Source organism: Podarcis cretensis, assembly GCF_951804945.1.
Source record: "Podarcis cretensis genome assembly, chromosome: 12".
Classification (NCBI taxonomy): Eukaryota; Metazoa; Chordata; class Lepidosauria; order Squamata; family Lacertidae; genus Podarcis; species Podarcis cretensis.
This window is the reverse complement of record NC_137181.1, coordinates 46,651,987-46,795,673: the sequence shown is the minus strand read 5'-3', so window position 1 is coordinate 46,795,673 and position 143,687 is coordinate 46,651,987. Positions and strand designations below refer to the sequence as shown.

The 143,687-nt window shown below is 45.0% G+C and overlaps 3 protein-coding genes and 1 long non-coding RNA gene across 6 annotated transcripts in view; 2 read left to right on the top strand and 2 right to left on the bottom strand.

The window, feature by feature from the left end:
- LOC307199408 (collagen alpha-4(VI) chain-like) overlaps positions 1-2,414 on the bottom strand; it is a 94,793-nt gene extending 92,379 nt beyond the window's left edge. The window contains exons 1-2 of the mRNA XM_079947142.1: positions 2,086-2,414; positions 1,477-1,557 (exon numbers count right to left, since the gene is read on the bottom strand). Of these exons, the coding sequence (XP_079803268.1) occupies positions 1,477-1,502 (26 nt within the window). The 5' untranslated portion in view covers positions 1,503-1,557; positions 2,086-2,414. The remainder of the gene's footprint in view (positions 1-1,476; positions 1,558-2,085) is intronic.
- A 24,978-nt stretch (positions 2,415-27,392) lies between these two features.
- Positions 27,393-67,907, top strand: CAPN7 (calpain 7). Its single transcript, XM_079947265.1, has 21 exons — positions 27,393-27,545; positions 31,248-31,356; positions 33,810-33,961; positions 34,680-34,747; positions 37,233-37,427; positions 39,069-39,155; positions 42,191-42,317; positions 43,860-43,945; positions 46,472-46,565; positions 47,804-47,950; positions 48,711-48,817; positions 52,479-52,599; positions 52,863-53,007; positions 57,286-57,385; positions 59,225-59,360; positions 61,333-61,408; positions 63,130-63,275; positions 64,996-65,058; positions 66,119-66,249; positions 67,129-67,212; positions 67,308-67,907. Exons 1-21 carry the CDS (start codon positions 27,444-27,446, stop codon positions 67,450-67,452), a joined length of 2,421 nt encoding a protein of 806 aa, XP_079803391.1. The 5' UTR covers positions 27,393-27,443; the 3' UTR covers positions 67,453-67,907.
- A 2,734-nt stretch (positions 67,908-70,641) lies between these two features.
- On the bottom strand, positions 70,642-126,244 carry SH3BP5 (SH3 domain binding protein 5). 2 transcript variants are annotated; one of them, XM_079947384.1, is made up of 9 exons: positions 125,797-126,244; positions 119,358-119,420; positions 105,286-105,414; positions 86,584-86,748; positions 81,640-81,770; positions 78,496-78,538; positions 76,960-77,179; positions 74,616-74,873; positions 70,642-72,275 (listed from the first exon to the last, which is right to left on the bottom strand). In XM_079947384.1, the coding sequence occupies exons 1-9, from the start codon at positions 125,887-125,889 to the stop codon at positions 72,100-72,102; spliced, it is 1,278 nt and encodes a 425-aa protein (XP_079803510.1). In that variant the 5' UTR covers positions 125,890-126,244; the 3' UTR covers positions 70,642-72,099. The 2 variants fall into 2 exon arrangements, with proteins under 2 accessions (XP_079803510.1, XP_079803511.1); XM_079947385.1 differs by lacking the exons at positions 119,358-119,420; positions 125,797-126,244 and adding an exon at positions 106,321-106,404.
- On the top strand, positions 106,421-117,124 carry LOC307199539. 2 transcript variants are annotated; one of them, XR_013832015.1, is made up of 3 exons: positions 106,421-106,666; positions 110,135-110,298; positions 116,219-117,124. It is a non-coding gene; the product is annotated as an uncharacterized lncRNA (long non-coding RNA). The 2 variants fall into 2 exon arrangements; XR_013832016.1 differs by having other exon boundaries at positions 106,427-106,666; positions 110,135-110,222; positions 116,301-117,124.
- Positions 126,245-143,687: the final 17,443 nt, after the last annotated feature.

The following is a 143,687-nucleotide window of genomic DNA, read 5'->3' as shown; positions in this document are numbered from 1 at the left end:
TGCTAAATATTAATAATATTTCATCCACATCAATGAATACTGTTTGGATACTCTTCTACCTCCATCACATTTTTTAAAATATATTTTTCTTAAGGATGACAGCAAGCTTATTATTTATAGGATTTACAGAAGCCGTCCCAGTCTCTGATTTGATCCCAGAATGTCCCACTTTTCCTTAGGATGTCCTTGTTTTCACTGGAGAAATGTTGGAGGTATGGAGTTAGGTGACCCCCCAGCCAAGGAGATAAGTAACTATACAACCTTTAGAAGCCATCTGAAGGCAGCCCTATATAGGGAAGTTTTTAAATGTTTAATATTTTATTATGTTGTTATATCTGAAAGAGCGTCTCCACCCCATCGTTCTGCCCAGACGCTGAGGTCCAGCGCCGAGGGCCTTCTGTCGGTTACCTCACTGCAAGAAGCCAAATTACAGGGAACCAGGCAGAGGGCCTTCTTGGTAGTGGTGCCCTCCCTGTGGAACGCCCTCCCACCAGATGTCAAAGAGAACAACAACTACCAGACTTTTAGAAGACTTCTGAAGGCAGCCCTGTTTAGGGAAGCTTTTAATGTTTGGAATATTACAGTATTTTAATATTTTGTTGGAAGCCACCCAGAGTGGCTGGGGAAGCCCAGCCAGATGGGCGGGGTATAAGTAAAAAATTATTTTTTATTATTATTATTTGGAAGCAACACAGAGTGGCTGGGGCAACTCAGTCAGATGGATGGGCTATAAACAGCAAAATAATAATCTCCTCCACACCATTATCATTTTTGAATAGGACATCCCTATTTTCATCAGATAAATGTTGGAGGGTATGCAACTTTTGGGCCTCCTTTAAGATGCTCATATAAATGTTCCAGCCCTAAGTGACTTAGGCCCAAATATCTGAAAAACTGTTTCCTTCCCTGGACCCTCTCAGGTTTTAAGATTGACAGAGGGGGTAAAAACACAAAAACTTGCCCTGGGACCATGCAGTAAAGGGCAGGCAAAAGATCCTATAACCAAAAATAATCAATAAATAAACCTCAGGCCACCTTCCTTCTACAACAGCTTTCGGAATGTAAAAAGACAGATGTACTTGTGGATGTTCTTGCCTGTTTGAAACTATGAAAACTAATAAAATTCTAAATTTTAAAAAGGTGGGTTGAAATTTTTTTCCTGACCTTCCCACTATTGCTAAAGACTAAACACACAGCCATATTTTTTTCTGATGTATTCTTGGATTTACCAATATGAATTCCCTCATCTTTTTGCTAACTGGATGAGAATTTACACTTGAAGAACGATCGCTAAGGTTTTGTATTAGGATGGAACTTAGATCCCAACCCCAGACAGACCATCAGGATCTCGTGTTGCCTTTTACAGCTTCCTGCAAACATTCTATTACTTATTTCATTTACTGAAAATATGCATCATCTCGTTTGTGGCAAGCTGAAGTACGATTACATCCCGTTTGAATAAATTATTCCTCTTACTTGCAGAAACCTTCCTTCTTGTACATGCTTGCTTTTCCCGAACTTCCTTCCTCACAGAGTTGTCTGCAAAGGCTAAAAGCCCTGAAATGCAAAAAAGAATTCCGTGCAGAGCTTTGGTGCAAATGTCCAGCATTTTGCCTCTCTCTAAAGTATATTAGAAAGCGGATTCCTAAACCTTATATTTCTTCTCAAAGCAGCAGCAGCAGCATTTGGCAACAACATCTGCCCTGTCCATTCCACCTACCGCTCACCTCTTCAGATTGCTATATTATAATTCCAGAATAAATCAATTGGAACTAGACATTTAACTTGCAATGCATCTCAAGTCTAAACATTCTGTGAGATAAGACGAGACATCTTGCACTAGCCAATGTCTTATCAGTGATGCATGAAAAACTTCTTTCAGAAATTTTATTAGTACATTTTTGGGGGAAACAACATTAAAATGTCTCTGTGAAGCCATAAAAATCATTTTCTTCTTTCTGTGAAGAAAGACACCCATTTCTTTTGGGATCTGATATGAGCGTAAAGTTTATATTTTCCCTCACAGACGCACACGCATAACGATTGCAAATTAATGGAGAAGGAGATCCTAAATACTGCACTCACCTGGCTTCTTAGAGGTCCATCTGTGCAGTGTCTAGTGGTCCATATGATCAATCATCTATCCTCTCTCAGGACTGTCCAAAAGCATCAAAGATTCCAGCTGTGAGCAGCCAGTTGTGCTGTTGGAAACAGACCGGGAGCCCGCCTCCCAAGACAATCCCACTGAGACAGAACTCTCAGTCTCTTGCGTAAACTCTGGATAGCCCCAGAAGGAAAAGTTTTCTCTGACACGTATGCAGGATTAATAAGAATTTTAAAAATGTTGCCAGTAATGGAGGCCCTAAAGTATATATTCGAGTCTATGAATTCAAGATATTCACTTGCCGGTCTTCAAATCTGACACAAGACCCAAATTGACCCCTTCAATGACCACAGGCACTTCTCTGCCTCAATTCCCCATCTGTAAAGCTATACAGTTGTACCTTGGATCTCAAACGCCTTGCAACTTGAACGTTTTGGCTCCCAAATGCCACAAAGCTGGAAGTGAGTGTTGCGGTTTGCGAACGTTCTTTGGAACCCGAACATCCGACGCTGCTTCCGCAGCTTTTGATTGGCTGCAGGAAGCTTCTGCAGCCAATTGGAAGCCGTGCCTTGGTTGTCGAATGTTTTCAGAAGTCGAACGGACTTCCGGAACGGATTCCGTTCCACAACCAAGGTATGACTGGATCATTATGATGATGCTGATGACACTGAGCTGGACCAGTGTCTTGCCTTGGTAATGGACTGGATGAGAGCCAACAAACTGAAGCTCGATCCAGATAAGACTGAGGCTCTGTTAGTGGGTGGTTCCCTAGACCGGATGGGTGGGAGATCACCTACTTTTGATAGGGCTACACTTCCTCTGAAGGATCAGGTTTGTAGCTTGAGGGTGCTTCTGGATCCTTTGCTATCACTCAAGGCTCAGGTGGCCTCAGTGGCCCGGAGTGCCTTCCATCAGCTTCAGCTGGTGGCCCAGCTACGCTCCTTTTTTTTTTTTTTAATAATATTTTTTATTAATTTTCCAATTTTAAGACAAAACAACAACAACATACAAACATCAACAAATACAAACAAACACACAAATATAATTTCTCAACCTCATTTTCATAAACCTCCTTTCTCGGACTTCCCCATACCTCACCCTTTTTGCATCCTTGTTTTACAGTTTTTCAGCAACCCTTTTTACCAATTAAATTTAAACTTACTATCTTTCTCAATTTCACCTTAAGACATCAAACAATTTCAGCTGTAATTCTGCATCTTCCTTCCCCTTGACATTTTAGCACTCCTCAATTTTGTAACAGTTCCTAAGATATGCTTTAAACTTCTTCCAGTCTTCCTCCACCGTCTCTTTCTCTTGGTCACGGATTCTGCCAGTCATTTCTGCCAGTCCCATAAAGTCGATCACTTTCGTCTGCCATTCTTCCAGTGAAGGTACCAGCTACGCCCCTATCTGGACAAAGATAGTCTAATCACTGTTGTCTATGCTCTGGAAAACTCAAGGTTAGATTACTGCAATGTGTTATTTGTAGGACTGCCCCCGAAGACGGTTCGGAAACTTCAGCTAGAGCAGAATTCAGCAGCCTGGTTGCTCACCGGAGCAAGAAGGTTTGCGCATGTTACACCGATCCTGGTCTGACTGCACTGGCTACCAATTAGTTTCTGGGCCCAATTCAAAGTGCTGGTTTTGACTTATAAAGCCTTAAATGGCCCAGGACCGCAATAGCCCAAGGACCGCCTCTTTCCATATGAACCTACCCTGACACCATCTTCTGAGGCCCTCCTTCATGTGCCTCCTCCTCAAGAGGTCTGGAGGGTGGCAACACAACGGGGCCTTCTCTGCAGTGGCTCCCCGTCTGTGGGAGAGAAGTTTGCCTGGTGCCTTCATTACACACCTTTAGGCACCGGGCAGAAACATTCCGTTTAATCCAGGCCTTAGGTTGATTTGATTGACATCCTATGCCCTTTTAAAATGGGGGGGGGGCCTTATTGGGCTGTTGTTTTTATTTTGATTATGGATTTTGTGGTTTTATATTTTGAGTTTATTCTGTAAACTGGCCTGAGACCTGCAGGTATAGGGTGGTATATAAATTCAATAAATAAATAAAATCACCAAGTTTTTCTTTGACTCGCCTTTGTTAACTGTTAAGCATCCTCTAAATTAAATTAAACAAAAGTTATTGTTGTTGCTGTTGTTACTGGCCAGCAAGATGAGGGTGTGGTAAGGTATGCTGAATTTAGATCAAGGCTTTTCATTACAGTGTGGCTCATTAAGAGCACAAGCCTATAGATATTTCCTTGGAAATGTTCCGCTGTGTTTAAGGGGGGTTACTCCCAAGTAAGTGTGTGTAGGAGTGCAGCTTTAAAAGTCTATGTATCGTATTTTTCGCTCTATAAGACACACTTTTTCCCTCCTAAAAAGTAAGGGGAAATGTGTGTGCGTCTTATGGAGCGAATGCAGGCTGTGCGGCTATCCCAGAAGCCAGAACAGCAAGCGGGATCACTGAGCAGCGATCCCTCTTGCTGTTCTAGCTTCTTTTTTAAAAAAATAATGTGTTGTTGTTGTTTAGTCGTTTAGTCGTGTCCGACTCTTCATGACCCCATGGACCAGAGCACGCCAGGCACTTCTGTCTTCCACTGCCTCCCGCAGTTTGGTCAGACTCATGTTTGTAGCTTCGAAGACACTATCCAACCATCTCGTCCTCTGTCGTCCCCTTCTCCTTGTGCCCTCCATCTTTCCCAACATCAGGGTCTTTTCCAGGGAGTCTTCTCTTCTCATGAGGTGGCCAAAGTATTGGAGCCTCAGCTTCACGATCTGTCCTTCCAGTGAGCACTCAGGGCTGATTTCCTTAAGAATGGATCAGTTTGTTCTTCTTGCAGTCCATGGGACTCTCAAGAGTCTCCTCCAGCACCATAATTCAAAAGAATCAATTCTTCGGCGATCTGCCTTCTTTATGGTCCAGCTCTCACTTCCATACATCACTACTGGGAAGACCATAGCTTTTACTATACGGACCTTTGTTGGCAAGGTGATGTCTCTACTTTTTAAGATGCTGTCTAGGTTTGTCATTGCTTTCCTCCCAAGAAGCAGGCGTCTCTTAATTTCGTGGCTGCTGTCACCATCTGCAGTGATCATGGAGCCCAAGAAAGTAAAATCTCTTACTGCCTCCATTTCTTCCCCTTCTATTTGCCAGGAGGTGATGGGACCAGTGGCCATGATCTTCGTTTTTTTGATGTTGAGCTTCAGACCATATTTTGCGCTCTCCTCTTTCACCCTCAATAAAAGGTTCTTTAATTCCTCCTCACTTTCTGCCATCAAGGTTGTGTCATCTGCATATCTGAGGTTGTTGATATTTCTTCCAGCAATCTTAATTCCGGCTTCGGATTCATCCAGCCCAGCCTTTCGCATGATGAATTCTGCATATAAGTTAAATAAGCAGGGAGACAATATACAGCCTTGTCGTACTCCTTTCCCAATTTTGAACCAATCAGTTGTTCCATATCCAGTTCTAACTGTAGCTTCTTGTCCCACATAGAGATTTCTCAGGAGACAGATGAGGTGATCAGGCACTCCCATTTCTTTAAGAGCTTGCCATAGTTTGCTGTGGTCGACACAGTCAAAGGCTTTTGCATAGTCAATGAAGCAGAAGTAGATGTCTTTCTGGAACTCGCTAGCTTTCTCCATAATCCAGCGCATGTTTGCAATTTGGTCTCTGGTTCCTCTGCCTCTTCTAAATCCAGCTTGCACTTCTGGGAGTTCTCGGTCCACATACTGCTTGAGCTTTCCTTGTAGAATTTTAAGCATAACCTTGCTAGCGTGTGAAATGAGTGAAATTGTGCGGTAGTTGGAGCATTCTATGGCACTGCCCTTCTTTGGGATTGGGATGTAGACTGATCTTCTCCAATCCTCTGGCCACTGCTGAGTTTTCCAAATTTGCTGGCATATTGAGTGTAGCACCTTAACAGCATCATCTTTTAAAATTTTAAATAGTTCAGCTGGAATACCATCACTTCCACTGGCCTTGTTATTTGCAGTGCTTTCTAAGGCCCATTTGACTTCACTCTCCAGGATGTCTGGCTCAAGGTCAGCAACCCCACTACCTGGGGTGTACGAGACATCCATATCTTTCTGAAATAATAATAATAATAATAATAATAATAATAATAATAATATTTATTACTTTTAAACCTTACAAAAAAGAAGAAAAAGAAAAGGGGAAAAAAAGCAAAAGCAAAAGAAAGAAAAAATAATACATTACAATATACACAATGCAACATTAACACATTAAACTAAACAAAACAGAACAAAAACAGTTTAAAAACATACATCATACCATTTCAATGTCTTATCCTTCATTCCCTCGTTTCCTCGACCTCCTCTCACCTCCCTTTTTGTATTCCAGTTCTATTAATTGTTTCAGCAATTCCTTTCCATCTTTCTCTATTTTCTGCCTTATAATTATCTTAACTTATTTTAACCTTATTTTCCATTAATACTATAATACTTATTTATGCTTAACTCCTTATAACATTTCTACTAAAGCCATATAATTTCATTCCAACATTTTTCTAACACTCATTAATTTTACAATATTTCTATAAATAGACTTTAAACTTTTTCCAATCTTCTTCCACTGTCTCTTCTCCCTGGTCTCGGATTCTGCCAGCTTGCTGTTCTAGCTTCTGGCTTAGCCCCTCTGTCCTTTCCCCCACCTCCCGGAAAAGCCCCCAAGAGCCGCGCTCCCTTTAAAGAGCCGCACGGAGTGTGTGTGCAGCTCTTGGGGGCTTTTTCCCGAGGAGAAAAACCTGCAAGCACCGCACACATGCTCCACGCGGCTCGTGAAAGGGAGTGCTGAGCAGAGCCTGGGATGTATACAGGCTCTGCTCAGCACTCCCTTTAAAGAATTTTTTTTTTCTTGCATTCCCCCTCTAAAAACTAGGTGCGTCTTACGGTCAGGTGCGTCTTATGGACTGAAAAATACGGTGAATATGATCTTACCAAGGATTTCAGAATCAATAAAAGGGAACTTTCATGTACAACATCCTACCGCCAGTGTGCTATAATATTTATAAGAAGCTGCTAACTTGCACGCAGTATTTAAAATTGCCCCGGAGGCAAGAAGGACAAAATAGAGCTAATAACGAAACATAAATAGAGTTAATAATGAATACTGTACCTAGAAGGTATTCATGAAGTTCTGAAATACAAGAAGGGGGGGGGGGTTCCTAGGTTGTTATACCATAGGAAGCTGAGAAACTGGGGGGAACAAAAGAAAATTGACAGATCTGTTCATCCCTACCTCCAACACGACATATATAATCACCCGCTTGTGATGCCCTTTTGCGTTCTGTACATAGGACAAAGAGGGTGGTCTCTACAATGAATGGACACAAATCTAGCCTCACAGTTTGCAACAACCCCCCCCCCCAGCTATGTTTGTATATACCGGAAAATGCCTCTGACGAAGTGTCATCCTCCACGAAAGCTTATGCTGCAATAACATCTGTAAGGAGGAAGGGCAGGCTGGTACCTGCCTCCAGGGCACCATGTGTCCAGAGGAGGGCAACCAAAATGGTCAAAGGCCTGGAAACGATGCCTTATGAGGAACGGCTAAGGGAGCTGGGTATGTTTAGCCTGGAGAAGAGGAGGTTAAGGGGTGATACGATAGCCATGTTCAAATATATAAAAGGATGTCACATAGAGGAGGGAGAAAGGTTGTTTTCTGCTGCTCCAGAGAAGCGGACACGGAGCAATGGTTCCAAACTACAAGAAAGAAGATTCCACCTAAACATTAGGAAGAACTTCCTGACAATAAGAGCTGTTCGACAGTGGAATTTGCTGCCAAGGAGTGTGGTGGAGTCTCCTTCTTTGGAGGTCTTTAAGCAGAGGCTTGACAACCATATGTCAGGAGTGCTCTGATGGTGTTTCCTGCTTGGCAGGGGGTTGGACTCGATGGCCCTTGTGGTCTCTTCCAACTCTATGATTCTATGATTCTATGTGACTGGCCCAACAGGAAGTAAACATGGCCAGGCTGGAAGAGTTGCGTTATAACAGCGCTGGCACTCCAGTCCCCTCCAAGTGCAGTTGATGGATGAGGCCAAAACCCACAGAGGATCAGTAACAGGAACCTCCCTGAGATGGAAAGCAGTGTTATCAGAATTCTAAGGTCCCAAATATAAAATAAGTGTTCATAAATGTACAACACATACATAAGCAGATAAACCACGTGTCTGAAATAGTACAGGAGAACAATCCTGAAGATGTTTTGACTCTCCCAAACACTTATGACTCTCCCAGCGACCTCAAATATTTCTCTGCAAGAAGGAAGGAAATAGGAAAGCTTCTCCATTGTCTTTTGCTTACCTGTCTTAAGGGCGTATGTGTGTATGAATAGGGTGAGCCTGTGACCCGGATTCAGGAATTAAAGCACTGACCATCACAAAAGAACAGCCAGGCTGTCCGGGTGGAGCAATCAGTGACCACTGTCAGGTATCCCGGCAAACAGGATTTCTGTGGTAGACAGCCCCCTGTGATGTATTTCTGTTGGAGACCACCTCCTTTTGTGATGTATTTCTGTTGGAGACCGCCTCCTTTTGTGATGTATTTCTGTTGGAGACCACCTCCTTTTGTGATGTATGTATGATGTTTTGAGGGGTAGTCTTGAGCTACAGGGTGGGCAGTTTCAAAAGTCTATATAAGGGCTTGCTCACCATTGTTTGGCGTCCCGCCTGCCTCCTACATGTGGCACAGAGCACCCTGTTGCAACAGTTAATAAAGATCAGGCTTCCTAGCTTCCTTGCTTCTCAATAGTCTCTGGTTGGCCTCTTATTTTTCTCCTACCGATAAGGAACCTACTTAAGGATTCTCCTTTTGTGATGTATGTATGATGTTTTGAGGGGTAGTCTTGAGCTACAGGGTGGGCAGTTTCAAAAGTCTATATAAGGGCTTGCTCACCATTGTTTGGCGTCCCGCCTGCCTCCTGCATGTGGCACAGAGCACCCTGTTGCAACAGTTAATAAAGATCAGGCTTCCTGGCTTCCTTGCTTCTCAATAGTCTCTGGTTGGCCTCTTATTTTTCTCCTACCGATAAGGAACCTACTTAAGGATTCTATAAAGGCTGTTGGATACTCCGTAAGGGAAATGGAGCAGTAGTTTTTTCTTATAACAGCAGGAACGTGAGATGTGTGTGTCTGATGCCGAGGGGAGAGCCAGGAGCTGAAGGCCACTTTGGGGAGAGTTGGCATTTAGAAAATCGCACGGAGCATTCAGACCTCCTACCAGGAATAATTGATGTTGAATAATTGATGTTGAACATCTCTGCCCTGAGCCTCTGCAGCTCAGGAGAGGCTGGAGGGTTACCGGACCCAGAGGCAACCTCAGCTTCCCCTGACGGGGCTGAGAGTGGAGCACCTGCAGGCAATGGGTCCTCCATCCCCTCAGGAGCCAGAGCAGACTCAGCTGGCGCCTGCACCTGAGGATCCAGCACAGGTGAGGACCCTTCAGGCTCAAGCCCCAGCCCTGGCTCAGCTGGTTCTGGAGGCGGGGAATCCTGTGCAGGCTGAGATCCCTCAGGTTCAGCCTCAGAGTCCGAATCCCAGGGCATCACACATAGTAATGCATAGAAGCATTTACAATTTCAGTGAATTAAATTACTATACTTAACAAGGGACTCGCCATAGCTCCTCTGAAGTAAAAGACAGGTGTGGATTTCTAGCTCTTTCGGACCACCAGGACCTGGGTGTATCTGGCCAGTGTCTTCCAAGTGCCACAAGACTCCGTTTAGAAGTTGCTTTCAGCTGCCTTTCTGTGTTTCAGAACTTTCCAAGTAAATGTGTTATCTAGTTAAGATCAACAACAACAAAGGCTGGGAAGGGTGCATGATTTGTGGATTTAGCGAACTTATACGGAGCATACTTCGAAATCTGGAAGCAACATGGTAAACAAAGGAGATCAAAGCGGTTGTTCATAACGAATTGCCATTACACTGTTTGATGCGTTAATTGACTTGTCTTTTCTTTAAAGCTTTCCTTGTGGGCCTCAAGAAGGGGAAACTTGGCGGAAGGCACCTGCCATTTATTAAAGCTCACTGAAGAATTTAAGATCAAAGGAAGAACATGGGATGAGGAGGCAACTTGTGAGTGTCATAACCAAGCAGGAAAAGTGAAAAAGGACATGAACATTCTGACTACACTACTATTCTACTGCTCTGGTCCTTCACGAGAGAAAAGGAGAATGTAGTCTGGATGAAATAAAAAGAGATCCCTTGGATTTATACTAGGTAGCCAGAGAAATTTCCTAAACTGAGTCCCTGGGTGACCATTTCCTATCTAAGGGTCTAGATCAGAGAACCTATTTTAGCCCTAAGGCCAGATTCCAGTTTAACTGACCTTCTGAGGACCACAATTTCTCCTGATTGTTCTTTAGTTTTGGTATTTTAAAAAAATTATTTAGTTTTTCAGTTTAAAGTTTTACAATCAATTATCCAACAACCAACATAAAAACAAGATTCCAATGAATCTCCTGAACTTCCCTCCTCCCCTTTGCTGGTCCTTTTGTTAACCATTTCCTCCTGCCTCTTTTATAATAATCCAGATCTTTTACATCTCCATTATATCCCAAATTCAACATTAAACTACAAGTGTTATTCCATTCCCACTAATGAATTTAGCTGTTTACAATGGTTTTTAAGATAAATTATAAAAATTTCCCCATTCCTTATTAACATTTTGGTCTTCCTGATTTCTGATTCTTCCAATCATTTTTGCCATTTTGACTTAATCCATCAGTTTAACCTGCCATTCTTCTCTGGTCGGGACTTTGTCTTCTTTCCATCAGGCATGGGATAGGGAAAGCTATGCTGCCCTGATTGTTCCTTTGCAGCATAGCTTTCCCTATCCCATGCCTGATGCCACATGATGTCAGGTGATTGACAGGTGGGTGTGGCTTCCCCAAAACTGTCTTGCAGTTCTCCACTGTCAGTCTAGATGAAACATTAAATTGTGTTTGTGTGTATTTTAAGTGTTTAAAAAACAACAGGGGTGTTGATCCAGGTCCCAAACATAGAATACAGTGGTACCTTGGGTTAAGTACTTAATTCGTTCTGGAGGTCCGTACTTAACCTGAAACTGTTCTTAACCTGAAGCACCACTTTAGCTAATGGGGCCTCCCACTGCCGCCGCGCCGCAGGAGCACGATTTCTGTTCTCATCCTGAAGCAAAGTTCTTAACCTGAAGCACTATTTCTGAGTTAGCGGAGTCTGTAACCTGAAGCGTATGTAACCCGAGGTACCACCGTAGTTAGATGTGGTGGAATGCTTTCTCCCTGTACCAGTAGTGGCTGGTGGTTCAGAGCAGTGCTGCCTGTTTAATCTCATTCCACTGCCGTGACTGTGGCATACTGGGAGAGGCAAGGCCAGCATGGTGCAGACATACCAGCAGAACCAGCCTGGGACTTGTGTTTGCACCACACCAACCTTGCAACCAACTCATTTCTCCCAGAACGTCACATCAACAGCAATGATGGGGGTGTTCATACTGGAAAGTCCATCTGAAACATGAGTGCATCACTTTAGCAGAAAAATAAGAGTATTGCCTAACACTGTGTTAAAGGTTTCCTCTTAAGAAGAGGCCGTATGTTCTTTAGATGAAGTATTTAGCAATACTTGGAAGATCAGGAAAATGTGTTCAGTCCTCTTTTAAAAAGGTAGTATTTATTAGTTTTCAAAGGGGAAACCCAGCCAGATGGGCAGGGTATAATCATTGTTGTTGTTTAAGAAGCACCATCCTGCCAACTCCTATTGCTAATTAATCCTAATTATCTCCTTCCAGAAAGACTGTGGAACATGCATATAAAATTTACAGCATGTTATGGTTTAAGAGAGAATTATATGAAAATATTATACAGATGGTATCTGACACCAAGAAGATTGGCAAAAATGTACGAATCAAAATCGAATATGTGTTGGAAATGCAGAGGGAAAGAAGGTACTTTTCTCTTGTAATAAGGTTAAAGCTTACTGGGAAATGATATACAATGAATTGAAAAAGATGTTGTAATGGGATAAGGGGTTGCTTGTGCGTAAGCTCCCAAAACGCTCCAAGTTGAGCCGTTGGTTAAAACTCTCCCTAGCCGGACACCCCTCAGTTTGTGGCTGTCTTAATCACTGGCAGAATCCGTCAGTGGGCGTTTCCTGAACTTCTTCCAACATAAAAGTTCTTTGACAGAAAGTCTCCGCCTTGATTCCCTGCGCGACAGCTTTCTGCGCAGAGTGGGCGTTCCCAGGGGAGGTCCTGAGCTCTCTCCACTGGTCTCGCTGGAAGCGTCTCTGAGCCTTACCTCCGACGCCTCTTTCCCCCCTCCTTCTTCAGCGGAAGATCTCCCTCTTTCCCGGCTGGTTCCCTCCCCAGCATCCGAGGGTCTCCCATCATCCGAGAGCCTCTCCACCACCCTGCGCTCCGATGGCAGTTCCCTGACAGGTGTTTAAGATAACATTTGTAAAAACAAAACAAAACCCAAAAGCTTTTCTTTGGGGAATTATGAGATCAGAGTTTTGATGTATACAACCACTGCCACGAGAATGACATTTGCCCAAAAATGGAAAGGAGGAGTTTCGATGAAAGAAGAATAGCTACAGAAATTAATGGACAGTGCAGAAATGGTGAAACTTACCGGAAGAAGAAGAAATCAAACAACAAACTTTTTATTAAGGAACGGAAATCGTTTATTGAGTATTTAAAAACAAATTGTAAACAAATGAAGACATTAGCAAGGCTATTGTAAAAACATGCCGTTTCTAAAACATATATGAAACAGATGAGGAAAAGAATAAATAGAGTTAACTGGGATATGCAGAAGAAGAAAAAGAGAGAGTAAGGGACTTCCGGGTTAGCGCCATCGTCTAATGGCGGATTCCCTCTGAGCTCCGGAGGGAATCAGCTCAGCAGGGGTCGGGTTCTGTGGCGACGGTGACGCGGGGACCCTTAAAAACCACAGGCGTGAAAGCCTGTGGACTTGGTGACTCGGCGGGCACCATTTGCGCCCCCCCGACCCGCGAAGGAGCCTTTTTAAAGGCTGCGGAACGGGGGACGGGGAGCGGCGTGGTGCTGAGAGTCCTCAGCTTCCCCTGCCGAGTGAAGCCGCAAGCCATGGACGGAGAGCGCTGACTTTTTCCTTTGAACATTTGGATTAAAAGCAACAACCCGTGAGTAATACGGAATTTGGACTTAAAAGGGAAACTTTTTTCTTGAATTTGGCACGATCGGGGAAGGTGCAAAAAGGAAGTCCGCCCCCCCCCCCGCCTTGTAGATAATTTAAAGCAAGGATTAGATAACTAAAGTTGAGAGAAATAGCTTCGTCTTTATTGGACAAAAATTATTAATTTCACGATTGGACAGTATAAGTAATTTTGCTGGAGGATAAGAGTTGGTTTGGAGAGCTGAAGTGCAACCCCCCGGGATCCGGGTGATCCGCGAGAGAGCCTGTTGAAAAGATACAGAGGACTTTGACAGCTGTCAAACTAGCTGTCAAAGTCGGGGAATAAAAAGAAACTTTGTTTCTGGTGCCTTTGCTGGTTAGATTTCTTTAATTTGGATACAAACTGTTGGGAACAAAGAAGAATAAGCTACTCTGACTTTTGGACTGGAACTGGAAGGATACTAAGTAACCATAATCACCCTAGAGGGGATTTTTGGGACACTCCAAGAAATGGCTGCAAGTGGAAAAATACTTACTGAGCTGAACAGGACCTTTTATCTCCTGGGAAAGCTCCAGGAACAGAGCGATATTTTGACTACAAGGGTAAGAATACTGAATGAAACAGTAAACAATTTTACGGGAACTGGAAGAGACTTGACTCAAGTTTTGGTTGTTGAACAAAAAGCCCTTGAAGTGGGAACAGAAGCCGTTGCAGCTGAACAGAAAGTGGAACAAGAGATATATGAGGATTTGGAGGAAAATGAAGGAGAAGTTACAATGCTGCAGAAGATTAAGGTAGGCCAGAGGCTTGTCAGGAAGGACATAAAGGAAGAATGGAAAGATCTCCTTAGGTGGGGACCTGAAGAACTATGGATTACAAATTTGATTAAGATGGAAGTTGGAGCTTATGGGACATTTAGATTCAAAAGACTTAAGAAACAAGATTTGAGCTCCACCTTTAAATATAGAGACCTGGCTGGAAGAAAAATGGACATTATTGAGACTGAGCTTCTCTGAGAACTGGTGTTGAATACAAAGGACTATCAAAAAAACCGGCAGAGAGAAATTGAGAGAGATTTAAGAGCCTCTGACGTGAGGGATCCAGGCTGAGAATAGATGGACTGATGGACATTGGTTTGGGGATCAAAACTGGGAAAGGGAGGGTGGGGTGTGGGAATCCAAAGGGTGTAAAAATATAATTCGTTATGTTTCTTCTTTTATATATTTTTGCAAATTCTTATGGAATGTGGGAAAATCGTGGAAGGGAAATTTGGGTCGACTTTAGGAAAAAGGTTAAAGACTATATTAACAAATACTGTAAAATTAATGAAGGCTAGAATGACATGGGTTTAAAAATTAATGGTTTTCAGCGGCATTTATTAAGGAAAAGGAAAAGAAAAATTAAAAACTATGGGAAATAAGGGAGAGGACTTGCTGATTGGATAATGAAATTATAATAAAGAAGGGGGAGGTGTGAGGAGGTCGGGGAAATAAGGTTTAAGGGGGAAAAAAGGATTGAAATTATACCTGTTTTTTTGTTTGTGTATGTTTGTGTGTTTATGTGTATTATTGGAAACTTTAATAAATACCATTTTTTTTTAAAAAAAAAGAGAGAGTAAATTCACGGAACTGCTGAAAGAGGGGGAGGGAAGCCGAGGTTTGATAGGTAAGAATTGTTTTAATATTTTTTTTTTTGTTGTTGTTGAAATGTTTTTTTGTTAAAAATGAAAATTATAAATAAACTCTGTGTTTGTGTGTTTGTGTGTGTACTCTCCCTCCAGTTTGTTTCTTGAGGAAAGTTGCTTAGAACAAAGAATATACCATACTTTTGCCACAGGTTAGACGGGGTAAGTTTAGGACAATATAGCTGGCTAACACTGACATATTGGTCTCATTTGACTGTGTAACCACAGCAGAATTGCCCTTCCTGTATTTACTTATGTCTCATCCTGTGTTAGTTTAGCTAATGTAATTTATAAACTGTCGGTGCTGCTTGTGGTTTAAACAGTACATTAACCTTTTTCCTCCACTTCAGAAAGGATGCAGATACTTTAAACAGCAGTGCGAAAAATGTATAGCAAGAGAACTTCTGCACTGCACAGCCTGGGCTCCAGTCCAGCTACAGCGAGTTGTCACTGTCTCGTTGAAAGTACTAGATCTTGAATTACTGCCAATTAGCTTTTTTCTATTTGCTTCAATGGGACTTACTTACAACTAGCTTGGGAGAACAACGCTCTAGACCATAGATGGCAGGACTATCACAGATCTGGCCCTGTCAGACTGAAGAAGGCAGCAGATCTTGGGCGTCATGAAGCACAACAAACTTTTTATTATTTATTATTATTATTATTATTATTATTATTATTATTATTATTTATCTACAGAACTGCTTGCATAACACAATCTCATTTTTTAAAAAAACCAAGAGTAGTTTGCAATTACCGTATTTTTTGCTCTATAAGACTCACTTTTCCCCTCCTAAAAAGTAAGGGGAAATGTGTGTGCGTCTTATGGAGCGAATGCAGGCTGCGCAGCTATCCCAGAAGCCAGAACAGGAAGAGGGATTGCTGCTTTCACTGCTCAGCGATCCCTCTTGCTGTTCTGGCTTCTGAGATTCAGAATATATTTTTTCTTGTTTTCCTCCTACAAAAACTAGGTGCGTCTTGTGGTCTGGTGCATCTTATAGAGTGAAAAATACGGTATATATGTACAACTAAAAGCCGCGGATACCTATTGCTGTTGGATTTTGCCTCTTAATTTGTTGAATACTGGGGCTTTATATTGTAATGTTACCCTGTTATAACCCACATTAGGATAGGCAATGATAGTTGGCTGTGAGTCATGGAAAAGCTGTTCCCTGCCTTGTAGGCCTTTTCCCACCTGTCCTGGGAGAACAGACTCCAACTACAAAAGCTGAGGCTGCTCAACAAACTCTTGGGTTGGGATATTGTTTAGGGGTTTTTGTTGTTACTGGTATTATTATTTTTTGTATCTCTATTTTTTGTATCCAGGATTTATGTGGAAACTGCTCAGTTTGGTTGTGTACTTTTTTGATATTTTATTCATTGTTTATGACTACTTTTGTTATGCTTCAATGTATCTATGTGGGGCTTATTGTCTATTTGTTTGGTTGTAAGTTGGGTTAAACCACAGAGCCTAGGGCTTGCAAGTAGATAAATAGGTACCTCTCTGGCGGAAAGGTAAACGGCGTTTCCGTTCGCCAGAAGCAGCTTAGTTATGCTGGCCACATGACCTGGAAGCTGTACGCCGGCTCCCTCGGCCAATAAAGCGAGATGAGCGCCGCAACCCCAGAGTCAGCCACAACTGGACCTAATGGTCAGGGGTCCCTTAACCTTTACTTAAGTTGTTTTTGGGTTGCCCTGGGGAAAAATAAAGCGACTGACAAATTCAATACTTGGGTAAACATTAAACATTAAACAAATAAATAAACAGTTCTCTTTATGCAAGCAGCTTACCCAAGAACTGATGCTGAAGATATCCTTGTGCAAGGAAAAGAAATTTGCACCCCATTATATTCTGCACGCAGAACAGTTCATTGTGCCTTCACTATTTGAATCCGCTTGCAGAACTGCATGAGCAGCATTTGATTTGATTTGATATCTAGTATTCGGCTATCTAGTGGGACGTGGGTGGCGCTGTGGGTTAAACCACAGAGCCTAGGACTTGCCGATCAGAAGGTTGGCAGTTCGAATCCCCACGGCGGGGTGTGCTCCCGTTGCTCGGTCCCTGCTTCTGCCAACCTAGCAGTTCGAAAGCATGTCAAAGTGCAAATAGATAAATAGGTACCGCTCTAGCAGGAAGGTAAACGGCATTTCCGTGTGCTGCTCTGGTTTGCCAGAAGCGGCTTAGTCATGCTGGCCACATGACCCGGAAGCTGTACACCGGCTCCCTCAGCCAATAAAGCGAGATGAGAGCCGCAACCCCGAGTCAGTCATGACTGGACCTAATGGTCAGTGGTCCCTTTACCTTTACCTAATCCCAGTCCTTTGGATGCTGACCCTGATATTTCAGAGTCAGCTTGAGATCACCATACCCTTGTTCCTGCTTGGCCTGCTGCCCAGGTGTCAACTGTTGTTGATGGGTAACTTCCAGGCCCCTTCTGCTCTCTCTCTTTCAGATTTTTTAAAATCTTTAAACCAGACTTCAACCAAAAAAACCCCTCAAATAGAGGCCTGGGTAACACAGGGCGTACTGCCGCACTAGAGAGAAGATTAACCATTTGGATTCCCATAGCTCATCTTCAGTCTTTCATTATAATATACAATTCCCGTCCTGTAGTAAGTGTAGAATGAGCTTGATTCGCACATAAAATGGCACACACACCCCAGGGAAGAAGGGGTGAATGAAGATCTATATCAGGAACAAGAATGAGGGGAGAACAGTGATATAAGTAATAAATCTGCTCCTTTCCCCTTTTGGGGTACCCAAGAGCCCATATAGAGTCCTTTTGTAGGTTCCCTATCGGTAGGAGAAAATAACAGAGACCAACCAGAGAATATTGAGAAGCAAAGCAGCTAGTAAGCCTGATCTTTATTAACTGTTGCAACAGGGTGCTCCCCCATACGCAGGAGAGAGGAGGAGGACCCAGAGCCTCATATAGTCATTTTAAATTGCCCGCCCTAGAGTCCAAGACCACCCCCAGAAACATCATACATTCATCACAGAAGAGGTGTAGCCCAAGTCCACTACCCCCGATACATCATACCTACATCACAGAAAAGGCGGTCTACAACAGAAATCTGAGTGCATTGTTTTTCTCCTGTCTGCCAGGATAATGGATCACTGATTGCATTACCTGGGTCATTTGGCCACTCTTTTGTGATGATAACTACTTTATTCCTGAATCCAGGTCACAGGCTCACCCTATTCATACACAGACACACCAGGATTTATGAACGAAAAGACAATGGGCAGGCTTTTCCATTTTCCTTTGACCTTCCAGAGAAATATTTGAGGTCAATTTGGGAGGGACAAAATGGTTTCAGGACTTTTGCTGTGAGTTTATATGTGGTTTATATATGTGTGTGTGTTTGCTTGGTACATTTATGAACATTTATTTTATATATGTAAGACCTTAAAATCATAGCTGTCAACTTACAGATTTTAAAATAAGGGACTGGCAGCCTTGAAAATAAGGGACCAGCAGCCAAAATAAGGGACTGCAGCCTCACCTGTTCCAGGCACCCCAGTCTTCCTGTCCTCTTGTAGTCTGGTCAAACTCATGCTGGTAACTTTGAGAACACTGTCAAACCAACTTTGTAATCAGAGGTTCAACTGAATAGAATCTGAATCACATGCACCACAAGGCCTGTGCAGCCTCAACTTAAGATGGCTCCCCGGCCTGGCTTTGCACTGCAAAGTTTGCGGCAGCACGTGCAACAAAATGGCGGCCAGCATTCAAAACCCCCTTCAGCTTGCATTAACTAGCCACACACAAGGCATGCAAGCTCCACCCCCAGTGGTTCTTAGACTTCTTATTGGGTGAGCAACACAGCCAAGCAACACAGTTGGAGCCTCTCTCCTCCCTGGCTGGCAAGGAGGGAGGGAGAGGAGCTGCTTCCTTTGAAATTTAAGGGACATCATTTAAGGGACATTTAAGGGACATCCATCAATAAGGGACAGCAGCGGGACATGGCGCTGGAATAAGGGACTGTCCCTTCAAATAAGGGACACTTGACAGCTATGCTTAAAATTCTTATAACAACAGCATCTCCTATTTGCCAAGAGACCGCTAGAGAGGCAGCAAATTCAGCCTCCAAGGAGCACGTCCAAGGGAGAGCTGTTTCTGCCACCGCTGCAGCAGTAGCAGTGGGCAATGTATTCATAGGAGGTTGAATCTGCTGCCCTTGTGGATCATGCCGCCCAAGGCAGTTGCCTCATCTTGTCTCATGAGTGAGCCGGCCCCAAGCAGATGGAGGAACTGAACAGCGATGCAACGATCCTAGCGGCCAAACTGGTGGGAGGATTTGCTCCAGATTGTGATGGTGGAATGAACAGCTGCGACCTTCTGTCCCCACGGAAATTCCACCTATTGTGGAAAGATCCTTGCAGACACTGGTTGAAGAGAAATTCCAGCCGGGATTGTTGGTCCTTCTACCTACAGAGAATGCAATAGATACAATGAGGGGACCAAAACTAAAACCCGAGCTTTAGGGAAAACTCCAAGTCCGAGCAATCTTCTTCCAAAGACTATCCCAAGTGTGGTTAAAACTGACCTACTCCATGCTCCTTAGATATAAATTTAAGTACTGTACATTTGAATAGTCCAGTGACTCTAGCTTGGAAATAGCAGACATTTGGCTATCCTACATAAACAGTAGCTTTTCCAAAGAAGCTTGAAAAGACCAGCTTGCAGCTTTGCAACGTTTTCCTTCAGGATAAGCAATCTTTTCCATCTTCCTCATTCTCAAGGAATGACGCCGCGCTGGAACCAGTTCCTCAGACAGCTGCTCCTCTTTTCAGAGCCTTGGAGTAGTGGAAGCAATGACTAGGGTTCGAGGCTTCTCGTTTGATTTGCCAAGTACCAGATCTCAGAAAATCCAAACTGTTTATGGACATGCAGCACGTATTCAAAACACGCTCAAAAAGAACATGCGCTAAAAGACTTTTTTATATGTATAAAAACTCTCTGCTAAACGGAGTATCCCAATTTCCACTTCACTTCTATATAGGGTAATGGTGCTGTAGGGTTTTTTTTTTTTTACTAAGTAGTGGAGAGAGTCCAATTGGCCAGTGGCCACAAGAGTAGCTAGATTGAAACTCACCATTGTATAGCAAAAATAGAACAGATTCTGGCTTTCCCTGCTTGCTACAAACGCATATTTTCTGGTCTTTACGTTTTAGAAAATAGCAGCTAAATCTCTATGTGAATCCTCAGTTAGTTGCCATATGCAGGGGATTGCAATACAGTGGTGCCCCACAAGATGAATGCCTCGCAAGACGAAAAACCCGCTAGACGAAAGGGTTTTCCGTTTTGGAGGTGCTTCGCAAGACGAATTTCCCTATGGGCTTGCTTCGCAAGACGAAAATGTCTTGCGAGTTTTTCCGACTTTCCCCCCCCTTTCCCCCCCTTTTTCTAAGCCACTAAGCTGCTTATCCGCTTATCCGCTAAGCCGCTAAAAGCCGCTAAAAGCCGCTAAAAGCGCTAATCCGCTAATCCGCTAATGGGCTTGCTTCGCAAGACGAAAAAACCGCTAGACAAAGAGACTCGCGGAACGGATTCTTTTCATCTTGCGAGGCACCACTGTATGTACTGGAGTCCCAATAACTGCACCTAGTCTTTCATTATTATTATTTTTAATTAAAAACAGACGTAGCTGCTAATCAGCTCTCTTCCATCTCTGTCTAAAACCCCGACACTGCAAAGGAATTGCCCATTCAGGGAACCATTCACAATCATTATTAAACATCAGCGTTCTTTTCTCAGCACCCCATTTAGTACAATAATGTTTTGGAAAGTAACAAGACTTCTCCTCCCCTCCCCACGCAACACAGATAGCCTTTAAGCCAACACTTTTCAAAAGAGGCTTATATTAGGGTTACCAGATTTTGTTCAAAGAATCTGGGGACACTTTATTTTTTGAAAAGAGAAAAAAAAAGTTACTAAAAATAGTTATTGTTTTTTTAAAAAAGTAGTAAAGTGTTACCTCGGGATGCGAAGGGGATCCGTTCCGGAGCCCCGTTCGCATCCTGAACAGAATGTAAGACGCAACTGCGTGTGCACGGGTCGCGTTTTGCCACTTCCGCACATGCGCGTGATGTCATTTTGACCGTCTGCGCATGCGTGAGCGGCGAAACCCGGAAGTAACGCGCTCCATTACTTCCGGGTCGCCGCAGAGTGCAACCCGAAAATATTTATCAATACCAAAGACTATCAAAAAGACCGGCAGAGGGGACATGAAAGAGATTTAAGAGCCTTGGATTTAAGATCTCCGGGTTGATGGTCTTACAAGATTGATGGACTTTTGCTGGGGACCGAAACCGGGGAGGGGATCTGGTGGAAGGAAATTGGGGATTTAAAGTGTATATAATATAATTTGTTTTTTGTTTTCTTAATGAGAGATGGGAAATTCGTGGAATGGAATCTTTTTTGACCTTAGGGAAACGTCTTAAGAATAAGTATAGATATATAGGTTTGGATGAGAGTTAAGATTGGATAAAGTAAAAGTGGATGGTTATGTGGTGAAAGAAAGAATGGGAAATTATAGTATTATAAGATAAGATATAAGGATAAAAATAAGATGAAGGATTGGTTGGAATATTTATATGAATTAGAATACAAAGAGGGGAATTATAGTATGTTAAGATAAATTATTGGGATTAAAATAAAGCTGGAAGGATTTGCTGGAATATCTAATTGAATTAGAATACAAAAATGGGAGGTGTGAGGAAGTCAAGAAAATAAGTGAATGTAAGTAAGTGAGTTAAAGGTTTGACTTGTTTTTTATTTCTTTTTCTCTTTTTTCTCTTTTTTGGTTTTTGGATGTGTATTGTTTTTCTTTTCTTTTTTTTCTTCATTTTTGATTGCTCTTCTTTTTCCTTTTTTTTCTCAGTGACCTTTAAAATCTTAATAAAAATTTATTTATTTTTTAAAAAAGAAAATATTTATCCTGAAGCATATTTATCCCGAGGTATGACTGTAATATCTTCTCTTCTGTGGTCTCCGATCTATTCACGCGGCCTTCCTCTGGGCCCCAGCCTGCTCTCTTGGAGCACTAGCCGCCATGGAGTAGGCTTGGGTCAGGCCTGGGCTCGGCCACGTGTCCTTGCCCTCCCAGGGCTCTCCTACCCCTCCTCTTTAGCAGCAGCGGGTGCAGCGGCGTGGCAAGTTCAGGGCTCCCCTCTTTTTTCTCCTTCCTCTTTCTCTCTCTTCCTTCTCCTCTCCTCCTTCTCCCTGCTTCAGCTCTGGGGTTTTCCTGGCCCCGGAGCACCGCTGGAGAGTCAACCAGGTGGCTGGACACTCTCGCTCCTGGCTCGATTTGGGTCACGGTGGGGGGGGTCAACGGTTCCCCCAGTTGACGCACCGAGTGTCCCCAGTTCCCCCTCGGCAGTGGTGGCAGCAGCAACAGTTTCATCACCTTGGAGCCAGCCTGGTAGCGCAGTTGGCTCTGGCTGGCTTCAGAAGCTGCCTGCTACTGTGGCGCCCGCCATTTTGCCTTGCCGGAAGTCCCCATATGATGTGTCTTATGCCATTGAAACAATGACGTAATATTCATTCCCTACTAATAAATCTACAACACTTAAAATATAAATCCGGGGACATTCCGGGGACGGATTTTGTCTGGGGACAGATTTGTAAATCCGGGGACTGTCCCTGGGAAACGGGGACGTCTGGTAACCATAGCTTATATTTAGTCGTAATAAAAGTTCAGTATTAATAATGAAGGGACGCAGATGGTGCTGTGGGTTAAACCACAGTGTCTAGGACTTGCTGATCAGAAGGTTGGCGGTTTGAATCCCCGCGATGGGGTGAGCTCCCGTTGCTCGGTCCCTGCTCCTGCCAACCTAGCAGTTTGAAAGCACATCAAAGTGCAAGTAGATAAATAGGTACCACCCCAGCGGGAAGGTAAATGGCATTTCCATGCACTGCTCTGGTTCTCCAGAAGCAGCTTAGTCATGCTGGCCACATGACCCGGAAGCTATACGCCGGCTCCCTCGGCCAATAAAGCGAGATGAGCGCCGCAACCCCAGAGTCGGCTACGACTGGATCCAGTGGTCAAGGGTCCCTTTACCTTTATCCATAATGAAGGAACCACTGGCTAGCGGCATGTAAGAGTACTGGCTGTGGATATTCTGGTTCTAAATATATTATGGAGATGAAGAGGTTGCATCGCAATAAGCAAAGCTGACTTCTACACAGCATGTTTAGGATCGCTAGGAAGCTGCTTGGATCATTGTCTACTCTCTTCCGAAATCAGACTGCAAAGGGGGAAATACAGAATCAAAGAACTGGAGAGTTGGAAGGGACCTGGAGGGTCATCTGGGACGTCCCTGATAGCTCAGTTGGCTAGAGTGTAGTGCTGAAAATGCCAAGGTTGCAGGTTCGATTCCTGTATGGGATGGCTACATATTCCTGCATTGCAAGGAGTTGGACTAGATGACTGAGGGTCCAGCTCTGTAACTGTTATGTACTGAGTTGAATAGGATCCAAACTGCAGCAGTCTGATTGGTCCTAGAACAATAGCATCCAAACTGCAGCAGTCTGATTGGTCCTAGAACAATAGGATTCAGAATGCAGCAGTCTGATTGGTCCTAGAACAATAGGATCCAAACTGCAGCAGTCTGATTGGTCCTAGAACAATAGGATCCAAATTGCAGCAGTCTGATTGGTCCTAGAACAATAGGATTCAGAATGCAGCAGTCTGATTGGTCGTAGAACAATGCAGCAGTATGATTGGTTGGCAGGAACCACCCAATAATGCTCCAGATATAAGTGAATCCACAACCTGATTGGCTTACAGTAGAATTCCAGAATTAGCCCATCGTGTGCAGCCCATTGTGTAAATAATGTATATAAAGCAGATACTTTGAGGGGACTTTCATTCATTCCTCCTCACCACTATGAGCTGAATAAAGAGCATGAAATCACTTTGCGACTCTGAGTATATTTCAGTAACACTATGATTCTATGATCTAGTCTAACCCTTGCAATTTCAAGAATCACAACTAAAGCATCCCTGACAGATGACCATCCAACCTCTGCTTTAAAACCACAGGTGAAGTAGAGAATCTGTTCCACTGTTGAACAGCCCTTACTGTGAGAAATTTCTTCCTGGAGTTTGGTTGGAATCTCTTTTCTTGTAACTTGAAGCCATGGGTTCGGGTCCTACCCTCCAGAGCAGGAGAAAATAAGCTTGCTCCATCTTCCATGTGACAGCCCCTGAGATATTTGAAGATGGCCATCAGATCTCCTCTCCATCTGCACACCCAACTCGGGGAAATGTCAGGAATCCTCATAGACCAGTGACAGCCAAACATGGCCTTCCAGCTGCTTTTGGACTACAACTCCCATTGTCCCTAGCTAGCAGGACCAGGGGTCAGAGATGATGGGAACTGTAGTCCCAAAACAGCTGGAGGGCCAAGTTTGGCCATCACTGTCATAGACGTTCAGGACTATATCTATAGACTTATGCATTGTTTATTTCATTCATCCATAAATAAAAATACATTGACCACTAATAATGAACCACATGTTGTAGATATTAAAGGTAAAGGTAAAGGTACCCCTGCCCGTACGGGCCAGTCTTGACAGACTCTGGGGTTGTGCGCCCATCTCACTTAAGAGGCCAGGGGCCAGCGCTGTCCGGAGACACTTCCGGGTCACGTGGCCAGCGTGACATCGCTGCTCTGGCCAGAGCCAGAGCCAGAGCCAGAGCCGCACACGGAAACGCCGTTTACCTTCCCGCTGGTAAGCGGTCCCTATTTATCTACTTGCACCCGGAGGTGCTTTCGAACTGCTAGGTTGGCAGGCGCTGGGACCGAGCAGCGGGAGCGCACCCCGCCGCAGGGATTCGAACCGCCGACCTTTCGATCGGCAAGCCCTAGGCGCTGAGGCTTTAACCCACAGCGCCACCTGCGTCCCCTGTTGTAGATATTACTCCACATTTATTATGCTATTTTTGTGATATACAAATGACATGAGAAAACTTGGTATACTTATTTGTATAGCATTATTCTTGTTCACAAAACTCAATAAAAAGTTATTCATATATATATATATATATATATGAATAACATATATATATATATATATATATATATATATATATATATATATATGAATGAATAACTTTATATATATATATAATAAAATAAAAATGAATAAATAAATAAACCACTGATTGTAAGCAGTTCTGCGAACTCCTGGCAGTTGAACTTCACTTTTGCTGACTGCGCAGGCGTCCCGGAAGGATTCCCAGGAGCGGAGAGGTGTATAACGTTTCTCCTCCTTTGGGCCATAGAGTTAGAACTTTCCGCTCACACATAACAGTAGACTTCCGGATTCCTGTTGGATGCCGCTTTCCATCTCCCCGAGGCAGAAGTGAAGAGGATAGTGAACATAATAGACAGAGAGGATTTTAGCGGGACTCTGATTGGGTAGCAACTCTTGCGAAGGCAAGAGTGTGCGGGGGGGGGCGAATTGCGGCATTGATAAGAGCAAGGTGAATGCATGCAAGTTTATCAATGGAAACAGGACTTTTGCCTACAGTTGAGTTTGGGAAGCCTATTTAAATGATATTGAACAGAAGAGGGGCATTGCATGAGTTGGCGCTGAAAATCTAAAACCGCCTGCTCAGCTCCTTCTCTGATCTGCAATATTGATAGCAGATCCTATTGAATGGCTGCAGTAAGCCACTCTTTCCAAGCCATGCTCCCCAATATGGGAATTATTAACATTTTATTATATATATTGGGACACGGGTGGCGCTGTGGGTTAAACCACAGAGCCTAGGACATTCCGATCAGAAGGTCAGCAGTTCGAATCCCTGCGACTGGGTGAGCTCCCGTTGCTCGGTCCCTGCTCCTGCCAACCTAGCAGTTCGAAAGCACGTCAAAGTGCAAGTAGATAAATAGGTACCACTCCGGTGGGAAAGGTAAACGGTGTTTCCATGCGCTGCTCTGGTTCACCAGAAGTGGCTTAGTCATGCTGGCCACATAACCTGGAAGCTGTACCCCGGCTCCCTTGGCCAATAAAGTGAGATGAGCGTCGCAACCCCAGAGCTGGTCACGACTGGACCTAATGGTCAGGGGTCCCTTTACCTTTACCTTTACAGTGGTACCTCAGGTTACATACGCTTCAGGTTACAGACGCTTCAGGTTAGACTCCTCTAACCCAGAAATATTCCCTGAGGTTAAGAACTTTATCTCAGGATGAGAACAGAAATTGTGCAGCGGCGGCGTGGCGGCAGCAGGACGCCCCATTAGCTAAAGTGGTGCTTCAGGTTAAGAACAGTTTCAGGTTAAGAACGGACCTCTGGAACGAATTAAGTACTTAACCTGAGGTACCACTGCATTATATTTTTTAACAACAGTCAGACAGATAGGTTTTCACACAAAAGAAAGCCTGAATCAGAAACAAACTCTGAGGCTACATCACAGATGGTCGACCTGCTACTTAATAATAATAATAATAGTTGTTGTTGTTGTTGCTGTTGTTTTTGTTTTATTATTTATACCCTGCCCATCTGCCTGGGCTGCCCCAGCCACTCTGGACAGCTTCCAAGGGATATGAAAACGTAATAAAGTTGATGGAATATGCACAGGTCGAGGACTTAACATAGAATAAGAAAACAAGAACATACCTTTAGAAAAGATTGTAAAATGTTTATTGAATATATGCGGGGGGGGGGCGAGGAATTGTGTACACTTGAAAACGTTGGCAGCATTAAGATAAATTCAACAGTGCAAATAAGTTTTGATGGATGTAATAATGGACTACTGAATGGTTTCGTTTACCTAAAATGTGCAGGGATTTATGATATGCGAAAAGAACCGTGGAAAGAGAAGAAGGGAAGTCATTTTAAGGATGTTTAAGTGAGTATTCTAAATTGGAAAACAGAAAATTTAATTTTACTGTGTGTGTGTGTATATATATATATATATATACACAGTAAAATTAAATTTTCTGTTTTTCTGTTTTTATTACATATATATATATATATATATAATAATAAGTCGATCACAGGTACACTTTTTTAAAAAACCCAAGAGCAACCTGGATTTTCCCCATAGAATCTCAGAATCATAGGGTTGGGAGGTCAAATAGGAGAAAAAGACACCTCAACTCGATCACACCTGACAGCTCCAACCAACAGATAACTCTCTTGAGGCTTTTTCCGCCTTCGATGCTCAGATTCCCTTGAACTACAACTCCCATCGTCCCTGATCTCTGACCATTCCAGCAAAGGATGATGGGAGTTGTAGTTCAACAGGCACACCTGGGACCCTACGGTTGAGTGCCTATCTCTCTCCAGAGAAAGGTGGAGGGGAGGGAGGAGCGTTCTCCCGCATTGCGCAGGCGCATCGCGACGTCGACGCCTCCGCCACAGGGGCTGCCGGGAAGTCCCTTCCTGAGCGGGAGGCCATAGGCGGAGACGTCGGGGGGCTGCCGTGACGTCAGCGAATCAGGAAAGGAGCGCGCTGAGGCGTCTGCTGCCCGGACCCGGCCATGGAAGCGGCGGAGCTGGAGCAGGAGGCGGTGAAGTTCGCGCAGATGGCAGTGCAGCGGGACCAGCGGGGCCACTACCACGAAGCGGCCTTTTACTACAAGGTGCCAGGGGGAGCGGGGTCGCGGGGGGGGGGGAGAAAATGGGGGTGCCACCCATGGGTGTAGCCAAGGGGGGCAATAAAAATCAAGAAAAATACAAACCACATGAGGTTCTGCCCCCCCCAAACAAAAGGCTTGCACCCCTAGCAAAATGCCTGGCCCCCTAACAAAAGGGCTGCCCCCCTAACAAGAGGCCTGCCCCCCCTAACAAAAGTCTTGCCCCACCACAAGAAGCCTGCCCCCCAACAAAAGGGCTGCCCCCCTAACAAAAGGGCTGCCCCCCCAACAAAAGTCTTGCCCCACCACAAGAGGCCTGCCCCCCAACAAAAGGCCTGCCCCCCTAGCAAAAGGCCTGCCCCCCTAACAAAAGGCCTGCCCCCCTAACAAAAGGCCTGCCCCCCTAACAAAAGGCCTGCCCCCCTAACAAAAGGCCTGCCCCCCAACAAAAGTCTTGCCCCACCACCAGAGGCCTGCCCCCTAACAAAAGGGCTGCCCCCCAGCAAAAGGCCTGGCCCCCCAACAAAAGGCCTGGCCCCCCTAGCAAAATGCCTGGCCCCCTAACAAAAGATCTGCTCCCCAACAAAAGGCCTGCCCCCCTAGCAAAATGCGTGCCCCCCAACAAAACGCCTGCCCCACCTAACAAAAGCCTTGCCCCCCTAACAAAAGCCTTGCCCACCCCAACAAAAGCCTTGCCCACCCAACAAAAGGCCTGCCAACCCCAACAAAAGGCCTCCCCCCTCCCCAAACAAGAGGCCTGGCTATGCCCATGTTGCCACCTGTCCTGTACAATACAGAAATTTTAGTATAAAATGCTTCATCCTTTATTGATAAAGTTTTCTTCTGAATTTCAGGTTCCCTCTCTCTCTATCTCTGTGCCAAGTTAGGGATCCTCTCCAACTGGCTGTGTTTGAAAGGGTGTGTGAAAGGTTAAGCTCTGGGTCAATGTTAAAAACTGAGATATGAAAGCTAGGAGCTTTAATGGCACCATAAACCTAAGTTGTGGGCGCAACAACAGAATGCCTAGGCGTGTTTTTTTATAACAAAAATACAAAGCTGAAAATGAATGAACTGTAGCTAAAATACTGTGTTTGTTTTTCACATGGTCCAGTCCTTCCCTTGCCCACCCCCCTAATATTCTTAAGGGGGTCTCTTCTCCGGTCTTCAAAGAGTAGCTGGAAGTGGGGACGCAGACAAAGGTCCTCCTTTCCTTCCACTCTACAGTTTTAATCTGAAACCTTTGGCACAGGGCTGCGCCCAGAGCTCAGAAACTGCTTGCGCTAAGGAAATTCCCTGTCGCAAAATACGCCTAGAACAATGGGAGTTTTGAACACTGCTCTGGGTAGCCAATAACAAATAGATTTAAAAATCCATGTGCATAGGAACCAACTTCTAGGGGCCGAGGTCCATTCGCCCCACTCCCAGTAAAATATTTCAGGGGGTGTTCCCCCAAATAGTTGATGTGCATTGCCATTCAAATGATGTGCGCACACTATGTCATATGGTCGATTATGTGGGGTGGGGCTTGCCAGCCCCCCAGTATCCAAGTTGGCACCCCTCTTCATGCATTTTAGTGTATTTTTCATCTTTGTTGGAAGCCGCCCAGAGTGGCTGGGGAAACCCAACCAGATGGGCAGGTTACAAATAATATATTATTATTATTATTATTATTATTATTATTATTATTATGTGTGCGTGTGACAAATTCTACAGGGGCCAGCCTGTTAGGCTGCAGTAGATTGTAATGAATTGATTTTGAAGTCACATCAGGACAAGTTGAAAGAGATAGAAAATTGTCTCCCGACCACCCTGCACTGTCCGGTATTTTGCCAGGACAAAGGTGGCAGCCCTAAATGTCTCCCAGCTCTTTGCCTGTCCGAAGCTCAGCTAATTTGAGTGCAAAAACCAGGTGTGCACCCCAGCATTGGCAACGGAGGCTTCTCTGTGGCACCTCAAAAGGCTGCCACTTTTTCTACCCCTTTTCTGTAGGTTTATGGGGTACCACAGGAATGTGCTAGCTGGAGTGACAAGCGTTGTATCCTCTGGACTCTGATAATCTTTGGTAAGATGGCACCCTGGGCAAGGCCAAAATTGGGCGTCCCCGAATGGGTATTTTCAGGAATCTTCTCAACTTTGCACCCCCTCAGCTCCATTGCAACCAGAAGGCCACTCTGGAATTTTTCACGCACACACACCTACCAATGAATTTGAAAATTTGTTTGTGCTTTGCTACTCAGAGCTGAAATATATTACTTTTCACACAACCTGTACAGCAATACATACAGGTCAGGGCAATAATAATAATAATAATAAGGGGGCATATTCTGATGAGGGGGTGAGCTTTGCTCCACATGTCAAACTTGGTTGTACTTAGGTTGCAGGTATCAAATGCCACAAATATTTTGAAAATGCAGCTTGACTTGCCGTCAAGACCATATCAAGGGTGTGGTTATAATTCTGCAAACTTAATTCCAGTCATGCTTGATTTTACATTGACCGCAGTGTACAGTCGTTTCATAACCAATGATCTTCCACCTTTTTCCACGTGCCTAGATTTTTCTGTGACTAACATTGATCATAAGCTAATTGCTTCCATTCAATAAAACAGACAAAAATTGTTTGTAGTGTTTGGATACTCCAGCTGTGTAGGAAAGGTCTGGTTGGCTTTGGCTGGAGCCAAAGTATTTCAGTCATACAAAGTGGAGGTCTATAATTTTGGCCGCTCTCCAAGGTCTCAGGTAGAGGGATTTCCCAGTCCTCCTTCCTGAGATGCTATGAATTGAATATGGGACTTCTAAGTGCAATGTATGGGCTCCACTCCTGCAATATTAGAATTGTAGATCTGGAATGGACCCCCCTGCATTTGCAGGAATCGTTTGCCCATTTTGGGGCTCAATTTAACCCACGACTCTGAGATTAAGTCTCATGCTCTACTGACTGGGGCATAGTTAAAAGATATTTGTGAACGCTAGATGTTGCGGGTCAAAATGTTAGCATGAGTAACTCGGATGCAAGCCCGTGATGATGAAAGGGCCTCTTGCATGAACTGTGATTCTTGCCCTGGTGTTAAATATATGTAGAAATGGTGTTTGTTTACAGTGACTTCCACTTTGGGGAGGGGATCTTGTGGGAAAGAAAATATATAATTCCGTGCGCATGTTCTTAACCTTTAAGTATGGAGGGATTGTGTAGCTCTTGTGAAGTTAACCTAGCATGCTGGGGGAAATTTGGTAGGATCCTGTGCTCATAAAAGTACCTGAAAGAATGCTTTCTGTATAGGTCTACCAGTTGGGGAGGTCCGCTTGGGATGCGGGTGGTGCTGTGCTCTGAACCACTGAACCTCTTGGGCTTGCCAATCAAAAGTCGGCGATTCAAATCCCCGCAACGGGGTGAGCTCCCGTTGCTCTGTCCCAGCTCCTGCCAACCTAGCAGTTTGAAAGCACACCAGTGCAAGTAGATAAATAGGTACTGAGAAGGCATTTGTGCAAATGAGGTTATGCTTTCCCTGGCTTTTGAAACCTGAAAGAAATACTTTAAGGATCCAACCTGTTCTCTTCATTGTAATTTGTTTTAATTGACTTTAATATTGTCCTTTAATGTTGCTCTGGGGTCTTATGGTGAAGAAATATAATAATAATATATTTGAGGGAGATAAGCTTTCTGGTTGCCCTAATTTTTAAACACTTGTGTTGTATTTTCTCTTCTCAGGAAGCTGCGCAGTCTTTGATTTATGCTGCAATGGCAGGATCCGTCTTGGAAAATATTCCAGAGAAAATAAGTGAATATTTGGAAAGAGTTCAAGCCCTGTACTCAGCAGGTTAGTAAAGACAAAACCTGAAAACTTTCTCTCTTCATTAGGAAATCAACAAGGCATGTTCTAGAAAAGATGTTATACCCAGTGTGGTGTAGTAACTTGGAGGTAACTGAGAAATTGTAGGGTTGGAAGGAACACCAACGGCCATCTAGTCTAACCCCCAGCAATGTAGAAACCTAATCACATTTTCTCCCAATCTGAAACCAGACCCTGTGTTGGACGCAGACCTGGGAAACCAGGGTTGAAGTTACCACTTGGCTGTGAAGCTCGCTGGGTGATCATGGACCAGTCACTCTTAGCCTACCTTATAGGGTTGTTTGGAGGATAATAGGTTTCCCCTCCCCAGCAGAGACAGCCCCAGTGATCTTGCTGCTCACGGGCGAGCGGACAGAGCATCGGGGCTCCTTTAGCTGCTCTCTGTGGGGAGTGACAACTGCGATCCCCTCAGCTGAACAGTTTCACAGAGCCCCCACCCCACTGCCTGCTTGTGGGAGCCAGTGCTGGTTGGGGGCTCCTTTAACTGCTCAACTGAGGCGAGGACAGCTGCAGACTCCTCAGTCGAGCAGTTTAAAGATGCAGGGGGAGGAACAAGCTGTTGACTCCCTCCAGCGGACGCTGCTAGCAGAGCGACTTGGGAGCGGTGGCGGTTACACCAGGGAGATACCGCTGAATGAAACTGACATCACAGTCTGCTCCTTATATCGGTCCTGGGCGAATATTGATATATCACCCAGGCCTACCAAGAGGGATATCTTTGTTAGAATATTCCATTCCACCTTAAGGGATAGGCATGAGACTGTTGCGTGTCACGTGTATGTTTACACTCCAGCACAGCTTGCAGGGAACTTCCGTTTGGGTATAGCTTTCACTTTTTGCTGTCTTGCTTTGGACACAAAGGGGATCAGATGTGTTTTCCTTTTGTCCTGATGTATGCTGAATAAGGGATGCGGGTGGCGCTGTGGCTTAAACCACAGAGCCTAGGACTTGCCGATAAGAAGGTTGGCGGTTCGAATCCCCGCGACAGGGTGAGCTCCCGTTGTTTGGTCCCAGCTCCTGCCAACCTAGCAGTTCGAAAGCACATCAAAGTGCAAGTAGATAAATAGGTACCGCTCCGGCGGGAAGGTAAGCGGCGTTTCTGTGCGCTGCTCTGGTTCGCCAGAAGCAGCTTAGTCATGCTGGCCACATGACCCGGAAGCTGTACGCCGGCTCCCTTGGCCAGTAAAGCGAAATGAGCGCCGCAACCCCAGAGTCGGTCATGACTGGGCCTAATGGTCAGGGGTCCCTTTACCTTTATGCTGAATAAACTGCTTGTAAATATGCTTACACAACCTCTCCTGCCGCTTCTGTTTGCGCGTTATCTCTGCTGAGTTACATGCCCCAGCTTCTGAAGCTGTGGGTCGCAGATGCTGCAACAAGGACTGGAGATCGCCCGGCACACCGGCCGGTGGGCTAGAGCCAGCTGGGGGCCTGCCAATTGCCCCCGCTTCCTTGGTTGTATGCCAACAATCTTGTCGTTTGGACAACCCAGGACCTCCATACACACTGACCAGGCTTGTGCCTCAGGGAGGTCTCTTCAGGGCTGCTAAGACAGTGGTTTGACTGCCCCCCCCCCCAAGGTGCACTCCATTGTGTCTTGAGATGGATGCCAGCAACCATCGTGTACATAAAAGTACAGCCATTCATTCCCTCTGCAAGGCTAGTGTTGTCCATGAACACCATTATTTTCAGAGCGGGGAGAAGGATGCAGCTTAGTGGTGGAGCATCTTTTTCGCATGAAGTCCCAAGTTCATTTCCAGCATCTCAGTGTAGGACTGGAACGTCCCCCTCTCAGAAGTCCGGGAGAGCCGTAGAGAGTGCCATGCTAGATGGACCCATTGAAGAAGACAACTTCCTGTGTTCTGATGGAAGCAGCACAGCACATAACCTAATCTGCACCTTAATACAGTGGTACCTCTGGTTAAGAACTTAATTCGTTCCGGAGGTCCATTCTTAAGCTGAAACCGTTCTTAACCTGAGGTACCACTTTAGCTAATGAGGCCTCCCGCTGCCGCCACACGATTTCTGTTCTCATCCTGAGGTAAAGTTCTTAACCTGAGGTATTACAGTGGTACCTCGGGTTACATACGCTTCAGATTGCATACGCTTCAGGGTACAGACTCAGCTAACCCAGAAATAGTGCTTCAGGTTAAAAACTTTGCTTCAGGATAAGAACAGAAATTGTGCTCCGGCGGCAGCGGGAGGCCCCATTAGCTAAAGTGGTGCTTCAGGTTAAGAACAGTTTCAGGTTAAGTACAGACCTCCGGAATGAATTAAGTACTTAACCCGAGGTACCACTGTACTACTTCCAGGTTAGCGGTGTCTGTAACCCGAAGTGTTTGTAACCCGAGGTACCACTGTAACTATAATCATGAATCAGGTGAAATAAGGAAAATGAATGGTTCTTCGTCCTACTCCAGTGCAAAGAGTCGACCCCTTGAAGTCGAAGCAGCAGCTGGACTTGGAGCGGGCCCGTTTCCTGGTTACGCAGGCTTTTGACGAAGACGAGAAGGGCAACAGCGAGGAAGCGATAGAGCTGTACACGGAAGCCGTGGAACTCTGCCTGAAGACGGTATGTTAAGCTACCAACTTAACTTGATGGGATTATGTCATGGCAAGGAATTCTTCCGTTCCTGCAAAAGATCGACACGCAATTGTGATTTTTGCCGCTGCCTGCTCTTGCGATTTGCTGCCCCCACCCCCCGCATGAGGAAGGGAAAGCTGAGCTGGCAAGAGTTAAAAGGGGCTGCAGGAATCGAGAAAAGCATTGGCTGGCTTTGCGGTTTTCCCCACATTGTGATTTTTGCATAACACCCACCCACCCACACCCATCCCATGATTCACGATGTATAGCCAGGCCAAAAATTATGAAGCCGATATATCAATATGGACTTCAAACCGGTTTTTGACAATATATCAATATATTGCCCAGCCCTAGCAGAGTACTGTGGCTAAGAGGCAGTGGCTTAGCTTGAGTCTGTCTAATAGGTAGACTGAGCTCATCTACCCAACAGGTCTTATTCTTTAAAGCTGTTGCTTCTCTAACTTCAGCTGTTTGGCTGCATCCAAGTTGCCTTCATTTTATTGAGTGTTTTGAGTGTCGCCAGCTACACAAAATAGTGTTGCGGAGAGGTTTTTTTGTCTGTTAGAAGGATTTGTGTCGTTAGTCTGGGTAGTATAAATGGAAGGAATTGACATTTGCTACCCCCTGGCCTCTTTGTTTTTCTGTATGTACGTAGATTGCTGGTTAGGCTTCTTAAACCCCCCCCCCCATTTTTTTCATATTAAAGGCCAATGAAACTTCAGAAACAGCTCTCCAGGCAAAACTGAAGCAGCTGGCTCGACAGGCACTGGACAGGTGAGTTTCTTGAAGATTTGTATGAGCACATTGCATGAAAACCCTATTTCCTTAGTAGTAGTATTTGTTGTTATTTATTGAATTTATATACGGACCTATACCTGCAGGTCTCTGTTGCATTAAAAAAAACCAACAGTTTTTCTGCCTATCAGGTAGCTTTTAAAGGTATGGGAAGCCTTGCTGGAGAAAAAGCTTGCAACTTTATAAACACTGTCGGCATTTCACTCCTTGAAATGTTCATTGCCTGCAGGTGCTGTGTTTTGCATTCCTTTTCAAAAAAAAAGTTTTTATTTCTACATTTCATTAATTTTACAGTCATTCTAACATTTCAAAGTTTGACTTCCTTCCCCCTCTTTCTGCGGTTCCTTAAATTCATTTTTTAATGTCTTCTGCATATTCAAATTCATGTTTGCATTACTTGTTAATTTTAATAAAGAACTTAGTGCAAATCTGTAAGAGTCTAAAGCAAAATCCACAAAGCTGCCATTTGCTGTGCTGTTTGTATTTTTGTTTGAATATTGACAGAAAGTAGTGTTTTTTTTTAATGTTTCCAAATAAAATGTTTGTTTATTAGATTTATTTCCTACCCTTCCACCCAAAGGGAGCCCAGGGCAGCAACCAACAAGCCACAAAGCAATAAAAACATATTTAAAACAATACAGATGGAAGCAAAATAGTGGCTGACATCAGATAGAAAAGGGGTGACCTGTGTCCAACATGAGTGCTGTATAAAGACCTTTAATTCCATATGAGCTATAGAGAGAGAGAGAGCGCTATATTTTTATGAGTGTGTTTCTATTCGGATTTTGTTTTAATATACTGGGCTTATATAAATGTGTTAATTGCATTCTAATCCAGAGGGTTGCATCCAGCAAAGTTGTACTCGGAACAGACTTGTTGAAATGAATGAACCAACGTTACTCGTGTCCATTAATTTAAGTGGGCCTGCTCTGAGGATGGCTAGCATTGGATACAACACACTATATTTTGAAATTCCATATATCAGTCAGCACTTCTGATATCAGCAACCATTTGTTTCTTTCATTTACGAATCGCTGCCCAGAAGGCCTCCCAAAGGGATTTACAATATAGCAATGTGTATAAAATAGCTGCATATATTAAAACAGGTTTTAAAAGTAGTTATGAGTATAAAAACAGTTTCTAAAAAACAACAGCGCATACATAAAATATGTTTGTTCATATGTTTTCTGAGTTACGCATGCTCCGGTGTAACATCCCAGGATGGGTTGCGGCGTTAAAAGCCTTGTAAAACTTTATCCCGAGTGTGCTAAAGGTTTTAGAAGGCTTGTCGAAAGCTGAATATTCTTAGCAAGAAAGCTAAGGATGAGGAGGCACCTATCTGATATTCAGTGGGAGGGAGTTCCAAAGGCCAAATTCCAACATTGTGCAGAACAGACTTCCTGATAGGCTGGCGTCCACGAGATGCCCTCTCTTGCAAAACACAATGATCAGTTGTGTATTTAGAGAATGAGCCATGTAGATACAGGTATTCTCTTTGGTTATCAACGGTGAATGGGAGCTGCTTCCAGGCAACTATTCAGTGATTTTTGTTTTACAAAAACCAGTTCTTCCCTCTTAGTTTAGGCCAGTGATGCCTTGCATAGATAATTGTGAGTGTGGATTTATTTGCATTGCACTAGGGTTGGTATAAGAGTTTGGACCATCAAGGATGACTGTTTAAATGAAAGAAATCCTGAAGCATATTCTGATTATCTGTGTACTGTATTTAGAATAATGGAATAGCATTTTTCAGCTAAATTTCTGGCTGTACACGAATCTCTAGCAAGACAACGCAACAAGAACCTTCTAAATAAATTGTTGCATGATTCCTGTTAGTATGCACAAAACTTTCAGGTTTTCTTTTTAGTTGAAAGAACTGTCTTGAGTGGTTCCTATGTTAGATTGCATATGCTGTTCTTGCTGTATAGGAATCCTTGAGCTGTATGAAACGAAGGTTTTATGGATGTTTAATATGTAGAGTATACGAGAAGCCTAATAATGCAAATACCGTATTTTTCGCTCTATAAGACGCACCAGACCATAAGACGCACCTAGTTTTTGGAGGAGGAAAACAAGAAAAAAAAAATCTGAATCTCAGAAGCCAGAACAGCAAGAGGGATCACTGCGCAGTGAAAGCAGCAATCGCTCTTGCTGTTCTGGCTTCTGGGATAGCTGCGCAGCCTGCATTCGCTCCATAAGACGCACACACATTTCCCCTTACTTTTTAGGAGGGAAAAAGTGAGTCATAGAGCAAAAAATACGGTACGTAAGAAATATGCAGCCACTCTTGCCTTGTTTGTTTTTTAATCATTCGTTCTCACAAAAGCAATTCATATTTTTTGCATTTTTACATAGCAAAATGAGTAGTATATGATTGATGGCATTTATAGGAGGATTCGCAATGTACTGCCACCAATGAAATAAAAACTCTTGATGCGTGTAAAATGCAAACTCTCTATTTTAGAGCTGAAGCGCTGAAGGATTCAAAGCCGTCTCAGAAAGACAAGCCGGTCCCACCGAAACCAAATCAGCAAGCCAGGACTTACTTTCCATTAGGGCCTGATTTTTCCTTGAACGATAAGCCACAGGCAGTCAGAGCTGTGCAGGCCAGTGAACCTCAAGGTCAGCGATACACCGCGGAGGAGATTGAGGTGCTCAGGTAAGGAAAGTCAACAGTTTTCCAGGCTTATTGAAAATGGGTTGCCTCATTTAGGCTGCAGTCGGGTGCACACTTAAACCGGGGAGCCCGTCCCACTGAACACAGTGAGGTTTACTTCTGAGCAAGCATGCATGGGATTGTTGAAAACACCAAATTGTAGACTGATGTGTTGATTCTGTTGGGATGCGTCCGGGGAGACAGGGGCATTTGGCAGGCCCTCAACTGGCTCCAGCCACCGGCCGGCAGCCGGGCGAACTCCAGTTCTTGGAACAGCATCAATCAGCAACTCAAGCCTCAGAAACCTTCAGAAGCTTAAGCACGCAAGCCAGCAGAGATAAGAACTCTTTGCAATGGAAGTGGCAGATAGAGACATGTGTAAGCATTATTTACAGGGACGCGGGTGGCACTATGGGTTAAACCACAGAGCCTAGGACTTGCCAATCAGAAGGTCGGCGACGAGGTGAGCTCCCGTTGCTCGGTCCCTGCTCCTGCCAACCTAGCAGTTCGAAAGCACGTCAAAGTGCAAGTAGATAAATAGGTACTGCTCCGACAGGAAGGTAAACGACATTTCCGTGTGCTGTTCTGGTTCGCCAGAAGCGGCTTAGTCATGCTGGCCACATGACCCGGAAGCTGTATGCCGGCTCCCTCGGCCAATAAAGCGAGATGAGCGCCGCAACCCCAGAGTCGGTCACGACTGGACCTAATGGTCAGGGGTCCCTTTACCTTTTTATTCGGCATAGTTCAGGAACAAAGGGAAAACATGTCTGCTTCCCTTCGTGTCTAAGCAAAACAGCAGCATAGCAAAAGCAATATACAACAGAAGTTCCCAGCAGACTGTGCTGGAAGTAAACAGACATGTGATATACGACAACTCCACATATTTGTTCCTCTTAAGGCGGAACGGAACATCAATATCCTAACAGATTCAACAACAACAAATGTTGCACGGCTCTTAAATATCAAGAAGGCGAGGCGACTTTATCATGGAGTTTATGTCAATGATCAAGCAATGTGTAATTCTAATCCCATTTCCCTTTGGGATGCAAATGTACTAAGGCTAACAGCAGGATATTTAGCTGATAAATGTATTCACATATTTGGGCGCGGAATAGCATTGCTGCTAGAGGAGATACAGGTTTGCCACGCTTGTTTGCTGCCGCCACCCCTGCTGCCATTTTAAAACAAGCCAACATAAATAGGACTTTGTACAGCTTTGGAGGAAGTCAGGGGAAGGCTACAGTAGTAACTTCCTGCCTGGCAGGCAACCTTCAAAGAGATGGAGCCCCCTGGTGGTCTGGGGAAGCAGTTTCTATTTTAAGACACTGTGTTTGCACCACACTGACCTCCCCACCTCTTTATCTAACTCAACCAGCCATTTCTTCTCTGAACCCTTGGTGGCCAGAATGTTCAGGGGTAATGACCGTGTGAGTAAAGTTTTTAATGCAAAACTGAAGGGGGAAATCTGCTGGCTCTTTAAAACGAGACCATCCACTGCGTCTTGCTCCCGTTCCCATACTAAAAAAGCTGAAGGTATTAAGCAGGCGGGTATACCTCAGCTGTTCATTTAGAGCCTGACTGGGTGGGGAAAAAATGCATTTGAATAGCACTGTGGTCCTGACATCTTGCATCCTGCTTTCGTAGGAAGACGTCAAAGATCAATGGCATTGAGTACGTCCCTTTCATGAGCGTTGACCTCAGAGAGCGTTTTGCTTTTCCAGTACCTTTCTCGTAAGTGAATATGTTGCCTAGCTGTGGACTCGCCGAAATGCTTTCTCATTCCTTCTTATTCTTAAGAATTGTCTCTTGGGAACAGTGTTCAGATGCTCCCTTGAAAGGGCGGTGTGAAACGTAAGCTGTTGCGGCCTCCTCATTGTGGGTGAATTCATTCAACTATAAGCACTTTAGAAATAGTCTTGACCTCTGCAGAACCCCTGTTAAATTTTTGAACACTGCTACTGTTAGGAAAAATGCTTACAGGCCATTCGACTTCAGATTAAGGAAATTTGAAGCACTGGCAAATGTTAGAGAGGCTGCAAAATAGTGGGCACCTCTTTGTACTTGTGGTTTTACATGCTTTTAGAAAGGGACATCTGTAATAGACTAAATGCAATAAATTAATGGGCTTCTTGAACCCTGACTGATCAGTGCAGTGGAAGCTGGGAAAAAACTTTATTTTATATATACACATATTCTTCATTGAAAGAAAATAATAATAATAATTTAATTAATAATAATAATATTTTATTTGTACCCCGCCCTCCCCGGCTGGAGTTGGCTCAGGGAGGCTAACATCATATGAATAACACAGTATACACAGAAACAGGCATCAATTAATTAAAACACATCTTAAAATTAATTCAGACAAATTATAATCTGCACAAATGGCAGTTATCAGGTTAAGACTGAGAGCGGGTAATACTTGCCAGGACCAACTGTTTTCACTGATCATATAAGGGCCTGTGAACAGGCTGGGAGGCCTTCTTCATGCTTGTTCTTCTACAAAGGAAAATAGGTCCGACTGCATCCTGGCCAAAGATAAAAAGTACAGTGGTGCCTCGCAAGACGAAATTAATCTGTTCCGTGAGGCTCTTCGTATAGCGGTTTTTTCGTCTTGCGAAGCAAGCCCATTGACAGCTTAGCGGATTAGCGGCTTTTAGCGGATCAGCTGATTAGCGGCTTAGGGCTTAGGAAAAGGGGGGGAAAGGGGAAAAAACCCCGCAGGAACTCGCAAGACATTTTCGTCTTGCGAAGCAAGCCCATAGGGAAATTCGTTTTGTGAAGCGCCTCCAAAACGGAAAACCCTTTCGTCTAGCGGGTTTTCCATCTTGCGAGGCGTTCGTCTTGCGGAGCACCACTGTACATAATTGCAAGTGCACAGAGTAAGATAAGACACACAAAAAATAAGAAAGAAATACTACCCATGTAGAAAACGAAACACAACAAAAACAAAAATTGTATACATTTTCCAAAATAAGTTGTAATTAATCAGACCATAACCTAATATGGTATTTATGAAAAGGAAGAAAGCTTTATTTTTAACTTGTAAGACTCCAGAGATCGGCACGCTCCTGTTATTAGTATCTCCCAGAGTTTTATCTGTTTCACACTGATTTAGGATTGTAGAATCATGAATGAGTTAAGTGGGCAACTTTTCCAAAGCCTTTTTTCAAAGTGTATAGGAGTTGTCTCACCTTTGTGGTCTCTGAAGTGCATCTCTTCTTACTCTCTTACGCTGCTTGAAGTAACTCATGAGCCCTACAGCCCTAACTCTAAGGAGGCTTGAGAGGGGTTCAGATTTAAAGAAAATGTGGCAGGGAAAACACATACACATTTGAGTCTGGAAGTCAATCTCAAAAAGTAATTGCCGATGAATATTTGCTCCATTCATTTCAGTAGTTATAGGCCACCTTACTGAATTAACCTTCCCAAGGCAGCTCGCAGCATATTAAAAAGATAAAATTGCATGATCACACATTACAATCCATAAAAGCCGCAATCTAAGACTGTTATAACAATATTCTGACAGCAGCTGTTGAGTGATACTAGCAAAACAAAACAGTATAAAGATATAAAAAAAGCAGCAAAGAATGAAAAATTAAAAGCAGGTTGTAAAGCAACTATTGCTAAGAAAGAGCTATTATATATTGTAGCTTTCTGGAACCCAAGCGAAGTAGACTCGTTTGTAAGAAGCCTAGGAAATAAACTCAAATACAGATCGATAGCCGGGATCTGCATATATTACAAGGAGATTGCTTTGGTTGTTGGTGATGAGGCCTAAGTACTCTTCACAGTGGTAAATATTGGGGCAAGCAGGGTATAATTCAGCGGGTGGTGCTGTGGTCTAAACCATTGAGCCTCTTGGGCTTGCCGATCAGAAGTTCGGCAGTTCGAATCCCCACAACCGAGCTCCCATTGCTCTGTCCCAGCTCCTGCCAACCTAGCAGTTCGAAAGCATGCCAGTGCAAGTAGATAAATAGGTACCACTGTGGTGGGAAGGTAAACAGTGTTCCGTCGCGCTAGAAGCAGTTTAGTCCTGCTGGCTCCATGACCTGGAAAGTTATCTGTGGACAAACGCCGGCTCCCTCTGCCTGAAAGCGAGATGAACGCCACAACCCCATTGTCACCTTTGACTGGACTCAACAGTCCAGGAGTCCTTTACCTTTCACTTTAATTCAGTGTAGAAGCCCAAGCAAGGCTGATCATGAACTGGAGGCTGAAATTCCAGGTTTGGAGAGCTAAGAGCCCAAAGGTGGTCTTTAGGATCTGCATACGGTAAAGGTAAAGGGACCCCAGACCATTAGGTCCAGTCGTGACCGACTCTAGGGTTGCGGCACTCATCTCGCTCTATAGGCCGAGAAGCCGGCATTTGTCCGCAGACAGCTTCTGGGTCACGTGGCCAGCATGACTAAGCCACTTCTGGCGAACCAGAGCAGCGCACGGAAACACTGTTTACCTTCCCGCCAGAGCGGTACCTATTTATCTACTTGCACTTTGACGTGCTTTCAAACTGCTAGGTTGGCAGGAGCAGGGACCGAGCAATGGGAGCTCACCTCGTCGTGGGGATTCGAACCGCTGACCTTCTGATCGGCAAGTCCTAGGCTCTGTGGTTTAACCTACAGCGCCACCCGCATCCCTGAGGATCTGTATAGGTGGGCAGAAAACCTTTTGGGTATTATGATGTGTGATAAAATGATTTTACCAGCTCATGGATTTCATACTTAGCAGTGACTTTTGGTTTGGGGTGGTGATTGCTTTGATTGCAGGGACAGATGTGGCAAGCTGCCGTTGTCTCCCAAGCAGAAGGCAATGTTTTCCCGCTGGGTGCGGCCTGATGAGATAACAAACAGCCCCACCATGATCTACACAGTGTCGAGCTTCAGCATAAAACAGGTAAGGAGGATGTTCTGATCTGACACAGTTGGCTATCCTCAAATAAGAGAAACAAAGCAAGACTGCAGAAGCTAACACTTTCACAGTCTGAAAAGAGAGCTTTCGCTTTTGATGTTCTTTCATACACTGTTCCCTTCCTGTGAGCAACGTTCAGAACCCCCACGCTACCAGAAAGTATTAACTACATTTCAGAGCCCTAATTCGGGAATCGGAAGGGCCATTTCATTTGCAGGCTGTAACTGCTCCTGCCAACCTTGCAGTTCGAAAGCACGTCAAAGTGCAAGTAGATAAATAGGTACCACTCCGGTGGTAAGGTAAACGGCGTTTCCGTGCACTGCTCTGGCTCGCCAGAAGCGGCTTAGTCATGCTGGCCACATGACCCGGAAGCTGTACGCTGGCTCCCTCGGCCAATAAAGAAAGATGAGCGCCGCAACCCCAGAGTCGGCCACAACTGGACCTAATGGTCAGGGGTCCCTTTACCTTTAACATGGGTAGTATTGACCTCCAACTCCCATTAGTCCTGAGCAGCTTAGCCAGTGGTCAGCCAGGGTGGGAGTTCGAGTTCAGTCACATTGGGAGGGCCGCAGGTTCCCTAGCCCTGCTCTGCTGCAGTTGGAGAAGTTGTGTTTAGAGGAATGCTTTCGAGGGAAACAGAATCAGTGGCTCTTTCTCATCTGTCAAAGTGAATGGAGAATATTTTCTTCAATGCCTTTGGATCTGACGAAGTATCCAGAGGTTTGGGTGCTTTGAGGTTAGAACTGGTATATCAGAGATGGGGGCTATGTGGCTTTGCAGATATTTCTGGGCTTCCAATTCCCATCATCCCTGGCAATACGGAGGGCCTCTGGCTCCACATCCCTGTGTGGGTTACCTGACCTTTGAGGAAACTGGTGTTTACAGTTTCAAGCATATTTATTTATTTGCCTTGAATTGACTCAGTTCTTCCCCCACATTTTCGATCAGTTGAGAGATCTAATTTATTGTTGGGTCACCCCCCCCCCATATCCTCTTTACATTGGCCTGCTTGTCAGTGGCACTTCATTTTTTATATATTTTATTTATGATTTTCAGTTTTATACATTTCAGGAATTTTACAATCATTTTAACATTTCAAAATTTGACTTCCTTCCCCCTCTTTCCACGGTTCCTTAAATTTATTTTTAATATTTTCTGCATATCCAAATTAACTTAATTTGCTCATTTATTCATGTACTTTAAATATATACTCTTATAAAACTGCAGGTTTTTACAATGATCCTGCCAATGTTTTTATCTGTTTGCAATTTATAAGTAAATATTCAATAAACCACTTCCATTCTTTTATTAAAAAAAATTGTTATCTTGATTTCTTATTTTTCCAGTAAGTTTTACCATTTCTGCATATTCCATAAGTTTTTGTATCCATTCTTCTTTTGCTGGGACTTCTTCTTTTCATTTTTGGGCAAATGACATTCTTGCCACTGTAGTCGCATATATGAATAAATTTCTATACAGTTTGGGTAGTTCCGGCACTCCTTGACCCTTGACTCTTTCTGTCCTCAGACAATCGTGTCAGATTGTTCCTTCGTAGCTTCTCTTGCTATCAGTGCGGCATACGAAAGACGATACAACAAGAAGCTGATTACCAGGTATGCTCTGTTCTGGCAGATGATCTGCAAAGTTTTTGTTTCCAGTTTATTCTAATTTTCTGGAAAGAACTTGGCAGCCTCACTATCTGTGTGCTTTATGGCCATTTTTATATATATATATATATATTTAGTTTTTCAAATTATAATTTTACAATCACATATCCAACATACAACATAAAAACAAGATTCCAAAGAATCTCCTGGACATCCCTCCTCCCTCCTTGTGGGTCCTATTCTTAATCATTTCCTCCTGCATCTTTTATAACAATCCAAATCTTTTACATCTCCATTATATCCAAAATTCACCACTAAACTACAAGTGTTACTGCAATCCTACTAACGATTTTAACTGTTTACAATGATTTTTAAGGCAAATTATAAATTTCCATTCCTTATTAAAAATTTTGGTCCTGATTTCTGATTCTTCTGGTCATTTTGGCCATTTTAACGTGCTCCGGAAACCTGCAGCCAGAGTCCTGACCGGTAACTTCAACTTGGTCAATGAAGTTCAACACTACCTTTTTGGCCCATGATACCCAGGCTAGATCTAGACACATAAAAGAAGCGTTTTGGTTAAACGCGTTGTAAACTTTCTATGAAAAATCAGGTTGGCAAAAATGGAACTCCACATTGCCATCTGGTGTCTCAGAGTTATAAAGCACAAACAGTGCGTATAAAGCGCTTTTTCTTTGCCAGTGTAGCTGAGTCCCCAGTCTCCCAAGCGCTCCTGTCTACCTTCTCATTTCCTGCCCTTCACAGAAAGCCTCCCTCCCTCTTCTGGGCCTTTATGGTGTGTTTGAATCAAGATGGCTGGTTTCAAGATGGTTGCTGCATCTTCCACACCTGTTGTGTTCCGATATCTCCCACTTTCAGTCCATGTATTTATAGGCACTCTGAAATCATAAATCCTCAGTTGTGAGAGGCATGGGGAATGCATTCGGGGAGGGACCATAGCTCAGCTGTGGGACGTGGGTGGCGCTGTGGTCTAAACCACTGAGCCTCTTGGGCTTGCCAGTCAGAAGGTCGGTGGTTTGAATCCCTGCGACAGTGAGCTCCCATCGCTCTGTCCTAGCTCCTGCCAACTAGCAGTTTGAAAGCACGCCAGTGCAAGTAGATAAATAGGTACCACTGTGGCGAGAAGGTAAACAGCATTTCTGTGCGATTTGGCTTATGTCAGTGTTGTTTGTAGCCTTCTCACCACCTCAAGGGGGACGCTCCTGCCCGTGGGGTGGGGTCCTGACCATCTGCTCCAAAGTCTGGCTGGGATGGCACTGCTGATGTCACAATACTATTGTGATGTAGTTTAGTCTGCTACCAGGCAGGATGACAACAAATGCAAGGTTGCCGCTAGAAACAGGAGCCCAGTGCTTTGTGTCTATCCTTCCCAATATCTAGGGAAATCAGTGCATGACTATATCATTCACCAGTTCTCCATTCACTCCACCCAAAGTTTTGCCATGGCAAGGAAGTTGCTGGCCACATGATTCACTGGGGAGAAGGAAGCTTAGTTGTGTCAGTATGATAGGAACGACTGGGCTGTTCATGACATGATCTAAATAAGTTGCACCACTGCATGGCATAAGTGGTGAGGTTATAATAGTTATATACTCTGTACTATTTCTTTAATTTTATTTATTTATTTATCCCTACAACCGAGTGAGCTCCCGTTGCTCTGTCCCAGCTCCTGCCAACCTAGCAGTTCGAAAGCACGCCAGCACATGTAGATAAATAGGTACCACTGCAGCAGGAAGGTAAATGGCATTTCTGTACGCTCAGGTTTCCGTCACAGTGTCCCGTTGCTCCAGAAACGGTTTAGTCCTGCTGGCCACATGACCCAGAAAGCTGTCTGCAGACAAACGCCGGCTCCCTTGGTCTGAAAGCGAGATGAGCGCCGCAACCCCATGGTCGCCTTTGACTGGAATTAACCGTCTGGGGGTCGTTTACTTTTTACCTATAGCTCAGCTGTAGAGCATCTTACATGCAAAAAGTTCCAGGTTCAATCCCTGACATGTCTACCCTAATAATTTGTGTTTGCTGCAATTTTGCACCATTGTGGTCGCTGGTGTCCTTCACTGTTTGGGACTTTCAGTTCTCTATACAGTGGTACCTCAGGTTACATACGCTTCAGGTTACATACGCTTCAGGTTACAGACTCCGCTAACCCAGAAATAGTGCTTCAGGTTAAGAACTTTGCTTCAGGATGAGAACAGAAATCGTGCTCCGGAGGTGCGGCAGCAGCGGGAGGCCCCATTAGCTAAAGTGGTGCTTCAGGTTAAGAACAGTTTCAGGTTAAGTACGGACCTCCAGAATGAATTAAGTACTTAACCTGAGGCACCACTGTATAACTGAGAACCTTTCCCTCTTAGGTGTGCATTTAACACCAAATAGCATACAATACCACTCTTTCCTAATCTTTAAGTTGACAACACAGGATTGAAATAGACTTGGCATAGTCCACAACATGCACACAGAATATATTCTAATATTTCCCCTGGTCTCTTTCCTTCCCCCCCCCCTTCAAAACAGCATTATTTATCCGCAGAATAAAAAAGGAGAGCCGGAATATAATCCATGTGGAAAATACATGGTTAAGCTGCATATCAATGGGGTCCCTCGGAAGGTAAGGTCATGATTGTTTGCTTGTTAGGTCGATGGTTAGAATTTTATGTAATTATACCCTATTAAGTTGTTGACTGAACACATGGGGGTCTCCACAAGGATGAATATACCACAGAAACAAGACCTTGCCCCCACCCAACACACACAGTTCACAGCTTTTGCAGGGGACAACAATATTGGCAGGTGTCTGCTAGCATTTGTATTGCCTTTGCATTGTAAATGTATTTCAAAAAGAATAAATGGTATTGGGGAAAGGAGGTGGCAGGTGGGAGTTGGCTGGTTATTCTGTTAGTTGTTTCCTTGACCGAGAACGTGAGTGTGTGCTGATTTCAGGCAGACACTGTCCGGAGGCGTTTGTGAGGACAAGCAATCTGTGGATTAATACCTTACGCACTGCCATGAAGGAGTTTTGGAAACAAAAAGGACTAAAGCCTCTCTTGGGCTCAAGGGAGAGAAACACATTGTGTTCATTAATATAAGTACACAGTCGTATCTTGGAAGCTGAACAGAATCCGTTCTGGAAGTCCGTTCAACTTCCAAGAGCCAGTGTAGTGTAGTGGTTAAGAGCGGTAGTCTCGTAATCTGGTGAACCGGGTTCGCGTCCCTGCTCCTCCACATGCAGCTGCTGGGTGACCTTGGGCCAGTCACACTTCTCTGAAGTCTCTCAGCCCCACTCACCTCACAGAGTGTTTGTTGTGGGGGAGGAAGGGAAAGGAGAATGTTAGCTTCTTTGAGACTCTTTAAAGGGAGTGAAAGGCGGGATATCAAATCCAAACTCTTCTTCTTCAAAATGTTTGGAAACAAAGCGCGGCTTCTGATTGGCTGCAGGAAGCTCCTGCAGCCAATCAGAAGCCCCGTCAGACATTCAGCTTCCAAAAGAAAGTTCAAAAATCAGAACAGTCACTTCCGGGTTTCGATCATTCAGGGGCCAAAACATCCAAGTTCCAAGGTATGACTATATTAATGATATTGTTCAAGTGTTGGCAACCTGACAAGCAAAGATTTATCTTCAAGTCTTGTGTAAGGTGTCTTTTTTATCACAAATAGCTAACAGTGCCCCCATGTACCCCACATCTCATATTTTAATCAACACATTGTCAGAACGCTTGGCTAGAGCCAATGTATATTCTTTGTTCTCTGAGCCTGATTCTTCTGCGTGACTTAATTCCACGTGAAGCTGCCGCAACTGTCTTATTTGTGCTTTTGGTTTGATCTCTCTCTCTGTCCTGTTTTGCCCAGGTGATAATCGATGACTTCCTACCAGTAGACCACAGCGGAGAACTTCTCTGCTCTTACTCCAACAACAAAAGCGAACTCTGGGTTTCCTTGATAGAGAAGGCTTACATGAAGGTTATGGGAGGTTATGATTTTCCAGGATCAAATTCTGTGAGTAGCGATCTGTTCTTGGCAAGGAGTAAATGTCTGTTCAGGCAGATCTTCCCATTATGAAGAGCTCTTCCATTAATCCCAAGTAGAGAATGTAAAATAGACGGATGCCATCATAAACAAAATACGATCTCTGCTTTTTGTTCATTGTAGCATGTGCGCTTTTTTCCAGCACTGCAAATAATCTCTGTAGGAGTAAGTTATATTTGAGTTGGCCTTATTTGGGGAATGTTCTTGGCAAATGCAAGTTTAGCACGACTGAAGTCTAGTATGGGGCTTTATGGATGAAATTCGGGGGGGGGGGGAGATGCATTTGGGTACCACAACTTGGTCTCCAGTTTCTGAGGCTTTGGCCCTTATTGATATCACCTTTTCAGCTTCATCTCTGTGATGATGGAGGGAAGAAACCATTATATTGTGGCCAAAGGTAAGGAGGAAAGAAGCTGAGTCAGCCGGTGCAGTTGTGTCTCCTCTGAATCTGAAAATTTCTGATGGCTGCTGCAAAATCCATGGCGTTTTCAACAGATCACTTTGCAAGCTGCTTTTCTGTGAATTAGCCTTCTGTTACCTCCTGAAAAGTTTTGCGTAGTCCAGCACCAAAAGGAAATGAAAACTGGAAGTTTCAGAACTGGAACCATACTTTTAATTAAACTTCTTGCTTTTCAAAAATAGCAATCCCCCCCCCCCCCATGGATGGCTTTTTCACAGTCCTGGGTTATACTGTTGTTTTTGTTACCGAGGAAATCTGCTTTTATTTCAGAATATTGATCTCCATGCATTGACGGGCTGGATACCCGAAAGGATTGCCATGCACTCAGGCAACCAATCTTTTGACAAAGACAGTTCCTTCAGGATGCTTTACCAAAGGTAACTTACGGCTGATATATTTATATTTTTAAGAGGCTTTGGTGTTATAAGCAGAATAGTTCCATTGTATTTTTACACTTGCTAGTGCCATTGCTAGCAAATACTGATGAGCAATTGATGAAGGTATGGTCTTTATCTATAGCGAGAGAGACCAATGTTGAAAATGGCACTTTGGTGGTACAGTGGGGCCTCGCAAGATGAAATTAATCCGTTCCGTGAGTCTCTTCGTATTGCGAAGCACGGCTATTAGCGGCTTAGCGGCTTTAAGAAAAAGGAAACAAACTCGCAAGAACTCGCAAGACGTTTCGTCTTGCGAAGCAAGCCCATAGGGAAATTCGTCTTGCGGAACGACTCAAAAAACGGAAAACTCTTTCGTCTTGCACGTTTTTCGTCTTGCGAGGCATTCGTCTTGCGAGGTACCACTGTAGTGTGTTTCAGTCCTCTGTTAAACTTTAAAAAGAAATACGCCAATTGGCCAAAAATATTGACAAGCTTTTGGCTGAATTCTGCATTTCTTTGGACTTAAGGCAGAAGTAGAAATATTTTTCAAAGGGGCATGAAGTAAAAGCTGTGGCATGTTTGGTGTTTGAGCTTTTGCTGTTTCAGATGCTGCAGCTAAATATGGAGGACTTCAGCATAGGTTTGGAATCTGGTTTAATTAGAAATACTTTTTTATATAATAATTTTAATATTTTTTCAATTACAGTAATCTAATAATAGCCTCAGGGACGCAGGTGGCGCTGTGGGTTAAAGCCTCAGTGCCTAGGACTTGCCGATCGAAAGGTCGGCGGTTCGAATCCCTGCGGCGGGGTGCGCTCCTGCTGCTCGGTCCCAGCGCCTGCCAACCTAGCAGTTCGAAAGCACCTCCGGGTGCAAGTAGATAAATAGGGACCGCTTACCAGCGGGAAGGTAAACGGCGTTTCCGTGTGCGGCTCTGGCTCGCCAGAGCAGCGATGTCACACTGGCCACGTGACCCAGAAGTGTCTCCGGACAGCGCTGGCCCCTGGCCTCTTAAGTGAGATGGGCGCACAACCCCAGAGTCTGTCAAGACTGGCCCGTACGGGCAGGGGTACCTTTACCTTTACCTTTAATAATAGCCTCATTAGAACAATGCCAAATTATAATACAATTCCTAATACAAATCATTCAAATTCCAAATTATATAATTTACCTGGCCCCCCCAATGGACTAGAATTGATTATTTTGATAATTTTCTTTGTTTCTGCGTTCCAAAATCTTACTGATTTCAATTACATTCCCATCATAGTAGTAATCCCTTATACAACAGCTGCTATATTTGTAACTTCTATTCATGTTGACGCATTGAGTAGTTTATAAAACTACAAGTGAAGATCTCATACTGTATCATTGTTCTTCCTATGTGTGACATTTGTTCTGTCCATGATGTTTCTTCCTGTCCATGTATGTCAATTTTTTCCCGGTTGTTGCTGCAATCTGTCGTGCCTTGAGCGGAGCTGATATCCCAGTGTTGTTCCAGAAATTTCTCCCTCACCCAGTCCCATGCTCTTTGTTTTTGCAACCTTTCACAATAGCTGCAAAAGTCACTCTATCCTAGTCAGTGACCTGTTTTCGCCATTTCCACCCCCAGCTTTGGAAGAAGAAGGATTTGTTATCTTGCCAGTGCACTTGGCAAGTTTCCAGATTGCTTTCATTCCTCAGTTCAGCTGACGATAAATAGCACATACCTTCCAGATTCCATACTCGCAAAATGATAATTAGTCCAATTATCGTTAGTCCAAACAGTCCAATTAAATTTCTCCTTTCCTCAATCCCGGGCTTCTCTGTTTAATTAGAAATACTAGGAACTAAAGTTTTGTGGTATTAGCTCGGTGGTAGTCAAGTGCTGTTGGACTTCAATCAGGGTGGATTTGATTTAAATCAAATCGATTTAAATCACGATTTAAATCACTAGTCAGTAAGACTTGATTTAAATCATATTTTTTTTTACAGACAGATTCTTGCATATTTACAACCAGATTCAGGTTTCATTTTTGGAATAATAAATTTTCAGAATAGTTTTTACAGTTAGATCAAAAATTACTGATTTGGTTATACTATTAGAAATACATAGACAGATAATTGTGAAATTATTGTGAGGTTTAATAAGTTAACTGTTTATATTTGGACAACTTTTCTGATGTACTTTGATGGAAGGAGAAAAATAAACATTTCCTCAATAACAATTTAAACAATTCATTTAACTAAAACAATAACATTATAGCATCCATGTTTGTTAACTGATGTGGTTAAACAATTTTTAAAAAAACAACAACTTAAGACTGAGTTTTAGCACACATGAAAAACTTAAAATAAATCCTTATTTCCTGATGAATAGCCTTTGGACTATAATGTAACTTAATAGAAAACTATCTTTAGAAAGATTTTTCCTCGAAAAGCATTTTATTTTAAAAATCCGATTTAATTTTTAAAAAATCTGGTATTATTATTATTATTATTATTATTATTATTATTATTATTTTAAAATCTCATCAGCTCCAACCATGGTGGAAGATAATGGGAGTTGGTTTCCACCAGCTACGGGAAGAGAGGAGGGGAGTTATTTTAGTTCTAGCTACAACTTAAAATGAGGCTGCATTTTAAATTGCATTTTAACCTGTGTTTTAAATTGTTTTTTTTTCTTTTTTCTTATGTTTTTACTGAAATTTTATTGGTGTTAGCCACCCTGAGCCCAGCTCTGGCCAGGGAGGGCGGGGAATAAATAAAATTAATAATAATAATAATAACAACAACAACAACAACGACTCCTGAAATAGTTCTTCGAGATTTCTTATCTGTCTTCCACCCCTGTGCCGCAACCTTTGAGAGGCATCAATTTATGCCACCGCTTCGTTAAGGTTTCCAGGATGACATCTGCCTTTCTTTTCTTCAAAAGGATCTTGTTGTTGTTTAGTCGTTTAGTTGTGTCCAACTCTTCGTGACCCCATGGACCAGAGCACGCCAGGCCCTCCTGTCTTCCACTGCCTCCTGCAGTTTGGTCAAACTCATGCTGGTAGCTTTGAGAACACTATCCAACCATCTTGTCCTCTGTCGTCCCCTTCTCCTTGTGCCCTCCATCTTTCCCAACATCAGGGTCTTTTCCAGGGAGTCTTCTTTTCTCATGAGGTGGCCAAAGTATTGGAGCCTCAGCTTCAGGATCTGTCCTTCCAGTGAGCACTCAGGGCTGATTTCCTTCAGAATGGATAGGTTTGATCTTCTTGCAGTCCGTGGGACTCTCAAGAGTCTCCTCCAGCACCATAATTCAAAAGCAACAATTCTTCGGTAATCAGCCTTCTTTATGGTCCAGCTTTCACTTCCATACATCACCACTGGGAAAACCATAGCTTTCACTATGCGGACCTTTGTCGGCAAGGTGATGTCTCTGCTTTTTAAGATGCTGACTAGGTTTGTCATTGCTTTTCCCCCAAGAAGCAGGCGTCTTTTAATTTTGTGGCTGCTGTCACCATCTGCAGTGATCATGGAGTCCAAGAAAGTAAAATCTCTCACTGCCTCCATTTCTTCCCCTTCTATTTGCCTATCTATTTCAAATGGATAAGGATAGACTAATAAGAAGTATCAGTGGTTCTGTTACTCCATCTGTAAGCAAACTCTGAAAGTAAACTTTCTTCTTCTTTGTGGCCAGATTTCGCAAAGGGGACGTGCTCATTACAACGGCAACGGGAGTGATGACTGAGGAGGAAGGAGAAAGGTGGGGTTTAGTACCAACCCATGCTTACGCTGTTTTGGATATCAGAGAATACAAGGTACTTGTGAGAATAAATGCTTCAGAACTTTTGGCAATACCTTTTTTAAACTGGCAGGTTTTTATATTTTAAAAATCTTGCGTCCTCTTGTGCTGCTTAAAAACTAAAGAATAGGAAACCATCGAACATCTTTCCCAAATCAGCTTTATCCAGATTGTTTTAAGACTTTCAGCTCATTTGATTTCCTGTATTCATTGGGGGTGCAGGGTGGTACACCCTAATGGAAAATGCCACATATTCCTTTTTTTCTTTTCTTCGTTGAGGGTCTTCGATTCCTCCAGCTGAAAAATCCCTGGAGCCACCTCCGCTGGAAGGGAAGATACAGTGAAAATGATATGAAGAACTGGACCCCGGAACTTCAGAAATACTTGAATTTCGATCCCAGAACGGCCCAGAAAATAGACAACGGTAAAGGAGCGAAACACTTGGAGGTTTGAGCAAGCAAGATTTTAAATGGCTCATTTGCCCCAGAATCTCCCCAGTGGAACTGGACTGGAGCTTGGGGGAGTAGGGTTGGGGGAGTAGGGGGGTGGCCTTATTTTCACAGCTCCTAGAAGGATCAGGTCCAAGGTCAAAGACCTTGACAGGATCTTTTAGCTTTTACAGTCGTACCTTGGAAGTCGAACGCCTTGCCAGTTTTGACTCCCGCAGTTCGCAAATCCGGAAGTGAGAGTTTCGGTTTTCGAACTATTTTTGGAAGCTGAACGTCCAACGGGGCTTCTGCGGCTTCTGATTTTTGAAAAAAAAATTTAGAGGAAGGGATCTAATCCTTGTCTTCCCTGCCACGGTCTCCCTGCCATTGCTTGTCTGGCCAGCTTCGCCCATCACTCTGGCTCCCCTCACTAGGACTGGACGATATATTGATATATCATCCCAAACTGGTTTGAAGTCCACATTGTGATACTGGTTTCATCATTTTTGACCTGGCAATATATTGCAAATCACAGTGTGTATATGTGTGTGTGCTATGCAAAAATCGCAATGTGGGGGGTAACTGTGAAGCCAGCAGGTGCCTCTACGGCAGGCATAGGCAAACTCGGCCCTCCAGATTTTTGAAACTACAATTCCCATCATCCCTGACCACTGATCCTTTTAGCTAGGGATGATGGGAGTTGTAGTCCCAAAACATCTGGAGGGCCGAGTTTGCCTATGCCTGCTCTACATACTGTATTTTTCACTCTATAAGACGCACTTTTCCCCTCCTAAAAAGTAAGGGGAAATGTGTGTGCATCTTATGGAGCGAATGCAGGATGCGCAGCTATCGCTGAAGCCAGAAGAGCAAGAGGGATCGGTGCGCACCGATCCCTCTTGCTCTCTTGGCTTCAGAGATAGCCACGCAAAGCCTCTTGAGCACATCCGGAGCGCTCCTGCCTCTTCACTCATGAGGCTTTACGTTGCTTTCTTGTTTTCCTCCTCTAAAAACTAGGTGCGTCTTATGGTCGGGTGCATCTTACAGAGCGAAAAATACGGTAGCTCCATCCTTATTTCAGACATTGTGATATATAAGTATATTGTGATGTTTATGTGGTGATATATCATAGTGTTGAAAACCAGGTATCGCCCAGCTTTACTCCCCTACTTCTCTGACAGTACCAGGTGGCCCTAGCAGTCCCTGAAACAATATTATTATTATTATTATTATTGGCTCCAGACAGTCATTTTACCGTATTTTTTGCACCATAACACTCACTTTTTTCCTCCTAGAAAGTAAGGGGAAATGTCTGTGCGTGTTATGGAGTGAATGCCTGCGGGTGGCGGGGGGGATCTGCTGCAGTCGTGAGCAGAGGATCCATGGTTTCCCTTCCTTCCCTCCTCCATGGTTACAAAGCATGGATCCACATGGATCCTCAGGATTTTTGCATTGGGCTACTCCAAACTCACTGTCAGATCACATGTCTGTGGCCACAGCATGAACCACAAAAATCATATATCCACTATTTCGTTTAGAATATATTTTTTTCTTGTTTTCCTCCTCTAAAAACTATGTGCGTGTTATGGTCTGGTGCGTGTTATAGAGCGAAAAATACGGTACTTTCTCGGAATGCTTCTGGAGGTAAGTGGGACCCAGAGACATTTTGGAGAATTAACAGTAGCTAATGTTTGGATTTTCACCCTATTACTGTGGCAGCACTGCTCTTGCGGGGATTGCCAGCCATCTTGGCCCTGTCATTTAGCGGGGCTCAGGGCCTATGAGCCCACCAACCTGTGCCCTGTGATCCGGCCCTAGCAGTGTCCCTATGTAGTCAAAACAGCACCACATACACACGAGGAAGGTATTAGTAGGCTGGGGGGAAACCCACGATTTGCAGAAGTACAGAGGCCTGTGTTCAGTAGGCACAGAATGCAGAATTTCAATGGAACGGCTTACAGTTTTGAAGAATATTCTTCCGCTATGAATGGTCCCTGTCACCATTAAGAAAAAGAATTTTCGCCTGCTGTTATAATTGTTCTCTCTGTGAAATGGATGTTTTATATTTATGAAAAAATAACATGGTTGTGACCAAGTTGCAACAATTAAGGCTGCACAGAAAAAAGCATTTTGGTTCCCGAAATTCATTCTGATTGTGCAGATAAAATATAACTGATCAAATTCTACAGGGCATGGTAATAGTGTGTGAAAACAGTCCAGCTCCCAGGCAGGCACCTCTAGATGGTGGAGATGTCTGGCACTATCCTGGCTCCCAGGCATCTTCACTTGGTTGCAAATGGCCAATTGCCAGGTGCAAAATGTGCCTGGCGCCTGGCTAATTTCGAACACTGCTATAGGCACATATTAGATTTTGATTATTGCTGCCAGTGCTTTTTTTCTTTAGAAACGTTTAGGGGTACTCTCATTTTGACTCCAAAAAATCACCATTTTACAGTTCAAATCAGGAAAATAAATACAGTAAATGGACAAAACTACAAAGATTCACCAAATGTTTAGGGATATGCGTCCCCCCAGAAAAAAAGCACTGATTGCTGCTATCATCCCCGTCTGCAACAACCCTGGTTACTCAATTCAGAGCTAACGCTGATCAGACGTTAACTGTTGGCTTTCCTTTCTCTGTGGGATTTAAACGCCGATTTGAGGAGGGAGCCGGTGGCGACATATCAAGGTTAGCTCACTGCGTTGCTGCCTATTAATGCCACACCGGCTAACGGGGTTTATTCTTACACATGCTGAGTGTGTTGAGGGGCCTTTGAAACCCCCCCCCCAGGCAGAGCCTTTTGCTCTAGGACTGAGCTGCGTCGACTGAAACGCACAAAGCAGCTCCAGCAGCTGCTCCTCCAGCGTCCAGGCTTGCCCTTGACTGAGCTGCCAAGGTCGGCGGAGGCGCTTCTTGCACACACACTGCTTCTGCCACCCTGAAGCCATCTAGCTGTTTCCTAGCACCCGAAGCCACCATCATTCTGGGGCAGCTTGTGACTTCACAATCGGCTGTGTGCACATCTGCAGCTTGGCTGCAAAGGGAGAGAGGTCTGCTGTGGGCCTTTCTGGAAGCTCAGGGTTAGGATGAGCAAAGAAAGAGGAAGATAATAAACCACAAGATTATTACCAAGTGGAGGGGGGGGAGCGGAAGCAGCAGCAGCAGCAGCAGCAACAACAAAAGCCTGGCTTTGCTTGCTCCCATTTTCTGATCAGAGGTTTGATATGTTGAAATGGCTTGGGTCCTTTTAGACTCTGGACTTGGTGGTCTTTCAGCCTGTGGTGTTTGGTGGTCAGCCGTTCTGCTGAGTAGGTCCCTAGATCTCTGCCTCCAAGTCTTGCCCTGATGGTGACGCTGCCACTTCTCAGTGCAAGGAGCTAAGCAGAGACTGTTCCGCTTATTGCAGGGTGCAGGGAGAGGATGATTAAAGGGACAGAGACCGAGGTCAGCCCAGTTCAACAGCTGGCAATCAATCCTATTCAGTAACCACATAACACCAGTCCTGAAAGACCTACACTGGCTCCCAGTACGTTTTCGAGCAGAATTCAGAGTGTTGGTGCTGAACTGTAAAGCCCTAAAAGGCCTTGGCCTAGTATACCTGAAGGAACATCTCCACTCGCATCGTTCTGCCCGGACACTGAGCTCCAGCACTAAGGGCCTTTTGGCAGTTACCTCACTGCAATAGGTGTGCTTACAGGGAACCAGGTAGAGGGCCTTTTCGGTAGTGGTGCCTGTCCTGTGGAACGCCCTCCCATCAGATGTCAAAGACATAAACAACTATTTGACTTTTAGAAAATATCTGAAAGCAGCCCTTCTTTGGAGAAGTTTTTAATGTTTGATATTTTATCACTTTTATTATTAATAATAATATTATATGGGAGCCACACAGTCATACCTTGGTTTTCAAACAGCTTAGTTCTCGAACGTTTTGGCTCCTGAACACCGCAAACCTGGAAATGAGTGTTCTGGCTTGTGAACTATTTTTGGAAGCCAAAAGGTCTGAAAGGCCTTCTGTGGCTTCCAATGGGCTGCAGGAGGTTCCGAGGTCAGCCCAGTTCAACAGCTGGCAATCAATCCTATTCAGTAACCACATAACACCGGTCCTGAAAGACCTGCACTGGCTCCCAGTATATTTCCGAGCACAATCGAACGGACTTCTGGCACGGATTCCGTTTGACTTCTAAGTTACGACTGTATTATCATTGACATTATGTTAAATGGCTTTTTGAGGAAAATAGAGCGTGTTTTTTGACCTAGATCTTTTCCTTTCTTTTAGGGATTTTCTGGATTGCCTGGGAAGATCTGTGCAAGTATTACGATGTTATATACTTGAGCTGGAACCCAAGTCTTTTTAAAGAATCAACATGCATTCACAGGTTTGTCCAACGGAAAAGGTTGCAAGTTGCAAGTTTACTTCTTTACAGCTGTCCTGGACTAATCCCTACCCCCAACTTCCCTTGTGAGGGAATGTTACGGTATTTGAGGCTTTCTAATTTAGAAAAACGGTAAGAGGGACGTGGTGAAGATGCATAAAATTATGCCCTGGTATGGACGCAGGTGGCTATGGTCTAAACCACTGAGCCTCTTGGGCTTGCTGATCAGAAGGTCGGCGGTTCGAATCCCCTCAACGGGGTGAGCTCCCATTGCTCGGTCCCCCAGTTTGAAAGCACGTCAAAGTGCAAGTAGATAAATAGGTACTGCTCCGGCGGGAAGGTAAACGGCGTTTCCGTGCGCTGCTCTAGTTCGCCAGAAGTGGCTTAGTCATGCCAGCCACATGACCTGGAAGCTGTACACCGGCTCCCTTGGCCAATAAAGCGAGATGAGTGCCACAACCCCAGAATCATCCTTGACTGGACCTAACAGTCAGGCATCCCTTTACCTTTATCTTTATGGAAAAAGTAGACAGGAGAAAAACTACTTCATGAAACTAGAATCCAGGGCCATCCAAAGAAGCTGCAAGATAGGAGAACCCAGAAGAAAGCATTTCCATATAAAATTATTTTTTATTATGGAGGTACAACTTGGGCATTGTAGCTGAAATGTTTGGGAGCAATCAGCATGCAGGATTGGAATATTCTGGCACGTCACGCCGCATTTCCGCTTGAGCATTCGTAAGTTTCAAAATTGCACTTAAACAGCTGTTTGCTTTGTTCCTTGGAAGGATCACGCCAAATAATATTTCGTCCTTCCTGTTGAGATCACTTCTAGCATAAAAGGAGTGATAGCCAAAATATATCCTCTTAAAGGGTAATCACATTTTGTATGTATGAATTGCAGTTCCTATAAACGTAACAGTGACCTGTGTGAGAGAGGAAGTTTGTGTTTATCTCTTATGTTTTGGGTTTGTTTGTTTTTTGCTGTTTGATGCTCAAGTTATTTTATACACACACACACACACACACACACACATATAATTTTCTGTTTTACAATTTAGAATATTCATTTAAAGTTAAAGGTATAGGGACCCCTGACTATTAGGTCCAGTTGTGGCCGACTCTGGGGTTGTGGTGCTCATCTCTCTTTATTGGCCGAGGGAGCCAGCGTACAGCTTCCGGGTCATGTGGCCAGCATGACTAAGCCGCTTCTGGCGAACCAGAGCAGTGCACGGAAACGCCATTTACCTTCCTGCCGGAGCAGTACCTATTTATCTACTTACACGTTGACATGCTTTCGAACTGCTAGGTTGGCAGGAGCAAGGACCAAGCAACGGGAGCTCACTAAATGAAGAATATTCATTTAGACAGCCTTAAAATATCAATGACTTCCCTTCTTCTCTTTCCATGGTTAATTTTGCATAACATAAATCGCTGCATTATTACTTCCATCAAAACTTATTTACATTGTTGAATTTATCTTAATGCTGCCAACATTTTCAAGCGTACACAATTTTCCCTCGTATATTCAGTAAATGTATTCCAGTTCTTCTTGTTCTCTTTTTCTATATGTTAAATCTGCAAGCTAAGCATATTCCATCAGTTTAAGTTGCCATTCTTCTTTGGTTGGGACCTCGCTCATTTTCCATTTTTAAGCTAACAAAACACGGGCTGCAGTAGTGGCATACATCAATAACTTTTTTGACACCTGGGAATTTCCATCTGGATTATCCCCAAGAAAAAGGACTCTGGTTTTTTTTGGGGGGAAGGTGCTTTTAAAACTTTTTTTTCCCAATTCATTATAAATTATTTATAATAAAATATTTTCTTTTTCTTTTTTAGTACCTGGGATGCAAAGCAGGGCCCTGTGAAAGATGCATACAGCCTAGCTAACAACCCACAGTACAAACTGGAGGTTCAGTGCCCACAAGGTGGGGCTGCAGTTTGGATCCTGCTCAGCAGACACATTACGGACAAGGTACCCTTCGCATGGGGACGCAGGTGGCGCTGTGGTCTAAATCACAGAGCCTAGAGCTTGCTGATCAGAAGGTCGGTGGTTCGAATCCCCACGACGGGGTGAGCTCCCATTGCTCGGTCCCTGCTCCTGCCCGCCTAGCAGTTCAAAAGCATACCAGTGCAAGTAGATAAATAAGTACCGCTCTGGCGGGAAGGTAAATGGCGTTTCTGTGCACTGCTCTGGTTCTCCAGAAGCAGCTTAGTCATGCTGGCCACATGACCCGGAAGCTGTATGCCGGCTCCCTCGGCCAATAAAGTGAGATGAGCACCACAACCCCAGAGTCGGCCACAACTGGACCTAATAGTCAGGGATCCCTATACCTTTAACTTTAAATGAATAAAGGCCCTTTACCTTTACCATTGGCATGAATGTTTGAACCCTGGTATGAATGAGGGACCAGGCTCTGAAATGCCAACGCTTCTCTCGGTATTTGAGCTAGCAAGAGGAGGATAAAAGCCACCCATTATTTCAAATAAAATGCAAACCCACACGAGTGTGATTCCCTTATCGGGCCAAGCAGAATGTTACGAAACAGCGTATGAGTTTTCGGGTCTCCCAGAATTCTTTCATCACAGCAGGTGTCAAAAACACAAGGCAGGGAAAATTGGAAATCTACTTGCTGTTTTGTAACATTTTGACTGGCCCTATTCCTAATGTGGATTTGGATTTGTTGTTGTCGGCCAACACAATTACCTTTTTAACTTTCGTCAAGCATATTTCATAGAACCTTTCTTGCAAGCTGCTTAGAGGTTTTGGTACAACTACCTCATTTTTCCGTGCATAAGACTAGGTTTTTCCCCTTAAAAATAATGTCAAAAATTAGGGGGTGTCTTATACACGGATACATCCCCCCATTTTCTTAAATCTGACTCCCCCAAAATAGGGGGCATCTTATACATGAGGACGTCTTATAGACGGGAAAATACGGTAAGTGGTACAGTCGTACCTTGGTTTTTGAATGCCTTGGTATGTGTACGTTTTGGTTCCTGAACGCCAAAAGCCCAGAAGTAGGTGTAAACATTTGTAAACATTTTCTGGAAGCCGAACATCCTGCAGCCAATCGGAAGCCGCGCCTTGGTTTTCAAACCGTTTTGGGAGTCATATGGACTCCCGGAAAGGATTAAGTTCAAGAACCAAGGTACCACTGTATAGATTTTGTAAGAGATAGGTCACGTTTGCGTTAACTAGAGCAGTGTGCTCGGCACCAGATCTCGCAACCAAACTGCTGGCACATGTACAGATGCATCTGTACCTCCAAAACTGTGTACTAGAGTGCATTGTTAGTGTGCTAAAGTTTTTGCAGAGGGAAATGCAACTAAAGGGCTCCTGTGAGTCTTTCACCCACGCAAGAGCTGCCACCTGTGTCTCTGTGTGACCCACTGCCATTAAACCTCCCCCGTTCCAGTCAGCCTCTACCAGATTCGGGGGTCAGTTCCTTTTGGAGCTGACCATTTTTACCCTTGCATTCTCTTAAACCCTGTTATGTGCAAGTGTGAATTGTGCTGCTCAGAAACTGAAGGTCTGTTGAGTCATGTCAGAATGAGCGAGAGAGAGAACCTCCCCAGTCAGAGGCAGTCTACCTGAGGGAAGGGGGGGCGGTTGATTGGTTGGTTTTAATCTCATTCTCATTGTGTATTTTGTTTTTATGCTGTGAACCAGCCTGAGATCTGCCAGGTGAAGGGTGGTATAGACATGTAATAAACAGAAACAGAATGTAGGTGGGTGGGTGGGTGACTAAGGCTAACCAACGAAAATAACAGATGAATAATAAGAATAATACATAAATGATGACCTAGTGATCGATGGGGTTAATATTGGGTTATTTTATTTGATTTTATATATTCTGATCTTTTTTGTGAACCGCCCTGAGACCTCCGGGTATAGGGCGGTATATAAATTCAATTAATAATAGTTTTGGTCTTTGCTTTCGCAGGATGACTTTGCTCACAACCGGGAGTTCATCACAATGGTGGTATACAAAACAGATGGGAAAAAGGTTTACTATCCTGGTAGGTTTGTTAATAACCCTCCTTTTCCAGCTCCACCCTACAACCTATGAATACAAAGCTTCCAAAATAATATTAAAAGATTTCCTTTTTCAAGGGGGACATATGATTGAGAAGCTTGTTGCCTGCCGAAGCAGGGTGTATGTAACCCTTTCTCTGACTTTTATTGACCGAATTCTGTGGGTGTCTCATTTGACAGCCTGAGAAGGGTCCAGCGACTCTGCAACTGACCACTAAATTAGGTCTTGTTGCTGTCCAGCTGTGCCTCTTCTTGTTTCTGACATCTGTTACTTTGCCATTAGCATCCTCTAGAAATGTTAAATTCTACATAAAGAATCTTCATCTTCTCCAAGGATGGGGAACCTGAGGCCCTCCAGATGGGAGGGACGCAAGTGGCACTGTGGGTTAAACCACAGAGCATAGGACTTGCCAGTCAGAAGGTCGGCCGTTTGAATCCCCACGATGGGTGAGCTCCCATTGCTCGGTCCTTGCTCCTGCCCACCTAGCAGTTCGAAAGCCCATCAAAGTGCAAGTAGATAAATAGGTACCACTCCGGCGGGAAGGTAAACAGCGTTTCCGTGCGCTGCTCTGGTTCGCCAGAAGCGGCTTAGTCATGCTGGCCACATGACCTGGAAGCTGTACGCTGGCTCCCTCGGCCAATAAAGCGAGATGAGCACCGCAACCCCAGAGTCGGCCACAATTGGACCTAATGGTCAGGGGTCCCTTTACCTTTACCTTTACCTTTACCTTTACCTAAAGAATCTCCTTCTTCTCCAAGGATGGGTAACCTTAGGCCCTCTAGATCTTTTATTTTTCCTACATCTTACGTCCCCCCATGATGACTGAAGGTGATGGGAGTCCATTCAGCCCGGACACTGAGGTCCAGCTCTGAGGGCCTTCTGGCGGTTCCCTCCCTTGCAAGAAGTGAGGTTGCAGGGAACCAGGCAGAGGGCCTTCTATGTGGTGGCACCCGCCCTGTGGAACACCCTCCCATCGGATGTCAAGGAAATAAACAACTATCAAACTTTTAGAAGACATCTGAAGGCGGGCCTGTTTAGGGAATTTTTATATATTTTATGTTTTACCATGTTTTTATTATTCTGTTGGTAGCTGCCCAGAGTGGCTGGGGCAGGTTATAAAAAAAATATACATTTTAAAAAACATCTAGAGAGCCAAAAAATTCCTATCCGTTTTAAAAATGCATATATCAAACCTAAATCTATAAACCTCTTCCATTTTTTTATGGGTGGCTTATACAATTCTTTAATAATAATAATAATAATAATAATAATAATAATAATAATAATAATATAATATTCTTTTTCCATATTGAAAGTTACATTTGTTACTCAGCAGTTATATTCCAATTCAACAAAACTAGTGACTTCCCGCTTACCCAACATCAATGTTTATAACCCAAATTACAATTGCATTTTAAGGTTCCGTCTTACCAAATGTCATTCTCTCCAACATGTTTCTTAATCTATTTCTTACACTTCAAACCCTGCTGTGATCTCCGCATATGGGAAATAACTTTTGAAATAGACTAGAAAGGTCTTCATGAAAGGATTCTAAATTTGTGTCTCTTATCAGTGCCGTCACTTTCGCCGCCTCGGCATATTCCAAGATCAGCCGTTCTTCCTTTCAGGGTGTCCTCTCCTTCCATTTCTGTGCGTGGAGAATCCTCGCCACTGTCGTCACGTGCATAAATCTTTCCTTTTCAGCCGACCCTCCTCCGTATATCGATGGGATTCGAATCAACAGCCCCCACTATCTCACCAAGATCAAGCTGACTTCTCCGGGAACCCATACGTTTACTCTGGTGGTTTCTCAGTACGAAAAGCAGAACACGATTCACTACACGCTCAGGGTATGTGTTTATAGGCAGCCTTGGGAAAGAAGTATTTTAAGACGCTGGTCATCCCCACCATCAACTCTTTTCAGAGTCGGGCAGGGCAGCGGGAGTCGGCTCCGAGGCAATTCTTTCTACAGGGGAGCAGGCAAGTGGTTATTTTTAGCCCAGTTTACGGGGATTATATGGTAGAGCGGTTTTTGTTTCATTCAAAATGGCGGGAACGCGACAAACATGTTAAACTGCTTTAATGAAAAGGCATCTCATTCCTTTTAATAATGGGGTCCTTTGAATGATGGTCATTGGCGGAGGCACAGAGGAAATCTCATTGCTGTGATGACAGCTGCCAAATACAGTGGTACCTCAGGTTACATGCGCTTCAGGTTACAGACTCTGCTAACCCAGAAATAGTGCTTCAGGTTAAGAACTTTGCTTCAGGTTGAGAACAGAAATCGTGCTCCGGTGGCGCAGCAGCAGCAGGAGGCCCCATTAGCTAAAGTGGTGCTTCAGGTTAAGAACAGTTTCAGGTTAAGTACGGACCTCCGGAACGAATTAAGTACTTAACCCGAGGTACCACTGTACAGTCATACCTTGGAACTTGAATGCCTTGCGGATCAAATGTTTTGGCTCCCTCGCATATTGGACACGTTGTATAATTACATTTCTCTTAAAAGGGCTCACATTAGGGCTGGGCGATATCTGGTTTTCAACATCAAGATATATCACCAGCTAAACATTGTGATATATCACGATGTCTGAAATAAGGATGGAGCTATGTAGAGGCATTGGCTGGCTTCACAGTTGTTCCTGCTGTTGAATGGTTTCTTTAAATGTAAAGGTTCATCATTGTTCCACCTAATGTGTATGTCTTTAAGGGGCCAGAGCAAGGGCCAGAGCAAGATAACGAGACCCAGCTTTACAGCTGTGAAACATAGCAGGTGCTGCTGAGTTGCATTGATTAAGGTGTGTCAGCATTTGCATGTAGTATATAAGGAGCAGCACCTAGCTCTCCCATTACCCTGGGGGTTGGGTTGATGGTTGGGTCTGGTTTGTTGTTAATGTATTTAGTGTATAAGGAGTTTTTGTTTTTTGTAATTAAAACCTTGTTTAAGTTATTTTTGAGTCCCTTTCTTTCTAATGCATGGTCACCCCAGCAAGCTCTCTGCAGCGCTACCATACTGCGAAATAGCCAACACCTGCATCTTGATTTTTGCCGGCACCTGCTCTGGTGATTCACTGCCCCCTGCAAGAGGCGGGGGAGAGCTGAGCCAGCAAAGTTAACAGGAGCTGCAGGAATCAAGAGAAGCATTGGCTGGCTTCATGGTTCCTCCCACATTGTGATTTTTGCATAACACACACACCATGATTTGTGATATCTCGGCAGGTCAAAAATTATAAAACTGGTATCACAATATGGGATTCAAACCGATTTTGGACGATATATCACCCAGCCCTACTTCACACCTTGCAAAAATCTGCATTTACGTGTGTGGGTTTTTCTGTAAGAGAAAACAAACCAATTAGGTTCTGCTAAGAACGTAAGGAGACATCGCTGGATCATCCCAATGGCTCATCTTGTTCTCACAGTGACCAACCAGATTCCTGTGGGAAACCAGAACAGGAGCCCTAGAGCATCTTGGCCTTGTGCGTTTCCCTAGCCGTTGTCCGCTGCTTCTTTTTAATTTCACAGCGTGTGGATCGTCCTGTGTGAATCTTTTCCATTTCTTTGTCAACTCAGGTGTATTCAGTGTGCAAGTTTAACTTCTGCAAGATCCCGACGCCGTATACCATATCCAAACGGGTAAGAAAGAATTGCAATCTGTTGGGTAGATCGAAATAAGATCTACAAGTTCCTCGCTATATCCTTGCTGGGTTTAACCCTTGGCTGTGTGACAGAAAAACCAAAATTGTGCTAAACGCTCATTGTAGTGAGCCTATTTAGTGATGTATTTACTTACTGTATTTTTCGCTCCATAAGGCGCACCGGACCATAAGGCACACCTAGTTTTTAGAAGGGGAAATCAAGAAAAAAAATATTATGTCCGCTTCTCCCAGAACTTCTCAGGGCTGCCGCTCACTGTCTTGGCTTCCTCTTTAGCCGTGCACAACCTCTCTGGCCGGGAGAGGCTGCGCGCAGCTATGGCAATTCCCCCGCCTCCGCAAAAGCCCACAGGAGCCATGCACCCTTTAAGGAGCGTGCGGCTCCTGCGGGCTTTTCTACGAGGAGGGAGAAGGGACTGACTGGCCGCGTCAGTCCCTTCTCCCTACTGGGGAAAAGCCCGCAAGAGCCATGCGAAGCTTGTGTGTGGCTCTTGGGGGGGTTTTCCTGCCTGCCTCCCCCCCTGCATTCGCTCCATAAGACGCACACACATTTCCCCTTACTTTTTAGGAGGGGGAAAGTGCATCTTATGTAGCGAAAAATATGGCAAATGCAGTTATAACCAAACCAACTCAAATGGCTCTAAGGCATATAGCTCCCCTTTTTGAAACATATTAAATGTGCTTCCTGCCACCTGTTGATCCTGGGCAGCCCCCATCTTAAAAGAATATAAGCCGTTGGCAAGAAATGTGTGCCTAAAAGGAACTTGACACTTCAGTCTGAATCCTGCAACAAAGGAAGACTTTTGTAGGAACATTTTCTCATTTTCCATAAAAGGACATAGCAATTAAGTCAAGGAGCCAGTGTAAAACCTTTGCCTTGTTCCAGTGTAAGCTTGAGCAACTTTGAGATTGAAGTTCTAGTAAAGCGTTGGAAGTCAACCAGAAGGGAAGTTAAATGGGAACTAGGATTAATTAATCATTTGTTTTTGTTCTCAATAGTATGTGCTGCTTAAGAACCTCTTGAACTTTCTTTTGCTTAGGTAAATGGGCAGTGGAAAGGCCAAAGCGCTGGCGGGTGTGGGAATTTCAGAGAAACCGCCAAGAACAATCCTATTTACCAGTTCCAGTTGGACAAGGCCGGCCCCCTCCTCATTGAGCTACGAGGACCAAGGTTTGTGCATGTTTGGAGGAGTGGAGCCGCAAAGTTAGTGCAGTGCAACGCAAACATGGTTTGTTGGCCAAACTCAATCATTTGTCCAGGTTATAAACTCCATTTGTTTTTGTTCCATTATGGGGAATCTAACTAGTAAATTGCTGCTATTAAAATAAAATAATAATAATAATAATAATAATAATAATAATAATAATAATAATAATGATAATATGTATACCACCCTTCATCCAAAGATCTTAGGGTGGTTCACAGCATGAAAATACAGAATAAAACGAGAGTACATAATCAAAACAAAACAATAACCCCCCCTCCCACACACACATTTGAAAGGACACACGTTTCAGAAAATTCCTTCTTTTAATTACTTGTTCTAAGGATGCTGAGTTATGGTGCTTAGTTCCAAATCCTATACAGTGGTACCTCGGGTTACAGACGCTTCAGGTTACAGACTCTGCTAACCCAGAAATCGTACCTCGGGTTAAGAACTTTGCTTCAGGATGGGAACAGAAATTGTGCGGCGGCAGTGGCAGGAGGCCCCATTAGCTAAAGTGATGCTTCAGGTTAAGAACAGTTTCAGGTTAAGAACAGACCTCTGGAACAAATTAAGAACTTAACCCAAGGTACCACTGTAAATACCCTTGCCCAGTGCTTTTTTTCTCCCCTAAAAAAATGTTTAGTGGTACTTTCATTTTGACTCAAGAAAATCACCATTTTGTAGTTCAAATTGGGAAAAATAAATACAGTAAATGGACAAAAGTACAAAGATCCACAAAATGTTTAGGGGTATGCGTCCCCCCCCCCCAAAAAAAAGCACTGCCCTTGCCAAAGATCCCTGTGTCTAAAAGGCAATCACAACCTCCAATCTGCTTTTTGCAGGCAGTACAGTGTTGGCTTTGAAGTGGTGACAGTCTCTGCAGTGGGAGAGCAAGGCTTTCAGAAGAAAAACAGCGGCGATTACAGGTAACGCCTTGTCTGGCGATACATCTTTCTGGATTTGCATCGTGCTAGATCTCGTCCTAAGTTTGCCCCTTTTTTTCTCTTTTCTCCCTCCCAAGGTGTGGGTTTTGCTACTTGGAACTCGAATGTGTCCCTGCTGGCATTTACAATATTATCCCAAGCACTTTCCTCCCTCAGCAGGAAGGACCTTTCTTTTTGGACTTTAATAGCGTTACCCCTCTTAAGACATCGCAGCTGCAATGAAGTCACCCATCTCTATGATTGAGACTCTTTAAACGCTGGAGGGCAATCGAAAGAACCTACGTCAGGGGGGAGAAAATGTTTACATGGGCTGTGCAAAACAAATCTGGACTTTCTCAAAGGGAATTGCACCCTAAAGTTGGAGCGGGTAACCAATGCTGTGGATTGATTTCGAACACCTGCAAGTTTCTACCACGTATGCACTTTTATAAGGTCAGATGTTCGTTGTCTATAGGGATCTCTTAAAGCAGAGCGGAAACCAGGTCTCCTCTCTTAGCCTAGAAGTGGCCAGCTGGAGGGCAGGCCAAGGGAATTGCTTGTTTGTCTAAAATGTCCTTGCTTTTTGCATGGCTTGGCTTCTAAGAATATTTTCATCACGTTTGGGCTTTAAAATGTATTGTCTCCCACCAACTCCCCTCCTTACAGCTTTGGTTTTTCCAAATACACCGATGAACAAGCTCAGGTCGTATCTGTCTTGAATCAGAGATGGCTGTACATGTTGAAATACTTCCTTGGCATTTTGCTGCAAGGGTGAGAACCTGTGGCCCTCCAGATGTTTTGGAACTAATAATGATAATATATTATTATTATTATTATTATTATTATTATTATTATTATTATCATCATCATCCTGCCATGAGGACTGGGAGCAACCCCTGCCTGAAATAGCTGTTGGTAGAGCTAACCCTCGCTTTAGCTCAGGGTGGATAAAAATCCATTATTTTATTTTTTTTAATCAGACTTTTAAAATAAAATGCTTTTGGAGGAAAAATATTTCTAAAGATAGTTTTCTATTTAAGTTACATTATAGTCCAAAGGCTATTCATCAGGAAATAAGGATTTAAGTTTTTCATGTGTGTTAAACTCAGTCTAAGTTTTTTTTTTTATAAAAAAAATTGTTTAACCACATCAGTTAACAAATATGGATACATATGCTATAATGTTATTGTTTTAGTTAAATAAATTAAGGAAATGATTATTTTTCTACTTCCAATAAAGTACAGCAGAAAAGTTGTCCAAATATAAACAATTACATTTCATAATTACCTGTCTTTGTCTTTCTAATAGTCTAACCAAATCAGTATAATTTTTGATATAACTGTAAAAACTACTCTGAATTTTTTTTATTTCAAAAATGAAACCTTCAGCTGGTTGTAAATATTAAGATTATACCAGCAAGAATGAGTCTTTCTGTAAAAAAAATGATTTAAATCAGGTCTTACTGACTAGTGATTTAAATTGTGATTTACATCAATTTGATTTAAATCAAATCCACCTGCTTTAGCTGATTTCCCTCTTAAATGTAGGGCTTTGGAGATGTACCTTTTTCTCTTTAAAGCAGGGTTGGGAACTGTGCTTCTCTATAGTGCTGGGCACCCAGCGCCCATCAGCCCTAGTCACCCATGTCTAGGATGGTGGGTGTTGTGGTCCCACCACCCATCTGCAGAGCTGCAGGTTCTCCATCCTATCTACAGCGCAGAGGACGAGGCTATCTTTTGTTATCGGTAAGTTCAATTTGTGAAAGACACTTGGTATTCCCAATGGAGAAATAGCAGCTTCAGGCCAAAGGGAGAAGGGGCTGGAGCAAGCCTTGTTTAAAGGTAAAGGTAAAGGGACCCCTGACCATTAGGTCCAGTTGCGGATGACTCTGGGGTTGCGGCGCTCATCTCGCTTTATTGGCCAAGGGAGCCAGCTCACAGCTTCTGGGTCATGTGGCCAGCATGACTAAGCCACTTCTGGTGAACCAGAGCAGCGCACGAAAACGCCGTTTACCTTCCCGCCGGAGCAGTGCCTGTTGATCTACTTGCACTTTGATGTGCTTTTGAATGGCTAGGTTGGCAGGAGCAGGGACCGGGCAATGGGAGCTCACCCCGTCACGGGGATTCAAACCGCTGACTTCCTGATCAGCAAGTCGTAGGCTCAGTGGTTTAGACCACAGCGCCACCCGCGTCCCCACAGTGCCACCCCAATTTGCAACTTACAAATCCATTTCCTTTGTCTGTTTTCAGCCAAATCTGCCTGATATATATATTTTTTTAGTTTTGCTTTTCTCAGGAAAACGAATGCCCAAATACGCAAGGCAGCTCCTTCCCTGTTATCAAGCGACTCAACAGGATGACGTTGCTTTTGCTATTATCTCAACTGGTAGCTCCCTTTGAAAAGGAAATCAAAATCGGGTGCCTTGTAATTGCTGTTCTGTGAGCGACCAGCTAGGCTAGGGGGAATTGAAACATGCTGTGCACGTATCAGTAACTCCGCTTAACCACTTTGCAAGGCAATTAGTAAGATGAAAGTTACAGATGTAGCCCTGACTGCAAACATGTCAGTAATAAAAAGATAGAAGGCAACAGATTTAATTGACTCTTTAGAGGACGACTACATGCAATAATATTCTATGTAAGTACCAAAAAATGGATTCTATATGGAGTTTGTTGTGTGTACATGTAAGTACACATATGATGGGGATTTATATGCACAGGGACTTAACAAGAATTCACCCTTTGTTTATGGCAATGCATGATGCATGTACTGCTATTAAGCCAGGTATTTTCCATCTTACATTTGTGCCTCTGGTTTTTCCTCCCCAAGTGCAGAACCTGACATTTGTCCCTGTTGAAATTCATTTTGTTAGCTTGGGCCCAGTTCTCCAATCCGTTAAGGTCATTTTGAATTCAGATTTTGTCTTCTACAATCATTAGCTACCCTTTCCAGTTTGGTGTTCTCTGTGAATTTGAGGAGCGTCCCCTCCATTCCTTCATCCAAGTCATTTTTTAGATGTTGAACAATGACGGGCCCAGGACAGAATCCTACAGCATCGCACTTGTCACTTTTTTCGATTGACAGCATTTGTGTGATGAAGCATTTGTGGCTGAGCTTGTTTTTTATTTCCTCCCTCCTAACTGCTTTTCCTTTTGTGTCATGTCTCTTTAACATAGTGAGCCTGAGGCCAGGGGACTGTCTGGGATATATATTTATTTTTAAATGGCTGAAATGCTTTTTAATCCTGCAACTTGGGTGCTCAAGGGAAGAGTCTACGGTGCACACAGTAATATTAAATCCAGAGCTTTTGGTGGTTTTCTTTTTACTATTTATCACTGTGCCACAAATGGGACGAACAATTGTACCCCTTCACTCTGACTTCTAAGCTTGAATCTTGCCGTGCATCAGAGAAAAAAAGAAAACACACACGACAACTGTTTAGTTTTCGCTTTATTATTGACCGTTCCATTTGGCACTCGCAGAGTTCATTTCCTCAGTCGAAACATAAGCCAAACGCACAAATGGAAGTTGTCTGTATATTGAGGGGAACAAATTTGTAAAGGCTTCCCTAAAAGAATTTTAAGCACTTTCAACAGAACCATACTGCACATGAAAACAAAACTGAAGAGTGAAAGGAACATTCACTGTAGTGCGAAGGGTATATATATATATACTGTACATTTGTTTTCAGAATAGCTACACAAAACTGTAGTTGGGGACAAAAAAACACAACAGAACTAAGCTAAGGAACAGAAAATCTGAGGACTGGGCAGCCAAGGAAACGAGTAAGTTTTATTAGCAATGGCATATGTCAGTTTCAGAAATGCTAACTACCAAAACAAAAGTCCTATGATTTTAACTACCTCTTATTAGCATAACTACCCGACATCTCTACTGCGTAACAGCTGTCGCTGAACATGCTTTGACACCCTTCCCAATCTTACTCAACTTCCTTTCCCTCGAGGGATGCTAAATTTATAAGTCCTTTAATTACTCTACAAACCCTATAACATGACAACCTACAGCGATATTTAGAAGTACTCACTCATCCCCTTAAACCCCTAACTGGCAAATAGACCATCTGTTCATGCAGGACAACTCCTCCTTCCAGCTTGGTAGGCCCAAGGTGTAAAAATATTTTCCTGCTCCTACCTAGCAACGGACACCAGCCATACCAGAGAAAGTCGTCTGTAACAGCTCCGATGTACATTTCATTTTTCTTACTGGATCCGTAATAATTGGGACATCTCCAAAACATGGTACACTAAGAAAGGGCCTGTGCATCAATATTAACAACATATTTATGTTACCCTTGAGGTATACTTTTTTAATCGTATATGAGGTCTAGAGACTCAGGGAAGGTTTCTAGACTCGGTCACATGCAACAGTATCCTTTTATAATCCAAAATATAAATATAGATGTTTAAAGTAGAAGGCTAGGCCGCTGGTCTAAACAGCAGCTCGGCTCAAAAAACGGGCATTGCCTACAAAATGGACACTGGCTGCTCCTCCTAAATGTTTGGTTCGGTCTTCCGTTTCCCGACTGGCACAGAACTCCATACGCGGAACGCAACTAGTTATTGCTTCTGCCAAAACTGCTACCAGAGTGTCTTGCAAAGGCTGCGAAGTCCGACAAGCACAGCGGATGTTTGTGACCGGTTTCCGTCATGGCGAAAGATTTTGCTTGCATTTCTAAAATAAAAATGCCGAAACGTGTACCTCAGCCCTCAACGCCGATGGAACTCTCAGTGCAGTTTCCTAAAGAGTAAATGTTTAAAAGATTTGGCATGTATTAAATAGTTATTGGCACAAGGTTCTTCTGGCAGGCAGAAGAGAAGTTTGTATAAATTAATTGATAGCTTCCTCCTTCGCTCCGAGGGGATGTCAACCTCAGCCGATCTGTACTACTTTTCTGTCTGCGCAGATCCCATCTTTGACTTTCAGGCATTGGAGGGACAGCTGCTTCATCCGGTTGTCCAACGTAGGGCCACTGGAAGAGGAGTGGCTGTTCCGGTTCTTGTTGGCTTTGTCAAGCGCCTTGTTCTCTGCCCCTTCTGCTCTGTCCCCTGCGAGGACGAGATGGAAAGGTTCAGCAGCGTGAATCATGGAACGAGGTGGGTTTTACAGAACCTAGGAAGCTGCCTTGTATCAAATCAGACCATTGGTCCAGCTGGCTCAGTACTGTCTATGCTGATTGGCCATGTGTCTCCCACCCCTACCTCGAGATGCTGGGGAATAAGGGTTGTACCCACCTACATTCTACTCACGAGTCGATCCACTTAAATTAATGGTCTTAATTCAGTCATCTCCATTAATTTGAGTGGGTCTGCTCAAAGGATAGGGGACGCGGGTGGCGCTGTGGGTTAAACCACAGAGCCTAGGACTTGCCGATCAGAAGGTCGGCGGTTCGAATCCCCGCGATGGGGTGAGCTCCCGTTGCTCAGTCCCTGCTCCTGCCCACCTAGCAGTTCGAAAGCACGTCAAAGTGCAAGTAGATAAATAGGTACCGCTCCGGCGGGAAGGTAAACGGCGTTTCCGTGCGCTGCTCTGGTTCGCCAGAAGCGGTTTAGTCATGCTGGCCACATGACCCGGAAGCTGTACGCTGGCTCCCTCGGCCAATAAAGCGAGATGAGCGCCCCAACCCCAGAGTCGGCCACAACTGGACCTAATGATCAGGGGTCCCTTTACCTTATTATAACATAATACTGTTAACCTTTTAGCTGAAGGTTCTCTGAAAGCAACAGCATGGTCTCTATAGTGTGTGTGTGTGTGTGTGTGTGTGTACACAGCTGTAAGATTGAGTCGTAATACCCACAGTCTCCTACGTCTCTCGCACTATTCTCCCCTAGGACTGGTAGCACACATTTTGTTTTCTGTTTTTAAAAACACACATTGGTATTCCTTTCCATTTCTTCAAGCAACAATAAACCCGTCAACCACCACATCCCATGAGCTTTATTTACAGCTGTTAGCTTTGACTCTTTGCTGCCGATTTTTGGTGACTTACTGTATTTTTCGCCTTATAGGACGCACTTTTTCCCCTCCGAAAATGAAGAGGAAATGTGTGCGTCCTATGGGGCGAATGCAGGCTTTCGCTGAAGCCTGGAGAGCGAGAGGGGTCGGTGCGCACTGACCCCTCTCGCTCTCCAGGCTTCAGGAAGCTATCCACAAGCCTTGGGAGCCCACGGGAGTTCCCGCCGGGCTCCCACGGCTAGTGGAGAGCTGCCTGCATCCCGAAGCCTAGGGCGCGCTGAGCAGTCACACCCCGGGCTTCGGGTAGCTCTGCGCAAGCCGCGGGAGCCTTCCCATGGCTTGCGGAGAGCAGCCTGTTCTGGGGGCTGGGGTCGGGGAAAACTTGGGCTTCCCCCACCCCAGCCCCGCACCTGGGGGAAAATAATTTTTTCCCCTTTATTTCCCCCCCCAAAAAACTAGGTGTGCCCTATAATAATAATAATAATAATTTTTATTTATATCCCGCCCTCCCCAGCCGAAGCCGGGCTCAGGGCGGCTAACAATAATGGGGTGAAAAATACGGTATTTTAAGATACAAGCACTATCGTCTTTGGGTGAAAAATGCTCTATGCTCATCAGAAACCCCTCGCTGTGCAAGACTGGTCTGTCACCTTTGGAACTGGAAACTCTGGAATTTTCCTTCAGCCAGGCATGAACTTCCTGCTTCAGGAAGCAGGAATCATTCGCAGAATGATTGCACACTTCAAGTGTAGGGAAGGGTGCAAGTTACAGATTAAAATTGTTCCTGGCTAAGCTTGATGTACTTTGCAGCACGACAGCCAGAAAGCTGAAGGGTGAGAGCTTTGAGAATACCAGCCAGATGGGTAGGGTATAAATAATAAAAGTATTATTAGAGATTTTAAGGGCAGAGGAAGGCTGGGCTTTGGTCCCACCCTATTTATGTGGGTTAGAAGATGCTTAAAGGTAAAGGTAAAGGGCCGACTCTGGGGTTGCGGCGCTCATCTCGCTTTATTGGCTGAGGGAGCCAGCATACAGCTTCTGGGTCATGTGGCCAGCAGGACTAAGCCGCTTCTGGCGAACCAGAGCAGCGCACGGAAACGCCGTTTACCTTCCTGCCGGAGCGGTCCCTATTTATCTACTTGCACTTTGACGTGCTTTCGAACTGCTAGGTTGGCAGGAGCAGGGACCGAGCAACGGGAGCTCACCCCGTTGTGGTGATTCGAACCACCGACCTTCTGATCAGCAAGTCCTAGGCTCTGTGGTTTAACCCACAGCGCCACCCGCGTCCCAGCCTTGAATGTCTCATAGATGCACTTGGTTACACATGCTCCATTTGCAGGGGGGAAAGATGGGGAGAAATGAACGAACCCACCCCCCAGACCTTCAAGCCTGTTGATCCCTTTCCTAATAATCCATAGCCTGGTCCAGCTTACCCCTTTCAATTTCACATTCAGGAGAGGAAGCCCCGCTGCATTCACTGCGAGGTCCTAGTAGAGGAAAGATGCCAAATTCAGACAGCGAGATGGGGCTGGAGAGATCCAGGCTCCTAGGCCGTGCCACAGGGAGAAACTGAGATGGCGTCTCAAAAGGGCTTGTCGGGCCAGAGCTGAAACTGGATACGGACTGGGTCTCAGAGTCGTCTTCGGACACAAGGCTGTTGCAGGTGTCGTCCTCAAATACTTCCGAAGCCACTGCAAAATTGGAGAGCAAAAAAAGTCAGAGAGCAAAATATGATTAGAAGGATTTCTCTTCCAAGTCCTCCATCTGCCTGCACCTCTTGTTTATGAACCCTGTCCTCTCAAGGGCAATAGTTACAAACAGTATGCGGACGCTGGTTTTCTGAAGTCTACCCAGTCAAGGCTAATCGCCAAAGAATTGATGCTTTTGAAATATGGTGCTGGAGGAGACTCTTGAGAGTCCCATGGACTGCAAGAAGATCAAACCTCTCCATTCTTAAGGAAATCAGCCCTGAGTGCTCACTGGAAGGACAGATCCTGAAGCTGAGGCTCCAATACTTTGGCCACCTCATGAGAAGAGAAGACTCCCTGGAAAAGGCCCTGATGTTGGGAAAGATGGAGGGCACAAGGAGAAGGGGACGACAGGGGACGAGATGGTTGGACAGTGTCCTCAAAGCTACCAGCATGAGTTTGACCAAACTGCGGGAGGCAAGACACAGGCTTCACAATGGGGAATATTATTTATTAACGATAAATAAATACGAGTTTGGGTGGGAACGATAGTTCATATCCTGAGACAAGTCGGTGATTCATCTGAACACAGCAGGTTCAATCCCTTCCCAGTTGCCATTTCCATTATTTTAAAAGGGAAAGCGGCTGGCTTTAACAGATGTGGGTCCTTCAGGGTCAACGCTGCAGAGCTTTCCGTGCTGTGTTTAGTTGCTGTGGTGACCTACAAACAACACTGTTCTGCCACAAGTATGTGTTTAGCCTTCTAGTAACTCTCCAATACAAAAAAAAATAGCGAGAGAAGGTGCTCCGAGGTCGCCCGGTCAGGGTGGATGAACCGCTGGCCTAGGCTCAAACTGTATTTCAGGCAAGGATTTTTAACTGACTAATATGATATATATTTTTTACATGGTTAAAGGGATAACGGAAATTCGGCGTAAGCAAGAATCACAGCCAAAGTAGAGAAAAGCTAACACAATTAAAAAATGAAAACACCAAACCAGAACCCTTCAAATGAGTGTTGCAACATTATTTGTTGTCTTACAAAAATCGGTGCTTAAAATCGAATCATTTATGAACACAAATCACACATCAAGCTTGCTATAAGAATCCCTACTGGCCCCAAGGTCCACAGAACGGTACAAAAACTGACTGATTAAAGTTTCAGAGACAAAGCAATCCATGTTTCCAAGCTTTTGCAAGAAGTTCAGAATTTCGCAATTAATTAATGACCTTCCCGAGTGTTCAGTATTCAATGTTGTTTCAATCTCTGTCCCAGAGAAGAAACCCTATGTTGTATCCTGGGGTACAGTCTTCTCAGACCGCAATGTGTTGTTCCGTGCTTCATAAAAGTTTTTGAGGCAGAGAACTTTTGGAGTTTGAATGTGACAACATCTAGCTCGCATATATTTTGTTTTTCTTTATTACATGTTTATCCCGTCTTTTATCTTCACAACAAGCCTGAGAGGTAAGTTAAGCTGCAAAAAGAGGGTAACAGCTGAGTGGGGATTTGAACCCAGGTTTCCCTTATCCTGGTCCGACACTCTAATCGCAACACCACACTAGCTCTCTACGGCCACATTTGTGTATTAGGCTAAACCATAATTTAGTTGCTGCTGCAGTACTCATACCTCCTGCTTCCCCTCTTCTCTGTCATGGTGGTAAGGAAGAATTCAGAAGCTTTTTCTTCCAGTTTCCACAAACCACGTTTTAGTGTGTCATCGGCACACTAAACTATGGTTAAGGTTAGCTATGGCTGGCTTAAACAGGGCAGCTTCATAACCCATGGTCTGAAGCTGGCTTGTTTCAAACAATCAATCACAAATTGTAGTGTTTGGATGACACAACAAGCTGCAGTTAATCCAAACTGGAAGGGGAAGCTCCCAAACTCCTTGCAGCCACACCGGAGAAGGAGGAAGCAAGCAAACCTTAGGGTCACTGAAGCTTGTTCTTATTGTGCTAAACCATGGTTTACCCCAATGTCCACACCGAGCCAGTGGATAGAACCAAATTGCACAAAGCGCCACAAGGTCATTGTGGAATAGTTGTCTTTGACAGGGAGCAAACTCTATAGCTATTTCCTTCTACTTACTGGAGATATTATCCGGCTCTAATTTGCACACGGAAAGGTTTTCTGCCGACGCGTTGTTGCCTTCAGCCCCCACGCCACATCCCCTGGGCCCCATGGATGAGGCTCGCCGCCTCTCATGGATCTCGTCAGAGATCATCTCCAAGTTTTTCAAAGCTGTCTTGTATTCGCCTTTGGCCAACGCCAACTTTGCTTGCAGATCGTCTACGGTCTTCTTCAATTGCTAATGAAACAAGTGGAAGAGACATGTTAAGTGCAGAAATATTGAAGCGATGATTCTTCAACATCAACTTCGTCAGACTGATCATGTTCTTCAGATGCCTGTTAATCGTCTTCCAAAGCAACTACCCTATTCCAAACTTAAATATGGAAAGCGTAATGCTGGTGGTCAACAAAAGAGGTTGAAAGACTCTCTCAAGGCAAATCTTTAAAAATGTAGTATGAACACTGACAACTGGGAAACACTGGCCTGCGAGCGCTCCAATTGGAGAACAGGATTACCAAAGGTGTCATGGGCTTTGAAGACACTCGAACTCAGGACGCAAGGGGAAAACGTGCTACAAGGAAGGGACACTTGGCAAACCCTGACCATGATCAACTCCTGCCCGGAAACCTATGTCCCCACTGTGGAAGGACGTGTGGATCCAGAATTGGCCTCCACAGTCACTTACGAACCCACTGTTAAAACTGTGCTTATGGAAGACAATCTTACTCGGCTACGAGTGATCGCCAAAGAAGAAGAAGATTAAAGTCCAGCTAAAGAACTTCATCCACTCCAGCAATGGGGAACCTGTGGGCCTCCTGATTGGTGGACTCCAACTCCCATTAACCCCCCAACCCAGACCATGGCAGCTGATCCTGATGAGAACTGTATTCCAACACCATCAACCCGGCATATAGGAATGGAATTGTAGAACCCTCTTAGGCAACTGCCACCGCGAAGATGTTTCAAATGTTTGCTGGTAAGCCGCTTTGGGCGCATACAGTGGTACCTCGGTTTAAGAACAGTCCTGTTTACGAACAATTCGGTTTACGATCTCCACAAAACCGGAAGTAGTGTCCTGGTTTGCGAACTTTACCTCAGTTTAAGAACGGAATCTGAACAGTAGGAGGCGTACCGGCAGCGGGAGGCCTCATTAGGGAAAGCGCACCTTGGTTTAAGAACAGTTTTGGTTTAAGAACAGACTTCTGGAACGGATTAAGTTCGTAAACTGAGATACCACTGTATAAGTAAAATCAATCAATAAATCAGATGCTACAGCTTCTCTCCCCTCTCCCCCCAATTAGAGTTTTAAATTATACAAGGGTTTTGAAAGCCTGAATAGGGCCCCTGTTTTTGCATGACGTTTCATCTTTGTAGTTAAATCCAAACAAGATTATTATTGTTGTTATCATTATTATTATTATTATCCCTACAATAGGACATGATTAAGGATACAGACAAGTTTTTTTCACTGAAACGCATCAACTGCAGTCGTGATTTGCAACAGATCTGCGACAGATTGCCAGTCACTCCTGGAAGATGTATTTGATACATACCTCTAATTGTACATAATACTTCGCCTTGAGTTCGAAGTAAGGCCTATAAGGAGAACATAGAGAGGGAGGAGAGAATGGATTTTATCATTCTTGGTAGAACAATCCACAGAGAAAGATGGAGAAAGATCTCTGCTCCACGCTTGTGCAAGGCTTTGCGGGGAATGTTCTAGAAGCAATCAACGCTTTGGTGGGAAGACTGGCTGCCCCTGTGCTTGGTGTCCACACACAAAGGGCACAGCTCCTGTCTTCCCAGTCAGTTCCACAAAACAGTTGCTATTTTGTGGTAGGGTTCCAGCCAGTGCTCTTTTTCTAGAAAAAGAGGTGCTGGAATTCACCAGGAACGCCTCCCTTGTTCTCTTATAATGGCAATGGTGTCCACCTGAGAGGGGCCAGAACTGAGTTTTGGTGAGTTCTAGCTGGAAAAAAAAATCCGGTTCCATCGCATATTGGCAAATTCGGGTAGCAAAACTATAGGTGATTGGACTTGCACAACAAACCTGCTTTCTCCAGGAGGTCATATTTTGGGGGGGATGAGTGCAGTGTTTTGCAAATTTGGGCCCCCAGCTGTTGTTGGACCACAACTCCCATCATCCCTGACTACTGGTTCTGCTAGCTAGGGATGATGGGAGTTGTAGTCCAACAAGTTTGAGAAATACTGGGATGAGGGACAGGAAAAGGACAGGACAAAGCACCGGAAAGGGTGGGATTACACTTGCTTTGACACACCATCATATACCGAGAGGAAGTATATGAGGTCTAATAGAACTGGCTTGCTTACTTGGATTATTTAGAGCAAGCCTGCAGTCCCTCCTCTGGAATAACATCTACTGTATATATTTGAGTATAAGCCGACCCGAATATAAGCCGAGGCACCTAATTTTACCACAAAAAAACTGGGAAAACTTATTCACTCGAGAATAAGCCTAGGGTGGGAAACGCAGCGGCTACTGGTAAATTAGGCAAGGATTATGTAACAAGTTGTGCTGGCGAGGAGCTACACAGTCAAGTGAAAACAGGTTTAAAAACGGAAAAGCAAGGTCTGCAGTCTGAAACAACATCTGGGACAGTTTCTACACAAAGAGAAGTTGCTGCCTTGTTTCTTCCGTGAATCCAGCCTCTTTTACTATTAAGGAAAAAAACCTTGGATTCTGTCTCATTCGCAGATTGAAAGAACATTAAGAAAGAAGAGACATGCACACAGCCTGGTGCAGGCAGTGAAAATGAGCTTATTATGAGGTATTCCGCAGCCCACATAGGAGCCAGTCCCTAGATGGCTACTGCATTTTGTTATCAATTAACTGCTGAGGGACCTGTTGCCTGATACAGTGGTACCTCGGGTTACATATGCTTCAGGTTACATACGCTTCAGGTTACAGACTCCGCTAACCCAGAAATATTACCTTGGGTTAAGAACTTTGCTTCAGGATGAGAACAGAAATCGTGCTCCAGCGGCGCAGCGGGAGGCCCCATTAGCTAAAGTGGTGCTTCAGGTTAAGAACAGTTTCAGGTTAAGAACGGACCTCCGGAACGAATTAAGTACTTAACCCAAGGCACCACTGTACTTCCAAAATCCATTTTGCCATTTTAAGAGGCATGGAAAATGAAAAGCTTCTCTTCAAAGATCTGTGGAGGTTGTTCATGAGAAATCATTTGAAAGGACACCGCCGCTACTGCCGCCCGCCTCACTCAAGTATAAGCCGAGGGGGGCTTTTTCAGCATAAAAAATGTGCTGAAAAAGTCAGCTTATACTCGAGTATATACGGTACTCGCCATTAAGACACAATTGCTTCAAACCCGCATATCTTATTTGGCTGGGTCGCATGGTCCTGCCTTGCGGTACAGATGTGTGTTGGACACTTGATAACTGAAACGCCCAAGTGAGGGTTTGCAGATACGAAAAGAGCCTGGGGCGTTGCTAGGCTCAAGGCACAGACCCACGACACACATAAAATTTGCAGGTGCTTCTTTTTATATGTAGACATGCAAGTTTTGGCCAGGTTTCAGAGGGAAAGCAAAACAAAAAGTTTCAGAAGTGGGGAGAAATTATTATAAATTAAGTTTGGAGATGGTATTTAGCACCAGTCAGATGAAATCAAATAAACAAGGAATATTTGGTGTTACATTGGAGGGGATGTCAGGAAGCCAGGAATTATGTTCACATGTGGGGGGGGGTATAAATATGTACAATTTTGGGGGCAAAGGGTGTTTAAGGAGATAACAGAAATCGCAGGCTATGAAGGACTTGCTCACAAATTTATTGACAGCTGCACAAATTATGAAAGCTAGGAAGTGGAAGGGGCAAGCAGAATATAAAATGGAAGAATGGTATAAAGAGGTGTGGGATATAGCTATTAATGATAAATCAACAAGTGTCATTAAGGTAAGACGGGGAACATGCAGGAGAAATGATTTTGAGGAAATATGGTGGGTGTTTGTAGAATTTGTGCTGTTAAAATGGAAAGGGGTCAAACTATCGCAAGAGGTGTTGAAATTTTGGGAGGTTGGATAGTTATTATGGAATGGTCTTGGTGGTGGGGTGCACATTTTTATTCTTATGTATGATTATTACTTTGTCAAAATATAAGAAGAAGGGGGGGGGAGTAGGGAGAAGAGGTTGGAAATCCAGGGCCAAGGGCATGTTTGGGGCCTCTGTGGACCATCCCCTAACACTTCTTTTTTTTTTTCCCCCTTTCTCCTCCTGTGATGAGGCTGCATTTTAATATTTTCATGTTTCAATATTTTAATGTTGTATTTTAATCTTGTTTTTAAGTTGTATTCGTTCAACTTGTTTTTATTATTGCTTGCTAGCCGCCCTGAGCCCGGCCTTGGCTAGGGAGGGCAGGGTATAAATAAAAATTATTATTATTACTCTTAAAAAGAGCCGCCTTAGATCAAAAACCTAGGAGTTTCACATCACCCCAGAGAGCACAGTTTTCCAAACTTGGGTCTCCAGTTGTTGCTGGACTACAACTCCAATGATCCTTAAGGAGGAGGACCAGTGGTCAGGAAGGATGGGGATTGTAGTCCCAAAACAGCTGGAGACCCAAGACTGGGAAACCCTGACCTAGAGCGTGTGCAGACAAACGTCAATCCATGTACATGCAAAATTGGCCCAATGGATGCACTGCAAACATCTCCTCGTACTTGGATTTATTTATGGTCCTTTTGAGCTTCTTCTCCAGCTGTTTCATCCTGCCCATGGCTGCGTTGTATTTGGCAGCTGTCTCCTTGTGCACCAGCTCACTTCGGGTTTTCGTCTGCTCTGCTTCCATGACCTTGACAGAGGGGGGAGAAACAGCAGTTTTTTGTTTTTTTTTAAATAATATTTATTAAAAAATTTCCAGAATAAAAAGGAAAGATAGGAAGAAAGAAAGAAAAAACAGATATGATTTACACTTGGTTTCAGTGGCATCTTTCCCGGACTCCCCCCCCCCCCCCTCTTGTATTCCATTTCCCTTAAATTGATTCCACAGATTCTTACCCCAAATTTTAAAACCTTATTTGTAATTTTAAATAACCCATTTATTCCAAATTAATTTATCTTATTTATCTTAATGAACCATTTCTCCTTATATAGATCGACCCCATTTCCCTTCCACGAATTCCCCTATTTTCAAACAACAGACATGAAAAAAGAAAAGAAAGAAATAATATATAATTTTACAGCCTTTGGATTCCAAATCTCCCCCCCCCCCATTCCCCGGTTCCAATCCCCAAAGTTCATCCATTGTCTACTGCCAGCCTGGTGTATCCACGTCTATATCTCAACTCCACTTTGCCGTCTTTTGATAGCTTTTAATTTCAGAAAGTCCAATCTCGAAAAAACTCTCAGAAAAAGTCATTGTTCTTCCATCCAGACCTCTATGTTTAAGAGTCTCACTTAAATTCTATTTCTTGGTCCTTTTAAAGTCTGGATGTTCCAAATACTCCAGCTTCAAATTTGGTCCGGCTCTTATTCCTCAGGTTGCTTTTTCCTGTTCTGCTGCAGAAACCTTCTAATTCAGAAACTTCTTGTTCTCCACAGAGGCTTTTGTTATTCAGGAACATAACTTGCGTCAAGTCCCTTCCTTTTTTCAATAGATAAATCCATTGTCTCCTTTAGTGTAGAAACCTCTGTAGACAAAATAATGCTTCGTTTTTGCAGCTTTCCCAAGAGATAACAGATCCTGCTCAAATTCATAGTATTTTTCCACTTGCTGCTACTGTTGCAATGTCCCAGCCTCCCTCAAGAAGGAATATGGTAACTTAATTTCTTTCAAAATCAGACCCAAAAGTCAAATAACTTGTTGCCTTTATTTCCAATAATTTATGTCCAAATTGTAACAAATCTAACCAGCAAAGCCATCGTAACAAAGTTCTCTTTTATTTTCCTGCTTTGACAGCTACTTTGACAGCTGTCAAAGTTTCTGTGTCTCTTCACCAGTCTCTCATAGCGGATCGTTCCCGGTTCCCGGGGGGGTTGCACTTTAGTTCCCACAAATCAGTCTTCTCCTCCAGCACAATTATTGTAATTTCCCTTCGTGAAGTTAAAAATTTTTTTCAGGTAAACAAGTTCATCTCTCGATCTTAGTTGTCAAATCCTTGCGTTGAGCCATCTACAACGGGGGGGGGGGGGCGGACTTCCTTTTTGCACTCCCCCCGCTCGCTCCAAATTCAAAGATCAAATTTCCCTTTTAAGTCCAATCAATTTACTCACGGGTTGTTCCTTTTAGTCCAAATCCGAAATTTTCAAAGAAGAAGTCGTTGCTCTCCGCCGAATGGCATGCGGCTTCGCTGGGCAGGGGAAGCATTGGACTCACAGCACCACACCCCCCCCCCGTCACCCGCTCCGCAGCCTTTAAAAAGGCTCCTTCACGGGTCGGGGGGGCGCAAACAGTGCCCGCCGAGTCACCAAGTCCATGGGCATCTCCGCCCATGGTTTTTGAGGGTCCCCGCGTCGCCGGCACGGCAGGACCCGACCCCTACCCAGCCGACTCCCTCCGGAGCTCGGAGGGAGTCCGCCATTCGGCGATGGCGCCGACCCGGAAGTGAGAAACAGCAGTTTTGAGTTGAAGCAGCTGCAGGCCTGTTACGATGCATAGCTTGGGTATGTTTTTCAAAGGACACTGGTTCTGCATGTTCTCAGTCAAGGATACCAAGGGTAGCAATTGCCACCAAGATCTGCAAATGGAAGCTGTAATTCAGTGGTCGGCAAGGCTCACCTTGCCTGGGCCAGTTCACTGCATATTCACAGACGCAATTTCCAGCACCTGCGCATGCGCGATTTCTGGCGCCGCTTGGCGAGTCCCCGTGCTGCCTTGTGTCAGTTTAGCGCAGCGTGCAGGGACTTGCCAGGCGGGCGGCTTGTGGGCCAGTAAAATGACCCCCGTGCGCCATTTGTGGCCCACAGGCCTTGGGTTGCCGACCCCTGCTGTAAAGGCTTAGCAAGAATTCTTTAGCACAGTGGTGCCCCGCAAGATGAATGCCTCGCAAGACGGAAAACCCGCTAGACGAAAGGGTTTTCCGTTTTGGAGGTGCTTCGCAAGACGAATTTCCCTATGGGCTTGCTTCGCAAGACAAAAATGTCTTGCGAGTTTTTCCGAGTTTCCCCCCCCCCCCCTTTTTCTAAGCCGCTAAGCCGCTAATAGCGCTAAGCCGCTAATGGGCTTGCTTCGCAAGACGAAAAAACCTCTAGACGAAGAGACTCGCAGAACGGATTCTTTTCGTCTTGCGAGGCACCACTGTATGTGAATGTGGTTATAGGCAGGTTCCTTACACATATGAGCGAGCGCGCGAGAATATGTACCGTATTTTTCGCTCTATTGGACGCACCGGACTACAGTACGCACCTAGTTTTTAGAGGGGGAAATCAAGGAAAAAAATATTATTCCCCCCCCCCAGCCCCAAAGAGAAACGGACAGGCTGCGCGCTTCCTCTTTAGCCTTCAGCAGCATCTTTAGCCTTGCACAACGGGATGGATCGTGCCCGCTGTCCACCGGGGCTGGACTAGATGACTCCTGGGGTTCCCTTCCAATCCTGCAATTCTGTGACCTTGGAAGTTGTTGGGGGTCTCCACCACTGGGGGCTTTTAAGCAGGGGTTGGGGGACCATCTGCCTGGCGTTCTTTAGCTGTGATTCCTACATTGTGAGGGGGCTGAGCTAGATGACCCTCGGGTGGCCCTCCAAACTCTATACAGCCCTACACTTCTGTGGCAGGAGATCCACAGCCACTTCACACAATGCCCACTCCCAATTTTCATTGGAGAGACATGTGGCTTCACTGTCTAGGTAGGTACCCCCCTACCTGCCACTCTTCCCCCACCCCACTTAAGCTGAGGGAATTCCTGTCCAGAGAAGCTCCCAGGTGAGGCAAGGGTTAAGATCTACCTCTGGTAAATGGCTTTGTATCCTCCCTCTTTCCCTTTTCTCTTCTTCTTCTATGCTAGTTGCTTCTCTTGTGTTTTGTTTAATCTGTTTTTATTGTAAAGGTAAAGGTACCCCTGCCCGTACAGGCCAGTCTTGCCAGACTCTAGGGTTGTGCGCTCATCTCACTCTAGAGGCCGGGAGCCAGCGCTGTCCGCAGACACTTCCGGGTCACGTGGCCAGCGTGATGAAGCTGCATCTGGCGAGCCAGCGCAGCACACGGAACGCCGTTTACCTTCCCGCTGGTAAGCGGTCCCTATTTATCTACTTGCACCCGGGGGTGCTTTCGAACTGCTAGGTTGGCAGGCGCTGGGACCGAACGACGGGAGCGCACCCCGCCGCAGGGATTCGAACCGCCGACCATGCAATCGGCAAGTCCTAGGCGCTGAGGTTTTACCCACAGCACCACCCGCGTCCTTGTTTTTATTGTATACTAAAATAAAAGCTGCAAAGTTTCCTTTTTTATAATATTCCCCCCCTCCAAACTAAAATGTTAATCTAGATAAAAACACTGATCCAGAGGAAAATAAGGGGGCGGAGAAAGGACGAAAAAAGAAAAAGAGGTAGAGATAGAGAGATTTTTTAAAAGTTGACTTCTTTAGCCTTGCGCAGCCCCCCGCGGCTGGAGAGATTGCGCAAGGCTTTTCTAGAGGAGGGAGAAGGGACTGACTGGCCAAGTCAGTCCCTTCTCCCTCCTGGGGAAAAGCCCGCAAGAGCCGCGAGAAGCTTGTGTGTGGCTCTTGGGGGCTTTTCCTGCTTGCCTCCACCCCTGCATTCACTCCATAGGACGCACAGACTTTTCCCCTTCGTTTTTAAGACGGAAAAACTGCGTCCTATGGTGCGAAAAATACGGTATAAGTATTAGGAACATATTATTGGCCATCTGACTAAATTTTCAGTATGGAAACACAAATGGGTGAGGGTCATAAAGAGACAACAGTTCTGCTTCTGAGCACTTGTTATGGCACTTAAAAGGTAAAGGGACCCCTGACCATTAGGTCCAGTCATGGCCGACTCTGGGGTTGCAGCGCTCATCTCACTTTACTAGCCGAGGGAGCCGGCGTACAGCTTCCGGGTCATGTGACCAGCATGACTGCGCCGCTTCTGTCGAACCAGAGCAGCACACGGAAACGCCGTTTACCTTCCTGCCGGAGCGGTACCTATTTATCTACTTGCACTTTTGACGTGCTTTTGAACTGCTAGGTTGGCAGGAGCAGGGACCAAACAACGGGAGCTCACCCTGTGGCGGGGATTTGAACCGCCGACCTTCTGATCGGCAAGTCCTAGGCTCTGTGGTTTAACCCACAGCACCACCCGAGTCCCCTAGTGTGATCTCTAATTGCCTGTTAATCTAGCCAGTTCAATATACTTTAACAGTTTGTCTTGCCATTCCTTTTTTGTCGGCACAGTTTCTTTAGCTACACAACGTTCTGACCTACACTCACAGCAAGACTCATCCCACTTCGTAGTAGAAGCTGGAAAATGCAACAGTGCAAATGATTTGTGTGTTTTCTTCCCTGCTTGCAAGAGGCAGCTGTAAAATGCACGCCACCCAATATTCTGCACGGTGATCAACTCCATCTGCCTGCCCAAAGTATCCAATAATTTTTAGCTCCCCGTTCTCCAAGGCAGCAGAGGCACAGGAAAGGAACAGCTTTTCCAAGGCATGCCAGCAACAGATCTTACCCTCTGAGTGGCGTGGTTGAGCATCTCCTGCCAGGCAGAATCAAACTGACGCTTGTCATCTTCCAGCAGCCTCTGCTCGGCAAGGGAAATGGTCTCTTTCGCAGCTCGGAGGACCTCCGTAGCTCTCTGAAAATCCTGGGTTGCTTTCTGAGCTTCCAACTGTGCCTAAAAGGTGTGTGAGAGAGGCAGTGATTTTAGCACAAACAGATTTCAACACGTACAAAAGAAGGTAAGATCAGATACAAAACGGTATCCTTTTATTGACTTTGTTAAGACATCACCTTGCCAACAAAGTAAAAGCAATGGTATTCCCAGCAGTGATGTATGGAAGTGAGAGCTGGACCATCAAGAAGGCTGATCGCCGAAGAATTGATGCTTTTGAATTCTGGTGCTGGAGGAGACTCTTGAGAGTCCCATGGACTGCAAGAAGATCAAACCTCTCCATTCTGAAGGAAATCAGTCCTGAGTGCTCACTGGAAGGACAGATCGTGAAGCTGAGGCTCCAATACTTTGGCCACCTCATGAGAAGAGAAGACTCCCTGGAAAAGACCCTGATGTTGGGAAAGATGGAGGGCACAAGGAGAAGGGGACGACAGAGGACGAGATGGTTGGACAGTGTTCTCGAAGCTACCAGCATGAGTTTGGCAAAACTGCGGGAGGCAGTGGAAGACAGGAGTGCCTGGCGTGCTCTGGTCCATGGGGTCACAAAGAGTCGGACCCAACTAAACAACAACAAGACAATCGAATGTGATTTTGACCCTCCACCGACGCATGGAACCTTATGGAGAGAAACATTCATTTCTGGAGCTCGATTAACCTGTGACCCTGAAATTTCAGGTGATACCAAAGTTTTGTGCAAGTTTTGAGCCTTTTTGTGCCGCAAACCCTGCTTTTGTGCTGCCTCCCAAACTGAGTAATTGACAAATCAAATCGGGGTCACGACTTAATGCCCCCCAAACCTAACCTTGCCCGATTGATTCCAAACCAGTGCCAAAGTTGTGTGCCAGTTTGTGCGGCGGGGGTGGAAGGGGGAGGAAATGGATAATTGCCGGGTTTCAGTTTTGCCTAATGATTCCCCATCTTGTTTTTGATTTCAGCTTGCCCTCCAATGAATGGTATCCTTAAATGCCATTAGTGGGCAACTTCTAATTTGATTTACCTGTCCGCAGACTGTTTTTACAGGTCATGTGGCCAGCATGACTAAGCCACTTCTGGCGAACCAGAGCAGCACACAGAAACACCGTTTACCTTCCAGCCGGAGCGGTACCTATTTATCTACTTGCACTTTGATGTGCTTTCAAACTGCTAGGTGGGCAGGAGCAGGGACCGAGCAACGGGAGCTCACCCCGTCGTGGGGATTCGAACCGCCGACCTTCTGATCAGCAAGCCTAAGAGGCTCAGTGGTTTAGACCACAGCGCCACCTGCGTCCCTTCTTAGTATTTTAGGGCTGGACAATATCTGGTTTTCAACCTTGCGGTATGTCACCCACTAAACATTGTGATATACTGTTATATGCAATGTCTAAAATAAGGATGGATCTATGTAGAGGTATTGGCTGGCTTCACGGTTTTTCCTGCACCATGAATTTTTCATAGCACACACACATCGTGATTTGCAATATATTGCCATGTTAAAAAATTATGAAACCAATATCATGATATGGACTTCAAACTGTTTTTTGACGATGTATCAGTTTATCACTCAGCCCTAATCTGTACATGATGAGGGAAAGGAATTTCTTCTTCTTCTCTCTCCTCCTTTCTTCATTTTAATTCCTTTTTCCTCCCCTTGTTAAAATTCACAAATACTTTTCTAAACCTCTTTGCTGCATTCGGATGGCTTTCGGCGCTTTACCCTGAGATCGTTAAGCGCTGGCAGAAGTCGGAGGCATTAGGAAACATTTAGAAAAGCTGTGCATTATTTAGCAAATAAAATATCAGGCAGATTCACTGCTAAAGAGCTCCAGCTGAGCAGGCCAGCTTGCATCAGCTTAACGCAGCCTTGGCGTTCCTAAGCTTCCCTGCCAGCTGCTTGCTTGCAAGGAATAAATGTATGTTACGAATCCCAAATTCCTTTGGCTACATAACATATTTAAACATGATGGAATGATTATCATTGTATCCTTAAACAGCCATTGGTTGTGCACTTATGAGCTGGTTTGTCATAGGTGCTGGGGGTTGCCAATCTACGCAGTGTTGGTTATCCTACTTTATAAGTTATGGGGTTGCCAACAGCCAAGCCATTTGAATTTACCGTATTTTTCCGTGTATAAGACGCCCCCATGTGTAAGACGACCCCTATCGTCTTTTTGGGGGGGTGGGGGAGGTCACTTCCACCAATTGCTCACCCGCCTGCCTGCCACTGCCAATCGCTTGCCACAGCCACTGCCGATCGCACACCTCGCCGCAACCACCAATTATCTGCCCGCTCGCTGCCACCAACAGCCCATCTGCCCTCTTGCCACAGCCACCAATCACCTGCCCAATCACCAGGAGAATTATGCTAAGATGAAGACATGCTTGGCAAACCCTCCCCGTGATCAACTCCCACCCAGAAACCAATGTCCCCACTGTGGAAGGACATGTGGATCCAGAAGTGGCCTCCGCAGTCACTTGTGGACTCACTTTTAAAACCCTGTTTATGGAAGACTATCTTACTCGGCCACGAGTGCTCACCAAAGGAGATGAAGAAGCTGTCCAGGTACTGAAAAGTCCTGTTTTCACCTCTGTCTTTAAAACATATTACACGGCACAACCATTTAAAGTTGTCTTTTCTAAGTGCTTTTTCATGTTGTCGTTTGAGATGCTCCGGCTAAACTCCCAGCGCACACAGCATGAACTATTTATTTCCTGCAGCATCAAGTTCCGATGGCCTACTTTACGACAGGAGTTTTCTTCTTTTCGTGAAATCTCTCGAGAATGTTACTGTTCAAGGAACTAAGAGCGGCACAGCCAGGGAGTGTGACATAGTGGTTAGAGCGCTGAATGAAGACTTGGGAAACCAGTATCTAAATCCCACACAGCTCACTGAATGTACTCAGGCCACTCAGGGGTCTCAGTCTAACATACCTGGTATGTTATAAGAGAAGGGGAAGAATCAAAAATATGATCCTTGAGCTTCGTGGAGGAAAGTTGGGGTACTAATGTCACGATTAAAAAACGCCTGACCTGTACCAAATGTAGGGCCCAGCAATAAAACAGGAGTCTGACCCAGGGTTCGAAATTAGCAGGGTGCCAGGCGCATTTTGCGCCTAAGGATTCTCCATTTGCGAGCACCTCAAAAAGTTTGGGCGCCATTTTTTCCCGCCTGCTGACTCAAGGATTACTGAAATGTATGTGCTTTGAAGCCTTGAAGTATACGTTCAGGACAGTCAATATGTTAAGGTGTTTAACAATAAAGAGTAGAGCGTTTTAATAATAAAAATAATAAATTTTATTTATACCCCGCCTTCCCCAGCCAACGCCAGGTTCAGGGAGGCTAACAAGCAATAATAAAAACAAGTTGAATGAATACAACTTAAAAACAAGATTAAAATACAACATTAAAACATTAAAACATTAAAATGCAGCCTCATCACAGGAGGAGAAAGGAAAAAAGAAAGGGGGGGGGGAATCAAATTGACTCCAAGCCAAAGGCCAGGTGGAACAACTCTGTCTTACAGGCCCTGCGGAAAGAAATCAGATCCTGCAGGGCCCTGGTCTCATGAAGCAGAGCGTTCCACCAGGCTGGAGCCAGTGTTGAAAAGGCCCTGTTCTGGCTGAGGCGAATCTAACTTCCTTAGGGCCCAGGACCTCTAGGGTGTTGCTATTTATGGACCTTGAGGCTCTCCATGGGGCATACCGGGAGAGGCGGTCCTGTAAGTACGAGGGTCCTAGGCCATGAAGGGCTTTAAAGGTCAAAACCAGCACCTTAAATCTGACCCTGTACTCCACTGGGAGCCAGTGCAGTTGGAAAAGCACTGGGTGAATATGCTCCCATGGCAGAGACCCTGTGAGGAGCCTCGCTGCAGCATTCTGCACCCTCTGGAGTTTCTGGGTCAGCTTCAAGGCCAGCCCCGTGTAGAGCGAATTACAGTAGTCAAGCCTGGAGGTGACCGTCGCATGGATCACTGTGGCCAAGTCGGGGTGGGAAAGGTAAGGGACCAACTGCTTGATGCAGCGAAGGTGGAAAAATGTCGCCTTGGCTGTTGCTGTAACCTGCGCCTTGAAAACTGATGTACGGTACTGATATTTTTATTGTAAACGCCAAATTAAACATGTATTAACAATTTCTGCTAAAAATGCGATGTTAGCAATGTGTCGCTTATGTGAATTGCGTATTAATTCATGCTTATCAAAATAATAAAAAGTATTGTTGAATGCCACAGGGGCAACTAGACATTCTGTTTTGGCACCCACAACCCAAGTCCCAGAAACCATTTGGCTCCTAGCTTTTCCACCCGCATTTCTGACACTGGTCTGACCCCGGGTAAGCATGACTGGAACACACGCCAAAGGACTCGTGAGTTCTAATGGATAACAGCGTAAAATGATTTCTGAAATCATTTTCATAAATTGAAAATGACCCCACAGCTTGTGCTTTGGCCCAGAACAATCAAGGTCATTTTCAAGTCTATTAACAGCAGAACTGTACGGAAGACATTGAAGCCAACGCCATTCTAGTGTGGGTGGTCATCATGCAGAAATCTGCTTTCTTTTCTCCTGCCACCCTTTCCGCAAAGAAAAACAACTAGAAATGTGATCCTAAAACAGTTCCAGGAGGCGCGTGTGTGTCTGTGTGTGCGGAATCACTTGAGATCACAAAGAGAACTTCCATTATTCGCACACACTAAGAGCACAAGCAACAGCCCAACAAAGGACGACTTTATAAGAAGCCTTTCTCTCCCTCTCCCTATTATGGTTCAAGCAAGTTACGGTTTATTCATTGTACCGGGATGCAAAACACAAGTCATGCCCCACACCCAAAAAAGTAGCAAGCGCGTTCCTTCCATCATCCTCAAAGCTAGCATCGAGGACTGTCAAACCAGCATCTTCCCAAGAAATCTTTGTGGCACTTCCTCAGAAACTATTTCAACCTCTAAGTGACAAAGGAAGACAAGAGAAGGAACCTTCCCCCCGCCCCCAAGGCAGTAAATCAGAATTCAGAAAGCCTTAACCATATCTCTGAGGTATCAAATGTGTCACTGAACCAGTGTTCGAAATTAGCCAGGCGCATTTTGCGACTGGCGTGGGGTCCAATTGCAATCACAGGGAGAGCTCTGGTTGCCAGGTTGGCAACTGACGTCTCCATCTGGCTGGCCCCTCCAGCTTCCTTAAGCAGCTAAGCAGAAAAGCTGTATCTGGAAGTTTTAATAATTAATAATAATAATAATAATAATAATAATAATAATAATAATAAAAAACAAAGCAACTTTTATTTGTATCCCGCCCTCCCCGGCCAAGACCAGGCTCAGGGTGACTAACATCAAATATAAACATTGGTACAAATCAAACAATAATTAAATCACCTCTTAAAAACAAGTCAGGATAAAATTTGAATGTCGGGTGTATCATGTGTTCTTTATATTCTGTTGGAAGCCACCCAGAGTGAGCAGGGCCACCCAGTCTGATGGGCAGGGTGGTGATGGTGATGATTGTTTTATATTTTAAAGTGTTTTTACTTTTACTTTGTTGTACCACCATAAACGGTGGTTTTTATCCATGTATTTTTATTTTGTTTTGGTTTATTTTGGGTTGGGGTGGGGTGGTTGTTGAGTGGGGTGGGGATTGGTTTTGTTTTGGTGTAATTGTTTTCTGTTTGTTTGTTTGCTTTTATATTCTGTAAATGGAGGCGAGTATGAGGCTTGGGATTCCTACCGTGGAGGGGCGAGGGAGGTATGGCGGTGGGGGCAGATGTCATAGGCGAAGGGGATCGAGATACGGACATGCTCGTACCCCTTCCAATCTGTGCCCCATCCCGAGAGACGAGGGTAGTGCCCATCTTGGCTGATTAGAGCATGTCCAGACGAGGTGCGGGCCCTCCTGGGGGATATCATCAATTTGTCCCTTGGCACCGGGACATTCCCAGGGGAACTGAAGGAGGCAGTGGTGCGCCCGCTCTTAAAGAAAACATCATTAGATCCCTTAGATCTATCCAATTACTGCCCGGTTTCCAATCTTCCATTCCTGGGTAAGGTGATTGAGATAGCGGTTGCTGAACAGCTTGGTAGGTTTCTGGATGAAACATCGGCTCTGGATCCATTCCAGTCCGGCTTCCGCACTGGTCATGGGACCGAGACGGCTCTGGTTGCCCTAACAGATGATCTTCGTAGACAGCTGGATCAAGGCGGGTCGGGGCTGCTGATTCTTCTAGATCTGTCAGCAGCTTTCGACATGGTCGATCACGAACTCCTGGACAACCGCCTTGCCGACGTGGGGATCCAGGGCACAGTCCTTCAATGGCTGCGCTCGTTTCTCTCTGGTCGGGGACAGAGGGTGGCGCTTGGGGGGGAATTGTCATCCCGCCACTCCTTGGTGTGTGGAGTGCCCCAGGGTGCAATACTCTCCCCGATGCTTTTTAACATCTTTATGCGCCCCCTCGCCCAGCTTGTCCGGAGGTTTGGGCTGGGCTGCCATCAGTATGCTGATGACACCCAACTCTATCTGTTGATGGATGGCCATCCTGACTCGGCCCCAGACACACTGACCAGATGTCTGGAAGCTGTGGCTGGATGGTTACGTGGGAGCCGGTTGAAGTTAAATCCTTCGACGACAGAGGTCCTCTGGCTGGGATGGGATGATATGGGATTGAGGGGGCAACTCCCATCTCTTGCGGGGGTGCAATTAGTGCCAACACCGTCCGTTAAGAGTTTGGGTGTAATCTTCAATACCTCCCTCTCCATGGAGGCGCAGATTGCAGCTATAACAAAGGCGGCATTTTTTCATCTCCGCCAAGCTAAGCAGTTGGCTCCTTAACTCTCTCGCCCTGACCTAGCCACTGTGATCCACGCGACGGTCACCTCCAGACTGGATTATTGTAACTCGCTCTACGTGGGGTTGACCTTGAGACTGACCCAGAAACTCCAGCGGGTGCAGAATGCCGCAGCGAGACTCCTTACGGGGTCTTCGCTGCGAGATCACATTCATCCAGTGCTATACCAGCTGCACTGGCTCCCGGTGGAGTACAAGATCAGGTTTAAGGTGCTGGTTTTAACCTTCAAAGCCCTATACGGCCTAGGACCCTTGTACCTACGGGACCGCCTCTCCTGGTATGCCCTACAGAGGAACTTACGGTCTTCAAATAAAAACACCTTGAGGGTCCCAGGCCTCAGAGAGGTTAGGCTGGCCTCAACTAGAGCCAGGGCTTTTTCGGCTGCGGCTCCAACCTGGTGGAACGCTCTGTCACAAGAGACAAGGGCCCTGCAGGACTTGACATCTTTCCACAGGGCCTGCAAGACAGAGCTGTTCCACCAGGCCTTTGGTCAGGGTGCAGCCTGACTCCCTCCTTTGGCAATCTTTACAAAACTTTAGTTTATGGTTGCCATCAATTTTTATTTTAATTAATTTTTATAATGTTTTTATAATGTTGCACTACTTCAGTGTTGTTAGCCGCGCTGAGCCCGGTTTCAGCTGGGGAGGGCGGGATATAAATAAAATTTATTATTATTATTATTTATTATAATGATGGTGATGATGATATCACAGCTTTATATGGATCACCACAAAATAAACAAACAGATAAGGGACAGGAGACCCTTGCTTACTGTGCTCTAGAGCAGTTTCCCAATTGCCCCCCCCCCCAGGATATTCCAAGGGGGCCACAGGTGAAAATTGTGTAAATGAGGGGGCCACAGCACAAGGGAAAGTGAGAAGAAAATAATATTTAAAATGAAAAAAAGTGCAGTGGTGGGGTGGCAATGGGTAGGGCTGGGCAAGCCAGAGCTGCTTGTTATTGCCGCCAGTACTGGGCCCGGTGGCAGCCTGGGCCTGACTCTGCAGGGCGCAGGCTGCAACCCACCCCAGCGCCTAGTGGATCGGGCCTTCAGATGTTGGAAGGTGTAGGGTGAAATCCACTCCAGCGCCTATCAGAGCAGGGTCGTCTGTTGCTGCTGACTTGCTTTTAATAAATAACTGTCTACTCAGAAGAAAGTCACAATGAGTTCAGTGGGCCTTACTCCCAGGTAAGGAGGGGGGCTATAGTGTTTTATCTAGGCAGCCAGGGCTCTTCTGAATGACAATATATTTTTGCACTAGGTCAGCGAGGACCACTTGCTATTAAAAATGCTCCCATATATATAGAACTTCCTGTGTGCCTTTTGGACCATATCTGTAGGTTTCCCCCTCTGTGTCAAATAACAGGGGTTAATTAAGTGTTGTTTACGGTAATTTTTATAATACATGGAAGATGGATCTTCCTCGGGAGGATCTGGACTCTCAATTCCTTGGTGGTTTCTAAGCAGAGGTTGGATGGCAGCTGCACCCATGGGGAGCACAGGAAGGAAACAAGATCGGAAGGAGACCACGGGTGGAAAAAAAGGTTGGGAAACACTGCCATAGAGGCTCTTTCAAGAGCTTGCAGGACCGTCAAGAGATCCCACAAGCTCTAAGAAGGCCCTGATCTTAAAAGATCTTGGATGTGGAGGGGACGGTTCCAGCGATTGTTCTGGCTGCTGCAATTTTGCCTTTACATGCAACCACTGGAAATGCAACTGTCACATAAATTGCGATCTCCCTTTACATGAAAAGTATCCTAAGAGCCCCAGAAGCAATGGGTCTTTTGGAAAATGCACTATAATACTATTCATCTCAAAACACTTAAAACTCTTTTTAAAAAATTAAACAATTTTTAAAAGCCCTGCCACTCTGTCACAACAGAATAGCGGAAGCCTAACTTATCCAAACCGAACAGTCACACCACAGCAGCATTCAAGCTGAAATTGCCCAAGACAGCCTTTCCCACAAACAAGAGTTCATAGGTTACTTATGCAAGCCTTATCATAACTGACAGCAGGCAAAGGCTATCTGCTTTAAAGCCACAGGCTGGGAAGTAATATTTTAAGTTCCAGCAGACAACACAGCGCACATTAATCATTTCTGTGGCAAAAACTCTGCCTTATCAACATGACCCCATCTGCAGAAACAGGCATTTGGACTCTCCCTCGCGCACAAAAAAGGAATATTTGTGTTAAATTATCTTTACTGCACTTTTACTATCTCAACACACACACTGCAAAAAAGCAGGAATATGTTATGTGCTTAGCATTATTGCCAGAGGCACAGAGACTGTGTCAGGCTTAAAGGTCCACCCAGTGCTATTTTTCTAGAAAAAGGGGCTGGAACTCACCAGAACGCCTCCCTTGTTCTATTCACATTTGGGAATCCTATCACAAGCATGAGGAAAAAGCAGGCTCTTCAAAGATGAATGAGGGATATGGGAAACAGGATTCAGAGCCCAGGAATCAGACCGTTATATAACTGGATTCTTGGACTGTGGCTGGGCGATGTAGCATTAAAAACCGGTTTCAAGTCCATATTGTGATATTGGTTTTGGACCTGGCAATATATTGCGAATCATGATGTGTGTGTGCGTGTGCGCTATGCAAAATTCACAATGCAGGAAAAACCTAGCAATGTTTCGCTGATGATGCATCACAAAATTGAAAACCAACTCCATCCTTATTTCAAATCACCCGCCCTACCGTTCGCCTCTACATAATTCCATCTTTATTTCAGACATCGTGATAAATCAGTATATCGCAGTGTTCAGCTGATGATATATCATGATGTTGAAAACCAGGTAATTGCCCAGCCCTATCTTGGACACAGTGAGGGACGTGGGTGGTGCTGTGGGTTAAACCACAGAGCCTAGGGCTTGCCAATCCGAAGGTCAGTGGTTCGAATCCCCGCAACAGGGTGAGCTCCCGTTGCTTGGTCCTTGCTCCTGCCCACCTAGCAGTTAGAAAGCACATCAAAGTGCAAGTAGATAAATAGGTACCGCTCCGGCGGGAAGGTAAACAGTGTTTCCGTGTGCTGCTCTAGTTCACCAGAAGCAGCTTGGTCATGCTGGCCCCATGACCCGGAAGCTGTAACACGCTCCCTCAGCCAGTAAAGCGAGATGAGCGCATAACCCCAGAGTCGGTCACGACTGGACCTAATGGTCAGGGGTCCCTTTACCTTTTTATCTTGGACACAGGGTCAAAATGAAAGTTATCCTGGGGACTAGAACTTTAAAAAAAGAGGTATAGTCTAATAAGCACAAGATGGGATGGGAATTGGCCGAAGTAACAGAAGGCATTAAAAGCTGCATGGGACATGGCAGCCAAATGGCGCATAGTCGCTAAACTTAAAGAGACATTTTTTTAATTAAAAAAACAAACCTGAAGGCCCCACACCCCTGCCTAGCCCCAATCCGGGGGCCGCGCTCCGCCAGGTGTATGACCCCTTGGAGCCGCTCAACGCCAAGGGCAACCGGCCTCCACACACCTTTACTATGCAGATGTTTGCATTTGGAAAAACCAGAATTTCAAAGTTATTTTGTGCAGCAAACGTACAGGACAGTTCCTGCATGCTGCAATCTGCTTGTCAGGAAGTCAAACTGTGGCCCTTACATCAGAGAAAACCTGTTTAGGGGTGGGCAAAAGCCTGTTTAGGGCAGTGTGGTTTTTTTAACAGCCAGAGAGCAACAGTGTGATCATTTTCATCCCTAGCAGCAAGCGGCTTATGCAGAACAGCTCACAGCCTACGATAGCAAACCTGTCAGAGGCTGAAATAAAAAAATTAAAAATCATAACTGGCTGCTCAGGGGGAAACCTAATGAGTGAAGTCGTAGCTTTGGCAACTCTACAAATCACTCCGGTGGCTGGTGTGAAATATTTCCTTTACCAAACCAAGACAACATCCTACCTTAGAAAAGCAACACCACATCTCTGGTTGCTAAATTCCAGAGTTTGGGGGACAGGAAATCATTTCGCTTCCTCCAGCAGCTTTTTAAAAGCAGGTCATGCTTCCATTTTTCCTAGAATTCAGCAACTGGGCATAAATCCAATTAAACCCAGTCACCCAAACCGTCTCCCCAGGCGGATATGGTTTCAAAAACAAGGCAAAAGGCCTGGTTTTGTCAGACGTCTCATGCCTGCATCAGTTCTGGCCTCCAAGCAACATCCAGCCTATGCTTCCATGTAAAATCTATCTAGAACTTTATTAGCTGTGGCTCAGTGGTAGAGCGCATGCCTTCCATGAGCAAGGTCACAGGTTCAAGCCCCGGCCTCTCCAAGTTTGCTTTTAATCAGTGCTTTAGCCCAAAGATCAATCAACTAGTTGTAGTTAATTGATTAACAGAAACCAACTTAAAATCAGAAAGGGCAAAATTTTAACTGGATTTGTGAAGCCCACTTTGTTAAGCACAAAGTTTTTTCTACACTATTTTGATTCTGGTCAAATAAAGGTTGACAAATGGCCCTTCTAACAATCAGTAGCCTTTGTTTAGACAATACTGAGCTAAATGGACTAATAATAATAACAATAATAATAACCCAACCCATCTGACTGGGTTGCCCCAGCCACTCTGGGCAGCTTCCAGCATATACAAAAACATAATAAAACATTAAAAACTCCAGGGCTGCCTTCAGATGTCACCTAAAGGTTGTATAGTTATTTATCTCCTTGACATCTGATGGGAGGGTGTTCCACAGGGTTGGTGCCACTACCGAGAAGGCCCTCTGCCTGGTTCCCTGTAACCTCACTTCTTATTCACAACTTGAACAGCAAACAACAAATCATGGCATTGTAGAGTTGGAAGGGAAATTAAACCACTTTCTAACTGTGGAGACTAGGGGACAATGCTTGGTGTTGCCTCCCGTATGAAGCTCCAAATTCATTCTCAATCATATATATATATATATATATATATATATATATATATATATATAAAATATTTTTCAGTGTTACATTTTTCAAAACCACATTCACATTAAAATAAACACTTCCTCATTCATATCTTGCTTTAAAATAAACCAATCATTCACGACTTCCCTTCTTCCCCTTCCCTGGTTCATTCCCTTCCATCCCGCATACTGTTATATAGCCATTTAACTCCCTTATTCCTTTATTATTCCTTTGTTATGTGTTATACTGTTGAATTTACCTCAATCCTACTAACGTTTTCACATGTTTACAGTTGATTTCCAAATACTCCACACACAAAAATCCATTCCTCTTTATATACTTGATCTTCTTTTATTTTACTTGTTAGACCTGCTAACTCTGCATATTCTCTCATTTTTAATTGCCTCGTTTTTTGGAAGTTCCAAATTCAATGCATTCGCTCAGAACATTCACTTGGATCATAAGCAATCACACATGTCTGTACAACATCAAGCAGCGTGAGCTGAATTTTTTCCAACTAATCAAACTAACAAGCTTGCTCCTAACTTTCTGTTCCTTTTTCATTATATATAAGTATATATTACTGAATCATCACAATGCCCCATTGGAGCAGATACCCAGTATCAAAGCAAGCTCTCTTGTGCAAGCTTGATGTCATGCTTCCGCAGTTTGCTCAAGATGGTGAAAGCAAAGGGCACCTAAGATTTAATGATGTTTCTCAATGAAAATGAAGTGATCTTGGAGGTGAAAGGCCGCAGTGAAGTGCAGGCCCTAAGGGACTAATAAATCACACGGGGTCATGGGAGCGAAAGGGTCAAGACGGAGGCACTGCAAGCTTCCAGGGGGCTCTGCATCACAACCAACGTTAGAATCAGCAGCAGCAGGAGACTGAAGAAAAAAGCCTCTCACATTGGCAAGAGCTGCAGAGACACCTCCCTAACTTAATATATTTTTCCATGTATAAGGCGATGCTTTTTGCTAAAAAAAAATTAGGCAAAAATTGGGTGTCGTCTTATACACTGATAGAGAATGCGGGGGGGGGGACGTGCAATTAATGGCAGCAGCAAGCAGGAGATTGTCAGCGGCGACTGGGCAGGCGATTGGCAGCTGTGGAAAGGCGGGCAGGCGATTGGCGGCTGCGGTAAGTGGGCGGGTGGGCTGGTGATGGCGGCTGCGGCGAGGTGTGCGATCGGCAGTAGCTGTGGCAAGCGATCGGCAGTGGCGGGCAGGCAGGTGAGCGATTGGTGGAAGTGACCTCCCCCACTCTCCCAAAAAGCTAAACAACTTAATTTCTTAATTTAGGGTTAAATTTTGGAGGCGCTTCACAAAACGAATTTCCCTATGGGCTTGCTTCGCAAGACAAAAATGTATTGCGAGTTCCTGCGGGGTTTTTTCCCTTTTCCCCCCCTTTTCCTAAGCCCTAAGCCGCTTATCAGCTGATCCGCTAAAAGCCACTTAACAGCTAATAGCGCTAATCCGCTAAGCTGTCAATGGGCTTGCTTCGCAAGACGAAAAAACCACTATACGAAGAGCCTCACGGAACAGATTAATTTCGTCTTGCGAGGCACCACTGTATATGCAACAATGCGAGAAGCTGCGTTTATAGTGTCTTGCCTCAGTAATGGACTGGATGAGAGCCAACAAACTGAAGCTCAATCCAAGTAAGAATGAGGCTCTGTTAGTGGGTGGTTCCCTAGACGGGATGGGTAAGAGATTGCCTGCTCTTGATGGGGCTACACGTCCTCTGAAGGAGCAGGTTCGTAGTTTGAGAGTACTCCTGGATCCTTTGCTGTCACTCAAGGCTCAGGTGGCCTCAGTGGCCCGGAGTGCCTTCCATCAGCTTCAGCTGGTGGCCCAGCTACGCCCCTATCTGGACAAAGATAGTCTAATCACTGTTGTCTATGCTCTGGTAACCTCAAGGTTAGATTACTGCAATGTGTTATTTGTAGGGCTGCCTCTGAAGATGGTTCGGAAACTTCAGCTGGTGCAGAATTCAGCAGCCTGGTTGCTCACTGGAGCAAGACGGTTTGAGCATATTACACCGATCCTGGTCCGACTGCACTGGCTACCAATTAGTTTCCAGACCCAATTCAAAGTGCTGAAGTATAAAGCCTTAAACGGCTCAGGACCGCAATACCTCAAGGACCGCCTCTTTCCATATGAACCTACCTGGACCCTGAGATCATCTTCTGAGGCCCTCCTTTGTGTGCCTCCTCCTCGAGAGGTTCGGAGGGTGGCAACACAAGAACAGGGCCTTCTCTGCAGTGGCTCCCCATCTGTGCAATGCTCTCCCCAGGGACGTTTGCCTGGCACCTTCATTATACACCTTTAGGCGCCAGGCAAAAATGTTCCCTTTTAACCAGGCCTTTGGTTGATTTGGTTGACATCCTATGTCCTTTTAAAATGTGGCTCTTTTCAGGGGGGGTGTTACTGGGTTGTTGTTTTTATCCTGATTATATATGTTGTGATCTTTTCTATGAACTGCCCTGAGATCTCCGGGTATAGGGCGGTACAGTGGTGCCCCGCAAGACGAACGCCTCGCAAGACGGAAAACCCGCTAGACGAAAGGGTTTTCCGTTTTGGAGGCACTTCGCAAAACAAATTTCCCTATGGGCTTGCTTCGCAAGACGAAAATGTCTTGCGAGTTCCTGCGTGGTTTTTTCCCTCCCCCCCCCTTTTCCTAAGCCCTAAGCCGCTTATCAGCTGATCCGCTAAAAGCTGCTAAACCGCTAATAGCGCTAATCCGCTAAGCTGTCAATGGGCTTGCTTCGCAAGACAAATAACCGCTATACAAAGAGCCTCGCGGAACGGATTAATTTCGTCTTGCGAGGCACCACTGTATATAAACTCAATATAATAATAATAATAATAATAATAATAATAATAATAATAATAATAGAACATTTTCAACAATTATATGCACTTCACAGCAGAGCCGCTTTGCTATGCCACCTTCCAGTGGATTTTGATCTTCCTATAGAAACACAGAAATATTTTCAGTCTCTAAGGTTCTCTCTTCTGGACAAAGAAAGAAACTTCCTCGAGCTACCGACGATTACCAAGCACGACTGCGTCAGCAGAAGAGGTCACCCAGTTATTGTGCTGCACTACGCCAGCTCTTTCGCTTGTCACCGACTCCGTGGCGGCCGGCCAAACATGAATCCAACTCTGCCCCATTTTCACAGACATAGGATTTTTGTTCTCAGAACTCATCCTTCCTCGCAGCTCTTGCCAAGAAGTGTTTTTGCAAGACAGGGCAAATCTGTACAGTCGCGTAGTTTACCCCAAGTTCCAAAAAAGCAAAAAGTGAAATTTTAACGACTCTGAGGATGGCACTGGTGATTCAAACGATCGACTGACTGTATGTTTAAAGGAAATGACTTCCTCCAAAGGAATCCTGGGAACTATAATTTACCTCTTGCAAACCTACAATTCCCAGCACTCTTAACACACTACAGTTCCCAGGTTTGTTTGGAGAGACCCACCTGCTTTAAATGCATGGTATGGATGTAACTTTAGACCGGATCTGCTTTTAACATGTGGATTTTTTTTTTGTTGAGAATAGTTTTTAAAATCAGAGCTGGAATCACTTTTGAATGTAATCAGAATTTCTGGTTTTTCAGGACACCCAACAGATGTTCTGTTGTGTTCAGTTATATATGCGTGGGGGCTTATTATGGACACATGAATGTTGGATGTAGAATCATGGAACAATTTCAATTTCTACACTTAGAATCATAGAATTGCCCAAGGACCTTGGGTTAAGAACTTAATTTGTTCTGGAGGTCTGTTCTTAACCTGAAACTGTCTTTACCTGACGTGCCACTTTAGCTAATGGGGCCTCCCACTGCCGCCGCCGAGTGATTTCTGTTCTCACCCTGAAACAAAGTTCTTAACCGAAGGTACTATTTCTGGGTTAGCGGAGTCTGTAACCTGAAGCGTCTGTAACCTGAAGCATCTGTAATCCGAGGTACCACTGTAGTCCAATCCCCTGGAATGCAGGAATCTCATCTAACAGATAGTCAGATAGTCAGCTAACAGATAGTCATCCAAACTCTGCTTAGAAATGTTAAAGCAAGAGAACCCACCACCTCGCGAGGGAGACCATTCCACCGTCAAACAACTCTTACTGTCAGAAAGTTCTTTCTGATGTCTAGTCAGAATTGCCTTTCTTGTAACTTGGATCGTGTGCAATTCCGCTCCACACCCTTCTCCACGCAGTCACATAACATCCGAAAAGTGCAACCAAGTCAAAGAGCAGCTCCGGAATTAGCAAAGGGATAGCCAACACAGGCTGGGTTTACTCTCTCTCCTTGTGTGTGTGGCGGGAACAATGTGCTGTGCTCTAAACCACTGAGGCTCTTGGGCTTGCCAATCGGAAGGTCGCCTGTTCGAATCCCCGCAACAGAGTGAGCTGCCATTGCTCTGTCCCAGCTCCTGCCAACCTAGCAGTTTGAAAGCACACCAGTGCAAGTAGATAAATAGGTCCTGCTGTGGCATGGAGGTAAACAGTGTTTCCATGCGCTCTGGCTTCTGTCACGGTGTTCTGTTCCACCAGAAGCAGTTTTGTCCTGCTGGCCACATAACCCAGAAAGAAGTCTGTGGACAAATGCCGGCTCCCTTGGCCTGAAAGCAAGATGAGCGCTGCAACCCCATAGTTGCCTTTGACTGGACTTAACCGTCTAGGGTCCTTCACCTTTACCTTTTTTGCAGCAGCAGCTCATTATTCTACCTTAGCCACACAAGCCTTTTTCATAGAATTGTAGAGTTGGAAGGGACCACCAAAGGACATCTAGTCTCACCCTCTTTTTTCTTTTTTCTTTTTTGCAAGCTGCACCCTGCACAAACAGTGCTCCAGTGTAAGCTACAAACATGATCGGAGCAAAAGAATTGATGACAAGTATGTTTGGGTTGTCAACGAGCCTAATCACTTTCCTTCAAACTAGGACCACAAACAAGCATGAAAAGTAATTTATAAGCCGGTAAGAAGATGACTTTGAGGAGCTCCCACCCAATTCAGCTGACGGTTTATAGAAAGAGCCACCTGTCTCGGACTACAAGCCCAGATCCCAGCTCACCTTTCCATTAGTAATAACCAAGGCTTAGATTCCATTGTGACACAGCCACCCGACTGCTTCATCGCTCACTGCTCCTAAGAGAAATGAGCGCACACTGCAAATAATTCCAGAATGTGGGGTCATGAGAGCTGGCCCCATGACTCACAAAAGTGAAAGGCCTGAGGATGGAGTGCTTTTTTCCTAATCATTACAAGAGAACAAACCGAGGGCATTAACTACAATTGCACCATTGAATATCATTGTTCGATTCAATGCACCATTGAGTCTAGCCATACTGTCTGCTGGTCATAAAATCAAAACTGGATCAAGGGGGGTATGGTAAGAAGAGAAAGCCATCTCGGTCACTATTATGAGATTTAAAAACAGCGTGTCACAATATGATGATCACAAAGCAGCCACACAGCCATGTCCAGTCACAATTGTTTTCACACCGTAAGCCACAAACAGTCACTTTTAAGCAATGCCACCAGAATTTTTTGTTCTCCTTTTTGGTTCAAAACCACAGAAAGAGAAAGTGCGAGAGAGAAACTCCTCCATTATTTTAGTTTGCCATCAGTTTCCATAGCAACCCCAAAAGCCCGTGAGTAAGCAACGCCCAAACGTCTTCAAATTACAACACACCCACATGCTTTTTAAAATCGATTTACAATTTGAGCTTCTGCGCATCCGGGATTTTAAAAATCAGAACAAAGAGATGGAAATCCCAAGACCGATAATTAGTTGTGCTCTGACGCAATTGCTTGGAATCACAGGAACGCAGATAGGTTTTTGGAAGGATCTGACAGATCATTATTAGCGGGGACGGGGGAAGAAAATAGAGCAAGTCCTTTCAGAGTTTACTTGTGCGTGGGTGATATTTACAAGCAGCCGGAGAGGGTACAGAAGGAGAAAAACGGTGTCATCAGTCCCGCGACCATTACGCACAGTTGAAACATCCACAATGATATTTGTCAAATGCTTACACATCGCACAATATAAACAGCATCTTTGTGCAGTGGTACCTTGGTTCTCGAACTTAATCTGTTCTGGGAGTCTGTTCCGACTCCCGAAACCGTTCAAAAACCATACCCCTAAACATTTTGTGAATCTTTGTACTTTAGTATTTATTAACAATAAAATTGTGATTTTCTTGAGTCAAAATGAGAGTATCCCTAAACGTTTTTATAAAGAAAAAAGCACTGGTTTTATGAAAGTACAGTGGTACCTTGGTTCTCAAACATAATCCGTTCCAGGAGTCCATTCGACTCCTGAAACTGTTCGAAAATGAAGGCGCGGCTTCCAATTGGCTGCAGGAGCTTCCTGCACTCAAACAGAAGCCATGTCGGATGTTTGGCTTCCAAAAAACGTTCGCAAACCGGAACACTTACTTCTGGGTTTGCAGCGTTCGGGAGCCAAGCCATTTGAGAACCAAGGTACCACTGTACTCTTGGTGGGCAGATCTGGATGATAATTCACTATGGTTTATAAAGCTAGGAATGAGTATTGGGGCCAAGCCTTCAACTTTGGCTCGAAGTTCCTGGCTTGTATGCAACCAGTTCTTCGTTCTGTCCAAACCGGGGAATTCTGGCTCCACAAACCGAGGGAATAAGCCAAGATCACACCCTTAATACAAGCCAGGACCAAAGCCAGCACAGAACAATTGCAGTATATGAACAATTGCAGTATATGAAGCTGCCAACCATGCTCCAAAGCAGGCTAAAGTGTACTCTGTGTGGCTAGAGTCACACCCTCCCCGTTTAATAGCGAAGGCTTTTCGACTTACCTGCCTGGCAACCCTCCGAGCTTCCCAGTAGGGTTTCGAGTCTTCCACAGCTTTACCAATCTTCTTCACTAGCTCATCGAGTTTTATTGTAGCCTCAACCAGGACGGAGCGGAATTTCTGGCGCACATCCTGCAACAGCAAAGGGAAGCAAAAAGGTGTCAGGAGACGATTCTCGTAGTTGTAATACACTACGCCTGCCCATCCTGAACAACATGGAGGAACCTTAAGGATCACGGCTGTTGGAGTAAATAAGAAAACGTGTGCCGTTCAAATTTCTGGAGAGTAAATAAAGATCATTGTGACAGTGAAAGCCTTAGATAAATGTCCAATATGTGTATATAATATCTACCAACTTTTGCCGGCGATGCCAACTAGATTTGAACAGAGGTCAAACCCTCTCAAGTTTAAAAAAAAAATCGGACATGAATTTCTGTATTCCTCAAAAGAAACAAATGGTTTTTGCAGGGTGCTTTTTTTCAACTTTTAGAAATTTCAGAGTGATTCTGGGGCCCTTTCCCCCCTTAGCACTAACTGATAATGTCCTTTCAGCTGTGACCATATTTGTAATATTTGTTTGGGCACTATATCTCCATTGTAACTTGATTGTGTCACCTTCAATGGAATGCAATCTAGGCTTATTTGTATATAATTTTTTAATTAAATTTTCTGAATTACATTTCAAAATATTCATTTAAACAACCTTAAATCAATGCCTTCCCTTCTTTTCTTTTGGTGGTTCATTTTGCTTACCCTATATCCCAGCATATTTTACATAAACTAAGCCATTCTGTAATCCATTGTTACATCCATCAAAACATATTTACACTGCTGAATTTATATTAATGGTACCAGAGTTTTTAAACGAACAGCAATCTAGGTTTAATGTGTGTCACCTCAGTGCAATGTTTCCTAAACACAAGACAGATTGGGCTGCAACAACATGCTGTTCCTATATGCCTATTTAGTGATATTTTATACCATTACAAGGGAATACGCGATTGCTGGCCTTGCCCAATATCTCACTAGCTGCCATACCAACTCAACCGTCAAGCAGAATGTTGTTTCTAGCTTTCTCACCACCTCAAGGGGTGGGGTCTTGACCATCTGCTCCAAAGCCTGGCTGGGATGGCACTGCTGATGTCACAATACTCTTGTGATGTAGTTTAGTCTGCTGCCAGGCAAGATGACAACAAATGCAAGGTTGCCGCTAGAAACAGGAGCCCAGTGCTTTGTGTCTATCCCTCCCAATATCTAGGGAAATCAGTGCTTGACTACATCATTCTCAAGTTCCCCATTCATTCCACCCAAAATTTTGCCTGGCACAGGAAGATGCTGGTTGCATGATTCATCAGGGACCAGGAAGCCCAGTTGTGTCAGTATGGTAAGAATGACTGGGCTGTTCATGGCATGATGCAAATACGCTGCACCACTGCATGGCATAAGTGGCGAGGTTATAATAGTTATATACTTTGTACTTACTATCTAGCTATCTATCTAATTAGGATGTGGGTGGTGCTGTGGTCTAAACCACTGAGCCTCTTGGGCTTGCTGATCAGAAGGTCAGCGGTTTGAATCCCCGCTATGGGGTGAGCTCCCGTTGCTCTGTCCCAGCCCCTGCCAACCTAGCAATTAGAAAGCACACCAGTGCAAGTAGATAAATAGGTACCGCTGTGGAGGGAAGGTAAACGGCGTTTCCATGCGCTCTGGCTTCCGTCACAGTGTCCCGTTGCGCCAGAAGCAGTTTAGCCATGCTGGCCACATGACCCAGAAAGCTGTCTGTGGACAAACGCCGGCCTGAAAGTGATGCGAGCGCCGCAACCCCATAGTTGCCTTTGGTTGGACTTAACCATCCAGGGGGACTTTACCTTTTACTATGTATTTGTTAGCAACATCTTTCCATAATCTGCGCTATAAATACCAGAAAAGAAGTTCTGACTGACACAGGTGGCAAAGTAGGGGACCCCAGAAATCTCTCTCCAATGGCATCGTCCACTAAGCAGCATGGAGCTGTTGTCTATCTAACTCCAGCTTTGAAGAGTAACCATTTCTTCTGAGGGATAGCTCAGTCAACAGAGCATGTAGACTCTTTATCTCAGGGTTGTGGGTTCGAGCCCCACATTGGGCAAAAGATTCCTGCATTGCAGGGGGTTGGAATAGATTATCCTTGTGTTTTTTTCCAACTCTACAATTCCTTGCAAGGATTAACACACACACACACACACACACACACACACACACACACACACAGTCTAACATCCCAACAGCAAGCCAGAAAAGGATGATAATTAGCAACACAACGTTTCATTTACTGGTGAAGCAAACGTTTTAATTATAACCGACGTCTCTAAAAGCTTATTTCTGACTCTCTTTAAGAACTACGTGCTAGGATGACATCAGCTTTTATAATTGAGCAGCTGCAAAAATAGGACAGGAAAACAAGACAGGAGGACCATAATATGTACTTTCTGGAGCGTTGGTGGCTGGGCATAACCCTACTGTGAGCAGCTTAATCCTATTAAATAAGATGGGGCTTTCTGTGAAATTAAAGACTTGGGTGTATTATAAGCACTTTCGTTTTTCCAATAATTTCAAGTACTAGCCTGTATTTAATATACATCAATAGACAAGGACAAACAAAACCTGCTCTTGGGGGAGAAAAGGATTTTTGAGTAGCAAAAAACGGCTGATAATTCCGTCCCCAGTATACCAGGATGACTTCCTCTCATGATAGACGTAACATGCTGTCTCAAGAAAGAGAAACCAGACAGATTTCAAGGCCCTTTTAAACCACACAGTGATTTAAAGCAGCAGGAACAAAGCAAATGTTACACCCATCCACACACCCCTCCAGATATCCCAAATTTTGAATTCCAGGCCTGAAAGACAGACAAAGATGATTCTCCTGCCCTTCACAGGATGACAGGTTTTCAGATACACAGCGCTCAATTCTCAGCTATATGGCAGGCAAGCATGGGAGTGAAATTTATTCTCTTCCCGGGGTTCATATAGCGGAGAAGCTCCATTATCCTCTTGACAACCCACAAGGCAGGGATTGGGATTCTGTTGACAGCCCATTACCCCAGTAGAAAGGAATAAATTGTTGATTGTAATATAAGCCGGTTTTGAAGCTGGGTAGGGCTCTAGCTTGCAATTGGCTTTATTAATCCAGCACTAAATGTTTAAAGCAGGACGCAGGTGGGGCTGTGGGTTAAACCACAGAGCCTAGGACTTGCCGATCAGAAGATCGGCGGTTCAAATCCCCGCAACGGGGTGAGCTCCCGTTGCTCGGTCCCTGCTCCTGCCAACCTAGCAGTTCGAAAGCATGAAGTGCAAGTAGATAAATAGGTACCGCTCCGGTGGGAAGCTAAACGGCGTTTCCGTGCGCTGCTCTGGTTCGTCAGAAGCAGCTTAGTCATGCTGGCCACATGACCCAGAAGCTGTATGCCGGCTCCCTCGGCAAATAAAGCAAGATGAGCGCCGCAACCCCAGAGTCGGTCACGACTGGACTTAATGGTCAGGGGTCCCTTTTCTTTAAATGTTTAAATAGTCAGAGTGAGGCCAATATTCCTGTTTCAAGCCGTCAGGCTTTGGGTCTCCCCCCAAAAAAAACCATTAGGAGCCATTCACACAGCCCCTTTCCCAACTGTGCAACTGCAAAGGGTAACTTACTCCCAATGTAAGATGAACTGGCAAAGCTCTGCTGACTGGGGCTGATGGGAGTTGTAGTCCAAAACATCTGGAAGGCACCAGATGTGTACATGGACCCCTTTAAGAAGGATAATGGCTTTCTGCAGCCACGCCCTAGTCTATGTTGAGCTTAGAAATGATCACATCAAGTCTGCAAATAAATTCCAACTTCTCACTGGAGTCTCCCTTTGGAATTTTGAGCATCTTCATGTTAGAGATTCTTCAGAGAGTCTGAAAATGCTCTCCCAGGGGCTTTCTCAGAATTACCACTGAGAAATTTGAAATGCCACTGTCTGATATAGATTCTCCAGTGGCCTAGTCGGGGGGCACAGGGGCGATTGCCCCAGGCACAAAATTGTTAGGGGTGCAATATTTCAACACCCAGTGCTGCCTCAATAAACTCAGTGTGCCTCTGTCACTGGGCTCCATTGAAAACAGCTGCTGCATGCGAACCAGGAAGTGACCTCTCCAGGCAATGGAATGACTCTTCTTTTCTTATCTCTGCGGCTGCCTTCTCCTGGGTGACACGGACACCGTTAGGCAGCTGAATGTGCATTCACACTCTGTCTTTTCCTCTGCATGGCCCCGGGCACTGGCAACCCATGGTACGCCACTGTCAAGACCAGAGAGAACAGGTGGGCTGTGAGCATCTCCTGGGAAGGACACTGCCTCAAACCATGTTGCCAGCCAGTGTGAACAATATTGAACTAGATGGATTCTGCCTAAGGCAGCTCCCTTTGTTGCTAACGTTTGTGACGCATTCACACGATTCTCAACTTCTCCAGTGATTTTTCAACAACTTCCCCAATCACAGAGGCAGCTGTTCTAAACCGCACAAGGGAAAGTCTCAAATTCTGCCTTGCGCCACACTGCCAAGAACATGAACCGTGGCGGGGGGTTGTTAGGCTACATCTGCCCCACAATTGGGAGAGCCTTGACATACTCTGGCCAAAGCGCCTTATTCATCGGCTCAAAGCTCCAGTCATTCTGCTGTCGCTCCCAGCTGCTCTGCTGCAGGCCTCCCAGCGCTTGACCAGCTGCCCTACCTCAATGGGTCATTAAATATTTCCTTCCTTCCTTCATCACCATTATGTGCAGCATTCTGTTTTCCTAAAAGCAGAACAAATCATCTAATTCTGTCCCCCTTTCCTTTTGTTTCCAGGCTGGCCCACCTTGCAGCAAATTCCGGTTCAAACTACAAGGTCACGGACGGCGGGACAAGTGAGTGGATCAGCCCAATTGAAAAACCAGTTAAGTGGGGATATGTGGTCCTCAGTCAGTTTCGTTTACTGCAGTCAGCTTTTAAAGGATTCCATTTTAACTGGTGTGTTGATATGTTAAGAACAGTGAATGGGTGTTGTTGCATTGTGAATGGCAAACAAAGTTGATGGACTATGCCGAAATGGCAAAATTAACTGGAAAGCTCAGAAATCAAGAAGAGAAGAACTTTAATAAGGAATGGGGAAAGTTTATAATTTACCCTATTTTTTGCTCTATAAGACTCACTTTTTCCCTCCTAAAAGTAAGGGGAAATGTGTGTGCGTCTTATGGAGCGAATGCAGGCTGCACAGCTATCCCAGAAGCCAGAACAGCAAGAGGGATTGCTGCTTTCACTGCGTAGCAATCCCTCTTGCTGTTCTGGTTTGTGAGATTCAGAATATTTTTTTTCTTGTTTTCCTCCTCCAAAAACAGTCTTGTGGTCTGGTGCGTCTTATAGAGCGAAAAATACGGTATTTACAAGTCCACTGTTAGCAGGACTTTAACCACACTTGTAAAGTAATGGAAAGTAGGGATAATTTAGGATGAAAAATTTGGAGAAGTATTGATACGCAGTTGTAAATAGTAATCCCGTTAGGACCCAGGGAAGGGATGAGGGGAAGTCAGGAGATTCAGAGTAATCTCAATATTTGGATTCGGAACTATTTTATGTTGTATGTTTATACTTTTTAAAATCAAATGTTAAAAAATTATTTGGGGGGAGAGAGTCCTGCATTGCAAAGGTTTGGACCAGAAGGCCCTTGTGGTTCCTTCCCACTCAATGATTCTAACCCTGAAGAGGATAATATAAAACTTGGGAGGTCAAACGCATGATACATAGCGTCAACTGAATTGCAGATTACTAATATATTTATGTGTAAGTGCACACTGTGACCCTTCCTATTCCCAATTCAGTATGCATGCATGAGCAAGAGTCATTTCCTGCTCTTCTCCCCCCACCAAACACACACAGCTTCATTACTAAGTCTTAGTTCTCGGAGATCAGCATTTACAAGCAGTGCCCGTGAACTTTATGCTCTCAAGTACAGCAAAGGGATACGTAAATATGGGCCACAGCTCACGTTCAAAGCATCACTAAACGCTTGCCACAAATGAGAACACTGAGTTTGGTCTGAACCAGCATCAGGATGGAGTGCAGGCAAGTTAACCCTTTCCCCTCTTCGTGGTCCCAATGACCCTCCCCAAAATAAATTCTTGGAAGGGAAAACTTGCACTGGTGCCAATGGAAGTTTGACCTCCCAGGGCTAAGGGGTTGGGTTGAGTTCCCAGCCCTGCTTTCCCTTCCAAGCTATGCAAATGTTTAACCACCAGCATCAACTGCTTATGCACAATTCATGTCATGCTATGGAAGTGAGAGCTGGACCATAAAGAGAGCTGATCGCCAAAGAATTGATGCTTTTGAATTATGGGGGTGGAGGAGACTCTTGAGAGTCCCATGGACTGCAAGAAGATCAAACCTATCCATTCTTAAGGAAATCGGCCCTGAGTGCTCACTGGAAGGACAGATTGTGAAGCTGAGGCTCCAATACTTTGGCCACCTCATGAGAAGAGAAGACTCCCTGGAAAAGACCCTGATGTTGGGAAAGATGGAGGGCACAAGGAGAAGGGGACGACAGAGGATGAGATGGTTGGACAGTGTTCTTGAAGCTACAAACATGAGTCTGACCAAACTGCGGGAGGCAGTGGAAGACAGGAGTGCCTGGCGTTCTCTGGTCCATGGGGTCACGAAGAGTTGGACACGACTAAACGACTAAACAACAAGCTTTGCCCTCCGTTTCGAGCTTTGCAAATAAGCACTCAAGTTACTACCCTGCTGTGTTATTTTTTATTTTTTTTACCAGCCTGCCGGGGCCTGGCTAAAAAGAGGTGGAGATACCCCCACACCCCATTTGCAACAGGGCTGACTATCAGAGGGGAGATGTTTCATATCAAAAAGCCATCCTGTCCACACACACAAAGCCAGAGCACTGCTGATGTGGCAAAGCAGCGCTCACTGGTCTTAAAACAGTATTAGCGAAGAGTTCACTTCACAAAGGCTTCAATCAGGAGCAGGAACACCAGACAAAGCCGCGCATTAAAAATCCCTCGGAGGACCTCCATAATCCTTGGCTGCAGCATTAGCGCTGGGCTCTGCACTTTGTGCCAACGGAGTTATGGATTTTAACCAAGCCCAATCAAAGGCTCATTAAGAAGCAATAGATTAATTTATACAAAACCATCAATAGCCCAGTGCCTTTCAATCCATTTGCTCTCTACCTTGCTGAGACCACCGCAGCAACACGCAGCAGGCTTCCAAGCCATCGGAGGAGCAGCGAGCGCTCCAGGGGGCCATAAACAATTGGGCAGAGAGGATACAGGATGCTATTTATTGTCTTGCAGAACCGAGGCTGCCAAAGATATTGACTTTGCAGGCTGCTAGCCAAACCTTTGTTTTTTTTTAACAGGAGAACATACATGCATCAGCCGCCGATTCTTGGATTTACATGCCATGGAAATCATTTCCGCCATGTAAATTACTACCATTATTTATGAAATTTGTATACCACCCTCATCCGTAGATCTCAGGGCAATTCACAGCACTGAAATACCAAAACACAAAATACGTAAGAAAAACAAGCAAACCAGTATCTATACTGCCGCGACTGTCGGTTCTGCACAGCCAATGATTTTGATACAGAATCTCAAATCATCTTCAATGTGCAAGCGAGCTGTAGCGCACCGAAAGTGGCGTACAGCACACAGCAGCAGAAGCTGGGAAGTGCTGGAAGTTGCCACAGAGTAGCCTATCGCAGGCATTGAGGGATGTAAAAATGAGGAAGGCCTGCACAACTCGCAATTCCCCAGACCTAACAGGACTTGTCATTCTTGTACTGTGGTCTCCCAAATGCAGGGATTTATATATTCCACCTTTCTTTGAAGGACATCATAACGGCACTTGTGGTTCTCCTACCCTAGCAGCATTTTATCCTCGCGACCAGCACTCAAAATTCTCCAAGCGCATTTTGCAGCTGGCCATCACCCACTTAAGGGACGCAGGTGGCGCTGTGGGTTAAACCACAGAGCCTAGGACTTGCCGATCAGAAGGTCGGCGGTTTGAATCCCTGCGACGGGGTGAGCTCCCGTTGCTCGGTCCCTGCTCCTGCCAACCTAGCAGTTAGAAAGCACATCAAAGTACAAGTAGATAAATAGGTACTGCTCCAGCGGGAAGGTAAACGGCATTTCTGTGCGCTGCTCTGGTTTGCCAGAAGTGGCTTAATCATGCTGGCCACATGACCCGGAAGCTGTATGCCGGCTCCCTCAGCCAATAAAGCGAGATGAGCGCCACAACCCCAGAGTCGATCACGACTGGACCTAATGGTCAGGGGTCCCTTTACCTTTACCTATCACCCACTTGCAACCAAATGAAGATGCCAGGATGGCGCCGGATGCCTCCCACCATCTGGAGACGCATTCCTGGGGATCCTCGAAAGCGTTCGACTGTTTTCACACTAACCAGCAACCCATCCAAAAAGTCGTATTGGAAAAAATGTGACTTTCAAGCTACCTGTCCCAAAAACGGCAACATGTTGTTCTGATTTGGCGACTGCAACCCTGGCTTAAGGAGCCTGGCTTATATATCTGAGTTTCTAACACCCCTCGCAACAACCCTTGGAGGCAAGTTAGGCTGAGAGAGAGTGCAACTGTCAAACAGCACCCTGAATTTCTTTCTTTTTTTAATTATTTTATTTTCAATGCAAAATCATAACAAAAAATACAAACATTGAATCCAAAATAATACTATACAAACAAGAAAGAAAAGCAGAACATACAAAAAAGGAAAACAAGACAAAAAAGCATACATCTAACAAATAAAACCATATCATCATTCTAATCTAGTCAATATATACATATACACATATTGACTTCCTTCCTTTGTTCTAGGACGTCAAAATTTTTACTCTTACTATATTGTTGTGTCTAATGTAGATTACTTCCATCTTTGTACTTTTTTTACACCATTTTTCTTTTTCTTTAACCCTGTAAGCATCATTCATTACATACCGATATGCTTACTCCAGAACAATGTTTTTTCATATACTCTTTAGCACATCCCATTCTTTTAATAATTTCTGGTCCGATTGTCCCCTTATAAATGCTGTGAGTGTTGCCAGATTTATGTATTCACAAAATTTAATTTGCCATTCTTTCACTGATGGAATTTTTCTCCCTTTCCAGTTTTTTGCTATAAGCATCCTGGCAGCTGTCGTTGCATAAAGGAATACTTTCCTTTGATTGTCGGGAATATGATTATACCTAAAAGGAATGCCTCCGGTTTTTTACTGAAAGATATTTTGAACATCTTTTTGATTTCTTCATAAATTTCATTCCAGAATTGTTTAACAGGTCGGCATTCCCACCACATGTGTAACATTGTTCCATTGTTCCCTGAATTTCATGGCTGAGTGGTGATATGAACCAGAGTCGCCCTAGCCCACAACTCTTAACCAATAGTTGCAGACGTCAAAGCCAGGTTTATCAAGCATGCAGCCCGATGGATCACAATTCGTGCAGACCTAGAATAATGATGGCTCTGCAAAGATCAGGACGTGGAGAGATCGGTCCACCTCTTCCGTATCTCTCGTGCCACAGAAAAGGCTATGGCGCCCTTGAGCAGTGGCGTAGCGTGGGGGGTGCAGGGGGGACCGGCCGCACCGGGCGCAACATCTGGGGGTTAGGGTTATGGGGCGCAAATCCACGGGTTGGGGGGCGCAAATCCATGGGTTAGGGGGTGCAAATTACTTGCCTTGCCCCGGGTGCTGACAACCCACGCTACGCCACTGCCCTTGAGAACTTCCCTTGGCACACACAAGGCCTCAGAACCACCATCACATAGACCCCAAGGACAAGGTGGAGACAGTGGTTACCATTTTCTCCCTTGGAAAGTACGTGGAGCTGAAAGAGGAAGCTGGAAAAGTGCCACTGCTTCCCACTTCCTCTTTCAGCAGAATGTGCTTTTTAAAGCTCAGAGTAATTCGACGGAACCCAACCTTTACCTTGGAAAAAGGGTGAGCACGCATGCTCTCTTTGCCTCTTTCAGCCTCTGGGAGAAGGGCTGGTTTGAGGGAGGGAGGAGGGAGGTTTCCCACTGCGCCCGCGAAAAAACCCAACTACGTCCTTGGGCTTCGAAAGGTTGGTAACCTGGGTATAAACAGCAGCAAAGCAGTACAGACATACCTTGTAAGTCGAACGGAATCCGTTCCAGAATTCTGTTCTATTTCCAAGGTGCAGCTTCCAATTGGCTGCAGGAGCGTCCTGCAGCCAATCAGAAGCTGCACTGGACGTTCCAAAAATCATTCGAAAACCAGAACAATCACTTCTGGTTTTCGATCATTCGGAAGCCGAAACATTCGACTTTACAGGCATTGGGCTTCCGAGGTCCCACTGTACAAAGGATGCATTCTCTAGCTATTCTGCCGTCCCACCAGGGCGCTACTGACCGAATTACCGGCATAAATTAAAGGTAAAGGTAAAGGGACCCCTGACCATTAGGTCCAGTTGCAGACAACTCTGGGGTTGTGGCGCTCATCTTGCTTTATTGGCCGAGGGAGCCAGCGTACAGCATGACTAAGCCGCTTCTGGCGAACCAGAGCAGCACACGGAAACGCCGTTTGCCTTCTTGCCGTAGTGGTACCTTTTTATCTACTTGCACTTTGATGTGCTTTCGAACTGCTAGGTTGGCAGGAGCAGGGACCGAGCAACGGGAGCTCACCCCGTTGCAGGGATTCAAACCGCCGACCTTCTGATCGGCAAGTCCTAGGCTCTGTGGTTTAACCCACAGCACCACCCGTGTCCCACACTGGCATACATTAGAGAGGGGCAAATTAGTGCTTTCGTGCAATTCTCATCTGGGACCCACCGCCTCAAAAACATCCCCCAACATTCATAAATTACAGACAGCCGTGTCCTCAACTGCCCTTTGTTTGCGGAGAACGGTGCCCAGAGGACTTATTAAGAGACCTCTTCTCCGAACTGGCGACATCTGCCCAGAATAGCCTCTTCTCCTTTGGCAGGTCCCTGACTGACAACATCGGTTACCATCTGCTGGAGGTAGGGAGTTAAAGTTTAAAAGGCCAGGCGACAAGAAAGGAGCATTCAAGTAAGCGTTATGTTGTTTCTTTCAAAATGGCCTAGGGAACAACAAATCCAGGATATTGGACAAACGGGAGCACAGAACAAAAGGGAAAAAGAAAAAAAAAATCTACATGATTGCTGCCTCTCTCCACCCCCCAAGACAAAATGCTATTATCTGCTTTCAGTCAGCATGCATTTTATTATGTTTTTACTAATTTTTTTATCATTGGTGTTCTGTAATGTGTTTTTAATGTTGTACACTGCCCTGGGATCTTCTGATAATGGTCTGTAAATTGATATTGTTGTTATTGTTGTTTCATATGCAGCACGATACTGAGCAGCTTGTGAACATTTATTTCTAAACAGCAGCTGAAGCAAGAAAAATCATTTAAGGCACAGGATGCGGATCCTGTGGTCCTCCAGTTGTTGTTGGACAACACCTCATAGAGTCATAGAATTGCAGAGTTGGAAAGACCACGTGGGTCATCGAGTCCAAAGATCCTCCAATGCAGGAATCTTTTTGCCCAACGTGGGACTCAAACCCACGACCCTAGATTAAGAGCCCCACGCTCTACCCATCAGCCAAAGTCAGCAAGGCCAATAACCAGGGAAGGCGGAAGTTGTGAACATCTGGAGAGCTCGAAGCTCCCCATCCTGCCTTAAGATTCACTTCATACCACCATTCCTAGCAGAAAGATGCATGAATTTAACCCGGGTATGGGGAGCTGCACTCTGGGTTGATGGGAGCTGTAGTTTACCAACATCTGGATTCAGTTCTGTGCTCCAAAACAACGGAAAGCATAGCTTGCAGGAATGAGATCAACCAGACTGAAGTAGGTTAGAGCTTCAATTCTCAGACATTTTGCTACCCGAGGCAGAGCAGCAAATGTCACACCGCCCTTGCCCTTGAGGCACAGAGTACTCATAGAATCAGAGAATCATAGAGTTGGAAGAGACCACGAGGGCCATCGAGTCCAACCCCCTGCCAAGCAGGAAACACCATCAGAGCACTCCTGACATATGGTTGTCAAGCCTCTGCTTAAAGACCTCCAAAGAAGGAGACTCCACCACACTTCTTGGCAGCAAATTCCACTGTCGAACAGCTCTTACTGTCAGGAAGTTCTTCCTAATGTTTAGGTGGAATCTTCTTTCTTGTAGTTTGGAGCCATTGCTCCGTGTCCGCTTCTCTGGAGCAGCAGAAAACAACCTTTCTCCCTTCTCTATGTGACATCCTTTTATATATTTGAACATGACTATCATATCACCCCTTAACCTCCTCTTCTCCAGGCTAAACATGCCCAGCTCCCTTAGCCGTTCCTCAAGGCCGACCAATATATTTTGGCACCTGAAGCAGAAAAATCCCACAAGCTTCGCCTTTCCCTGGCAGTAAAAATGCAGCAACGGTCAAGTCCCGTAATTAACAACTTGCTGCCCTCTGATGACACTCTGTCTAATGGTAGGGCTGGCCCCATCCACTTTGCTTGCAGAGCGGTACAAGGATTGCTAAAGAGCATTAAGGCCGATGCCCAATACTCCTTCGGTTCTGTCAAACGTGTGGCTCATCCTCTCCCGATCTGTAAAATGGTGGCAGGGGAGAAATATTCCCACAGTCCAACATTCTGGTCCACTCTGTGGCTTGTTTGTTCTATGCTTGGCTGCCACAATGAGAGAGACATATGCCCCCTTTTCAAACCTTTCTGAGGGTACTTAACATATACTACTACATTTTCGGCTTTCTATCTGTTGCGGCAACCTTTCCTCATTTTGACAGTCAGTGAGCAAAGCTGCGAGGCGCAAGCATATCCATTTTGAGACTATGTGCTTGCGGAACTGGGATTTTTACAAGTATGCGTTCTGCTTTTGTGAGAAATCCACCTTTTGGTGTGGCTGCACCCATAAATATTAGGCAGGCGCTTCCGTCTTTTTTTTGATACCTTCTTTAAAAAAAAGAAAAATCAAGCGAGCCTACCCAGATGCGAAATTGAATCCGGCCTATCTGTATTTTAAAACTATCCATTTTAACGATCGTTTTGATATTTTCATTTTGCCTTCCTGTTTTTAAAGCCCGTTGACTTTTATGACATTTTCTTAGGACTTTTCCAGGTTGTTTTCGATTAAAAAGGTAAAGGGACCCCTGACCATCAGATCCAGTCGTGACCGACTCTAGGGTTGCGGCGCTCATCTCGCTTTACTGGCCGAGGGAGCCAGCGTACAGCTTCCGGGTCATGAGGCCAGCATGACTAAGCCGCTTCTGGCGAACCAGAGCAGCGCACGGAAACGCCGTTTACCTTCCCACCTATTTATCTACTTGCACTTTGACGTGCTTTTGAACTGCTAGGTTGGCAGGAGCAGGGACCGAGCAACGGGAGCTCACCCCGTTGCAGGGATTCAAACCGCCAACCTTCTGATTGAGAAGCCCTAGCTTCGGTGGTTTAACCCACAGCGCCACCCACGTCCCTGTTTTTGATTAAGCTGTATATAAATCTGGCAGAAATAATAAGTCTTTCTGTCATTTTGAGGCAGCATCTCAGGATCCCGCAAACGTTGGCGGAAGCGCTACAGGAGGGCGAGAGAGAGAAGGAGGGAGCCCAACCAAATTCAAAAGCGCTGTTTGCATACCTACATGTAGGATTAATTACCACTTTGATTGCTACACTCCTTATCCCTTGGGGCAGGATATCACAGGACGAATGAAATTCAAAGCACTGTACAAAGTAATGTCGTTCAATTTCAGTGTCTGAGCAGGAGAAGTGTGACCTACTTTCTCTTCGTCTGCCGACTTAGTCCACACAGACATTTTATTTTTATTTTGCCATTTCTCTGGTGTGTGTGTGTGTGCTTTGTTTTTTTTAAGCGGCCAAGACAAAAAATCCAAACAAATACCATTCTCTTAAAAAAACCAACACTAATAACAACCTTAAAAATGTATATACAAGATCTCCGAGAAGAATGTATGTTTGTACAAAGCAGGAAAGCATTAAAAAAAAAAATGGTACCTCAAGCTCTGTTTCTCTCCGATTGATAGCATCTGTGGATTGATTCAACTTTTCTAGTTCCCCCTGGAAGAAAGCCAAAAAAACAGCACATGTTGAGAAATACGACACCGACAGAGCTGGGATGGACTCGGGTTATTAAGTGTCATCTGGCATTCCGGGGAGAGGGGCCTCAGCTGGAATGTGAAATGGAAACGGAAGGGTGGAAGGCATTTTAACTGCGAGGCCGAAATTTATGGCGCCGGGGCCTCTGTGTTGAGGCGGATTTGGGGACAGGGAAGAGGGAGAGGCTTCGGACACCTTTTGAAGACTGCAACGGAGGGTTACGTTTTCAAGAGTTATTCTAGTTCAATTCCAAAGCTGTTCCTCTTTATGACTTGCAAGTCATGAGTGCAAATCGGGAACCGAACTCCTCCCAGAAGGGCAAGGAAGTGCATCTAAGGAAGAACAAACAGTGCTTAGGAAAAGAGGCCTAAACCATCGCTTAACGACAGGCAAGATCCAAATTCGAGAGAATGAAAAGGGTTTTCTTCCCCTATGTTTAAGATTCCAGGTATCCATTCCTCACCGCCTTTTCCTTTCTTCTAACCCTGCTAAAAGGGACGCGGGTGGCGCTGTGGGTAAAACCTCAGTGCCTAGGACTTGCCGATCGTATGGTCGGCGGTTCGAATCCCCGCTGCCGGGTGAGCTCCCGTCTTTCGGTCCCAGCTCCTGCCCACCTAGCAGTTCGAAAGCACCACTAAGTGCAAGTAGATAAATAGGTACCGCTCCAGCGGGAAGGTAAACGGCGTTTCCGTGTGCTGCGCTGGTGCTGGCTCTCCAGTTGCAGCTTCGTCACGCTGGCCACGTGACCCGGCCTCTTAAGTGAGATGAGCGCACAACCCTATGGGACACGATTGGCCCATACGGGCAGGGGTACCTTTACCTTAACCCTGCTAAAATTAAGAACTAAAGTATTTAATTACGTCATACCTCGGGTTACAAACGCTTCAGGTTGTGCGTTTTCGGGTTGCGCACCACGCCGAACCCAGAAGTACCGGAACGGGTTACTTCCGGGTTTCGGTGCGTGTGCATGTGCAGAAACACTAAATCGCGCTTTGCGCATGCGCAGAAACGTCAAATCGCGGCCCGCGCATGTGCAGCGGGTTGCGAACGTGCCTCCCGCACGGATCACATTCGCAACCCAAGCGTCCACTACGGTGGTACCTCGCAAGACGAAATTAATTCGTTCTGCAAGTTTTTTCGTCTTGCGAATTTTTCGTCTTGCGAAGCACGGATTTTGGAAAAGCTTCAAAAATCACTAAAGTCTTCAAAAACCTCAAAAAAGGCTACCACACCGCGTGCTATGAGTTGCTCCTCGAAGTCAAGTCACAACTGCACCCCCTGAATGCACCCTGGGTATTAACGGTTTTAAGAAAAAGGAAACAAATTTGCAAGATGTTTTCGTCTTGCGAAGCAAGCCCATAGGGAAATTAGTCTTGCGAAGCAACTCAAAAAACGAAAAACTCTTTCATCTTGTGAGTTTTTCGTCTTACGAGGCATTTGTCTTGCGAGGTACCACTGTATTCATGTTTATCCCATTCCTTCTCCACAGAGCTCGGAGTGGCATACATGATTCTCCCTTTCCCCCCCCCCCAAAAAAATATCATTTTATTATCCTTACAACAACCCTGTGAGGTTGCTAAGACTTCACAGGCATGCCTGGCCCAAGGTTCACGGCTGTGTGGAGATTTGAACCCGGGTCTCTCCAGTAGGTCCAATATTTCGACCCAGGAATACTTAGTATTTATATGGGCTCTTAACAACGTTCCCCTGCTTTGCATACATTTGAGACAGCAGTCCTGACAAATGAGCTGCCAGATAAGATAGCAGTCTTCTTGTTTCTTTCGAAAGATTTTCAAGGATAAAAATGGTACATAAGGTAAAGGTAAAGGTACCCCTGCCCGTATGGGCCAGTCTTGACAGACTCTGGGGTTGTGCGCCCATCTCACTCAAGAGGCCGAGGGCCAGCGCTGTCCGGAGACACTTCCGGGTCACATGGCCAGCGTGACCTCGCTGCTCTGGCGAGCCAGAGCCGCACACGGAAACGCCGTTTACCTTCCCGCCAGTAAGCGGTCCCTATTTATCTACTTGCACCCGGGGGTGCTTTCGAACTGCTAGGTTGGCAGGCGCTGGGACCGAGCAGCAGGAGCGCACCCCCCCGCGGGGATTCGAACTGCTGACCTTTTGATCGGCAAGCCCTAGGCGCTGAGGCTTTTACCCACAGCGCCACCCGCGTCCCTGTACATAATAATGTCATATATAATGTCTGTGCTTTCAATTCGTACAGGTGGGAGACACTGCTGTCAAAGGCCTTGTGGGGAGAGATGGGGGGGAAGGAAGTGGGGATAATCAGTGGTAGAAACTAGGATAGAAAAGATTATGTGCGGTCCTACTTTGGAATCGGGCAGTGAGACCCTTCCCCCCCTGTGCTCTCAGTGCCAGCCATTTTATTATTGAGTCTCAGACGCCATACATGGCGACAAGCAGGGTAGATAAAAATCAATTATTCTTTTTTTGGGGGGAAATCAAAAAATCAGATTTTTTTTAATATAAATTGATTTTTTTTAAATTTAAATTTGATTTTTTTTTTTTTATTTAAATTGGATTTTTAAAATAAAATGCTTTTGGGGGAAAAATCTTCCTAAAGATAGTTTTCTATTTAAGTTACATTATAGTCCAAAGGCTATTATCAGGAAATAAGGATTTGTTTAAGTTTTTCATGTGTGCTAAAACTCAGTCGAAGGTTGTTGTTGTTTTTTAAAAAAACAAACTTGTTCAACCACATCAGTTAACAAACATGGATACACATGCTATGTTATTGTTTCAGTTAAATAAATTGTTTAAATTGTTATTAAGGAAATGGTGGTTTTTCTCCTTCCAATAAAGTACGGCAGAAAAGTTGTCCAAATATAAACAGTTAAACTATTAAACAACACAATAATTTCATAATTATCAGTCTATATGTATTTCTAATAGTACTACCCAAACAGCAGTTTTTGATACAACTGTAAAAACTACTCTGAAAATTTATTATTCCAAAAATGAAACCTTCATCTGGTTGTAAATATTACGATTATGCCAGCAAGAATAAGTCTTTCTGGGGAAAAAAAAGATTTAAATCATGATTTCAATCGATTTGATTTGATTTAAATCAAATCCACCCTGGCGACAAGACTTCTCAAAGCGCTCCCATTCTCTCAATCCCCAGTTGCAAAATGCGCCTAGCGCCTGGCTAATTTCAAACGCTGGGGATAATGGTCTTTCATTCTTTTGCATACCGTATGTGCAGAGTTTTTGTGCGATAGGTTCTTTATGTGTTTGTTTCTGTTGGCGGCAGGAGAGCCCAGAGCATGTTTGGTCCTCATTTTGCAGACAGCTCACCTCCTGGCATTTGAGCCAGGAGACATCTGAGCCAGGGACTTTCTGCCTCATGTATCAGCTTAACAACATGACATTTCAAACATCTGGCAGCATCTCTCTGACTGTCGGTATGCATGCATGGGAAAGGCACAAAGGCCATTTTAAACACACTTCGATCGGGTTTTGAGCTCAACTGGTGGCTATGTAGCAATGAAGACAGACAGCTGCATTCATTTCTCAAGTTACCTATTTAGCTAAAGACCCTTTCTGACTCTCCACCTATCATTTTGCTCCCCAACTGATTTGCTGAGACTGAGAATTTTTTAGAACTTTTTCATGTGTTAAAAATGAATGGAAATATCTCTTTGGTCCCTGCTGGCAGAGACAATACTGCTCAGCTACTCCTCTCTCCTAATGGGGACATCTGCAGAACCTGTCATAGGAGAGGGAGGGAAAGAAAACAGTTTCTCTGCTGGGATAGCTCAGTTGGTAGCACACAAGACTTTTAAGCTCAGGGCCGTGGGTTCAAACCCCACCTTGGATGAAAAACTGCTGCATTGCAGGGAATAAGACTAGACGACCTGTGTGGTCCCTTTCCAACTGTATAATTTTATGATGCCATGACCCCGTTCACCCCTGCAAAAACAACCGACAAGAGGAAGGAATTGTCGTTTTCATGGGCGTAGGGTTTTTTCTTGTCTCTACGGACAATACATGAAAACAGTGCACATAATAGTACAGTGGTACCTCTGGTTACATACTTAATTCGTTCCGGAGGTCTGTTCTTAACCTGAAACTGTTCTTAACCTGAAGCACCATTTTAGTTAATGGGGCCTCCTGCCGCCACCGGGCCGCCGGAGCACGATTTCTTTTCTCATCGTGAAACAAAGTTCTTAACCCGAGGTACTATTTCTGGGTTAGCGGAGTCGGGAACCTGAAGCATATGTAACCTGAAGCGTATGTAACCCGAGGTTCCACTATATCTTAATTTGGAGAATTTCAAAGCAGCTTGCTTGTTGGATGAGAAGAGACAAGGAACTGTCATTTCCTGTACTGCAGGTGCGTGGGACATTTAAAGCAGGGGACGCTATTTGTGAACCGGCACAGCAGAGAGGGGCAGTAACTGAAACTGAGAGCAGGATCTTCGTCAAAGCACTAATGCACTTCTGGTTGTAACCAGTTATCTCAGCGTCTAACTCTTAGCTGAAGCTAGTGTCCAAGCAAGATTGCACATTTGATTGACCCTGGTAAAACAGAGACCATTGGAGCTCGTGGTTTGCGAACAAGGTTGCAGTTGGTCAATTCTGTTGTTAATATCGGCCAGGAATGTGGTCAATGGTTTTAAAACTATAGGGAGCCAGTGTGGTGTGAAATGGTACATAATAGAGTGTTGGACTAGGTCCTGAGAGAGCGGGGTTCGAATCCATACACGGCCATGAAGCTCTTCGCCTGGCCTATCTGACAGGGTTGCTGTGTGGATGAAATGGGGAGGAGAACCATGTACATCACCTTGAGATCATTGGAAGATAAAGGTGGTACATAAATAAACAAACAACCAAAAACCACCTCCATTGTTCTGCCCGAACACTGAGGTCCAGCGCCGAGGGCCTTCTGGCGGTTCCCTCGCTGCGAGAAGTGAGGTTACAGGGAACCAGGCAGAGGGCCTTCTCGGTGGTGGCACCCGCCCTGTGGAACACCCTCCCAGCAGATGTCAAAGAGAAAAATAACTACCAAACTTTTAGAAGACACCTGAAGACAGCCCTGTTTAGGGAAGCTTTTAATGTTTAATAGTTCCAGTTACAGATAGGTAGCCGTGTTGGTCTGCCATAGTCAAAACAAAAAAAATTCCTTCCAGTAGCACCTTAAAGACCAACTAAGTTAGTTCTTGGTATGAGCTTTCGTGTGCATGCACACGATGGTATCTGAAGAAGTGTGCATGCACACGAAAGCTCATACCAAGAACTAACTTAGTTGGTCTTTAAGGTGCTACTGGAAGGAATGTTTAATAGGTTATTGTATCTTAGTGTTCTGTTGGAAGCCGCCCAGAGTGGCTGGGGAAACCCAGCCAGATGGGCGGGGTATAAATAATAAATTATTATTATTATAACAACAATATGGGGGGCACAAGGCTTAGTTCAGTGGCACAGCATCCGCTTGGCATTCAGAAGGCTCCAGGGTCGAAATCTAGCATCTCCCAGTGGGGCTGAACCCCGGACAGTGGCTGCCAGACAGTGTAGGAATACTGAGCCAGTATAAGCCAGCGCCTTTCTTTCTTGCAAGACGCCACCACGACCTTCAAAAGCGCTCTAGCGCAACCTGCTCCGGCCTGTGGCATCCCTGGGCGAGAGCCCCTCTCCACCCTTCTCCCTTCCTCTCCAGCGCTCGCCCGGAGCCAGATCCCTTGCCTTTGGCACGGCATCCTAAAAAAACAAACCCAAACCCAAGGGACCCGACCCACTGACAACGACCGAAGGCAGAGAGAGAGAGAGAGAGAGAGAGAGAGAGAGAGAGAGAGAGAGAGACCGCCACCAGAACAGGGTGTGGGTTTTTCTCGCCGCTGCTGCTTTTTAGAAACGGAGAAGAGGGAAGGCGAGGAGGAGAGGCGGCTCCTCTTTCCCCAAAAGCACCCTTTGCAAAATTGCGAAGGACCGATCGGCGGACCCCCTTGGCTTTGCCGCCTGCAGAAGGACCTTGGCAGAAACCTAATGAAGCACCCAAGGGTGGGGGGTGCGCATGGCGGCCAGCAACGCCCCCTCCCCCTTTTTCAGGAATTTACACGCGGCTTTTGCGGGGGGGGGGGAGTGGAGAGGAGAACCGGCTGGAGAGGCGCAAGCGAGCGCCACGCACGCACACTTTCCCAATCAAAGGCGCCCGGCCCTGCAACCTCCCCAAAATGCGCACGGCACGCCGATTTCCCCCCGTCGATGCGCCCACCATGTGCGCTCCCCGCGAAGGGGCGTGAGTGAGCGGTGGGAGGGGTGGGGGGCTAAATCGGATCCCCAAGAAAACGATCCCCAACCTCCTCCCTCCTGGCCATTACCTGGATCCTGGGATCCACTTCTTCCTCTTCTTCCGGCTGCTGCGGTAGCTGCTCGGCGTCCTCCGCCTTGGTCCTCCGGGTTGCAGGATCCATGTTGTTGGTGGCGACGTGGGTGGGTGGGGGAGCCTTCTGTGCCCTAGCAGGGAGGGTTTGGCTGATCCTTCTGAGCTGCAGCTGTTGTGGCTTTCTTTTTCCTTCCCTGCCGAGGGTCTTCGGTATCCTCCGGAGGAAGGAAAAGGGGAGTTTGCAGCAGCAGCAGCAGCAGCAGCCCCCCTCGCCGCCTGCGCTTTGCGCGCCTCGCTCGCCGCCAGCCGCCGCTCCGTTAGGCGGAGAGGAAAGGAAACGCGCCTCGCCCCCTGGTTTGCAGCATCAGCGGCTGCCGTCGCCAAGCGGCGCTCGCTGACACCCAGGCATGGTCCGCCTCCTTCCGACGCTGCTAAATCAGAGGCCCTGCTTTTTTAAAAAAGAAATCCATCATCCACTTTGCAGTCTCCCTCCCAGCTCAGCATTTCCTCTCCTTCTGTTATATTAAAAGGAAATAGGAACAGGTGTGGTGGTGGGGTTTGAAAATAGGCCAAGCTTCACCGAAGAGTCTTTGCTGCTTTTAATGTTCCTGGGATATTGTGTGTGTGTGTAATGTAATTTGCAGCAATCTACTAAGAAGATAAAGGCACGCACCTTAAACACCCCGTTATGGTGGATTTATTTCCAGGGAGAGGCACATCCATGACAATGGGGATGAAACACAAGTGGGAGACTTCTTGCAAGTGTTGCTTGCGCCCCAACACCTAGCTGTGGTGAATTTCCCTGTGAATGTCACCTTCGTTTCCCAATGCTTTTGCGTCACGTGCTGAAAAGTGTCACCAGGAATTTGCACAACGTCGTGTTGCCAAGGGACGCCCGCATTGTGTTAACAACCTGCCATAAGGGCTGGATCCATCATTCTGTTCTCACGGAGGCCAACTAGATGTTTCTGGGATGCCCGAAAGCAGTGCAGGGCCACAACTCTCACCCGTCCTGAGATTCCCAGCAACGCCAAGACATAATACTGTACTCCCTATGGTGGAAATACAACAGAGCCATTACTAGGAGCCGTTGATAGCCTCACCCTTCTTGAATTTATCTAATCCATTTTTTAAAGCCATACACATTCGTGGATCCCTGTCACTAAGGAACTATTTTCACGTTTCGCCCCGCAATAAAAAACAATGAAGAGCCTTGTGGCATCTTGAAGACTATTTTTTTAATGGCATATAAGCTTTAGTGACCTCAGATATGCAGATGACACAACCTTGATGGCAGAAAGTGAGGAGGAATTAAAGAACCTTTTAATGAGGGTGAAAGAGGAGAGCGCAAAATATGGGCTGAAGCTCAACATCAAAAAAACGAAGATCATGGCCACTGGTCCCATCACCTCCTGGCAAATAGAAGGGGAAGAAATGGAGGCAGTAAGAGATTTTACTTTCTTGGGCTCCATGATCACTGCAGATGGTGACAGCAGTCACGAAATTAAAAGTCACCTGCTTCTTGGGAGAAAAGCAATGACACCTAGATAGCATCTTAAAAAGCAGAGACATCACCTTGCCAACAAAGGTCCGTATAGTTAAAGCTATGGTTTTCCCAGTAGTGATGTATGGAAGTGAGAGCTGGACCATAAAGAAGGCTGATCACCGAAGAATGGATGCTTTTGAATTATGGTGCTGGAGGAGACTCTTGAGAGTCCCATGGACTGCAAGAAGATCCAACCTCTCCATTCTGAAGGAAATCAGCCCTGAGTGCTCACTGGAAGGACAGATCCTGAAGCTGAGGCTCCAATACTTTGGCCACCTCATGAGAAGAGAAGACTCTCTGGAAAAGACCCTGATGTTGGGAAAGATGGAGGGCACAAGGAGAAGGGGACGACAGAGGACGAGATGGTTGGATAGTGTTCTCGAAGTTACCAGTATGAGTTTGACCAAACTGCAGGAGGCAGTGGAAGACAGGAATGCCTGGCGTGCTCTGGTCCATGGGGTCACGAAGAGTCAGACACGACTAAACGACTGAACAACAACAACAACAAGCTTTAGTGTACTTCATGCATGAAGAGTTACCTTCAGTTGGCCGGCAAACATAATTACTTATTTCATAAAATTTATGTATGGTTTGATTGGGGGGAAAGCAAACCACAAAATGGTCATCATCTGTCTCATTTATACACTGTTTCAAAGGTGACTTACACAATACAAATGAATATAACACAGACATTAAAATCAGATACAAACAAAAATTCACATACTTATCCAAAATAGAGGAACAAGTACCACCCAGTCCTCTCTATCTATATTTACAAATAAGTCTAGCCTGGGAATTGGTGGTGGGAAACAATGAGTGGTCAGAGGGAGAAGACTGGGAAGAGGAAGTGTCGGAAGCTGAAAAAGCAACAGGGCTTAATGAGCAGGGAGAGTCTGTGGCAGATAGAAGTCCAGAAGCAGGAGAGTGGGAGGAAGGAGGTCAAGAGGCAGAGATGTGTCGGGCTGATGACATCATGGGTGTTTTCCCCTCCTGCTGTGACCAGCTCACCTCACCTCTGGTCTCCCAGAACCAGAAGAGGCCTGCAAAGGGCGGAGGAGAGGTTGGCTGCACGCAGGCAGTCTCCAATTGTTTGGGTAAAAGCCCTGGAGAGGAGGGCACTTAAAAGACTGGGAGGAGGTGGGGTCTTTCAGTCTTGGCAACTGGTTTTCATGGAGAGAGACCACCAGGAATGAGCAGCTCTGCTCATTAGGCCTGACACTCAACCAAGGTTGTGCTTTTGCTAATGAAGCGTTAATTCTGAACTGTGCGATTACCGACCAGCACACTTCTGTGACACAGCACCGCCCAGGCGGGCAATTTTCAGGGATGTTGGGGTTGTGGTCCAGCAATGTTTGGGAAGGCCACAGGTTCCCCTTGCCTGTACCATGGGGGAGAAATAAGCTGCGGGTTAAATCATTTGATGCTGCTTCTTAAACGCAAGCAGCGATTCAATGCAAGCTACTAAATGCCAGAAGTTTGGATTCATATTTCAGTGCATGACTGCTGGGAAGTTTTGAATGAAGAGTGGGAACATCGTGACCAGTTCAGAGCATGTTGAATCAGTGACCTCAAGGTCAGGCCAACGTACTGCCAAACCGCCTTTTTGGCTTACTCAGGGACACAGGTGTCTCCCCTGCCTTAGACAAACTCATCTTCAGTTCTGGCTGGCTGGACAGGATACATTGCAGGAAATTTCACTGTGTTTCCATCCGCTGGGCACAGCAGCTGACAGGATGCCTTCTAAACTCCTCCTCATCATCATACATTTAAAACACAGCTTCTTGCCAAAGAATCCCGGGAACTGTCCTTTGTTAAGGGGGCTGGGAATTGTAGCTCCGTGCAGGGCAAACTACAACTCCCGACATTCTTTTGAGGAAAGTGGTGTGCTTTTGCTGCATATACAGGCATACCTTGGAAGTCGAACGGAATCCGTTCCAGAAATCCGTTCGACTTTCAAAACGTTCAAAAACCAAATCGCGGCTTCTGATTGGCTGCAGGAACCTCCCGCAGCCAACTGGAAGCCACAGAAGGCCTGTCAGACATTCAGCTTCCAAAAATAGTTCGCAAGCCAGAACACTCATTTCCAGGTTTGCGGCGTTCGGGAGACAAAACGTTCAAGAACTAAGGTGTTTGAAAACCAAGGTATGACTGTAGGAAATTAATAATAATAATAATAATAATAATAATAATAATAATAATATCCTGCCCATCTGGCTGGGTTTCCTCAGCCACTCTGGGTGGCTCCCAATAGAATATTATTATTATTTCCAAATAATAATATCATCCGAAGGGTGATATAATCTGCTTAGATCTTGTTTATATGTTTATTTCTTTTTTGTAACTTTTATGGAATGTGGAAAAATCGTGGAAGGGAAATTTGGGCCGACTTTAGGAAAAAGGTTTAAGATTAAGCTAAAATTGGGTTTTTAAAATTAAATAGATATAAGGTTTTAAAAATAAATTGAGGAATGAAAAAGAAGAAAAGGAAAATAATAGCTTGATATAACAAAATTATTAAGTTAAGGTTGAGAAATAAGATAAGAACTTGTTGAGTGGATAGTAATGAAATTATAATACAGAAGGGGGAGGTGTGAGGAGGTCGAGGAAATAAGGTTTAAGAGAAAAAAAGGACTGAAATTATACTTGTATTTTGTTCGTGTATGTTTGTGTTTTTTTGTGTTCTAATGGAAACTTCAATAAATACCATTTAAAAAAAAAATAGAATATTATTATTATTAAAAATAATAAAAGTGATACAATATCGAACATTAAAAACTTCCCCAAAGAAGGGCTGCCTTCAGATGTCTTCTAAAAGTCAAATAGTTGTTTATGTCTTTGACATCTGATGGGAGGGCGTTCCACAGGACAGGCGCCACTACCGAAAAGGCCCTCTGCCTGGTTCCCTGTAAGCACACCTATTGCAGTGAGGTAACTGCCAAAAGGCCCTTAGTGCTGGAGCTCAGTGTCCGGGCAGAACGATGCGAGTGGAGATGTTCCTTCATGTATACTGGGCCGAGGCCAATTTAGGGCTTTACAGTTCAGCACCAACACTTTGAATTCTGCTCGAAAATGTACTGGGAGCCAATGTAGGTCTTTCAGGACCGGTGTTATGTGGTTACTGAATAGGATTGATTGCCAGCTGTTGAACTGGGCTGACCTCGGTCTCTGTCCCTTTAATCATCCTCTCCCTGCACCCTGCAATAAGCGGAACAGTCTCTGCTTAGCTCCTTGCACTGAGAAGTGGCAGCCGCACCATCAGGGCAGGACTTGGAGGCAGAGATCTAGGGACCTACTCAGCAGAACGGCTGAAAACCAAACACCACACCCTGAAAGAACACCAAGTCCAGAGTCTAAAATGACCCAAGCCATTTCTACATATCAAACCTCTGATCAGAAAATGGGAGCAAGCAAAGCCAGGCTTTTGTTGTTGTTGCTGCTGCTGCTGCTTCCGCTCCCCCCCCCTCCACTTGGTAATAATCTTGTGGTTTATTATCTTCCTCTTTCTTTGCTCATCCTAACCCTGAGCTTCCAGAAAGGCCCACAGCAGACCTCTCTCCCTTTGCAGCCAAGCTGCAGATGTGCACACCGCCGATTGTGAAGTCACAAGCTGCCCCAGAATGATGGTGGCTTCGGGTGCTAGGAAACAGCTGGATGGCTTCAGGGTGGCCGAAGCAGTGTGTGTGCAAGAAGCGCCTCCGCCGACCTTGGCAGCTCAGTCAAGGGCAAGCCTGGATGCTGGAGGAGCAGCTGCTGGAGCTGCTTTGTGCGTTTCAGTCGCCGCAGAGAGCGAAAGGCTCTGCCTGGGTGGTGTGGTTTTTAAAGGCCCCTCAACACACTCAGCATGTGTAAGATTAAACCCCGTTAGCCGGTGTGCCATTAATAGGCAGCAACGCAGTGAGCTAACCTTGATATGTCGCCACCGGCTCCCTCCTCAAATCGGCATTTAAATCCCACAGAGAAAGGAAAGCCAACAGCTAACGTTTGATCAGCGTTAGCTCTGAAACGAGTAGCTAGGGTTGTTGCAGACGGGGATGATAGCAGCAATCAGTGCTTTTTTTCTGGGGGGACGAATACCCCTAAACATTTGGTGAATATTTGTACTTTTGTCCATTTACTGTATTTATTTTCCCCAATTTGAACTATAAAATGGTGATTTTCTGGAGTCAAAATAAGAATATCCCTAAACATTTTTAAAGAAAAAAAGCACTGGCAGCAATAATCAAAATCTAATATGTGCCTATAGCAGTGTTAGAAATTAGCCAGGCGCCAGGCGCATTTTGCACCTGGCAATTGGCCACTTGCAACCAAGTGAAGATGCCTGGGAGCCAGGATAGTGCCAGACATCTCTACCATCTGGAGGTGCCTGCCTGGGAGCTGGACTGTTTTCACACACTATTTGCATGTCCTGTAGAATTTGATCAGTTATATTTTCTCTGCACAATCTGAATGAATTTCGGGAACCAAAATGCTTTTTTCTGTGCAGCCTTAATTGTTGCAACTTGGTCACAACCACGTTATTTTTTCATAAATATAAAACATCCATTTCACAGAAAGAACAATTATAACAGCAGGCAAAAATTCTTTTTCTTAATGGTGACATGGACCATTCAAAGCGGAAGAATATTCTTCAAAACTGTGAGCCGTTCCATCAAAATTCAGCATTCTGTGCCTACTGAACACAGCCCTCATGGGGCTGTTTCTGGGTTCTCCCCTTTAGAGCTCCTCCATCTATTTCTGTACTTCTGCAAATCTTGGGTTTCCCCCCAGCCTACTAATACCTTCCTCGTGCATATGCATGTATATGTGGTGCTGTTTTGACTACATAGGGACACTGCTAGGGCACAAGTCGATGGGCTCACAGGCCCTGAGCCCCGCTAAATGACAGGGCCAATATGGCTGGCAATTCCCAGAAAAGCAGTGCTGCCATAGAAGCGGGTTGAAGATCCAAACAGTAAGGTAAAGGTAAAGGGACCCCTGACTGTTAGGTCCAGTCGTGGCCGACTCTGGGGTTGCGGCGCTCATCTCGCTTTACTGGCCGAGGGAGCCAGCGTACAGCTTCTGGGTCATGTGGCCAGCATGACTAAGCCGCTTCTGGCGAACCAGAGCAGCGCACGGAAACGCCGTTTACCTTCCCACCAGAGCAGTACCTATTTATCTACTTGCACTTTGACGTGCTTTCGAACTGCTAGGTTGGCAGGAGCAGGGACCGAGCAACGGGAGCTCACCCTGTCGCAGGGATTCAAACTGCCAACCTTCCGATCAGCAACTCCTAGGCTCTGTGGTTTAACCCACAGCGCCACCCCACGTCCCTGCTTTTCCTTAGGACGTCCCAAATTTAATCGGAGAAAGCTTGGAGGGTGTGGAAATGTTCACGAGCAGTGTGTAAGCTGGTTTCCAGCTTTGCTTAACACCACATGGCACCAGAAGCACGCTGAAAACTGCTGCATCCAGTGTTTAACTTCTTCAGCACATTCCAAAACAATGTCGCTGTAGCTTATCTTTGCCCAGTAAGCCATTGACAGGCAGAACCGAAAACAAGGGATCATATACACTATCCTCCCCCCCCCCCCCCGCCAATAACAGGCTTCCCCGATAAAGCAGCTAAAGATTGCAAACAATGGAGACCGGTGGAAAAGTAAACAAGCCTGCAGCCTTTGGGACAAAATACTGCTGAACTAGGTGGTGTAGTTTAGTTCCAAATGCAAACCTAAAAAGCAGAGGTTGCCAACACACTGCTATATATTGTTGGACTCCAACATCCATCATCCCGACCACTGGCCATATTGGCTGGTGCAGATGAAAACTGTATTCCCAATAACATTTGTAGGCATTACACCAGCTACTCTCGACCTGCGGGACTGGGAGGTCTTTTCTCCATAGTCCAATGTAAGCAAACTGTAGAAAATAGCTGTTCCATTTGACTTGGTTTGGGCAGTACAGTCGTACCTCAGAAGTCAAACACCTTACAAGTCAAACATTTGGCTCATGGACGCCACCAACCCAGAAGTTTGCAAACGTTCTTTGGAACCCGAACATCTGACGGGGCTTCTGCGGCTTCCAATTGGCTGCAGGAGCTTCCTGAAGCCAATCAGAAGCCCTGTCTTGGTTTCCGAACCTTTTGGAAGTTGAACGGACTTCTGGAACAGATTCCATTTGACTTCCGAGGTACCACTGTAATCAGAAATAAGGAAATGTTGTACAGTGGTACCTCAGGTTAAGTACTTAATTCGTTCCGGAGGTCCGTACTTAACCTGAAACTGTTCTTAACCTAAAGCACCACTTTAGCTAATGGGGCCTCCCGCTGCTGCCGCGCTGCCGGAGCACAATTTCTCTTCTCATCCTGAAGCAAAGTTCTTAACCCAAGGTACCATTTCTGGGTTAGCGAAGTCTGTAACCTGAAGCGTATGTAACCTGAAGCGTATGTAACCCGAGGTACCACTGTACTAGGGACAGATTTGCCTGCAGAGTTGGGATGAGGACCTGCGGTTGTGTGCGGCCCTTGTCCCAATTTTATGCAGCCCTCAATATCATCTGGCTCTCAGCATATACTGGACCACACTTGAGTTCTGGACTGGGCCTCTGGAATTTGCTTCCTCGTCCACTGTGCGTTTGCATGCACAGGTGAGATAATGGGTGGGATGGTGCAGGCTGCAAATTCTGCCTGCTGTCAGCTGCGCTAAACAAACCTTTTGTAGGGGAAAGCGTCCCTTACCCTTGCTGGGAGATACAGGTTACAGCTTCATGGGCAGGAAAAAGGGGAGGGTGGTTGTTGGCATGCAGAAACCAAACTGGTAATGTACATTGGTCAAAGGCAGGCATAGGCAAACTCAGCCCTCCAGATATTTTGGGACTACAACTCCCATCATCCCTAGCTAACAGGACCAGTGGTCAGGGATGCTGGGAATTATAGTCTCAAAACATCTGGAGGGCCGAGTTTGCCTATGCCTGGTCAAAGGCATCCCCATTCCACCCTTCTGGTGTGAACAGTATCCTGCAAATGGCGACTCAAAATGCAGTGGGAGGGAATGATCTCACAGTGTTTTAAGCAGCTAACGTGCACATCGTTGAAACTGATATGCGTGTTCATTTCAAGTTTCCAACGAGTAGGATGGGAATGACTTCAGGGCCAGGTATCTGAGCCCCAATAAGATCAGAAAAACTACTGGAGATGCTGGAAATGTAAAGAAAAAGAAGGTACCTTCTACCATATGTGGTGGAAGTATAAGGTAATAAAAGCCTTCCAGGAAATGATATATAATGAATTGAAAAAAATGTTTAAAATAACTTTTGTTAAAAAACAGAAGCCTTTTTATTAGGAATTGTAGGTACCGATATTCCAAAGGATCAGAGAAGACTTTTTATGTATGCGACAACAGCCGCACAGATGCTACTACCCAGAGATGGAAAGAAGACAAAGTCCCTACCAGAGAGGAATGGCAAACTAAGCTGTTGGAGTACTCCAAAATGCCAAAACTGACCGGAAAGTTCAAGAACCAAGAAGACCCAAACTTCAATAAAGAATGGGGGGGGGGGGGATATAATTTATTTAGGAGACTACTGTAAGCAGATGAAAACATTGGCAGGATTGCAATAGCACTTGCAAGGTAGCAAATATTATGGACAACATGGAGAGATATAAAATATGGGCTACGAATTAATATGCAGTTGAAAAGGGTAACAATAGGGCCCATGGAGAGGATGGTGGGAAGTTCAGAGATTTGGAGAAATCTCTAAATATGGATATGTACCGTATTTTTCACTCTGTAAGACGCACCTAGTTTTTGGAGAAGGAAAACAAGAAAAAATATATTCTGAATCTCAGAAGCCAGAACAGCAAGAGGGATCGCTGCGCAGTGAAAGCAGCAATCCCTCTTGCTGTTCTGGCTTCTGGGATAGCTGCGCAGCCTGCATTCGCTCCATAAGACGCACACACATTTCCCCTTACTTTTTAGGAGGGAAAAAGTGAGTCTTATAGAGCAAAAAATACGGTAATTGGTATTGTTATAATTCTATATCTGTAAAATCAATTAAGAATTATTATTTTTAAAGACTTAAGAAATAAAAACAACTGGGGAGAGGGGGGGGGGGAGTGTCAACCTCTCTGCTTTTTTTCCATGAGACAGCACTTTCCGTAGCAGAAAAACAAAACATATAAAGCAATTCTGATTCCAAGGTTTGTTTCCCTTTGACATTCAGCGGCCAGTAACTATTCCGGTGTTTGTTAAAGATAAGCGAATGGGGAACCTTCCTTGTTTAATTTTGTTTAAACGTTAATGGCCTCCTTAAAAATGCTGTGTAGCTGAGGGTTACACATTCCCTTTCTCCAACACTTCAGTCAGTTTTTTAAAAATAGTTCTTAGATCTCTCTAATAGAAAACTGAAGTGCTTGCAGTGGCTAGCACCTCCATTTGCTATGCTGTCAAAAGACAGCACTACGGAACAAAAGAGATAAGGGTGGCACTGTGGGTTAAACCACAGAGCCTAGGACTTGCCAATCAGAAGGTCGGTGGTTCAAATCCCCGCGACGGGGTGAGCTTTCGTTGCTCAGTCCCTGCTCCTGCCAACCTAGCAGTTTGAAAGCATGTCAAAGTGCAAGTAGATAAATAGGTACCGCTCCGGCGGGAAGGTAAACGGCGTTTCCATGTGCTGCTCTGGTTCGCCAGAAGCGGCTTAGTCATGCTGGCTACATGACCTGGAAGCTGTACGCCGGCTCCCTCGGCCAGTAAAGCGAGATGAGCGCCACAACCCGAGTCAGTCACGACTGGACCTAATGGTCAGGGGTCCCTTTACCTTTTAAGGAACAAAATGTTTAGAGAAGTACAAAACTTTGGGGCAATATAAGGGGACAAGCTTCCCCCCAAAACACAGCCTGATGAGGAATGAGCAGGCCTATTGAATGTTAAGTATCTCTAGGGGAAAGGGGCAGGAATGGAAGAAGGCAGCTTGTAAAAGGTTGTGGCTGGGAGCCCCAGGAATATGCCATACTGCAGCATTTTGTTGCAGGTTCCACTTATATTTTCTATGTCCTATACAGCTAGTTGCACTCAGGCAAGGTCAGTGGTGCTTATTCTGAAGGAGTGTGCCTGGGGTTTCGGTTTAAGATGGTTCAATATCTTTGAGTCAGATATCACTGGACCCTTTATGTCATAGCAGGAATTCCAGACAGTTGTTGTTGTTTAGTTGTTTAGTCGTGTCTGACTCTTCGTGACCCCCTGGACCAGAGCACGCCAGGCCCTCCTGTATTCCACTGCCTCCCGCAGTTTGGTCAGACTCATGCTGGTAGCTTCAAGAACACTGTCCATCCATCTCATCCTCTGTCGTCCCCTTTTCCTTGTGTCCTCCATCTTTCCCAACATCAGGGTCTTTTCCAGGGAGTCTTCTCTTCTCATGAGGTGGCCAAAGTATTGGAGCCTCAGCTTCAGGATCTGTCCTTCCAGTGAGCACTCAGGGCTGATTTCCTTCAGAATGGAGAGGTTTGATCTTCTTGCAGTCCATGGGACTCTCAAGAGTCTCCTCCAGCACCAGAATTCAAAAGCATCAATTATTTGGCGATCAGCCTTCTTTATGGTCCAGCTCTCACTTCCGTACATCACTACTGGGAAAACCATAGCTTTAACTATACGGACCTTTGTTGGCAAGGTGATGTCTCCGCTTTTTTACAGTTATATCCCCATAAAGCAAAGCAGACAGTTATATCCCCCTAAAGCTAAGGGAAAGAGAGAGGTGGGAAGGATCAAATTCAATTATTTCACAAAACACTCTGCCAATGCTATTTCAAGAGATCAACTATAGTTGTGCCACAATGGACATTTGACAAATGAGGTTTGGGTTGGCATGTGCTTAAATACATCTAAAATTAAATTTATGCACCAGTTATTCAGAATATAGAATTGCATTCTTTCCTGCATGCTCTCCTGCATTCCCCCTGCATGCTCTGGTAAGTATTTGAGCTTCCTCATCCAGTGGCAGTCAGGCTGGTGACTACAAGGAGGAGGGCTTTTTAGTGGCACTCATCTGTGGAATCCATTCCAGGTGAGATCCCTCAGACCCCCAACATTGTATTCATTCAGGCATTTGATTCAAACTTGGTTTTTAAAGATTCTGCTGAATTATTATTATTTTTGGGGAAGTGTTATAATGATATTCCCTACATCAAGGCACTCCAGATGTTGTCACACAACAGCTGGGGCTGATAGGAGTTGTTGGGCCAAAGGTTCCCTGTTCTTGTTTAGTCGTGTCCAACTCTTCATGGACCAGAGCACGCCAGGCACTCCTGTCTTCCACTGCCTCCCACAGTTTGGTCAAACTCATGCTGGTAGCTTTGAGAACACTGTACAACCATCAGGTCCTCTGTCATCCCCTTCTCCTTGTGCCCTCCATCTTTCCCAACACCAGGGTCTTTTCCAGGGAGTCTTCTCTTCTCATGAGGTGGCCAAAGTATTGGAGTCTCAGCTTCACGATCTGTCCTTCCAGTGAGCACTCAGGGCTGATTTCCCTAGGAATGGATAGGTTTGATCTTCTTGCAGTCCATGGAACTCTCAAGAGTCTCCTCCAGCACCAGAATTCAAAAGCATCAATTATTCGGCGATCAGCCTTCTTTATGGTCCAGCTCTCACTTCCATACATCACTACTGGGAAAACCATAGCTTTAACTATACGGACCTTTGTTGGCAAGGTGATGTCTCTGCTTTTTAAGATACTGTCTAGGTTTGCCATTGCTTTTCTCCCAAGAAGCGGAAAGGTTCCCTAACTCTGCCTTAACATGATTTTCTTACAATGGTTGTTTGATACGCTGATTTCACCCTGTTATTTTAATCATCCCTCTCGCTGCCCACCTCCAGCTGATTGGCTTCCTAAGAAGCTTACATTGTGAGTCGCTCTGAGCTCACATTATGCAAAAAAGCAGAATGCATGCTTTTAAATCAAATACATTTGAGTAAATAACTGTACTGCTATGCGCTAATGTGGGGAAAGCACATTTGAGTAAGCCACCGCTACCCAAAGGCACGTTCAGTGCAGTTCCCTCGGCGCAAGCGCAACAGCCTAGGGTGTACCACTTAATAATTCAACGACATCTACAGGGCAATATGTTCCCCTTCCCTGAATAACGGGATCAGCCGTCTGAGGAATTTCTGAGCTGGAGTCTTTCGCTGCTATTCCCTTCAGATATTTCATTGCCTGAATTCTAAATGAATTACAGAAAAACGGGGGGACGACCATAGTGCAGGCAGTTTTTTGGTTCTCCCTTCAGGGGAAAGAAATGGTTATTATCAGAAGCTTCTCAGCCCAGTGTTATAAGAATTGTAAGGTCTCAGATATAGAATATTCATAAATGCACACATATCAAAATATATGAACCAGAGTGTTGTGTACGGAGTTGAATAGGATCCAAAATGCAGCAGTCTGATTGGTCCTAGAACAATAGGATCCAAAATGCAGCGGTCTGATGGGTCCTAGAATAGGATCCAAAATGCAGCAGTCTGATTGGTCCTAGAACAATGCATCAATATGATTGGTCTGCAGGAGCCACCCAATCCGGCTCCAGATGGAAGTGAATCCACAACCTGATTGGCCTACAGGAGAATTCCGGAATTAGCCAATCACGTGCAGCCCACTGTGTAAATAATGTATATAAAGCAGATACTGTGGGGAACTTTCATTCCTCCTCACCACTATGAGCTGAATAAAGAGCATGAAATCCACTCTCGACTCTGAGTATATTTCACAGAGCCATCTTTCCTATTGGGTTTACTGGCGCATTGCGCCAGGGCACCGGCCTCTCAGGGGCGCCCCACCGGGTGGGGGAGCTGTGCGGCTTTGCCGGCGGCCTCCCCTTTCCCTTCTGCACGCCCGCCAGCTGCGCACCGTCAACCATATGGCTGGCGGGCATGCAGCTTGCCTCCCAAGCCTCCGTGGGAGGAGAGCGATCCCCGCAGAGGCTTGGGAAAAGGTCGACAACTCTGGGAAACGGGGGATGGGGTGCCGGAAGTTCTTTGCACCATGGCGCCGGATATGCTGAAGACAGCCCTGATATGAACCATGTGTCTAAAATAGTGTGGGAGAGCAATCCTGAAGCCATTTTGCCTCTCCCAATGACCTCCAGTATTCCTCTGCAGTAAGGGAGACAAATGGGGAAAGCCTTCCCATTGTCTTTTTGCTTACAAATCCTGTCTTACGGGCGTATTTGTGCATGAATAGGGTGAGCCCAGATTCAGGAACCATAACAAAAGAATGGCCAGGTAATGCAATCGGTGACCATTATCGGGTATCCTGGCAAACAGGATTTCTCCTGTAGACTATCTCCTTCTGTGATGTATGTATGATGATTTGGGGAGTGGTCTTGAGCTACAGCTTGGGCAATTTCAAAACTTTTGCATGGCTTGTGCACCATTGTTCAGGGTTCTCCTCTCTCCTGTATGTGGTGAGTGGGGACCCTGTTGCAATAGTTCCTTGAATAAAGATCAGGCTTACTAGCCGCTTTGCTTCTTAATATACTCTGGCTGGCCTCTGTTATTTTCTCCTACCGATAGGGAACCCACTTAAGGACTCTACACGGACTCTAGAATACCCCCATAAGGAAAAGGGAGCAGTTTCTCTTATAATAACAGGGTCAGACAAATGAGGAGATAGAGCTAGAGAAGTTGGACAAGACTTTGTGGAGGAGGTCTTCGTTCTCTTGCCTGCTCAGAGTAGGTCCCGGTGGGACTGCCCATCCCTCTTCCTCCCCTTGCCAACTTGCCAGATGCATCCTCATTGACTACCAACCTAGCCTTGATACTTGGGCAGCACCTGGTTCCGGTACACCCGCCAATTTGCATTACCTCTTTCTCTTCTCCACCACAAGCCCAGCTCTGCAAAAGCTTTATTTTCCATCTGTTGGCTCGGATCACCTGCATCATAACACCCCAACACTTTTACACCTCCCTATACTTCAGAAGTTGGCAAATCTCCCCCACCCCATTCATTCTTTTATTTATATTTTATACATTTATATTTTATACTTTTCTTTTACAAAGTAATAATCATAAATAAGAATAAAAATGTGCACACCACCACTGAGACTATTCCATTGTAACTATCAAACCTCTCAAAATTTCAACACCTCTTGCGATGGTTTGACCCCTTTCCGTTTTAACTTCTCGGTCCTGTATACCTGAAGGAGCATCTCCACTCCCAACATTCAGCCCAGACACTGAGATTCAGCGCTGAGGGCCTTCTGGCGGTTCCCTCATTCCGAGAAGTGAAGTTACAGGGAACCAGACAGAGGGCTTTCTCGGTAGTGGTGCCTACACTGTGGAACGCCCTCCCATCAGATGTCAAAGAAATAAGCAGCTATCTTATTTTTAAAAGACATCTGAAGGCAGCCCTGTTTAGGGAAGTTTTTAATATTTAATGCTGTATTGTTTTTAACACTTGATTGGGAGCCGCCCAGAGTGGTTGGGGAAACTCAGCTAGATGGGCAGGGTATAAATAAATAAATAAATAAATAATAATAATTAACAGTACAAATTCTACAAACACCCTCCATATCTCATTTCTCCTGCGTGTTCCCCATCTTACCTTAATGGCACCCATTAATTTATCATTAATAGCTGTACCCCACACCTCTTTATACCATTCTTCTATTTTATATTCTGCTTGCCCCTTCCACTTCCTAGCTATCATAATTTGTGCAGCTGTCAATAAATTTGTGAGCAAGTCCTTCATAGCCTGTGAACCTTCCACCTCATTGTAAATTGATAATAATGCTACCTCTGAACATTCGGTCAGCTTTAACCCAGTGATTTCTGTTATCTTCTTAAAACACCCTTTGGCAAAAAAATTGTACATATTTACACTTCCACCACATGTGAAAATCATTCCCTGTTTCCCAGCATCCCCTCCAACATAACACCGAGAGTTGGCTAATCTTGATCACCCCAAGGGCCACATTCTGGGGCAGGGGCAGGGCATATGAAAGGCAAAAGTAGGAAGGGAAACTAATGTAACTTGCACCTTTGTTCAGTAGGCTAGCTCTAAATGCAGTCACACGCCTAATAATACAGCTTCTGTAAATCCATGGACTGTGCCTGGAAAATAGGGACACTTGGAGGGCTGCGTTTGAGGAAGAAAAACACAAATGCTGCAGGGGAAACCCATGTCTAAAAAACCACAGCGTGCTTCCCCCAAGCGAGTGTTAATAGTCTCTCAGTTTCTGTCAATCTTTGGTTTCACTTCTACTGCCTTTAGAGACTTGGCTTTTAGCATTATTCTCCCTCCTTGCTGTGGCCCACTTGATACTGAAACACCCCCACAATTCCTGCCTGTTTCTGAATTTGGCACGCAACTATCTAGGGCATGTGACCAGCTTGGTAGCACCAGGGCTCATTTCCTCCACTGAGTCCCAACCAAGAGACGTTTAATCAATAACATTGGCATGATGTGGCAGGCAGGGGAGAACACTGGCCACTGGGTAGTGTAGAAAATGTTCTGCAAGCATTAGCAAAAACTGAGCAGGTTCTACTAAAAGCAGGTTCTGCTAAAAGCACAGTCAAATTAAATCAAATACCTTTATTGGATTCCTGCAGCCATTCAAAAGCCACGCTTTGGTTTCTGAAAATTTTGGAAGTCGAACAGACTTCCGGAATGGATTCCATTAGATTTCCAAGGTACGAGTGTACTCCTAAACAGGTGTCTTTACCAAACAAATTCCTTATTTCTTTAGTTACCGTATTTTTTGCTCTGTAAGACTCACTTTTTCCCTCCTAAAAAGTAAGGGGAAATGTGTGTGCGTCTTACGGAGCGAATGCAGGCTGCGCAGCTATCCCAGAAGCCAGAACAGCAAGAGGGATTGCTGCTTTCACTGTGCAGCGATCCCTCTTGCTGTTCTGGCTTCTGAGATTTAGAATATTTTTTTTCTTGTTTTCCTCCTCCAAAACCTAGGTGCGTCTTGTGGTCTGGGGCGTCTTATAGAGCGAAAAAAACGGTGTTTTGCCTTTATCCTAACAAGCCAAGAACTTTCATAACAGGCAGAGGCCTTCCGTTCCCCAATTGGTTTCTTTGTAAGGCTATAGTTGTGTGAAAGGCTTATATTTTAGATTCCGTTTTAATGGGTGGTCTCTCCTCCTTACTCATTTGCCGTCCTTTTCTTTCCTGCTTTCACACCAACATCTTGCGCTTAACTGGTACCCAGGTGTGCACAGCTAGTTCAGTTGTTCATCAAGCGCTCGGTACAGTTTTCTATCCTGGTGAGATTAGATACTGCCGAGTTCAGTGGGGGAGAATTAAAAAACCGTGACAATAATAATAATAATAATATCCATTGCAACTTGATCGAGACACCTTCTGTTGGGATTCAGAACTTACAGGGTTAAGTTGTTCTGAGTAGTGCCTCCCATTCTGACGTGTGGAAGGAGGGAGGAGCTGTATTTTTTTGTTCTCTCTTTGTCTCTGAAAGAGACAGACGCCATGAATGCTAGCAGTCCAGGAGAATCTGAGAAATGCTGAGCTGTAAATACTTTGCTGCAATAAAGAACTGATAAAATTTGGACACACAGGTGCTTGGTGTGTTTGGATCTGAAGCAGACTGCAACGGTTTTTGTTCCGCTGTGTTTTCTACTCTGCAAGGCGAAACCGGAGAGAAGCAGGTTTGCGCAGCTTGGCTGGGAAGTGTGCCGGACCGCAATAAACTGAGGCTAATTGGGGCTATAAAGTAATTAGCCAATTAAGATCTTATCACAGGTTATGGGAGACTGATTACCGCTTATAAAACTGTTGCTGAAAGTCTGCCGGTGTACTTTGAAGTCAGCTTGAACAGCTGGGAAGACGCTACCGAAGCGGAGGTCTGCGTTCTGTGTTTTGCCTGCTGCTAAGAGGCAAGAGTTGCTGAGAGCTGAGAGCTGAGAGCAGCTGGAAAATCGGGTGCCGGAGAGCTGACTGGTGATACGTGAGTACAGCAGCTGGGGCCCCGGGGAAGAGGAGAGAATGGCAGACAGCCAGGTCCTTGAGGACGTTCCGCTTGAAAAGCTCACTTTAAGAAGTTGGGCAACCTGGTCCAGAAGAGTAAGGGGTTGGTTTCTGGTTACTGGGCTTTGGGATGTAAGCCAGAAAGAGCCATTACCCCTAAATCCAGGTCCTGAAGGGACAGACATTGCAGGCTTTGAGGCTGCGTTGCCTGAAGATGGCCAGCAGAGAATGCAAAGAGAGCTTGCTATGCTGAAAGCATGCGTACACGCATCGCTCTTGTCTAGTTTGGAAGGCGTAAAGTCAGCAAGGGCTGCCTGGGAGGTGCTGAGAAGTTTGTGTGAAACTTCAGCAGGAGGCCAGGGCCCTGGAGAAGTCGTGAAGAGCCTAGAAATGGC

What these genes read in the sequence shown, in the direction of transcription:
- SH3BP5 (XM_079947384.1), bottom strand. Translation starts at nt 125,889, where the DNA reads ATGGATCCTGCAACCCGGAGGACCAAGGCGGAGGACGCCGAGCAGCTA. An exon ending in AAGTGGATCCCAGGATCCAG is followed by an intron (nt 119,421 to 125,796) that starts GTAATGGCCAGG and finishes GCTTTCTTCCAG; the next exon opens with GGGGAACTAGAAAAGTTGAA. An exon ending in AGAGCCGGATAATATCTCCA is followed by an intron (nt 74,874 to 76,959) that starts GTAAGTAGAAGG and finishes CCAATTTTGCAG; the next exon opens with TGGCTTCGGAAGTATTTGAG.
- CAPN7 (XM_079947265.1), top strand. Translation starts at nt 27,444, where the DNA reads ATGGAAGCGGCGGAGCTGGAGCAGGAGGCGGTGAAGTTCGCGCAGATG. An exon ending in GAAAAAGGTTTACTATCCTG is followed by an intron (nt 61,409 to 63,129) that starts GTAGGTTTGTTA and finishes TTTCCTTTTCAG; the next exon opens with CCGACCCTCCTCCGTATATC. An exon ending in ATTGAGCTACGAGGACCAAG is followed by an intron (nt 66,250 to 67,128) that starts GTTTGTGCATGT and finishes TGCTTTTTGCAG; the next exon opens with GCAGTACAGTGTTGGCTTTG.